We start from the raw sequence: 144,179 nt of genomic DNA on the forward strand, positions 1-144,179 counted from the left end.
TAATGCCCCAACCTGTTGGTATTCATTAAGGTTCTCTCCGTGGTAAGCAACGTTAACCCATCCTAGTTAGAATAAGTTAAAAAAAGTTGGGGGGTATATAGCAAAATGGAGGTGGGCCTCATTGGGGGATATAAAATACCCCTCAAAGATCAGAATGATGCGTGGAAGAACCATGGGCAGTGGGAAGGACTTTGGCTTTTCTGGGGGTTTCCTCCTGCAGAGCTGTGAATTTCCACACCTTTCTATTCTACATATCCAAAGTCATGAAAAAGAATCTGAATGGCCTGTTTTGAGACAAAGGTTTCAAATGTGACTGGTAAAGAGATGGCAGAAGGGTCCTAGGGAACAAAATGGCCACAGGATGCCTCCCTGTGCTTCCCAGTGATCCCTGAGAACAGGAGTCACTGCGGGGGCGGCGGGGGGGTGGTGTATGTGGCCGCCTCAATCGGGATCCATTACTCTGGGTAACAGTATCTCTTTAGTGGCTGATCCAGAACCTTCCATTGCACATTACACATTGCATATGCTTTGATCTTTACTTTTAGTAGTGCAGAAGTAGCAACTGGATTGTTCTCTTTATTTTGACAAACATTAATTGAGGACTTATTTGGTGTCCAGGTGCTGGTATAGATTTTATAGGAGATATTAAAAAAGGAATAAGGCATGTTTTGTTAGAAATATATCTAGTCCCTCAACCTCAGTAGAAACTTGTTCTATACAAAACTAAATTATTTGAGACTGACAGGAGTCTAGTTTCATTGGATTCTTTGCCCCTTAATTTCATAAAGTTAACAAATATTTTGATTCTTTTGCTGCTCGATCACTATGAAATATTATACAAAACAAATGAATAAACAGCTCTCAAGTCTAAGGTCCTTCTTTCCAAAGCAACAATCTCATTTGCTTTAACTCGTTGTTATTGCCAAGATCAGCCACAACGACATCTTGCCAGAGTCCAGTTTTATGTCAGTGAGAAAAATCCCAGGATTTTCCCCTTTCATGGCTAGTTCCCCCCAAAGAGTTTTCCAACTTCAATTTTGTACATTTTATTGAAGTCAGTGCACAGATACCCCAATCATCCCATAACACTGAGCTCTATGATTGCAGCCAAGTTCCACACAGAGACTTCAGAGCCCTTTAAAATATGCTGTCTGCCATAAAGAGGCCACTTCATTGCAGAGAACTCAGTTCAGATGGAACTCTCTCCTACCTTAAATTAAAAAATGATACACAAATGGACCATTAAAATAATTGCATTTGAGATTAAAAAATTAAATCACTAATGATTCCAAAATTAATAATCAGGAAATAATACAAGGGGGAGGGTACTGAGTGTATGACAGCAAAAATGAATCTCCCGGCCAGCACAACTGGGAGATTTTAATTTGGAATTGTCCCACTCCCAGCTATCCATTCACACACACATCCATCAAGGTCTGATGACTGTGAAGGACCACGGTTTATCATGCTACCGGAGCACTGACTGAGGGCGTCAGTACCTTCTGAGTTGGTCAAAGGAAATGGCTGGAAATAGGGCAAATCTCCTTTCTCTCATTCCTCCCTATTGCTTATTTCCAATGGCACTGGTAAACGTTGTGATTGTCATTTCAAAGGGATTCCAGTTCTTTCAATATGCTCACTTTGCTTCAAAGTCTTTCCATGACTATGACAAAATTTAACCTCTAAGCTTCAACATGCTGCCACGCTTGACACTTGAGACTTGAGTTATTTAAGAAAGCTGGAAAAGCACTCAGAGAAAGAAAATGACCAAGTCATTTTCCCCTTTCGTTCAGACTCTCCTTTACTAGTTTAAACCACCTATTCTTGCATTTTTATCTCCCTGGCTCTATTCCCTTTTGTGTCCTGAAGGAATATTTATTTTTCCCCTTTTGCATTATGCCCTGTTGATCACTTTGTAAGACCAGTTTGCCTTTTATTTTTTGCTGGTGGGAGAGTGTTACCTTTTCAACAGTTTCTGGTCCTGGGTATTAATGTACCCATCACAGGGATGGCATTACCATCCACTGAACCCATTTCATGTTCATTTGCATTGCACAGTACTTATTGCTACATTGGTGTGCAGATCTAAGAGGAGCTGAAAATCATAAAATTCATGCTCAAACATCTTTAGAAAATTCATTGACTTTCTCAGTAGTACTGGAGGCTTTCACCATGCATACATTTGCCTATATTTTAGAGATTGTAAGTAAATATCAATGACCTATTATAGGCTATAAGGAGTTACTGGAGTTGAAATGAATACTCTTAATTATAGGTGACAAATTGGAAGGGAAAGTGATTTTTATATTTATAGTAAGTAGATCGGTCCTTGCAATTCACAGAGGTACAGATAGTTAATTTTTGTATGAGTGGTTCCTGATATTTGTAAATATGGTTATTAAATAGCATCTGCAATCATTTTCTATTTTCAAAGTTGGAGATTTATGTGTGACTTAGTTAACTTCCTATTTGTTCAAGGTTGTGTTTTTATTATATTAGCAGTAATGCTTTTCTATCTGAAGTAATTCACTGGTCAAAATATTACAGGCAGGACTTGAGAACAAATCTGCCAATTGGTTTTATTTTTTTGTCTGTAGCTAGTCACGTTTGACTGAAAACAACATACTCAAAAGCAACAGAAATGTGGAATTTAGTCGCATTTGCTCTTGCTGAGCGTTGTTCCTCCTCTGATGCTCCTTACTGAAATTCTAATTTTTATTTGGAAATGAGTTGAGTTGTTACCTTTTCTGGTTTAAACCCTGCCCTCTGGTTTTTGTTTTTTTGTTCCATCTCATTCATTTTGTTCTTGATAATTGTATGGGAGTGGTATTTGCCTCTTATGCTTTCTTTGAATGAATTTTGAGGTGTGCTAGGGTTGGTAAGCTGAATTAGATTGGGGCTACTTTAGTTCCTCACTGAGGAGACTTCCTTCATTTTTTGTGAAGCTGCCTTTGACTGTTAGCTGTGAGATTGTTTACTACCCTGCACATGATAAGCTCTTCTTGGAGTTCGGTGATCGGAGAAATTCTTTCTCCTAAAAGATTGACATGATCACTGGTTCTTTATCTCTGTCTTTCTTATCACTTAGGAAATGCCCAGGGATTTAGGAACTCTGTGCCAGAAACCTAGATGCTGATATGTTTCTCTTATGAAGTCAGGAGATAAAGGTACTTCGTGGTGTTTCCCTTTTGCCTTGGCTGTTAGGCAACCCAGAAGCCTTTTATTTTCTACAGGCAGCTCCAGTCCTTGAGGTAATGTTTCTGAGGAAGTTCTTTCTCCCTTGTCCCCAGCCTTTCTTTCAGTTCCCTATCTCCAGTTCTTTTATTTTTATTTTAAAGGAATGATTTTGTATGTCTTTTTTTTTTTTCTTGTCAGAAACTGCAACTACTTCTTTGGAAATAGGAGAAGTTTAAAAGAATTAATGTGATCATTCTGTATTTTAGGAAAAATATATTGTCTCCGTTTCTTGAGAGCAAATAGGGTACAGGCAGAATACTTTCCCTTGAACCTTAAAGAAACGGGGGAAGAACCTCAGGGGAGATCCACTGGGGCAGATGGTGTGGGTGGTGTACATGGCTGTCCTCTTGGGCACAAACCTCTGAGGAGCTCACGTTCCCCTGCAGCAATCACAGGTGAGTTTCTGCTCCCCACCATAGGGTAAGGCATTTGCAATGGTTAAACAAATCTGATAGTATTTTTAAACTACTGGAATGGGTCCTAAATATAGCTTCTACGCATCCCTTCTCACATAGTAAACACATACCAGGTGCAACATTTAAGTCCCTAATACATTTCAAACTCCATCTCTTGTGCAGGTTGCTTCTCCGTCCTCGTCTTTACTTCTTTTCTGAAGAATTGACACTAATCTAGTCTTTACCTAACATTTTGGGCGGTTTAAGGAGTTTTCAGTTCTTGGAAATGTCTAACTTCCAGTCCAGGCTTGTATACTACATCTAGATGCCTTACATCTTAAGAAGTTCTTTTGAAAATGATGCTGTTATTCTCAATTCAACAATTCAAATCAAGAAACATGTATTTAGCTCTAGTAAACATATCTTTAGTGCCTGTGGGTGGGAGTGAGGGTAGGGTGGAAGGCAAAGATGAAAAGACCAAGTATCCCTCTCAGTTACAGGAGAAAGGACAGGGAGCACTGGCCAAGCAGGGGAAAGTGAGTGCCATAAGCAGAGTGGAACACACTGTGTTTGTGTTGGAGAAGCACAGAGAAGAAGGGGGTGCATTGGGGAAGGGGACACAGGTGGCAGGGAGCTGTGGGGAGGAGGGATGAAAAGAGCAGCCCTGAAAGAGGGATATATGTGGAGAATAGAAGAGGAAGGAAGTAGGGTGAAAGAGCAGAGAAAAGGCAAGAGCAAAATGGGACAAGACAACGCAGTTTCAGGCATGATTCACTGATAATAGGATAATGGAGTAAATAGATGATCATTTATGAAAACTAAGGCTGGGCAGTTAAAGAGGCCTTGTGGCAATTTATGCAGTGCCTGGCATTCCATGTGTAAGTAATTGTTCTTTCTGGTCGTGTGGACAGTGAGGAAGTTATTGTTTCTGGACAGAGTGGTGACATGCTGGGAGCAGGGGCTGAAGGAAGATGATTTAAATGCCAATGAATGAGACCTTTTGGAATTGGGAGGGACTGGAGGAAGAGGAAATGGACAGCAAATCCAGTTCTCTTCCTGCGTGTTTTAAATTAAATGAAATTGAATTAAATTGAACACATTAATGAGAAGATAATAGAAGCGACTTATCCAGAGAATTCATTCTAACTAGTTCAGTCAAACAGTAGATAAAACAATAGATTAAGGCCTTTCAGCTTATTCTGAATTTCTGAAAGAAAAGTTAATTATGTAGTTTAGACCTAATGCATGATTTTTCTCTGAGAACCACACTTCTTCTAAAATTCCTTTTAATTAGCTCCATTTTTTTTCTTTCTTCTCTTCAAAGCCTTTAAAAAAAAGACCATATGGATGCCACCCTCAGTCCTGGGTGAAATGGGCAAAGAGGGCCAAGCAGTGGTCTGTGTGATTCTACAACAAATGTTCCTATGCCCTGGGATGCCAAAATCATGCTCTGGGACTTTCGACAAAGAGAAATCACCATGGGTAGTCCCTATCTGGTTCTCATCATCTGGCTACTAAGACCTTCTGCTCACCCTCAAAAACAAACACATCCCTCAGAGACAATGTAAAAGAAATCGAGAGAGAGGGGGGGAGAGAGAGGGAGAAAGAGAGAGAGAGAGAGAAGGAAGGAAGGAAGGAAGGAAGGAAGGAAGGAAGGAAGGAAGGAAGGAAGGAAGGAAGGAAAGAAGGAAGGAAGGGCAGGCGGGCATCTCTAGATTGTTATTTGGGAATATGCAGACAAATATAAATACATGATAGCAGCTATTGGATAATAGAAAGGTAATCCTGTAACTAAGCCAATAGTTTAAAACGTTTTTTTCTTTTTAATGAAAACTTACCGAAAATTCACAAACACAGTCGCTGGTGATATAATGAACAGTTTAGCTTCTATTCCTGCCCTGTGAAGTTGTGGGCTTGCTGGAATGGTCCCAACAAGGTAGCAGCAGGCAATGAAAGGCTGAAATGCCAGAATGATTCTCATCTGTGGAGAGGCTCACAACCAGAATCCTCCTGTCTGCTGGAGAGTGTTAGGCTGGCTTGAATGAAAACAGAGCTACTTGGCGGATATTGACAAGTGGAAGGATGACCACTTGTATCTCAAGCTATACAGGAAAAAGAAAATAAAAACACCCTGCCTTTTTTCAATTTCCAGAGCCCAACATAAAGTAATTAATTAAATTATAAATTGTTATCACTTTCAATGGGAAACATTAACATATACAATTACTTACATTGAACATACAACTACCTACTAAGGTAGGTACCCCATACCTTATTACAAATATAAAATACCTCCATAATTTATTTTTAGGATTACAGTTTCAAGTTATATCTAATTACATAGTTTAAGACTATTCCTAAGAGATTGCCTGCATTAGGTAAAAGCTGATATGTCTGTTCACCCACAAAAACCCAAGGGACACAGCATTTATTCACAGGACATACAGTTGGTAACTGAAGGTGGGTTGCTCCATGGTTACACTCTCACAGGGGTGGGGCAGAGTGCGCCCTCACGTGGTATTCATTCATGACTCTCCCAGCCTGATTATTCTTAGAGCCAGATTCTGAAATATCATCTGCTCTTTGTCAGGGTCTGGCTCTGTCGGTGGCTTTCTGTAACATCTCCTCTCAGATGCATGATGATTTAAATTTTTAAGACAAAACAATAAGACTAACGCAGTCCTTATCACTGCCGGCACAGCTGATGTGTCTGTTGCACCACTTCTCAGCTGTGTTTCCACGACGCATTTTCTGCCTGGAAGTTCCCTATAGTCTAATGGCAGTTGCTTTTAGTTTTTTGGATTCACCCATTCACCTTGTGTCACTGAATCATCGTAACCATACAGTTATCTGCAGGGAATATATTCCTAAACCTCCAGTGGACGTCTCAAACCACAGATAGTACCAAACCCTACAAGTACTATGTTGTTAGGCACAGGAAGAGATTAACCCCAATAACTAATAAATAATAAAAAACAATAATGATAACAATATACCATAATAAAAGTTATGTGAACATGGTCTCACTCTCAAAATATTGACTATGGTATTGTAGCTATTGTATTGAACTCACCCGTCTTCTTGTGATGACGTGAGATGATCCGTTGCCTACGTGATGAGATGTAGGAGGTGAGTGACGTAGATGTTATGATGTATAGTAGCATCAGGCTACTATCAGGGTGCCTTAAACATAAGCTCTGTGATTCCATGACAGTCAGTCTGGTGACTGAGATGGCTACTGAATGACTAACGATCAGGGAGTGTGCACAGCACAGATATTCTGGACAAGGGGATGACTCATGTCCAGGGTAGGACAGCAGGTTGGTGGGAGATTTCATCCTGCTACCCAGAATGGTGTGCAATTTAAAACTTGAGTTCTTTATTTCTGGAATTTTCCATTTAGTACTTTCAAACTATAGCTGACCTCAGGTAAGTGAAACCTTGGACGAAGGAGGGCTACTGCAGCTTGGAGGACTTGCGGTCCCTTAGATCTCACTCTTTGTAAATTTCCCCTCGGTTCTACACTAAGTAGGGTCAAAGGACTGAACATTCAACCCACGGCAAAGCCAGTATCTACTATCATATCCATACTAGAGATTTCATCTTTCCATTGGTTGGCATAGTGAGAATTTGAGACCAACTTGAAGAAGCCCTGTATTGTAACCAAGTCTTATGTAATGTACTAGTTACCATCTCCATCTGGCTATTTGATAAATTTTCTGACAACAGACCTGCCAAGCTAGCTTTTCCAACTCACTATCTTTTATGGAGAATGTTGTGTTCAAAATTCCCCAGTGAGCGTGCTTGTGACTTAGGTCTCCTTCAGAATTGACTGCTCTTCTGGCTGGCTGACTGCACAAAGATCTCTGGGACGTTTCTTTGGTTGAAAGTCATCACCCACAGAAACAGTTCCTGAATACCTACTTCAGTGATTTTTAAACAGGCTTCCAACTTGTCGACTCAGGGGACTTTCCAGAGGACAAAAAGCAAGTTTTAATGCTTCCTATTAGGTTGTGAATCCAAAAACTGTGTCTGTCAACCTGCAGTGAATTGACATAGCCTTGCTATGAAACTGTTTTCTCACTTCAGAGGATGGTAAAGCAGTCCTTGTTTTGAGTATTTTTGTGGCCTTGCTTTATGCTATAGAAGAGTGCACATAGGCAACTCTCCTGGAGAACTTTTGTGTTCTTTCTAGTTTGTCTAAGCCTATGATACTTATTGTCCACTTGATGCCCTTTGTCTTAAGCCTGACCATTTAGTCTTAGCTTCCTTTAATAAAACTCAGTCATACCATCCAAGTCAGAAACATACTACTCCGCTGTCCAGCAGCGTGCTAAGATGAACATTGACATCTCCTGGGATCTCATTGTGTGTTGTCATTGTAATAATACACCTTAACTCAATCACCACAGCAACCCTGCAGTTTAGGCATTAGTGTCATTCCCACTTTATAGGAAAGGAAGTCAAGTCTCAGGGATATTAAGTAATTTTCATAGCTACCAAAGGATTCAAGTTCAGACCCATCTGATTCCAAAGCTGCATGTCATGATCCCATACCTTCAGGTCCACCATTTCTGGCTGGAAATCTATAATTCTGTAGTCAAAGGCAGTGTTAGTTCTGAAATATAATTTGGAGACCCAGAAATTAAAGAGCAATCACTACACCAATCCCATTTTTATATTATTTGTCTGTTTATATTAGTTGTCTCTAGAGATCTCTTGAGTTTGTTAATTACTTTTTTCCCGGTATAAGAAATGCTATTTCTGTGTAAGTGCTGCTGGATTGGGAAATAATTCTCATGACAAAATAATTATGTGCCTAGGAAGAGCCCATTGTAGATCTCTGCTGCCAGCGGGTGCTCGGCCAAGATTGATGGGTGGCCATGCACATATGTGTGGGGTCATGTCCTCAGAATCTGCTCATCAGTTCTCTGAAGGAGACAGAAATGATGAAGGGAAGGTGAAAATCTCAGCTTTCCACCCAACCCAGATCCTGGGTCTTTGTATTTGATTTTACCATTTAAGGATCCCAAAGGCCCAGGTACAGAAGCAATGAGAATACGGGACCAGTGTTTCCTTGAGAAATGACTGGGCAGAGCTGTAAAGAAAATTAGATTCTAAGGCCTACTTCCAAAATTAATATTGAAAATGAGAGAGAACTTGGTTCTCCGATGAGGACTGCAGAAAATCAAATATTTTTTTAATCGACACATTTTCTATTATTATATACATGAAAAGATGATGAGTAATATGCCATATCAGATGGTTTATTCAAACTGTCAGAATCAGGGCTGAAGCATGAGTAACTTTCCAGAGAACCTCCTGAGAAATTCAAGCAGTGGAAAGTGGCAGCACCCAGACATAAATTTATCTACTTACCCCGTCATCCCTGAAAATTTTGGGGGGAGGAAGAAATTTCCTCCCAAAGTATGTACATGGTGGGACATTTCTAGAGTAAAAGAAGGATACCAGTAATTTAAACCTCACCAAACAAAACCAAATGTCCATGCGCTGCCCGGGTGTGTGCAGCTGAAAAACTGGGCTCAGCCTTGTGACCTGGGAGGTGATGTCTTCGCTATGAATGATGGCTACTGGGCACCTTTCCAAATCTCAGCAGAACTTTGAGATGTTAGAACCCTCACTTGCAAAATCAAGCTTTGCTTTGGACTAGACAAAATGGAAAGATGGAAGCCTCAATTACAGGGACCAAGACCGCAGGTCTGGGGCTGCACTGGTATGTGTTGAGGTTTTGATGCGGAGGAAGGTGCACAGGCATACCTTGGAAATACTGTGGGTTTGGTTTCCAGCCCCTCAATAAGATGAGTATTGTAATAAAATGAGTCACAACAATTTCTTGGTTTCCCAGTGCATATAAAAGTTATGTTTATACTGTGCTGTAGTCTATTAAGTCTGCCATAGCATTAAGTCTAAAAAACAATGTACATACCTTAATTAAAACTACTTTATTGCTAAAGCATGCTAACCATTATCTAAGCCTTCATTGAGTCATCATCTTTTCACTGGTGGTTGCTGAAAACTTTCAGTTTGTACAAAATGCGGTCCCCATGAAGTGCAATAAAGCGAGGCGTGCTGTACTCACATCAGAGGGCCCGATTCTGCTCCGAGCTCGGTGTCTCATCTCACCATTTGCAAAGTGAGCAGGTGGGGACTGGCTTTCTAGGGTCCATTCCAACTCTACTATTTTATGTTATCCTTGTTGGGTTTCTTTACGAGATGAGCATTCTTCAAAGAGGAACTCCATGTATCTTGAGATTTTCAATAAGGGTTTGTTTATATAATTCTACATTTAGAAAACTCCAAATTTTTATCCCCCACTGAACTCTCTTTAGCAATAAAGAGGCCTTATGAAGTTTGATAATTTGGTGTTATCAGAGAAGAGTTTATTTCATTAACTCACTAGTCTGTATTGCAGACACCACAGCTTTTACCATTTTGTCCTTCAAAACAAAGGTGACTTTTTTGAAGCAACCCAGAAGATATGTTAGGAAAATAGGTATTATGTCCAGGACAGAACTTAACCATGTGTCTGCTGCTTAAACATATGAAAATAAGGTAGCTCATATGAATATTCTGAAATATATGTATAATTACACCCAAGACATAGACACACATTTATACGTAATAAGAGTGAAATGTTTGAGAAGCAGGAAGGAGTGTTTCCCAGTAGCAGGGGTATCTCAGCAGCCCAGCTCAGAGACACTGTGGAGACCTGGGCCAGACTTTGCCCCACTGCCCGACACTCGGTGTTGATCCTCCCAGGAAAGCCCTGAAGGAGCCGCTGATATTTCTCTTATAAGGATCAATGAATCTTTGTTTCCTTCTGCCTGCTCATTTGACCTTATTTAGTTCTGAAAGAAGGAAAGAAAGAATGAAACAAACAGGGTGGGGTCAGGGTAGGCAAAAGGAACAGAGAAGGGGGTGTCCACATGCACGGGGGTCCACAGGCAAGCTGTCATCCAGATGTTACTGTTTTGTTTGCTTGCTGTAGTCTTATTTGTTCTTGCTTCTCATTTCACATTCCTGCCTGATGTAATAAGTCTCTGTCTTTCTAGCCATCATCCCTGTATTGACAAGCAAATGTCACCCATGTTTGATTGACACCCATTGCTCCTGAATGCAAAAGTATGATTTACAAATCAATTCTGCTTATTTATTTCAAACCATTCTTGTGTGTCTTATGTGTGTGTTGGTGGGATAACTTGCCTAATATCTACTCTGAGGGCTTTCCATTAATATTGTAAATCTAGGCTGTTCCTTCTTCTACTCTCCCAAAGTAAATGGGGCTCTTCTTTCTCATATTTTTCTATTTTCCCCATCCCCCAGGATACAGGCAGGAAACGTGCTAGGAGCTTATAGGACCCTTTCCATAGCTTAGGAAAAGATCTTGCCCAGTACTTGGTAAATGCTGCTTGCTCTATCTTAAGACTTTTGGAGTCATTTTGACAAATGATAATATCTTATACATTTACCATTCTTAAGTAAATTCAATGTCAGGTCCTATGGCTGTGTCTCCTGAAAGGTTGCTCTAATTGTAAGCCCATAAGTGGAGTATATATGTAGACACTCACCATTTGCAACATTTGTAAAAAGAGCCAACCCTCCCCCCTTTCTTTATGTGATGGGCATGTTCATCTAAAATCATTGAGAAATGCCCTTTGGCTTTTCAACACACCTTACTGTTCCCTGGGTAACAACTCATTTCATTTCAGAAGGGTGGTGAGGAAAACCGTAAGGTTAAAAAAACACACACATCTACCATCTGGAAAATTCTAAAGGGCCCTCGTTATGTTAAAAGTGGCATTTTGAAAAAAACACCTGAAGCACTGATTGTGGGTGAGCCTGTAGACAAATATTGTCAGCCAAGCCCCACTCCTTTCAACCTTCTCTTCCTCCCTCCAACTGGGACTGCTGGCGGTGGTGACACAGGGGCTTAGGTGTGACCCTTGAGTTCTGAGAGCTACTGCACATCTGTCTCCACCCGCCACCCCCCCGCCCCCCACCACGTCCAGTGAGAGCCCTGCCATCATCTGGGTTAGCAAGGGAATATTCAGGATCTCACTGTTCATCCATGTGCAGAAGGGGTGGGGGGAGAGAAAAAAAAATCCCACATTGTCAGAGTAATGCCAAACTCTCCCTGAGTGGGATGAGCAGAGCAGATGCTGCAATGAGATGCCAAAGCGGCTCCCCTTCCTCTGTGCCTTGGGTGCCTATAAATTGCTCCGGCGCGCGTTTTCAGCCTCCTCTTCTGCTGGCAGGTGGTACCCAGGCTGAATTCTACGTTCAGTCTCTCTCTCTCGCTCGGCTCCCGGCGGTGAGGCGCTCACCACCGCTGCTCTTTAGCTTCTCTTTAGCTCCTCCGCTCCAGTCCCGAGCCTCGCCGAGCGACCGTGCCCGCCCCTCTGCGCACCGTGGAGCCGCTGGCCCCAGCTCGCGTGCCCAGCGCGGGTCTTTGGGGGTGCCTGTCTATTAGAGTTGTGGTTGTTGCAAAGGAGGAAGGAAAAAAGGCAGGGGAAGGGTGAACAGAGCGAGCGAAAGAAGAGAAGAAGGAGGCAGCAAAAGGCAACTTCAGAGGGAAAGTTGGTGCGAACTGGCGCAGTCTGCAAAAACGGAAAAGTCGATCGCAGGCAGTGGCATAAAAGTGTGAGCGGGTCCCGGCGAGAGCGAGAGGCAGCGGCTGGCTCTGCCCTCCTAGTGGCGGGTGCCCTCCCGGAGCGTCGGCAGCCACAGGTGCGAAGGGGCTCGGTGGAGGCGAGAGGGCGCGCTGCGCACCCCTCCCCCAGCCCCCACCCCCACCTCGGGACTTCAGCTCAAGTCACTAGGCGTCCGAGCTCCCTCCCCAGCCGCAGCCTCAGCGGGGGGAGCAGGAGCAGCCTAGGAGCGGCCGGCGCCCGCCCGCTCAGGGGAGTTGGGGATCGCAGGGGCTTGTTTTCGGCTCTGAAGAGGTCCCCGCCCAACCTTCAAAATTTTGTCCAAAAGCAGACAGGAGGATCGCCCCGCGCTGAGCCGGCTGGTGGGCAGCAGGAGGCGCCTGATCGCCGCCGGGGCGCTGGGGGTGGTGATGGTGCTGCTGCTGGTCATCCTCATCCCGGTGCTGGTGAGCTCGGCCGGCACGTCGGCGCACTACGAGATGCTAGGCACCTGCCGCATGGTCTGCGACCCCTACGGGGGCACCAAGGCACCCAGCACGGCCGCCACGCCCGACCGCGGCCTCATGCAGTCCCTGCCCACCTTCATCCAGGGCCCCAAAGGCGAGGCCGGCAGGCCCGGGAAGGCAGGCCCGCGTGGGCCCCCCGGTGAGCCTGGGCCACCGGGTCCCGTGGGCCCGCCGGGCGAAAAGGGCGAGCCCGGCCGCCAAGGCCTGCCGGGTCCGCCGGGGGCGCCCGGTCTGAACGCGGCCGGGGCCATCAGCGCGGCCACCTACAGCACGGTGCCCAAGATCGCCTTCTACGCTGGCCTCAAGCGGCAGCACGAAGGCTACGAGGTGCTCAAGTTCGACGACGTAGTCACCAACCTCGGTAACCACTACGATCCCACCACGGGCAAGTTCACGTGCTCTATCCCGGGCATCTACTTCTTCACCTACCACGTCCTGATGCGCGGTGGGGACGGCACCAGCATGTGGGCTGATCTTTGCAAAAACAACCAGGTGAGTGCGGACAGGCAGCGGGGAGGGCGGGGAAGGAGCGCTGCAAGGTGCGAGCGAGAGGGAGGAGACCCCGGAAATGGGGTGGGAGTCGGCGGAGAAAGGGCGCTTCAGCTGGGGCTCTCCGGAGCGACGCGAGGGAGTACGCCATTCCACTCTGGGGATTCGGGGGTCGTAAGCTAAAGAGGTCTTTCGCGCCCAAGAGGGTGGTTCTGAGCCCAGGACCTGCGCTCGGTGCTTACGCATTTGACTGTGACCCTCGAGGGGCGGGAAGTCGGAACTCGGTTCCCAGAACAGCTCGTGTACTGGGGAGTCCGGGAGCAGCAGTAAGTGACTCCGGCTGTGGGATTCTCAGCACCGTAGGGTCATTGCTCGCAGGCTTCGGCGGGAATAGAAGGGCTGGGGGAGTCCAGGATGAGCGTGCCAGGGCGACAAGCCCAAACCCGGGGGAGAAAGACAAGGGCCCAAGGGAGAAAGAGGTGTCCTGAAGGAGCAAGTTCCAGCGCGTCCCAGACCGGGAAACTCGCGCAGTCTACCTAGTTCTAGACACAAACTCCGATTTAGTTATCAGCCGAGGAGAAGAAGAGGGAGAGGTAATGGGTGCTCATAACGGAAGGGCAAGTTGAGATTCATGAGTTTACACTGTAAAACAGTCTCCCAAACACAGAATCCAAACTCCACTTCCTGGAGTTGGCGCGAGGACGCACCGGCAGGTGGAAAGGAGGGCGAGAGCCTAGTTCAGCCTGGGGCTCTGAGCCTCACCGCCAGAAAGCCCCAGAGCACCCGCGTGATGGTCCTTCCAGCCCCATCTTTGAAGTCCACATAGGAAGCGGCCTTGGCCTTGACTGTGAAATAGCCTCAGATTAGCCCTGGGCTAGGAAGACTCGATCTCTTGAGCTGGTTGGAGCTGCCGCAAGGGCCACATGGCTGCAATTTTATACTGGGCCAGTATAAAATTGCCAGTTTGCTTGAGAAATTCGCAGTCATTGCAAAACCAAAGTGTGTCTTATCTCTTAGTCACAAGAGGAAAATAATAATTGTAACTGCCTGAAAGTGTAATTAGACCCTCTGCATTTGACGAATCAGTGGCCGCTGGAGACAAAGCCTTGTAGCTTGCCGTCCTGACTGAGTTCTTGAATTCTAGCTTGGTTTAAGAGGTGGCGCAGTGAATGGTCTGAGCCCCGGCCCTGACCAACTTTGGTTTCACCAAGTCTGTGGGACTTGGTGACTCACCCCCTGAATTCAGACCTTTTAAACTATAACCCAGGTTTCTATTAAGCAGCACTGAAGCTGGATTTCTTCAAAAAACTTAATTCAGTGTCAGAATTGTTCCAAAATCGAAAGAAAAATACACTAAATGTATAAGAGATGTAAAGGACAAAAAACAAAAAAAGTCCCATCCCTTCCCTTTCCTACCACCCCTCACCTCTAAAGGATTATGAAGTAAATTGCTTAAGGGCCCATCAGGATTCGTCAGGACTCTGTAGAACAAAAAGAGAAATAATGTCCACCAGGAGGCACTGAAAGGGCTGTTTATTATAGTTTTGCACGAAAATAATAGTAAGATAAATAACAATTGCTTGCAGAGCAATAGGTAAATGGCTGTGAAAGGGCATGACTCCTGGTGCCAATATGGAGCGATGGTGTCCCCCTTCCACCAGGGCTCAGGAGCAGCTCCTCCGCAGACAGTCCAGGCACCATTTGTTTACACACTGGCTATCTTCTGACTCAAAGGTTGAGTCTGGAAATTACTATCATACCGAAGAGATTGTTTTTAGAGGTATTCACTAAAATGGAGTAAAATTCAAGTTTAATTAGCCAATGTATAAAAGTGCTCACCTCTTTAAATATCTGGAAATTGCAATTACATGAAAAACCAGGGAACAAGATATTTGAATTACTTTAAATGTTGATATCTAGACTGCTGAGCCCAGGATGTTACACTGATTCCAAGAAAACCGTTCTGCATAGGTATTCTATGTGCGTTTTGCTTTTAAATTATTTCATTGTCTGGAGTGTGGACTGCTTCTTTGTATCACCCTAGTGTGTACATTCTTAAGGCTGAAGAAAAAAGAACAAGGCAAAACAGCTGACCTTAAGTGTATAAGGCTTTTTATTGGCATCACTAATCTACTTTAAAAGTGTGCAACAACTAATTCAGAAAAATAAATATAGTAACAAACAGCATATTTCTGAATTTAGCATGGGCTATTTTGGAAAATGGCTATTGCAATATTACTTTTAAGGACCTTTATCTCTAGAATAAAACTATTTTGGAAAGTCTGGTCTGCACACAGTTATAGATGAGAAATCTTATATATCTTTATTAATATGGAATAAATAGTCCACCTTGCTTTTCAGTTATGCTCTTGTCCGCTTACTTTGTAGAATGGCAGTTTCCCGCTCTGAACTGACCTAATTTGTTTTCACAAAACAGCAGCTCAGAGACCCATGTCAGTGTCATGTTCTGTGGATTAAGTGGGTTAGAGAAACACAAAAATTGCACTAAAATGCAGTTCACTCTAGGATAGAGAAATGCCTCTGGACCTTTACCAGAAGAGAAACATGTTATTTATGATTTGTGTTAATGCAGGATCACAGATGGAAACATCAAAGGCCAGTAAATTAACCTGATGCACCACTTAACCTTTTGTTTATGATTCCACAGAAGTACAATGAAAATGAAATTATGAGAACATCAGTAGCAATTAATTAAATTAGCAAATGTTACCATAAATATTGTCTCTAATGATATACCCTCACTAATGTGGTAATGCTGAAGCTACCCAACCCATTATATTCTCACAAACACACCCACTTCTCATATTCCCAGTGAAACCACCAACCTAAATTTAACCTTACCATTTTGCTGCGAGCCCATGACAGTGCATATTAAAGGTAAAAATTGGATTCACACAGTTTACATAGAAACAGAAAATATTTTTAATATGTTTCTATACTGTTAGCAGAAAACTCAAATAAAAATATTGCTATTTGAATGCAATCATTAAAATACTACTATAATAAGCCACTATGATAAAAATGTAAACAGGCTCAAGATTAGAACTATAAGATAATTAAAGACCAGTTTTTGCTTTAACAATTTATTAGTTATGGCACCAGTGAACAAGAGGTATATTGGGAACAGTGAATAGTTTGTAGGTTGATATTCATTTATTATCGAGATCAATAAAATGTCAAATTAATTATCTTTTTAGGGGCCATGAAACATGTACTAAAGATCAAGCTGAATCTAAATACTTCTAACATGAAAAGATATTAGAGCACATTTAGATGGAAATGGATATGGAGAGCCAAAGAAAGGATACATCACATTCCCAGGGAAAATGCTGAAATCAATGTACATTTGGGAAGCCAAAAATAGCCTCCAGGGTGGATGCATTACCTTCCTCAATAGTTTGATGGCTTAAAGGAGGAATTGTTGGAAGTCACTGAGTTAGAGACTAGAGCTTGAAGTTTTAAGTGCCATTATACCTTTAGAGTATGATCAGGTGAGCAGGAATGCTGAGATCATGCAGAGTACCCTTGAACATGGCAGTTATTTAATTGGCAAAGTCTCACGGTACAGTACAGGTTAGAATCTTAGAGGATCACTGTCATTAAAAAGCAATCACACTGGCTTTTTTTTTCACAAAGGAAGTGAAACCATAGGGTAACTTCCAGTCTGTGAGATGACACTTTCTTGTGGTTATCCCTACTAAATAAAAATGGTAATAATTACGTGGGTTTGTGATTCTACCCTATAAATAAAAACTGCATTACAGTATTTTTAAGATTAGTGCCTCTGAATCAAGTGATTTTAATGAGACCTGGTTCCCAAATGCCTTGATATAGAAAAGTGTTACATAGTAAATGCCTAAGCAGTAGATAAAATATGTCAGGTTATCAATAACAGCTGAGAAGTATACTATGGATTGATAATTAATGAATATATTACTAATATGGCTAATTACTATTTTGTATTTTACTTTTTCTCACACATTAAAAATCCACACATAAGAAAGATCAGGTCATAATAGTGCTATCCTCCTAGCAGATTTTTTTTCCCTGGGAATTAATGACTAGATGAAATTAATAAATCAAAGCACTCAACTCCTACAAACTTATGATTAATTCCTAGGAAATATTGTGACACTCAATTGTATTATCACTTAGTGGTCAAAACAGATCATTCACTAAATTGGGGTGCACATTTCAGCCAGTGCTTCACAGCATAACTGTGTGGCATGTTGCTGTTATTGCATTAGTGCCAGTTACCAAGGTGTTAAAGAATTCTAAATCCTGTAAGCCCTTGTCTCCTTTTGCTATATGATATTCAGAAAGAAAAATTTAAAATACTACTTAAATTACTTTACAAGTTCAGCAGTGTCAAAGAGACTTCTTTTTTTTAACATTTCAGCATTAATGTGAGAACATATCACATAAAAATTTAATTTGAAAACCTATCATTTACATTTTGAAAGACATGCATGGAAATTCTTGACTTATGTCTCATTTCCCTCATTTTACCAAGTGATAAAATCTTGTATATTATACCCCAAGTCATGCATTATTACATAGTGCAGATTTACAAAACCACTAAATCACTTGCTGTGTTTTTCAGGGAAATATCATTATACTGGAATAGAAACAAGCCACAAAGTAGATGTTTTACTCAAATAAATCAAATACAAGCCTGTCTATTGAAAATTTTTTTTCCAAGGCAGTATCGAAATCTAGCTAAGTGGACATGAAGCCCAATTTGAGTTTAGGATGTGACAGAATGTCCATGTTACTTGATATGATAGGCAATTTGACTGTTTGCAAATTTCTGTCAATTCACTAATGAGATCACAGAGTAGATTTATAAGCGAGCTCCATCTTCAAAGCAAACTACACATTTAATGAGATCATTCAAAAATCTTAGCAATTTGAAAGACTTCAAATCATGGAAATTTAGTTCCTTCTATAATTTTAGATGTTGAAATTTATTTATTTGCAGACATCACAATTAAATGATAAAAAGGTACAAATAGAAAAAAAACTGAAAATTTGGGTGATATAGTCACAGATGTTTAAGTGAGTTAAACTTCTGGTAAAGGGGGCTTTACTTGAATTAAATTTTGAAAGCCCGATATCAAATGGCTTTCTTCCTGTATAGTATAGTTAGAGTAGTGGTATTTCTCTGAGTTGTCACCTACTGTGTACCTCAATGTTTTAACAATTGTGAGACCCAGCTAAAGTTTGGACTGAATTTCTGTGTTCCTCAACAGTTGGTTACAATAGTGTGATTGGATAAATTAAAATGCAAGATGTTACTGTATTATTCCTATTTCAAGAACTGATTGGACACAGAGGTTCCAAGATTTAGAAAAAGTAGTGATTTAGGAAGAAATAAAGTGGCTTGTACTTTTTACCAAATGTAGTAAGGAAAGACTGCTGGTATGACTCACAAAAACACTGTTTTCTCCTTTTCGTTCCTCCTTTCCGATAACACAGCTGAAACGATGCCTAAAATATCCTCAGAGAGCTCCAAAGGCCAAGGTGGACATTTCTGTGTCAGTTCTGTGCTATGGCAGCACATCGCTTGTAGATGGCCTAAAAGAAAACTCAAAGATCCTCTTTGACAAATTCTAACTCTTGTCTGTTTCACATAGGTGCGTGCTAGTGCGATCGCCCAGGATGCTGATCAGAATTACGACTATGCCAGTAACAGTGTAGTCCTTCATTTGGAGCCAGGAGACGAAGTCTACATCAAATTAGATGGTGGGAAAGCCCATGGAGGAAACAACAACAAATACAGCACATTTTCTGGATTTATCATTTATGCTGACTGATCATGTAGAAACTGAGCTTACTGTTCTGAGTTTGGACACTGGATTCGTATGGCTTACATCAGTGAATCAAGGATCCCAGGGGAATGCCAGTTGTGGGGCCCCTCAAATGTATTTAAGTGGGGGATTCAAATGCTACCTGACTCACATCTGTATTCTCAGAAACATTATGTAAAAAAATATTAAAAGCAAGATAAGCAGATGTGTGATCCACTACCGCCAAAGCAAATACTCCTTATTGTTAGTGTCCATGTGAATGAAGTCCTATATAGATAACAAATTTTTATAGAAAAATCTAAGACACGAATTATTTCTTCAGTATATATGATACTTTGGTGTACCGTGATCCTGCTGCTCTTACCCATGTCAGCTTTGGTTCTTGTGAGTGTACCGCTTATTATGATTCTCGGAGCTCATTCCTAGTGTGGGGAGGAATGATTTTACCCTGCAGGAGAAGGTCTAATTGAAACAATGCTGCTTGTCCCCAAAGAAATTGTTTGCCTTGTACTCTTGTGAACTTTAGAGCTAGACCTGGGAATGATTCAACTTCAAGCCTTAACCTGGAATTTTCTGGATTTGAGCAAATTCCCAAGCCTATGGTCATTTTCCCATTTTCTTTTTCTTATGGATTTTCTTTTCTCTTTTCTGGTGATAGTCTTTAAAAATAGAGATTGAAATTGTATCATAGGTTGACCCTGTAAGTGTGAAAATGTGTAATATGTATGGTATTAGAAAATCCCCTAAGTGTCCATTTTGTCAATAGAATGTGTTTAGATTTACTAGGAAAGTCAGAGAAATGTATTCTTTGGTGTTAAATCAGACTGAGGTTGTTTGCCTTCTTTGGAACAAAAGATTATTCATAACCTAATACACGAAACTTTAATTTGAGCTACTGCATGCATCACCAAGGGGACTCTAAGGAAGGCCTTCAAAGAGTTACTGTAAGTTGTGGCCTGAGGTTATTTCAAAATGAACAATTTCACATATAACCAGTATGACAACAGAGTGTATATATTTTATAGAAATACCTGCCGTGTGTGTATGTATATATGTACACATATATACACACACACATATAGATGAATAGATATATATATGGCTTCAGACCATAGGCACAGTGGCTGGTATAGCTTCAAATTTTTAATTAAAAAAATATATGTGTATGCATACACACAAACATATAAATTATCTGACTTATTTTGGATTGAAATATATTTTGGATGACAAAAATATATGGAATAGCAAAATAATTTAAATGACTTCTCTTTTAAGAGTTATCCAGAAAATTGAATTGTATGCGGTCCTAGGCATCACGTGTCTGTAAATTAAGCCTATGGCTGCTCTGTTACCCCTGCCAATCGATACTTTTCACTGCGTTCTGTGGCAGACTGTTAATATTAGGATTGCTGAAACAAAGTGGCTCTCCTTTGTAGTGTTTATGAATTATACGCATTTGAATTATCAATTTTTTTTCTCAGGTGGATTGAAGCTGACAGTAAAGTAGATTTTGAAAGCGGTGCAAATCCTTTCCCTCTATTTAAAACACACTGCCAAAAGCCATCTCCTTAAAACTAAGAAAAAGATCAACAAAAATGCGTGTTGATACATCCTGACTATCAGACAACTTCCACTGTTACAATGAAAAATCTGTTCCCCTCTCAGCTGCCTTTGAAGACTCTTTAACAAGTAGACTTCAAAAACAGATTTAAAAATCTATTTGTTTTTCTGGTAAAGGACATTTGCATTTTTTTCATTTAAAGGAATTAATTTGTTCTTCTGGCTCTTTCCTCTTGGGTACTTTATGTTCTAACACAGAAAACTTGATCATCTTTGATCCACAGAAATATCTTTTATTTAGCAAACCTTACCTTTCCCTAAGAGTTATGCATGGTGTTCCCATCTGCAGGTTCTGTGTGCTTGGTTTAAATGCCTTAATCTGGGGAACTGTCATGGTTATATGATTTAAAGCACTCAGCCCATTCTTCAAGAATAATGACTAATTCTATCTGGCCTTCCTAATATATAAGATAACTTATAACAAAGTTACAGTGGATTTTATTTCAATTTAACAATATGTACTATTAAAGAGGAATTAGCAACAGGGTTCGGGGAATTCTTTTTCTTCTTCTTTTTTTTAGGTAACAGATAGCATACTGAGGATTCAACCAAAAGATTAATTTATAAACACTGCACATCAGCTAAGAGTTTTAACTAAGAGTTTTTAAAAAGGCTTTATTTACATAATTCATCAGGGCTGGGAACCTTTTAGAGAGTAGGCTGTAGAATCAGACTGTCATTTCTAGTAGACCTGACCTTTTCTTCAGATAAATAAGCATTATTTTCTCTATTTAAGCCCAAGGAACACAAAGAAAAGGTAAAGGAAATAAAGGGAATATGTACGTATATATATATATGGCAAACATTTTTTTGCATTATACATTATTAATTACTTAAATTGTGGCCTTTGTTATTATAAATGTAATGATTCATTAAACTATATTATGTAATATATTCTGACTTTTATTATTGAATTTTTATAATTCAGTATTATGTGATGAGTTCATGCCCCCTTATACAAATTTTTCAAAATATAACAAAATGTATAGCAAAACTGTATTTCAGAAAGCCACAGGCAATACAAATTGATTTATTATAAGTATATATAGATAGGTAGACAGCTCATAATTAACCTTCCACACTATTTTTACCATTATAAATTGGTAATTGTTTTACAGTATCTATTGAAAAAAATCTCAGAATTCAACTTCCCTTGCTGAAGAAGCTATTTTAAAGTGCCACATCATTCATTAAGCATTAATTAAAGAACAGCAGGATAATTAGTTGGATCATCAATATTATGAGAAACATTGGACTCCTCCAAAAGGGGCTGATTTAACTAAAAACATTTAAATTTTCAAGTAGGGCAGCTGATAAATTAAGAAAACAAAACAAAACTTCACTAAAGGGATTCAAACTGTAAGTCATCGTTTGGAAGTTGGTAGTTAGGTCTGTGTTTATTTTGCTAAAGCCAAGCGGTAGGGCACCATGAGGCACAGCAGTTCCCTGAAGGTGCAGATGTGAGAGCCAGTCTCTGAGAAGGCAAAGTGCTTCTAACTCTTATAAAAAGGAAATGACCCATCACTACTCCTATGTAGCTCTGATTAATTAATATCTCACAGCAGGTTTGAAATCACTGAGTGTTCTCTGTAAGCTTTATTTTCAAGGTGTGAATTTATAACCATCCTATTTGAAAGTCAGCCATCGCTGAGGGTTGTCTATCAGTATCTTATCAAGTGCATTCTCAGCTATACCTCTAAGCAACATTTTAGGAACAACGTTGGTGAGTATGTGAGAATAGCCGTGACCTCCATATTTCATCAGCCGATGCTTTGTGTGTATGTCATGTGCCATCAGAATTCGATCTCCATAGCCCTCATCCACCAGAAGACGCACCCTGTGAAAAAATGTTAACTCATTATATGGCATTTGTCTCACATTTAAAGCACATTTTCAGGGTACTTTAAACTTTTTACTTAAAACCTATTATGTTTGTTGTAGAGATCCTGCCTTCCACCATGGCATGTATGCTGGGAGACTCTTAATAAATACTGTGTGGTGATGATAAAGGTACTGCTGCATTTTGGTAGAAACAGGATCCTTATTCTATGAACACCGAAATTTCTAGCCTGTGGTATTTATGACAATGCCTGGCAATACTGCATTAAAGAGAGCTCCTGACAGGAGATGGCAGTTTGAACGAATGACCACTTTTGCATTTTACTAAATATCTTGGTTCTGCATTAGTAGCCAGTTCCCACTCCAAAAATTCCTCTTTTAGTGGGCCTGCCCTTCAGATCTCAGTCTCTCTCCTTTTATTTTCTAGCAAGTAACATCAATGTCTATTTGTGATTAAAATAGGGAAACAAAGGGAATCTCCATACAAATAAAACATTCTGAGAGTCGTATCAGTTGGTTTGTCAGTGAAGGGCATATGATATAGCTAGAGAGTCATTTTGAGAAGGTCAGCAATGGTATGTCTGCCTTATGAGTGTTTGTCCCTTCGAAGTCCATGGGAGTTTTGACTTAGTCTTGGAGTACTGGGTGAAGTTGACCAATAAAAATTTACTCTACTTTCTTTCCCTTTCCTCAAGATTGCTATAGATAATTAGCTGTTCCTTTAAATTTATAGTCAGTCGGCTAAAGAAAGGCTTCCTGGCTATTGTCTAAATATCTAATCCTCTTTGCTTTGTTAAATGCTGTCATCTGCAGTGTGAGTCACCTCCTGACAGCCTCCATCTGTGTGTGTTTGGACTCTGGGCAGTGTCTGCAGTGACTTTCATAGGTCTCAGATGACAGGAGATGCAACTTGGAGATAGTGGCTCTTTTCTGGCATTTGCTATGTAGTCTCATCAGTCTCTAGATTCCAAAGTGGATCTAGGTTTTCTTTTTATTTCAATAACATCTCTTGGCATTCTAGTGCAGCGATTTTCAACTGTTGTGCCGCGGCACACTGAAGCAAGAATTTTTAAAACCTGGCTGTTCAGTCAGTCACTGACCTCTTTTCCCCTAGATCAGTGGTCCCCAACTGGTTTTATGGGAATGGAGCTCAGCAGATAATGTGAGCAATGGGGAGCAGGATGAAGCTTCACTCACTCATCTGTCACTCACTGACCGACACAGGTTTGTGCCCCAGGGGTCGGGGACCCCTGCCTTATATTGTCAAGTAAAAAAATGACAATGGCCAACACAACAATAGCCATCTGGTGTGAATGAATGAAAATTATATCTATTTTTTTGTCAGATCGGCAAAAAAATACAATACATTATCTGGTGTGCTGCAGAATTTTAGTAATTATTTTATGTGTGCCATGAGATGAAAGAGGTCGAAAATCACTGTTTTAGTGCATGAGTCATATTAAATAATTACTACAGTAAGCAAAATGTGGTGCACTACATGGAAAACTCAAGTACAAAGCCCTGCCCTCTGAGAACATACATTTTAAAATAAATTAGCCATGGCCAAGTAGCTCAGTTGGTTGGAGTATCACCCCAATATGCCAAGGCTGCAGGTTCAATCCTCAGTCAGGGCACATGTAAGAATCAACCAATGACTGCATAAATAAGTGGAACAACAAATCTCTCTCCCACTGTTTCTTACTGTCTCTAAAAATCAATAAAAATAAAAATAAAATCAATCGATAAATTACAATTGAAGATTAGATCTTGTGTTTGCAGGTCACAGGGAGCCGCTTGGACATGTTGTTTAGAGCCCTGCATCCATGTCACGCGTCCGCATCACAAATGTCCTACAAGTTCATGGAACGCTCATTGTGCCACCACAGTTCTTTGCCTCTTTAAAATCTGTGTAATGTTCAAAAGTTCTTAAGTTACTTTTGGCAAAAACTCTCTTTAAAGGAATTATCTAAGAGAGTATTGATTATTTATGAAAAAGAGAAAGATTTGACAGAAACAATACACAATACTGAAACGTAGTGTGATGAACTTTGATCCACAACTAAAAAGAAGTATCACACCACAAGAAATTTTTTTAGGGTATACTTTCCCCCTTATATTTTCTGAGCATTTTCCCACATTTTTGTTCCTTTTCTTTGAGGAAAAAAAGTGGTATCTCATTATTACAGAAGCATATTGTATGGATAAACAAATTCCTGTAAGAGGCCTTGTGTGATACCTTGAAATGCAGACTTACTGAATTGTGAAGTACTAAGGTAAGAACATAATGGATAACATACACGTTAGAAAATGGGAACCCTTAGGACTCATTAAGTCAAGATTCTGGAGACTGTTTATCTCATGAGAAAGATAATGTTATGGCACTAGAAACATAATTACATCCCATCAAGAAAACCGCGGTCACTGCATAAAATGAGATAATCTCTCACGCTGTGCATTGTATGGAAGAGCAGTAGTTCTAGAGATGCTGCCAGAAGGAATGAACCACTACAGATGAGAAGACAAAAAATCACAGTAATTATGGAAATACAAATGAGTTAGTGTTTTGCAAACAAATATTAGAGGGAGACTACAAAGTGTGAAAAGGCAGAGATATAATAAGATTTGAGAAATGGAGCACAAGATTGGAAACAGGTGTTAGACACAGAATTTCTGGTGCTGAAAGCCAGAGGTAGGCAGAAGCGTGATTCTCCATCTTGCATTTCAGAGCTTTTGACTACTAAGACTCAGAAAAGGCCTGCAAATGAATGATGAAAATCAAGAGCCCAGGAGGTGGGAGCAAGGGTACTGGGGCTCACACAATCCGAATTTCATTCAGTAATGACTGTGGGCTATGCTGGAGTCAGTGACCTGGTGCATGGTGTTAATTTAAGGAAATTAAGTGTACACACATACATATATACATAGAGATGCATAAACACACACACACACATAATTTTTGTGTGTGTATTCATACATCTAGAATGTTCACATTAGCACAACGAAAGCTGACCAAATTAAGTTCTTGTTCTGGATTTAATAGCTGAAATTCAGGAGCTAAGAAGGCATACTGGGAGAGCTGGCCATCATCCTTTCCTGCTGTCCCCGCTGTCTCCGTCAGAGACTCCCCCTGCAGGTCTCCTGTCTCTTGTTCCTGAAGGTCTAGGAAACTCATGGAAGGCAAAGGGGTGCAACATATACACCTCACTTCCACAGGGGATGCAAGTCCAAGGAGCTAACTTCCTATTTCTAAGATGAATTGTAAAACATGGGTTGACAATATTCATCAAGAAATCAGTTCTGAGATCATGAAAGATGGTAAAGACCTACCATATGACCCCATTTTAAATTCCAGACAATATTCACTTCTGACTATGGCACAAGCTAATAGGGCCCTAGAGACACCTGTTCACCAGTCCTGAATGACGCTCCTCAGCCAGTAAATTAAAAGCCTAAAACAAAACAAACCTTCACTCGATCCTGCCTTGTCTTCTAGCGTTAGTCCCACAGCCCTGCTTCCATTTATCACTGAACTTCTTGAAAGAGTAACCTCCACATCATCTCTCTTACTCACCTCCTTCTCATTCCTCAAGCCTTTTCTACCAAGACTGTACTTACTAATTGTGAAATGAGAGCCTTCTGACTAAAATCCAATGGATACTTTTCAGTCTTTACTTCAATTGATATCTGCCACCTGTTACATGTGTGCAAGCCCTTCTGCTTTCAGCATTCTTCTCCACCAGAGTCCAAAATAATGTATTTTCCTGATATTATTATCACTTTGAAAACTTCTCAACCTGTCCCTGAGTGACAGTTCCTGAGCCTGTCCCTTAAATGTGTGTGTTGCCTGGGGCTCTATCCTCATTCTCTTCTCTGAGTGGTCTTACTCGTCCCCAGCTATCACATACAAACTGATGGTGTCTCTGTTTATGTCTCAGTTCAAACTTCTAGCCTGGGCTTCACACTCTTATCCAAGGACCCCACTGGATAGCAACACTTAGATATTCCCAAGCAAAAGCCATCCTTTTCGATCTCAAATCTGTTTCTTCTCCCAGGATCCCTACTTGCTGTATTCAGCATTCATATCACTGTGTAACCAAGATAAACCAGGTAGCCACTCATCCTTGACTCCAGAATTTTCCACTGGGTGGCATAGAATGACTCCCACAGTTATTTGCTTTCACCGCATATTAGACAATTTTGAAAAGTTAGAGTTTATGCGATGTTTGGTCTTTAGACATTATATTTAAAGCATTTAAGTTGAAGTCAATATTTTAGTGAATACTTTTAATAAGGCATTTCACAAAAATATTGTATGAAATTATTATGTGAGTGTGTTCTACTTGGGAAAGAAACATCTCACTTCATGAGAGATAAAAAGAGGAAAACATGGTTTGTTCTCCTATTGTCCTGATGGGCGGCGGAGTGTTATTTGTGTTTCTTGTCAGCTGCCCATCTGTACTGAACTTCTAAGGCTCTGCTAAGCTTCTGCCTACTTAGGATGACTCATTCTCTTCTTGCAATAATATAGAGAGATTTTCTCCCTGAAACAGCATTGATATGCTTTTCTTTGCTATTCTCTGGTTCCTCCTGCTTCCTGTTTTCTGAGTCTTTGCTAATACCTACCTAGATATGAAAATCAAAAGGACTGGTAAAAGGGAACATTCTAGGAGATTTAATCATATTTACCTTTTAATTCTTTTATTATCATCAGGCATGTCAATATCTGGGTTGAATTGGTAATGAAGGAGTTCAGTACCAAAGAGATCATATTCCAAGTAACAGCCAAGTTGAGCAAACTCCAGTAGTTCCTTCTTATCAAGTATAGTCCTAGAGAAAATAAGACAGACTTATTGTTATTATCAAGAGCCTATTTTCTACATAGAGTAAAAGTTGTAAGCATATTATGTACTGGAACATAGTTTAAGTAAAGTAACAGAGTTTTTTAATTGGCTCTTATGATGTGACTATAAAACAGTAAGTTCACTTTGTTACCAGAAATAAGAATTTACCCATCTAAAAGGGACTTTTCCCTTTTAAAGTACTTTGAAACTATGGATGTTTTAATTCCATTGCCAATACTCAAAACAATTTTGTAATTCTCCTACAGAATTGTCTCCAGAATAAGGTCTGTGTGTGTGTTTGAAAATCCTCAGTGGGAGACCTGTGGATTGTGGAAACCATCAAAGAAAATTTGGTATCAGGTGCCATGAGCTAGGGGAGTAAATCAAACCTTGGTAAAACTTGAAGCTAAGGTAAAATAATAGGACCAGTTTCTTATGAAGATCATGGCATGGTTCTAAAATTAATTTCAAAGCTTATGTGGCCCTGGCTGGGTGTCTCAGTTGGTTGGAGCATTGTTCTGTACACCAAGAAGTTGTGGGTTTGATCCCTGGTCAGGGCACATAAAGGAGGTAACTGATCGGTGTTTTCCTCTCACATTGATGTTTCTCTCTCTCTCCCCACCACCTTCCTCTCTCTCTCAAATCAATAAAAACATATCCTCAGGTACATATTAAAAAAATTATGTGAATATCACTGCAACTTTTTTAAAAGGGGCAATACTATATGCATTTATGTTTTGGTGTGCTTATTTTTTAGATACAATTTATAATTTTATGCAGATTTTTGTGAATATCTTCTCATTCAATACATATCTTAGTAAGAATATTACTGCTCTATGTTGCAAGACTATGCAAATGAGTGGGAAAGGAGAAAAATGTAAACAGTGCAGAGGAGTGGAGTCTGGAGCAAGAATAGATGATCTCAAGAAATTCACATTATAACAAGTAAAAAGGAATGCATTAAGTTAGACCCAAAAATACCATGGTAGAAATTCAAACACATGGAGAAATAAAGAAATAAAGTCAATAGTGAAGTGACATTGCAATAGAGAAAGAAAGAAAGAAAGGAAGGAAGGGAGGGAGGGAGGGAGGAAGGAAGGAAGGAAGGAAGGAAGGAAGAGAGAGGAAGAAAATACTTTTTACTGAAAGACAATGAATATGGGAAAAAATGAGAGGGAAAATACACCCCATTAGACATTGTGTAAAGGTAATTATGGACCTAGAAAAAGGATGATTGCTTGGGATCCGAGACTGGCCTGGAGAAGAGTTGGAATGGCAGACCATCATTGTATCATTAGGCTTTGATCTACTCTAATATATACTATTACTTTGGCAACTCCAGTATGCAAGGATTAAAGCACTATTATACATCTATAAATCTCCTTCTAAGAGGTCAAAAGTATTTTCAAAGCCTTTCTTCCTTCTAAAGTATAGAAGGACCAATTAAGCCTCAGTGTGTCACGAGAGCAGGTTTCCGCTGTGCGGAGATGCTGAGATGCTTTCTGGGAGTTCACTATTGACTTTCACTCTAAGAAATCACATTGGAGCTGCCTCCTCTTTATCTTATTCACCAGTTTAGTGTAACTTAGAGTTCACAGTGTTGTTTTAGGCAGGGAGGCTAAAATATCCTCCTTTCATACTTTAAAATGTGCATTAGTTCTGTGCTATTTTCTATGAATACCACTCCTTTTCCATCTTCTTACCATGGAGACCATCTTTTGCTTTCAAAATTACTGTGTTAAAAGAATATGTGTTTTGGTGGAGTAAACATATTCTGTTTTCCTCCCCAAAGAACCATGCCTAAAAACACAGTACGCACAATTAAATAACGTAAGGGGAAGAGATAAGTTTAGTATTTTTCCTTTTTGGTCCATTCACTCAGTTCATTAACTACCAAAATGGACAAGTTACTAGGGTGGGGAGGGGTCAGGGGAGAGGCCATTTGGAGTCAAGAAGGAGAATGGAAGTACGAATAAAAAGTTGGACCAGACTCTGATTTCTACTCCTAGTATCTTTTTCCTTCTATTAGCATAATGCCTTGAGAGTAAATTTTCTAAAATTTAAGTGGTATATTGAGAAATATATTCAATGAAAAGTCCATAGTAAATAACAAGCCATAGAAAAATCTTTAGTCTTAGATCCAATTGAAAACTAAAATAAAGTTGATTATCATCATCATCATAGCTAAGAGTTATAAGAACTTACTGTGTCTAGCATTGTGTACAGTGCTTTATATTTATTATCTCATTCAATATTCTCCACAATCCTATCAGGTCTCAATTTTACAGATGAGAAGACTGGGACTTGTGATATTAAATATTCAAGGTGATATGCTAAAGTATAAATTCACTTCAAGGCTAGAATCTACTCTCTTAACTATCTTAGTTGCTGTATGAATTCTCCTGTGGCTGAGTAGTCTGTACTCAAAGAACATTGACTGTGCACATCATGTGTTTTAATTTTTATTTTGAAATTTAATTCCCTCCCCACAGTACCCTCAAACTGTACTTGAAAATGGAGACTCTATCATCAAAGTGGGTGATAAACTTCCCAAAGTAAGAAAGGATTACTTTCTGGAGGTACTTAATTGCTAGTTCAGTGAGTAACTGCATATAATAGATAGGACTTGACCACTGCAGTTACTTCAGATATTTGAATGGCATGGCCAAAGGAGTAGGAACTATAATAATCATGACCACTGCTTACTTTCATTCCGGGAGCCCGACATTGCTCTGAGCCTCTTATGAATATTAAAGGCCACATATTAAGGGTCCATCTTTCTCCTGAAGTCCAGTGTTTTGTGTCTGATTGCCTGCTTGTCATATCCATTTAGATGTCTAATAGACATATCAAGTTTAACATGTCTCGAACCAAACTCTTGGTCTACCACCCTAAACTAGCTGCTCTAACACCCTTCCCTATCCCAGTTGATGGCAACTCCATCCATCCAGTTGCTCAGGCCAAAAATCTTGTGATTATCCTTGACTGCTTTGTCCACATCTAGCCCATTAGGGTAGACTTTTGGCTCAACTTTCAAAATATGACTGGAATCCAGACAGGTCACCACCTCTCTGATACCCTCCTAGTCTCCAATCCCATCGTCTCTTGCAGGATCTCTGCAATAGATTCTCAACTGCTCTCTTCAGTTCTACCTTTGTTCTACTACAGTCTATTCGAATATAGCAACCAAAGTCTATGTCCACACCTAAGTCAGATCAGGTCTCTCCTCTGCTCAGACACCACTGGTGGCTTGCCATTTCCCTCAGAGAAAAAGCTAGGGCCTTTCAGTGGCCATGAGGCCTTGCATGATCTCTTTGGATGTGGTCTTACAATAGCCTCATCCAAGGAAGGAATGGGGAACAGAAGTATCCAGATCTCCAGATGTCAATTAGATGTAAATGCTATTTATATTATCAGTGTTGTCTGAAGAATATCACTGTAGTAGAGATACCTTTCTAGAGGAAGACTAACATGTTCAATTAGATTCATATAAACATGTAAGCTGCAAGACTAACCCCTGGGAATTATTATCCTGTAGAGCAGCATATAGAAGAGAGTGGGACTTTGAAGGAAATGGTCCCATAGTAAATCACTTAAATCTTACAACCATGTGTAAGGGAGATTTCCTCCGAAGAGAAGCAATTGTGCTGATGTTTTGGATATTAGGAAAATGCATTTTAAAAAGGAGGCAGACAAATTTGCTGTCATTAAAAATCCAGTATGTACAAGCTCACATATGTAAATATGTAAATTATTTTTTACTGACATTTAGTGATAAGACACCCTCTAGATAACTGAACATTCGTGTGTAGAAATTAAGAAATTAATTCATTTAAATTCTTCTTACTGAGGTTCAAAACCCACACTGTTGGGGTGGGGAGCAGATTGTGTCAGTGATCATGCATATTTTTCATAGGAAAAGTCCTGAAAAAAAGCCAGAATTTTGAATGATATGATAATGAAGAGTAGAAGGGGAGAACTAGGTAAAACAAGATTAATAAACATTTAATCATCATCAGGTATTCAAAGCAGCCCTGTCTCATTTAGTCTTTACAAACACCATATGAGGAAAGTATGATGGTCCCATTTTATTGATGAGGAAACTAAGTCTCAGAAAAGTTAAGCAACTCAGGAGTGTGAATAAATACAGATTGTGTTTATCTTCCAAAGCCATGTTCTTAGACCACACTGCCCCTTCTGTGATGAGCACATCTGCCCATCCACAGAAGCTCCCTTCCTTCTCACCTGCACTGACCTGTGGAGAAATACACCCCATCACAAAGATGACTCAGAGCATCCCACACCAATTTTTAACAAGGTGACTTAACCACATTAAATCGACACTCAGTTGGATGACTTTCAGGGACTGTCAAGGTGCTACTGAAGTTGCATTTATACAAGTGTCCTTTTTTTTTCACTTGGAGAAAGGATCGACCCCAGATGTCCAAATGGTATCATGGGAAAATGCATTCTGCTGGACATCTTTTAGATGAGGATTAAACAGAGGTCCTGCCCCTCTCAGGCATCAATGATCTCCAAGCTCTTCTTGTATAAGTGTAGGTGTCAGCCTCAGCCAGTCCTGCTCATTCTATATTCTCTACCTGTGAATAATTATGCTGTTTCTTATTCCAGTCCCCCCAGTCTTTATGATAAGTACTTTCCACTTCTTGCCCTAAACAGTCAGTGAGGTGGTTTGTGAGATGCAGAGCTGCTGCATTTCTCCCTCCTTCAAGGTGCATGCAGTGATTGCATCGCATTCCATATCATGGGATTTCCCAGGAGGCAGATGAGATTGTTGTATCAAATGTTTGTTCTTGTCATTCATATTATATTATTTTTCTGTTGCACATTTTACATTTTTGCTCTTCAACTAATAAACACATTCTGTCTATATAAGGAACCAGGCATAAATTTATAATAATCACATTGCTGTTCGCTAAGAAAATGGCAACTAAAGTGATTTGGCTATCTTTGTTTTCAGAATCTGGTCATCATTTATTAGTGGTTTATAGTTGGTACTAAAATGCAGGACAGTTTGTTCTCTTTTTCATAAGATCTATATTCTAGATCTTATCTAAGTGCTGAGGGGTTTAGTTTAATGTCAACAGGTGCTCTGAGTGGGAGCAAGGAAGTCTGTGTGAAGTGATAATTTAGACCAGGGTTTGCAGGCCATCTAGGTAGAAATAACTAAGGAGCGGAAGAAAGGATGTGATGCATGGCTGTGATCAAAATGACACTAATGCCTAACATTTATCTTGGGCTTTATAGTTTCAAAGAACTCTCATACATTCACACACACCTTCCTGAATTAATTCACCAAACATCTGCTAGCTTGTGCCATCAGCTACTTTGTGCTAGCCTCTGTGCTGGGAATACAGGTATGAATGAGAAATTTAAGCTGCTGTTTTAAGGAACGGGAAATATAAGGAAAGAGAGAGAGATATTTAAACTAATAATACAATTAAGTATGTTGAAAATTTTTTATAGTATGAATAAATACAAGTATTATGAGAGAATAACTAAAGGAGTGACTCACTTGAGTTGTGTCTTGAAGAAGACTATTCAGATGAAAGTTGGTGGGATTCAGGTGTTGCGTGAGGGGTGGATGATTTAGAAGAAAACTGTTGGGCATGGGGGAAGCTTGGTGTTCCTGAAGATAAGGATGTAATTATCAGAGCTAAAGTATATGAGAGAAGAAGCATCCATCCATTCCTCCATCCAATAAGAAATTGTTGGTCATCTACTTACTATAAGATACGAACTAGTAAAACTGACAACACACAGTCCCATTTTTTAAGAAGTTCAGTGTCTATAGGGAAGAGACATGGAACCAAATAATTGCTTTACAGACCATACTGAATTTAAGAATAAAAGTCCTTCTAGGAAGTGGGAGGACATAGCAAACACTGCTTGGTTTGTTCAGGGAAAGCTTTGTAGAGAAGGAAACCTCTGATGAGCTTCATTTTGAAGAAAGATTGCTGAGTGGATTAGGAGAATGGTATATTCACAGCCAAGAGACTAACTAGCTTGTGTGAGAAGCATGTAAGAATAGTCAGTGCAGCACACTCAAGGTCACTGTCAGTGTGGCTGTAGCCCAAATTCTGTATCTCCACTAGACATACTGGGAGATGAGGTGGAGAGATGGGTGGGGACCAGGTGACCAAGACATTTGGATATCTTGCTGAAGGTGAACGGGAACCATTAAAGAGTTTGAAGTCAGGGTGGAGGACAGTAATCAGATTTGCATCTGAACAAGTCAGAATGGTGACAGGCTAGGTCAGGGAGCACAGCTAAGGATGTGGTTCCCTTTTGAAGTGGTCCTGTTCAGGTGACAAACAAGGGCCTGAATTAAATTAACAAAAAAGGATGGACAGGAGGGTCTATATTTTCAGATCTGAGTGAAATAGACAGGTCTTATACATGGAGGTACAGGGCAGGGAGGAATCTAAGCTGACATTTGGGTGAATAATGCTGTCATTAAGCAGAATAGGGCAGGCAAGAGGAAGAGGAAGTGATGAAGCACTGTCCCCATTTTGACAGCGCTGGAGGAGAATCAAGGGCATGTTTTGGGCAGTAGACGAGATACTGGTATCCTTAAATGGTACCAAGAATACAGGAGGACCATATTCTGAAACTCGTAATGAACTAGTGAAATAATTATGCCACATATTAACACTATTGTATAAACAAAGAAACTGAAGCTTGAATCTTTTCAGTGATCAAGAACTCAGGTATTCTGGCTCCTAGTCTAGTGCACTTTCCCTAACTGCGCTGTGACTGTGTTGTCATCTTGTCATTCATCAGCCATACCAATCTGTGAACTCCTGAGCCCAGAGGGTGAGTCCCAGGAGGGCAGCTCCACTGGAGACCAAACTAGCTCAGGGTCTGACACCGGTAGAAGCACAGAACACATGTAACACTAAAAGTTACGAACTTGACCAAATAATTTTTTAAATTGGTATACAGATACAATAATAAATGAATGCTTATATACAACTGATTTATTAAACACAACATTGAATTATAATGACTTATTAATATAAAAAATTATTTACCACCTCTCCCCACTGAATTCTTCAATGTTTTTCTAATCTTCACCCAAGGATGTGTTCACTGTTTTTTTTTAGAGAGAGAGACATGGATGTGAGAGAGAAGCAATCCTATACGTGCTGCAACTGGGGATCGAACCTGCAACATTTTGGTGTACTAGGCAACACTCCAACCAAATGAGCCACCCACCTGGGGCTGAAATCCTCAATTTAAAAACAATTGATATTTGTTCACATAGTGTTATAAAGAATTCTTTGTTATTTTAAGAGTTTTTCAACAACTACTCAAAAGCATTACTAAACTCACCTAATACTATTCATGTAATAATATAAAATGAATTTTAAAATATTTATAATGCAATGTCTAAAAGAAATGAATACATAACTTACTATAATCTACTAAATTAAATGTTAATATAATTCTAAAACACTCCTCCTGTATATTCTTATATTGCAAAAGGCAGTTCCATCTTTATTATAAAATCTGAAAAATTCTTAATTGACAAATTTTAATTAATGTATTTTGTCAAAATAAAAACTACTATATAGAATGCTATACATTTAATGATGACCTAAACATTGACTATGGTTAAAAGTATAATTTGCTACTTCAGTGAAATATTTACCAGAATCTTTGGTTTCACACACACTCAAGACACTTAGTTAAGGTGGCGCATTCACATTATACACTAATTTATCCCCATTTCTGTAGGCACTTTAAAGATGCATGTATCTTTCTGTGCCAAGGCATTACTTCTATAGAGCAGTCTTTTCAATATTAGAGAATAACTAATGGGAATGAAACTATAGAAGAATAATTCAGATTGCCATGCATTCATTTCCCTTTATCTCTATTTGAACAAGCATACTTCCCTTCCTGCCCCTCCCCATCATTCAGTTTCTCTGACTGCTTGGGTCTGTACCATATAGAGATGTTTAATGACATCATAGGAAGGAATGATGTCACACTCAATATTATGACTTCAGTAGACGCTTATGCTAAAAGGAACAGATCGCTGCAAGAAAGAGAAAAACCTTTGTTTGAATTAGACTAAAAGTTGGCTCTGAATTAGAAGTCAGCTCTGAATTGTGAAATGTAATTAAAACTTTATATCAATATGCATTTTGTGGTTTATACACCCCAGGAAGACCTTTTTACCATATGAACTTTCCAACTGCCACACAGCACAAAAGAGGCTGCGTTTTTCATGTAAGGCGACACACAGTTCAAGGAATGATGGTATTGAGGAGAGTGAAGATAAATCTCATAGACATGGCAATCCTATTTGTTAAAATGTCACATTTCATGGGAATGGTGTCAGAGTCATGAAATATTGCCTTAGAAGAAAAAAAATGCTAGGGAAGGGTATGTTGGGTATAATGTGCCTGTGCTGGCCTGGGCACGGGCTGGCCTGCCCAACTGTCTCTGTTAGAGAGTACAGTTTGGGATAGTCGACAAATGTCAATTACAAGCATGACTTAATTGTCTTTAATCAGCTGGGTGGATTTTGCACATTACAGAGCTTTGCTGCATTTCAGTTTGTCAAACATTTGTCTGGATTTTCTTCTTAAATAGCTCCTGTCTTGAAAGGAAGTCCAAGATCAATAATCATGGGGGGAATATGCATAACACTTAAACAGTTAAAATGAATTTTTCTTAACCTGTGTTGACAGATGCACAAAAGACTGGGAGGATTAAGTGACCTGCTCAAGGTCACACAGCAAGTAAGAACTAGAATTAGGCATTGTGACCCCAACACCCCCTGTTTCTCACTGTCCCCTGCCGACACAGACTGGCCATTGCATTAATGAAAGCATAGCTGCTGCCCATGTCACCACATGTTTTCAACTGCCATGCATTCGGGGTTTGTGTTTCTGTGTCAGTGAGTGCTCCGCAAACCAGTGCAGATTTTTGTGTGAAATGTAGCCATAGTCATACCCAACTACATATACAAGTAGCCACAATGATATGTTTAAAAGAATCAATTTTTAATATTTTCCTGTCATCTGCCATCATGATAAAAGAAGAAATGCCAGTGGACATTAGTGCATGGGAAAAGGGAAGGGCTATTAGTAAATATTTTCTTTGAAAAAAATTCACTTTCTTCTCAGGTCCCTCTCTGCTTTGTTGCCTGAGTTAATTTCTTTAATTTCTCATTCTGTGATTGGATCTGAGTGGATATGACTAGATAAGTTGTCTTTACTGTACTTATTGTGCACAATGTACATACTGTACAATGCACATCACTTCTTTCACTGTATACTATACACTATGCACATAATGCATGCATATGCACAGTCCCAATAATAAACTGCTAAGAAATACAGCACCATATGCACAGAATTCTAAATGTTTAAACCATGTCACGTGTATAATATTCCAATTGTTTTTTAGTGCTACCATACTATTTAGATATATAAAGATGTTTTGCTTGATTTAAGTTTGTCAAATATTTGCCTAGAATTGTTTTTTTAAGTATTTCATGTTATTTTACTAGTACTCATAGGAGTTAAAAACGTACAGTTCCAAGGATACCAGATAATCATTTTATGTAAATTTTCAAAGAAAAACTTGAGGTTAAGAGTCACTATAATTATAAATAAATGATCATTTTGAAGGCAGAGAATGGGTTTTGCTCCCTGCTAACTCCCATTGTCTGGTTTATGGTGATTAGGCATTCAATAAATATCTGTGGAAGGAAAGAAAGAAGGGAGGGAGGAAGGGAGGGAGGGAGGAAGGAATATCCCATTTACTTCATCTAATTGAGAGCATGAAAAATGTATCAAAATTGTATACTGTAAGGAGCTGGGTGGATTTGGCATGGATAATCAAGTGTAAAGAGAATAAAATGTGTTATTAGGCCATCATCTGTGTCTCCCCTTCTTTGTCAAGAAACCCCTGGGTCAAATTCCACAGGGAGCAATTTTCAAACACAAAAGATGTGGTATATTCCTGAAGTTCATTATCATTGTGTCCCTCCTCAAATGCTAGACCCTAGACTTCCACTGAAGCCCTTTAGTTTATTAAATAGATAACCAAGTAGAAAACAGATTGAGGCATACTACCTGCCTGGTGCCTCCTGAGGGGCTCAATGTGTAATCAATAAATATTTAGTAACCAAATACTTTCCCACCTTGCTGTTTTACCCAACTTTCCTTGGTAATGAAAGAATTGTGTTGTGATACAATACCTACAGCTACTCGATAGAATATTTAGGATAAAACTTCCTTGGAGATGAATCACAAAAGACTATCTCTGGGGTGTATTCTTAGATCACGGAGAGCCCATATTAGGCCAGGGCAGAGTTCCTGCTGTGATCATTTCCCACCTGGAATTGTGGATAGGGTTTTAACAGGTAGTAAAATTATAATAAAGGATTAAAAGGCATAAAGCCTTTGTGGATTAAAAGCCTGAACAGAAATAGAAATGCCAGTGTTATTTTCCGATAAATGTCGACTTTGGGTGGCCATACCTGTCAAGGGCAGCCCCCTCTGAGGTTCCCTAGGGTTAAATCCGCAGCAGTCCACGGGCACTGCCACAGGCCCACATTTCTTACGGAGAACAGATGGCGAGGGGAGGGCCTTATGCAGAAGCCGATTTATCTTGTCAGGCTGTTATCTCCAGGTAAATGACCTTAAGCAGGTCACACATGGTCACATGACAACAGTGTGGTTCAGAGGTGTCCTAAGGGAAGTTAACTCTTCTCTCTCATGGCTCCAGGTGCTCCTTTCTGACAGGCATAGGGCAGTGCATTGTTGTTGTTCTTGTGTGTGTGTGTGTGTGTGTGTGAGGGGAGTGGCATGTCTGTGCCTGTATTTTAAGGCAAAATGCCCTATGCATGAAGGCTAGGGAAGATTTATGTATTTTCAAAAACATTTAATTGCTTCAATGTGATGTGGACATCCCAGAATATTTTATTTCATATTCTCAAATGACAGGAATTCGACCTGTAGGGGGATAAATGAACAATTTTACAGGTAGTCAAGGCCGCGTGTCAGCCCTGCTGGAAAGCCCGGTGTTAGAAAGGGGCTGTGGGGCAGAGCCAGCGCCTGGACTTCTACGTCACAGTCACAATAGCCCGTGGCTTCAGAACCTTCTCCTTTGTGCCTGAGAAAACATGGTGGGAGGAACAAAATGAATTTTTTTTTCCTGGGGGCCTTGTTTTCAGGATGCTTTTCTTTTTGTGTGTCATCTGTGCATTTTGCTGCATGAAATACATGCCCTTTTGTGATTCGCCATTGTAAAGTGAAGCCCTTGCCCTTTCAGTAAAGATCAGATTGTGTGTGCAGCCCACAGACCTTGGCGCGCCTGTGAAAGGCTGACCTAGTCCAGCTTCAGCCCAGTAACTGTCTTGCTGTGAACAGTCACATCAAAAGGCTAAAGTTGCCAGCATCTGCCTCCCAGATTAATTTTTTCTGTTACGTTATTTAATTTGTTTTTCCCAATGTGCTACTTTTTCTAAAGCCATTTTCACCAGTTGCCTCTCCTCTGAAATGTTCATCTTTTTATATATTTCTTTGCCAGGCACTGGAACCCTGAACAGTCCCTAGTAGAGACACAGAATGAGTGGCTGTTCTAGAAATGTTCTCAGGGTTTCCTAGGATGCTCAGAGCTTGTCTGATGTCAGATCGACTTCTCCATCCCATCTTGAGCATTGTTTAAAAGAAAATGCAGGTACATGTATATGTGCATATATGTATACATATATGTGTTGTTTGATTCTATGAGCAAGGGATATACATCTATATTCATTTTGTATTGATTTTATGAGCAAGGAATAAATGTATATTGTTTGATTCTATGAGCAAGGATGCTCTACTCTGCTAGGAGTTAAAGTTGTTTCACAATTTCCAGTGGAAACTTATTTTCTCTTAGTGCTAAGCATGATTCTCTAACTTACCTACCTGTCTAACTATGAACAGATAGGCTAGGAAGACTCTTCCTTAAGAATCACTGTGAACCAATTTCAGGCAGCATGGCAGACTAAACATTCACAGAAAACCTTCCATGATAGTATAAGTAAAATACTCAACAGTGAAAGGGGGGAAAAGATACTTTTAAATGCTTGGTTCAGCTGGGGGGTAAGTAAAGAACTTGCTCAGGGGCAGAAACAAGAGAGCAGACAAAATGAGAAGCGAGGGGAGCCCAGAGCTACCATTGTCTGGGGAGTTGAATGGGCCCAGCAATAGAGAGCCAGGGCTGGAGTCTGCAGGAGACAAATTGGAGAGACAGCCTCCGCGGCCAGCACATACAGGAAGTGTTCCTCTCATCTAAACCACCCACGTGGAAGGACTAGTTAAAAACTGGCCCACAGAGGGAGTCTTTTGAGGTTATGTCTTTCTTAATCTTCAGGTGAAAGGGAGGCTGGTTGAGAAAAAAGTCTCCTCTGAGAATCTATAGCCACAAGCCTGCACTTGCTGAGTTTAGGGGCCAGAATTCATAGCATCTGTGTGGTTCTAAACTCTCCAAGCTGAAAGTTTAGTTTTGAAAGCCACAGAGGAGACTAATACCATCTCATTCTATTGGAGGGGTGCCTACAGTAGTCGAACTCATAAAGACAGACAGGAGGAACAACAGCAGTTGCCCTGGGCCTGGGGCAGAGGGACTAGGGAGCTGCTGTGTAATGGGCATAAGGTTTCGGTTTTGCGAGACGAAGAGGCCTGTGAATGTACACAACACTACCGAGCTTCATACTTCAAAATGGCTAAGCAGGTAGATTTTGTTACGTGTATTTGACCACAATTTATACATTAAAAAAAATAAAGTAATACCAGGTTGGTAGAGCCCTCTAACTACCTATAATCAACTCAGGACTCAAAATAATTTCCACGAAACCTAAAAATCACAATAAATTGTTTTAAATACAGGAAAATAACCTCACATGAATAAGAGCCAGAAGAACCAACAACCTATAAAATTAGAGTTAAAAAAAAGAAAATGGAATTTAGGTTTATTAATTATAAGGTAAACATTCTATGCATAATATTTTTAACACAAGTTGAAAATGTATTAAAGGAAAAAATCCCAAAATTAACAAAGCAGATTTGAAAAGTAAGAAAGAGAACATAGAGAAATTAAAAAAATCATAGATCTTAGTATTGTAAACCAAACTGATAGTCTAAGCAACAGATTGCTTTCACTGGAGAGAGAAGTATTAAATAGGAAGACAGAATTGAAGAAATTACAGTTCAAAGATGAAAATGGACGAAAATGCAAAGAAGATGTTACAAGACAGGGAGAACAGCTGATGAGACCCTACATATAGCAAGTGGGTGTTTATGATACAAATATACAGGAAAATATGGATGAAGCAATATTTGAAGAGACAAGGACTGAGGTTTACCAGAAACAATGAAAGACACGTCCTCATACCCAGAAATCCTAATTTGGAAGTAACTGCAGTGTATTATTAGCCACACTGTGACTGTGCTAATTCCTTAATCAATTCAGTCTAGGTAAAGCCTCATGTGTAGCCTTTGCAGCATTGTTAGGCTTTTCATAACATTAACTCCAGACAACATCTGTTTGTAGAGTCAGCAACAGATGTTTTTTGCTGTCCCCTACACATCTAATCATCCATAATTATCTGGTGCTTTGCTCTCATTTGTACATAATCTGCTTACCTATCAAGGTGCGACATAACTGTTTTGGAGATGTCTATACCTGCTTCTTGCAATATTCGGGTAATTTGAAAGGGCGCACTTGGATTCCTTCCAGGATGAATGATAACAGGACAGCCAAGCTGAGCCTGGGCTTGGGCTGTCGCCTGGAGAACCTTTCTTTCACTCTCAGTCAGAGGCCAGGAGCAACCGATTTCCCCAATAACGCCGCACTTGATGCTGGTTCCATCAGCCCCGTGGAGAATTTCATTAATGAGGACATCAGTGAGCTAAGAAAGGGTGGGAATGAAAATACGTCATAGACTGTGAAATTCCTCAATGTAGTGTCACCACAGTGTGTTAATGAACTTATCCATTCAGTCATTCATTGTTTAAGAATGTATTCATCATTCATTCAATATTGGTCAAGGAAAAAGGCATTTTCTGGCTAAGTCTCAAATTCAATAAGTTTTTCTAAACAAAGATTCGGTAATATCTTACTGTGACTATTTAACAAGAAATGTATGGCTTTAAGTAGCTAAAGAGGAAAAAACATGAATTAATGAAAGTATATTCAGATAAGAAAAATATTTAAAATTTAATTTGAGGAGCATTTAGACATAAAAAGACTGTCCTCGAATATATATCAACTGTGCCAAGTAATTCTTTAATTCCCCTCCTTTTATGCATTCCTTTGTCCTATACAGCATAAAAAATTCACAGCATATAATATGAATATTACATTTTCTGGTCAGATATATAGTTACTGCTAAGAGTGGTTAGAAAACTGTATAGTAGTTGACATCATGATAGTCTTCAAATAATATAAATATATAAAAAAGAAAAGGCCTTATTGGAAAATAGTGCAGATAAAGTTTTGAAATACAAAGTATTTTAAAGATTAACTGATTCTTTGCAAAAACTCTAGCTGACATGCTAGGCCTATCAAGGAAGCAATGGAAGATACAAATGAATGTGTGCATATACATGTAAACATGTATAAACACATACATGTATGTCTAGGAAAAGAGTACATACACATACCCAAAAGTCTTGCTGCTTATTTGTTCTTTGTGTCCCTGAAAGATTTACTTCCTTCTGCTCCTTCTTGCTTAAGATATTATGATAACAACAAGGGAATGATTTTCTCTCCCCTCCTATTTGGTAAAAGGAGAAGGAAACATATTTCTGAATGTGCCCATCTCTGCCTGACAAATTTCACCTTGCAGTGAATTGCTATGGCTGGTTATTTGGTTATTATAAAATGCAGCAACAGACCGCATAACTGAAGCTTATCTTGAAAAACAGGTTTACAAACAGCCTGGGACACTGCTACAGAGTATGGAAACAGCATGTATGAATCTCAGTACTAACACGTTGGATTCTGCAGTGACCAGTGATGCTTTTCCTTTATGAAATAAAATGTTCCCAGTCTGAGTCTCAATTAGAAGATGCCTTTGCTAGCTAGCAAATTTCCGTAGAATTCCCAGCTACCTGCGAGCCAATGACATTTCCAAATGCAGAAGACACATGGGAATAATCCAACGTCTGAATTGTGGCTATTCAGATGTACATACAAATATTGTCAGAAAACCTAGGGCTTTTTACCTGTTCCACTGACATGGCTTTGGTCTCTGAAGAGTGAGTTGCATCCACATAAAACCCAGCTCCTGATATGATATGGACACCAGTCTCTTCTGCCAGCCACTTCAAAGTCTGCACATCACGGCTGATCCCGGTGGTCGTGTTCTCCACCAAAGCCCCCCCACCTTTAGCTTTAAAATACAACAATTCTTCTTTGATTGCTTCCGTCTCCTGATTCAGCCAAAGATTCTCTTTATGGGAATAAGGGTTTTTCTGAATCCAAAACAAATTTTTCATCATAATAGGTTCCTTAGAGGTAGCTTCGTGAGATGGAGGAGGTGGACAGTAACAGAAATCAAAGGTCATCGTCAAATGTTCGTGGGTCAGGGTGCGGCCCAGTTTGCTTGGCTCCACTAGGCCCAAAACAGTTTGGACTTTGCCACTTAAGGAAGACATTTCTGAGGGCACCAGGAGATGCTCTAAAAAGAGTGTTTTCTGGAAAAAAGAAAGCAAGCAAGCTATAATCAGAAAGTTTAATTTAACACATAGACAAATTCTTTCCATAGGGGATGGGAGGCTGTGAATGTATACCTGTGTAAGAACCAGTGAAACTAGAAATATGATCTCACTCGTCATCTTGCCAAAGTCAGGGTCTGCCCCTTGTAAATTGTGTAAGTTCACTGCAGCTCTAAGTGGCATGCATTGTGTTAAATGTCCCCTGACCACTTCCACTGGGACCCTTCTGCTTGATTAAATCCTGACTTCAACTACTGGAAATATTTCATGATATTCAATTCACATTTTTCTTTTGTTTAATTTTATCTCGTTATCATAGCTCTGCTTGCTTGGATAATTTAATGATAATCTCCATTTTAAAAAATCTTCATAATCAATAAGTTATATCAAAACTAGCCATCATGTATCAGAACTATTTCATTTGTCATTTTTCAGCTAAATTAAATATCCTGGGGCTACTGATCCTTCCATTATTCATTCACTGTCCAGTTGAACAAATTCGTGTTGAAGGCCCACCACATGCCAGAAACTGAAGCTAGAAAGAGGAATAAGACAAAATCCCTAATGCTGACCATTTCACAGATTATTCCCCCCAAAACAATGAAGGGAGCATGCCGAGGTTTAATAATGAAAAAAAACAAGGAAAAGCAAACAAACCTCTTCATTCTTGATGTTTCCTTTTGTCTAAGGCACACAGTCAGAAACACACTTCTAAAAGAAAACTAAAAATCCTTAGTCATAATGAAAGTCACTATGATTTACTGAAACTGAAATCTGCTTTCTCTAGAAAGAGTATAATGCCTCTTCATTTACCCTCTACTTATTTGTAACATAAATCAAGTTTTCACCAAGTTTCTACCAGCGACAGCAGGGACCTCTATCCCAGCACTTCCATTTGAAAGTGCCTTTCCTAAAAGGAGGGATTTCACTGGGAAAGGAAAAGGCAGTACCGAAGGCGGAGGCCAAGAGCCGAGCCACCGCCAGACATGGTACTCCTTGCACACGGACACCAACCAGACACATTCAGAGGACAGTGAAAACACTGACTGGGAACCAGAGCAAAGACAGTGCCTGTGGAAGCTCTCAAACTTTATATTTAAAAGACATTCTGAAATCATTTTTGCCACATCCTCCTGAAGGCCTTCTCTGGCTTTCTGAGTATTAGTTTTCTCATCTGTAAATTAGAAGAACACTACACATTTCAGAGGTTTTCCTAAGAATTAAGTTAGAGCCCTGACCAGTATGGCTCAGTTGGTTGGGCATCATCCCACAAAGCAAAAGGTAGCTAGTCAGGGCGCACACCTGGGTTGTGGGTTTTGTCACAGTTGGGGTTGGGGAATGTACGAGAGGCAACTGATCAATGTTTCTCTCCCTCTTTTTCTCCCTTCCTTCTCTTCTCTCTAAAAATAAATAAATAAAGTCTTTCAAAGAAAAAGGATTAAATTTAATACCACAGATAGAAAGGCCTGTAAGTATTTGGCACATAGCAAGCATTTGAAAAAGAATAACTTTGTTTTGCTAGTTCTAGGAAAAATTATAGGTCTCCTAGGTTGTTTCTTTTCAGAGAGTGACTGATTAGAGAGGGGATCATTTGGGGGTGCAATGAGTATAGGATAAATTTGTAATGGGCACAGTGCACACATAAGGCAAGGTGAAAATAAGTCAGGGCTGGAGAAAAGGGAGGACTGAGTTAAAGGCCAATTTACATCAAGCCTCTGCAATTATCTGGAACCTAGGTGCTTGGTACCTATTGCCTACAATGTGTAAATGATTGATGTAGACCATTTGACAGAAAATTTCAGAACTTGCAGGTAGCACGGCCATTTGTTTTTGGTTGACACTGGTATCCAGCAAGCTGAGCTTCCAATATCTAAATAATTCTCATGGGACCATGATGAAAGATGATGGCATTCTGTTTAGAGAATCACTGGGTAGCTGCCAGTCACCACACCAGCTGTATGTTCCATTGATGGTGTCTAGGAACTTGCTGTTCAGCAATGTCTTACTCCCTGTGCCTTAGAGCAAGGACTATGTAGCCAGTTCATTCAGTTAGCTACTTGGGACCATTAATAATCAATTCAGTCTTCCATGGAGGTTCATTTGCTCTTCCCTTCCTTCTGGGTGACAGTCTTACACATGTGTTCCTAGAGAATAACAGGGGGCCAGAAACTTGGACAAATTGATAAAACTCCATCACTTTTACTAGAAGAATACCAAACTGCATATTTAATTGATACCAATTTGAAAGATTAATTTTGGTAAGTTTCACACTCACAAGCTGTCAGTCTTTGTGAGAAAAAAAATCACTTAAGTGATGCAGACACTGCCCCGTAGTGTCCATGGCATTATGGATGAGACAAAATAAATTCATACAGACTACCGAGTCCTGTGGAGGAAAAGGGATGGCCTGACTTCTCTCTCAAGGGGAGAGAAAGCCTCAGAGCTCCTCCATCACCATCTCAAGAGGAGAGGGCCCGGACCCTTACCTTAAGAAGCTTTTATTGGGTTCAATTTGCATAAGAATACAGGGTATATACGTAAAGCTCATTAATCGTTGTCTGAAAGTAAGGATCAAACAATAGATAACATACAGAGAACTCTGAGGGCCTATTTTGAGTCAGGGTTGATAGTCAAATGGACCATAAAACTTTGGGAAACAAACTCACTTCCTGCTTGGACCCTTATCATTTAATCGAGAGTATTCTAAACAAAGCAGGTTTTACAGGATTTTACAAATTCCTTCTTAGGCTTGATCACCCTAGGGCATCTGTCCTTTTCAGCACGGGGCAGAACCCTTCACCGGCATTGTTTCGGGCTTAATGCATTGTTTCAGGCTTAAGTCAAGCAGCAGAAGTAAGGCAGCCAGGAGATTAGGAGACTTCTTAAAGACAGAATGAGGACTCAGGCTGTGTCAAAGCCAAGGGGTGAGGGTCCATTACCCCTTTTCTGTAGCCCCCAAGTCCTTCCCTGGGGACCCTAGTGATCGTGCCTGTCTTAGGTCATCCCTCCCTTCAGGAATCTTACCTGTCATTGGCTAATCGATCAAGCATTGGGGGCCAGGCAGGGTGAAGTAAAAGGAGCAGAGGCAGTGCCCCTGCCAGATAAACCTTGTCTCCTTAGTGGCTTATGGTCTGAAGGTCACTCACTCAGCTTTAGCCATGGTGGGGCTATAGCTCCTGAAACCAGGCAGGGCAGTTCCTGACATTTAAAAAATGTCATCTCTTCTGGGAAGTTCCTCCAAACACTCTCAGGCAGGACTAGTTGGTGCTCTATGATAAGACAAAATGTAACCTATACTTAAAGGATAGGAAAAGATTAGAAAGCAAACCCTAGGCACCACAGCTCTAAGCTGGAATATGTCTTTTAATGGGATATGTTTGTAGAACTCCAGGCTACTGTGCAACTAGAAAGCACCCTTTGCACCACATCCATCCCGAAAATGGTTCTCTTCTCAGTGAGCACAGGCCAGGGGCTGCTGATGGCCTCTGGTTGCAGGGATGGAGCTCACAGAACAGGAACAGTACTGGTTGATGAGAGCTGTAGTGCCCAGCTGTGCAGACAGGAGTGACCTCCAGCTGAAAAGACAGACTTCGGGCATTCTGTGGAAAATCCATGGGAAGCTTTGTTGAGTATTAGCACACACAGAAGGTGGTAGAAAAGGGGTAACTGGAGGTATAAACATGTTTGCCATGGTTGTACTTCAAATATGAAATCTCAGCAGATGGAGAGACTGAGGATAGGCTGAAATTACTAGTACAGCCTGGTCAAATGAAATAGTCCTTCTAATACAAGTGGGTATACAATCGAAAAAGAACACAGAACTTTAAAGAAAAAAAGAACAAAAAAAAAAAGAAGAGAAGAAAACCAGAAAACAGTACACCAGCACAGAGCTGAAAATCAGAGACAATATGTAGGATCTGTTATTTTTGAGACTATGTGCATGAATTCACTTTTATAAAATACATAATCAATTTGCCAAATTTTGGAGATTTGCTGGTGGGTGGGTAGCTTGGGGCAACTTTAATTTTACTGAGATTTCATCCTGGCCATTATGCTGAAGATTTTTATGTCTATTTGGGTTGAATATCCATTTCAATTACATTTTACATTTTTGGAGGGGGTGTAGGAAGGACTTCCTGAATTTTTTACATTGGAATGAGTGGGATTTCTCTTCATGCAGTCTGCTGCCCTCCCTGTGTCACCGACATATGCTCTTTTCCTGCCCCCGCCTCTGCTGCATCCAGCCTGAGACTTGGTTAGAGGATGCTACTTCACAGTTTCAGATGCAGTGGTCAAATTGGCAAGTTGATGTTTGGTAAATTGGTTTTGTTACTGGACTAAAGGGGTCTGGTTGCCTGAGAGCACCAACTCAATAAGACAGGAACAGGAGTTTGCAGCAAAGAAAGTAAGGGTTTATTTTTATGAAGTGGCCCACCCTGGAGACACGGGTGAGCTACTGCTCAAAAGCCTGGGTGCCCAATGGCTTCCAGTGGGTGGGCTCTATAGGGGAAAATCATTAATCACAGCTACTAGGGAGTTAGGGTCACGGTCTGTACTGACTGGGCAGCACTAGGGTAGAGGTAGTTGATAGGTGCATATGGTCCTAATGTCAGCCATGACGTTGTTTGTCTGCCTTTGCAGCTTCTCTGGACCTGGAGCTGAAACACAAGTGAGACCTAGATGTCATCTCTTGTTTGACCAGAACTCTGTCTCTGGAGTCAACAGACCTGAGGCTTTGTCCCTACAACACAAATAGCTGATCAGAATCTCATTGTCCTGAGGGCTTAATGATTATAAAGGAGGAGACAAGGAAGGGAGAAGGAAGTAGGTGAGCCAGGGTGCTGAGGCCAGTTAGAATCAAAAGGAGAGAAAGGAGAAATGATCATATTAAAGAAAGGGAGTTTCTATGCAGTGACAGTTTTCTGCTTTCTTCCACAGCAACTGTGCAAGCTCTAATCCCATAACAAATCCCTCAGTCTGTTTCACTTATTGTTGTTTTCCCTCCCTGATCAAATCCTAACTGGTAAAAAAAAAAAAAAAAAAAAAGCATTCCAGAGTTTTATGCAGAAAGTATGAACTGATTAATCTGGCAGCTGTGGGGAGAATGGGAGGAAGGGGTTTCAGTGGGTGTTGCTAGAATGTGGAAGGAACAGGGGAGGCTTGGGCTGAGATGACACCAGTGCAGATGGTAGAGATACAGAAGCAGTGAGAGGTAAGCAGATGGAAATTTCCAACTGGACTCGCTGGTGCTATAACAGTTCCCCCAAATAAGTGGACTCCTACAAAAATAAGTGCCGGCTGGTGCAAATGTGTGGGCACTTCTATTTTGTTGTATGGGTTACATCACCAGGAGTGACGGTACTCTATGAGCACTGCACTTAAAGTAGACATTTGATTGTTGACCAAGCTCTTTTTAAAACCACAAACTATTTTTTAAGGCTTGTTTGAATACATGGTGTGCAGGTTCAAACCTGCAACATGTCTTCTCTCAAACAGCAATGGTCTGGTGGCTGAGCCACAGTGATACAAGGACTTTCTCATGTCCATCACCACGTGTCCACTTCTGAGGTATATATGGTAGATGCATGGAGTTCTATAACTTTTCATATTAAACACTGTCCAGAAATAACCATGCCTAAACAAAGAGAAAGAAATCCAACCACTTCTGGACACAGAGCAATAATGGGACCCAGCAACTTCTTCAAACTTAGACATAAATAAAGCAAAACCACGGCCGAGATACAAATGAGCAGCTTTATCTTGTATTCAGAGGGAAGTGGTAGGTTTTATTCCTGTTTCTTTTTTCTATTTGATGAAAGAAGTAGGAGAGAAAATCTAGGCATATTTCCAAACTCCAGATAACAGATATAAAGATGGTGGCAGAGATGTACGCAGGAAATAACACACCTGGAAAAAGACATTCACAGGACCCCTGTCCTGCACTCCTTGGTAAAAACAATCAGTTCTGATTATTAAAGTCAGAAATCACATCAGGATGCTCAACAGAAGGCATTGGGTTTGTGGCTCAGTCATCTCTTTAGTCAATAGCATGCCAACTGGCAGCCCACTGCCTCACATGCACTTGGACTTTGGAAAATAGCGCTGCCGTCATGTGCCATGTAACGGCATGTCATCAGTGATGGGTCGCATGTTCCACAGTGGTCCCACAATGGAGCTGAGCCATCCCTATTGCCTAGTGGCAGCAGAGGTGTCCTAATGTGGTCATGCAACACGTTACTCAAGTGTAAGCAAGCTTACTGCACTGCCAATTGTGGAAAAGTACAGCAAATACAATTATATACAGTAAATAATACTTTATAATGATAACAGATGACAATGTTACTGGTTTATGTATTTGCTCTACTATAGTTCTGTAGTTTTAATCAATAATTTAGAGTCTACTATTTCTACTTACATTAAAAATGTTGCCATAACCTAATATGCCATTATGCTGGCAGCAGTCTCATGCATTTTGTGGTTACCGAGTTTTTTGATTGCATCATTTTCTCTTGTGCTTGATTTAATCTCCTGAATATTTGCACAGTGACACACTGCACGGGCTTATAGCCTAGGAGCAGTAGGCTCAACCACATAACCTGGGTGTGTGTTGGCCACACTGTCTAGTGTTCTGTAAGTGCTCCCAACAATGTCCCCATGACACAATCACCTAACGATGCATTTCTCAGGATGTGTCCTTGTCACTTAGTGGTACATGACTGTACTGGCTTCTCAAATTTGTTATCTGTTTGGTCAACAAATTGAAACTATTTTCTCCTTAATAAAAGAAATGGTGAGAGGGAGGGGGAGGAAAAAAGGAGGAGGGAGAGTAGAGTAGGGGAAGGGGAGGGAGGAAAACCCACTATTTCAACTCAGGTCAAAATGCAGCATTCCTCACTACTTTATCATCATAGCATCCACCAGTTGGAAGGCGTGCAACATTGCCAAATTTCTGTCTATGTTTTCTTCATTTGAAAAACAGATCTAGCACATCTAAGCCTTTCTCATTCTCAGAAAAAGGTTCCATACTCAGTGCTGTGAGGACATTTGATGTAAATTCTTAATTTTGCTATTCACATATAATAACCCTGGGAGTGAAACATTATACCAAGTTACTCAATACAACAGTTACAATTCTTTTCCTCCGTAAAGAACTCTTCACATTAAAGTTAATTATCAGCTTTTTATAGAAGGCATTTTTTCTTCCATTGATTCCTTGCAATGGGTTGGTTGTCTCCTATTTTGAGAAAACTGCACAGCTGGTCCTTAACTGTATTTAGTCACTAAAGAGCTGTTACTTTTCATTCCTGGCAAAACACAAATTAATGTTTTAAACATATAAAATATCTGTATTTCTCACATAGTTTCATTTGAAAGACTGTTCTTAATGTGGCTTTGTTTAGTTGGAAGGATGGTAGATTCAGAGTCAGGAGCTCTTGGCTCTTCCACTCAATAGCTGTGTGACTTTGGGCAAGTTACGTAACCACTCTGAGTCTGTTTTCCCATTTAACATCCATGCATCCATGCTTCTGTGGTATCCTTTCATTTGAAAGGGATAGTATTGACTTTCTATAAATCATTGACTATCAATGAAAGCTATATTTTAAGTATAATTTAAAAAATGTATATTTTACATACATACGTATCCATGTCATGAGAGAAAGAGTGAATTTCATTAATCAGCTATAAGTCTCAATGAAGGTTACACTTTAAGAATGGTTTTTTAAACCACTCTTAAATATACATATTTATATGTATATAAATATATACATACAAATATGTGGATACATATATGTACATGAAGAGAGAGAGAGAGAGAGAGATTACATGAATGAACTTAAGTTGCAGATCCTTCTAAGTTTAAAAGAAAACTCTAGAAGGGATAGGTAACCCTGAACTTGGAGTCCTGACTCCAAAGTTTTCTAGCTGTGTGACCATAGAAAATTTAAAAGCTTATGATGAATTAGTTTCCTTACCTAAACTGGAATAATATTTACTGCATAAGATTTGGAATGAAAAACAAGTTAAGATTCTATGTAAAAGCACTACCTAAATTATAAATGTTCAGAATTACTATACTCTAAACTTTGAATTATTTTCCAAATATGTGCTGGGTATCTATAGGTAAATGAACCTAAACTTGTTCTTTTAAAAAGACTATCAATAAGTGACTGAAGTTTATGAATTGAACTGAGGCTCTAGTTTTGCTTAGAAATGAATTCCTTTGCTTGAAGCCTGGGATTATTAAAAGCAGATTGACTGTTGTGATTGACATCAGAACCCATTAGGCCTTTGGATGGGACCTACCCAAGTGATTAAAGCTGTAGGAGGTCCTTGTTATCCATGGATAATTGATGCTAGAAATGCCTTTTGAAATGAATGTGCTTAATACAGCATGCTAGCTCGTTTCCATTGATGGTTTTTGGCAAACTCTTCCTTCCAATATTTATATCCTTATGCAGTCCCCTTCCACATTGAGCCCGGGCTGGCCTGTGACTCACTTTATCCAATAGAATATGTAGCAGAAGTGAAGCTATATGTCAGTTTGGAACTTGAATCTTTTGCTTTTGTGCTTTGGGGAAACTTGAGCTGCCATATAGGAAGTCTGGCTACCCTCCCATGTGGAAAAGGAGGGACCCTGAGACCACTTGGAGAGAGAGAGTCCCCAGTCACTGCAGGGTCCCCACTCAGCTCAGCCTGTGGCTAGCTGTGTGATGATATCAGAAAACTGAATGAGTTATCCTGAACATTGTAACCCAGCCAAAATTTCACATGACTGCAGGTTCAGCTGCAGCCAAACCAATAGAGTCTGGCCAGCTTGCAGAATTATGGGAGATACCACATTTTTTGGACTATAAGACGCACCCGCCAAATTTGGGAGGAAAATGGGGGTGCGTCTTATACCTCGAATGTAGCTTGCCTGGCTTGCTGTGGAGGGGAGGTGATGGTGGAGCAGGGTCATAGGTTATTAAGTATTTTACCATATTTTTTGCTTCAAAATTTTTTTTTCCTATTTTCCTCCTCTAAAACCTAGGTGCGTCTTATGGTCTGGTGCGCCTTAAAGTCCTAAAAATATGGTAATAAACTATCAATAGTTGTCTGAAACTAGTGTTTTAGGGATGGTTTATCACACAGCAAGAGACAACCAAAAGATATGGAGAACAACATTGAACAATCAGTCACATTTAAAGGACTTGATTAATATTTCAAATTAGAAAAATAAGATGAACATGATAAAAATAAGTTATAGTTATAAATATATCCTGATTGTTAGAACAAAGGATTAACTGCATGTTGGATTTGGGTGAGACAGAATTATATGATATGACACCCTTTACTTGACTTTTATACCTCAGTGATGAAAAAGGTTATTGAAAAAATATACACACACATATATATTTTTACCAAGGTCCTCTATTAACAAGTTGTTACACAACTTACTCTCTTTGGACGCACATACTCTGATACTTTCCGTGCCAATATCTCCTCTTGGGTTGTGTGGGTTTAACTCTGTCACATTCTCATTGGGCTTTCTCTGTGGTTTAGATTTCTCCAATATCAACTTTCACCAACTTCATGACAAACTGTACTTTTAAAAAAAAAAGTTTCAATTTTACTTAACAATCTATTTGCATCCTATTACTTGATATTTATGAATATCTGTGGCAGTTGGCCAGAGGTGCTACAAAGAGATGCTGAGATGCTAGACAGGAATGGAAATTAGTATTGAGGAAATAGGAATGCTTGAATGGGAATTCACTTTTGAGTGGTCATTTTATTAATGCATAGATGTGGTTTATCTAAGGAACTTGTTACCTGGGGCTGTGGGCACTCATATTGAAGATATCATGTACCGAGATTGAACAGTATGTCACAGCACAAGTCACTTTGTACCTAATTGATAACCTATCAGGAATTTGTCTCTATGTGCTGTGTGTGTATGTAGGAGGGGAATGGGGTCTCTCCTTTATCCTCTATATTTAAATAGTATCTAGTATTTGGTTTTCATCTGTGAAACTGAACTAAACCGAGTAGAGAGAAAGTATAATTTACCCTTGAACAATTTGAGGGTTAGGGGTGCAGACTCCCACACAGTTGAAAATCCACATAAACTTTTGACTCCCTCCAAAACTTAACTAAGTTGTCCCTGGGTATCACAGGGGGTTGCTTCCATGACCCCCCACCCCACACCCAGATGCTAAAATTCCCAATGCTCCAGTCCCTCACATGAAATGATGTAGAACAATGTGTACAGCTGACCTTCTGCACCCTCAGATTCAACCAACCAGGAATGAAAACAGTATTTTGGACCCAGAGTTGGGAACATGAGGATGCAAAACTGGATACACAGGGCCAACAGATCCTCGTGTAAGTGGATCCACATGTGTCAAAGCTGGCGCTGTTCAAGGGTCAACTGTATTCAGTTTATGCCTTAATTAAAGAATGAGTGAAAGTGCCAAAAGTTTTGTTCTAAAATTAATAAAGTAAAATGTACTGCAAAAGTGAAATTACAACATTTAACTTTTTCTTTTTTTGTTGAAGTTTGCAAGTAAAACAGGGATGTAATATGTAGAACAAGACTCCAAATCCCATTAGATTAAAATATCCACAAATAATTACTTTCTCTTTTATACACAAACAAATGTCACTGTCTAGTTGAAATTACATGTTCTCAGTGATAAATGATGGGAGCGGTGGCTACATACACAAAATCCTCAAGCCTACAAATAAAACCTGAATCATGATGTATTTTTTAAAAATAATTTCCAGAGGATACAACATAATGGAATACTGTCCAAATGCCTTCATATCAAATAACTAAGATATTTATTTGGAATTACTACTGCCACATAAACCCCAAACATGGGGGAGAGGGACGCTGAGTTGAGTTTTGTATAACAGTGCTAAGCAGTAAAAACATTTACAATGTATAACATAGTTGAGGTTACACTTGAAACACAGGAAATATCAACTAACCATTTGGAATTTTTTATGAATACAAATCTGGCTTCACACTTCAAGAAGAAGGCTGTCCCATTTAAATGGCAACTTAGTCCTCAAAGTTAATAGCCGTGGTTATGATGTAGGTATCCAACAGAGAGCATCACATAGGAGACACTTCAAACTAATGTAATATTCTTAATTATACCTAAAAAAAACCTGGTTTCATGATTGGTTTGTGAAAGATGAGCAAGACCACAGAGTGTGGTGATACGATGCCCTTCCTACACACAGTACTGACAAAATGCAAATTTGCCCAACTTTTCTGTAAATCAGCTTAGCAATATGCATTGAAGTACTGAAATGTTATTTTGCCACTGGAAATCCACCTTAAGGAAACATTTAGATGCAGGTAAAAATTATTTATGCACAAAGATTTCATTATGGCATTATTTAGAATAGAGACCAAAATATTCTACAATGTGGGACTGTTTACATATATGATGGAGTATTATGCAAACATTCAAGTTATATTTTCAAAGACTATTTAATGATGGAAGGAAATGCCTTTATTATAACATGTGAAAAATCAAAATACAAAACTATTTAAAGCATTATAAATTTATGTAGAACTTAAGTAGAAATACTAAAATGTTACTTGTATCTTTTGGTGGTAGAAGGAGCAAAGACAGATACATTTGTCCTTCATTACAATTTAATGTATTTACCAGTTTTTTATTTACCAGTTTATCTATTTCATCTACAATTAATAAAAGAGAATAAAATGGGAAAATATCAGCTTTACCATTGTAGAACTATCTGATGCTTATGCTAATGCCACATGTAAAATAATAGAATATAGATTTTGAATTCTCTAAGACACGCAGGCAGGCAAAGATGTATGAACTCAAGAGCTACTTCATATTCTTTTCTATTATCACAGAATTGCTAATTTGCCAGTCATGCCTGAGATTTTATATTGTTCGTGTGCAAATATTTCTCTTCAAATTACATGCCTTTGTGGTGGCTGTGGTTCACTTTGATTGAATTCAAGCTGGCCGAGTCCTTCATGGGCTGATCCAGACTCTATAGAAATCCTTGCACCCAGTAAGAATTCTGCCAAAGCTTTAGCAGCCTGAGTAGTTTTTATCACAGTCAAGCCACACAAGGAACAAGATTCCACTGTTGGGTACCGTACTGTGTCTGGTAGGCGCACAGATGGGGGTTGTCAAGGAGATGTTTCACAGGAAAGTATCAGAGATTATAAAGTATGGGTCATTATTTACAAGGGAAAGAAAGGGGAATCAAACAAATTAAATTTTAAGTAAAGATAAACCATATAAGGACAAAATATTAAAAGAATCCTCTTTTTAAGAAGGGTTAACAGTCTTTGGCAGGTTAGCTGAAAGACAATAAGAAAACTAAATAAAACCAGTTATCATAGATTCCACAAATATTTTGGGGATGTCCCTTATGTGTAAAACTCGGTACTAGGCAGGTAGAGCCTATGGGAAATGCAAAGATAAATAAGAGAGAACCCCCACCCTCACTTCAAGGGTGGGAACCAACAATAATGCCTTTTATTCATTTGCTAAGCTACCACTTACTGAGCTCCTACTCTGTATCAGCAGCTACAAAAACACTTCATATTTCCTATCTCAATTTCTCACTAAAATGCTGCTGGGTTGATAGTATATAAAGAAATTGAGGCCAAGAAAAATGGAGAAACTTGTCCAGCATCACAGAGCTGGAAGGTTGCAGTTTGAACCTGGGTTTGCTCAGAGAATGACAAATATTGATTATGATCAGCACTTCATAGAGAGTTCTGTTAGGATTAATCAGACCAGTTTAGCCTATGATTACGACATCAATAGAAAACTTACTGGATAATTACTTCATGCCAAGCACAGCCTGTGGCAATTTACATGAGTCACCGTATTTAGTCCTCAGACAGAATTTAGATGTCTCTTTTTCTCTGATACTATGTCTACCCAATGGCCCATGTTAAAAAAAAAAAAAAAAAAAAAAACCACCACCAAATTTCATTGAAGACTCCTGCCTTACTCACAATACTTGATTTCTAAATGGCCTAAATCCCACCACGTTTGTAATGCTTTAGTTCATCTTTCTCTCTTCATCCTCACAGCCACTACTTTAGTTGGAACCACCATCATCTCATATATGGATTGCAGTAAGAGCTTCTAAACTCGTCCCCTGCCTTTCTGATCTGCCTTCATCATGCCTACGGAGGGCTCCTTCTAAAACACAGATCCGGATGTGTCTCTCTGTGGTTCTCCTGCCAACATTAAGAAATAAATATGAACCTGGAGCTTGGCGGTGCCCACTCTGGATCCACTCTGGGCTCTGGCCATGTTGAAGTGCCTGTCCTTCTCTGGACCCAACATGTCTGCACTGGTATCATGTTTTCGAATTTGTTTCTGCCTCTTTTTTTTTTCTGAGCTTTACAAACCCAACCCACTCCCACTCTGCCTCTCTAACCCTGTTCTTCTCCCTGGTGACTTCTACTGGACCTTAGGGAAGGGCTTTGGCACCATTTCAAATTAGATAATTTTCCTGATGTTCTTCCTTATTGTTCCAGCAATCTGGGTAAGATGCTAACTCTAGGTTCTCTCTTATCACTCTAAATTTAACCTCGAAACTCACCTCTTATGCTAATGTCTCTCTCCACCAGCTACTGAGGTCCTGGAGGGCAGAGCCCATGTCTCTTCCCTCAGTCCTCAGCCCCTGCAGTGCTTGGCGTGCAGTCAGTACTTAATTAACATTTCTATGTTTGCTTGTTTTCATCCAGCCTATTCCACTAAGGATTTGAGGTATCTCATAGGAAAGATACATAACAGTGAGGAAAACAAATATTAAAGCAAGAGCAAGGAAAATAGTGATATAAATGGAAGTAGAATCAAGACCAGAAAGGAAAAATAGTTTAGTAGTTGCTAGCAAACAGTTAAAAAATTGTCCTGGAATATTTATTCAATATATTTCTTTTTTAAATGATTTTATTTATTCATTTTTAGAGGGAAGGGGAGGGAGGGAGAAAGAGAGGGAGAGAAACATCAATGTGTGGTTGCACCTCTCATGCCCGTTACTGGGGACCTGACCTGCAACCCAGGCATTTACCCTGACTGAGAATTGAACTAGTGACCCTTTGATTTGCAGGCTGGCACTCAATCCACTGAGCCATACCAGCCAGGGCTATTCAATATATTTTTGATAATGCTTGATGCCGAAATCATGGCATACTCCTTTTATGGCTTATCACAGTATTTACCAAAGTCAAAAGAGCTGAAAATTATTGAAGGCCATGGACATTGTTTTCTCAAAAGTTTCTGGGCTATGAATTTTGAAGCCATGTTTGTTTTTACAACTTTACTGTATTTTCACACTCCAAGCTTTCCAATGATGGTAGACATGCCATTTTAGATTATAATTCTGTACCCAACACCATACCACATAGGAATACCCGTGATTTTTACTTTACTTTTTAAACTTTCCTTAAATAAGAGCAAGGTTCTTGTGCATATGAAAACAACGGTATGTGACTATCTTCAAGGACATTTCCTATCTGAATTGGTAGAAGCCAATTATAAATCAGAAAACTAAAAATACTTAGGAAAATTACTGCAGGTGATTTGTGTCTAGACTTATACCTTTATAGGAGTACACTGGATAATAGATCTTAGATTATTTTTTTAATGTAGGGAACATTCACACTAATTTCTTTTTAAGGCAGTTTCACTTTTATACCATCTTCCTTGCAATCACAGAGAACTTTCAGTTGCATGGATAACTACATATCTGAAGACATTTCCCACAAAATCATCTCGGGTTCCTTATTTTGAAGACCACATGACTCTCTTGGAAATGTCCTGACTTTTACTATCCTGCTTAACTAATTCAGGTAAAAAGATTCAGTGCCACATGCATACTTCTGAATTCTCAGGCCACCCTTTTCAGTGTGAAAATGGTAATCCCACAGAAAAAAGGCTGACAGTCACTGCAATGAAATCTCTTCCAGCCTGATTCTAGCTCTCCTTGTCACCTTCTAGTGACTTCCAGGTATGACAGCTGCCACTCCGACACCTGGAGGAGAAATGCCACCCATGCTTGATGAAAAGGAGAGCCTCAGTGCATAGCTACCTTTTGTTCTGATACCCACTTTAATTCCATTCCACTCACAGACAAATGGGTACCAACTCTGAGCTATGTGAGCCATCGGTGAGGAAGCACATCTTCAATAGCGACTGGTTCAACCAAGGAACAATTTTTGTTTTACCCACCCTTCAGTTCCATGCTGATGAAATGTACTTCTAGCCAAGAGCAATTTGGGGTTTCCATGAGCCTTGTGGCCTCTTTATAGGCTTGTGACCAGCCATTGTTATTCTACTTGAAAAGCTGCTTTGATTTATAAGTTTGAGGGGATAGTGTGAGCCTTGCATTCTCAGATCATAGTAGGACAACATGAAGAACACTGCTTTCCAGGCACCCACAGGTTTCACCTGAATACATTTCAAATCAATGTGGCGAATGTTTGCTGGGGATCTACTGTCTTGAAAGGATGACACTATGGGAAACAAAGATGGAAAAGAAAGTCTTGCCATAGGAAGCAGAAAAGCCCCCAACACACTGCTTGGCAGGTGGTGAGCAGTCGATGCAAGACTGATGTTTTTTATGCATTAGTGGGACACCTATGATATAAAACAGAGTGCAGGAAATGTTAGAAAAGAATTAAAGTGCTCGGGAGAATTGCATCTGGACGAGATTCACCAGTACTGGAGGGACTGGGAAGGCTTCCTGGAAAAGACAGTGTTCAGGCAAGGCCACCAAATATTCAGAGGATTTTTATAAGGAGGCATTCTGGTGGCATGAACAATGAAGGGCACATTTCAGAATTTGTGGTCTGTAGAGGCTCATACACAGATTGCACTGTACATCTATAGTGGAAAATACGGATGCATGGGCTGGCCCCAGAGGACGGAGGAGCTTGGAATTAGGATGATAGTAGTTAAATGGGCAGCATAAGTCCAGGCTTAATGCTGGAGACAGGAGGCCAGGAGATGAGGTAGGAAATTAAAGTGCTTTACATTGTTCTTCAGGGATTTAAAGACCAAATTTGAGGGCAACGGGCGACTGAGACATGCTCTCTCTTTTTGTCTCCCTGAACTTACAAAAGTATGACAATGATAGCTCTGGAAAGTATTTTTCGTAGTCATAGTTTGAAAATAAAATGAAAGGTCTTAAAAGTTGACTAAAATCAGCTTGACTATAATACTTACTGATCTATTAAATGTGTTATTTATTTTTGTATATCAAAATATTTACAATTAAGAAAGTTCACAGTGATTGAACTCTGAACTCTCAAACCCACAGTGATGACTGCTATTATAACATCGTGTGAATGTGTCTTCATAAAATGCTAGCTCTGCCAAGGCCCTAGCTGCCTACATTGCTGGTTTCATTACCTTCAAGAGATTATGGAATTTAAAAGTATTATCTACACTAAGAATGCTGTGTGTTTCTCTGACGAGCTTAAGGCATTCTACATACTTTAATTAAATTTCCTAATGTCCCTGTGAAGTAAGCAAGGGATCAGCAGAGGGTGAGTCACCAAAAAGTATCCAAGCATAAGATGGGCCGAAGGACTGAGGATGAAATCCACTTTTATTATTGTTCTCGTTTCACCAATGAGGGCATGGTGTCATTATTCAGACAAGGATGATGGGCTATCTTCCATTTCCACTGAAGGCAGAATACACTGCCATAAGCTATGTAAGCATCCTTTGGGAGACTGTAAAAAAAAAAGGTATAAAATCCATAGGTTTCTCCATTGAGAGTCAACCAACACTTATTTATTTTCTTTAATCCTCACCCAAGGATATGTTTTTTATTGATTTTTAGAGAGAAAGGAAGGGAGAGAGAAACATCGATGTGAGAGAGAAGCAATCCCATATGGGCCCCCGACCAAGGATTAAGCCCACAAACTAGGTATGTGCTCTGATCAGGGATCAAACCCACAGCCTTTTGGTGTACTTGGGACAATGCTCCAACCAGCAGAGCCACCCGGCCAAAGCTCTCCGGATGCTTATTCATTAGCACCTAAAATATACAACAGAGAAAATAGACATCACCCTTTTTTTGGGAAAGAACACAGAACAAGAATCCCAGTTTGTACGATGCTTAATTTATTATTTTGATTGGTTCCTCAGGGCATGGCTGACCTCTCTCCACAGCTTCCCTCCCTATATCCCCATGCTTCCCTCTGCTCAAGGGCATGAGTGGGCACTGGTCTAAGGTGGTCATCTTGGGGGTGGAGTTGGTTATGTTAAAAACACAATACAAATTGCAGGGTGAGACAAAATGCAAAAAGTAGGAAACTGAACTTGTCTTGACCCTTGATTTTACCCTGAGGATAGTGGTATACACTCTAAAGTCAACCTCTGAAAAACAAACATATGTGCAGTTATCATATATGGTCTAGTTGATAAACCCACTCCACCTCTTATACAGGAAATGAAAGAGCCCAAACCACTTTATGGGACCATGACATCACTCTCTCAATCCAAACGACCCCCGACAGCTTGGAAAACACACTCACGGCTCCCAGGGAAACAGAGATCCCAGTGTGAAAAAATCCCAAAAAGAGAAATGCTGTTATTTTAAGTAATAATTTTGTGTCACTGAAGTCTGAAAAACAAATTAATATACAAAAAATGAAATCCTATGGCAATATTTGATTGTCAGGTGGTCACAGAGATATGAAATATGCTTAAAATTATTTAGATAATCACACAAATGAAAACACAAAATCAAAAAATGTGTTGAGATTTTGTGGATCCTCAGGTTTGAGAAAATTTGTTTTAAGATCACCGTTATTACTGAGTCAAGAAAAGAAGGCAAGATAACAAGTTCTGCCTGGTCCTTAGAGAGTGGGGCACCTGACACGGAACCTCTTCTTGGGAAAGCTAAGAAGTGATGTACTAAAAAGAAAGCAGCAAACAGCTACTCCCAAAACTGATTTACTACAATGCGATCAAGGGCAAATTTGTAATGACTACTTGTGGCATACATAGAGTAATCATCACTCTTTCCCTGTTCGAGGTGGCCCAAAAAATAAATAAATAAAAATGCTCTAATGGAATTCTAAATTTTCTAGATTAAAAAGCCTTACAAAATTGGGAAAATTCCCTATGGCCAAATACATTTTTAACTAATACTTTGTCACATATATGCATTTAAATATAAAGGGGGTTTGATTGCTTATATGTTTCCCCATGAAAAATAAGGTGCCCTAAAAGATTTAGAAAGATTCGTCAGGCACTATAATTTGCTATCTTAGTCATTGCTACCCCCTGCTTCTTAAGAATTCACAGAAAGCACATATTTTAAATATTATTCAACATAACTATTGATCTGTATACTTGTATAATTATGCAACTGTTTCTTTCATTGTAGTACTAACTGTATTTTAACAATATTGCAGGTACACAAAAGGACTACAATATGTATATTTTTAATCATCACCCAAGTTTATGTTCATTGATATTAGGGAAGCAGGAAGTGAGAGAGAGAGACAGAGAGACAGAGACAGAGAGACAGAGAAAAATCAGTGTGAGAGAGAAACATCAATTGGTTGCCTCTTGTATGTGCCCCAGCTGGGGGACTGAACCCGCAGCCCTTTGGTGTACAGGACAAGGCTCCAACCAGCTGAGCCACCTGACCAGGGGAAGACTATAATTTTAATCTCTTCTTTGAATTAGATTTACATCTGCAACTTTAATAATTTCAATAAATTCCCTAAATAAGAAAGGGCATTTTTAAATCAAATTACAAATCTGCTATAACACATTAAAACTAGATGCATCTAAATAAAATACAATTTTGAATTTAAATGTATGGTTTTAAAGTAGGTGAAATAAATGTATTTATAAAGTATTAAAATGATCAATAATGTATCATTAAAATATTTAAGTTTCAATAAATGTTAAGTGCTACTTGATCTCAGAATTTTTGAGCTGAAAGGAACTATGGAGATAGATCATATAATTCCATAACTTCGTTTTTAGATGTAAATGCTGAGCCCCTCATCCTGTGAGGGCCAGAGAGCCCAGACTACAACCCAGCCTCCCAACTTGTCAGGCAAGTTGAGATATTTAATGTAAAATAATGGAGATATTTACTGTAAACATCGCATAAGCTATCCTGCTGTCAATTAGTGTGGAGCTGCTAGTCAGAGGTGGCACCACTTATTGGCCCGAGAAAGAAGCTACAATTCTCCAGGACCAAAAAAGCTTATGCCAGCTCCACTGTTGACTGGGCAAATGAAGCAAGCACTTAATTGCACTGTGCTTTCCTTTTCCTAATTACAAAAATAAGGACTCAAGTAATTGCAAAAATAAGGACTCGAGTAATTGAGACTTCTCTACTTAAATTGGCTATTGCAAGAAGAGGATAAAAATAACTCTAAAGCACACAGCATATCTAATAAGAACTAAAAACAAAAAGCTGATCTTCACCATATTTAAAACAAGGAGTAATAAACACTTCGACTCATAATTAGGAGGGAGTATAGGTTAGCTATTCGTGTCCTTATATCATCAGAACAAGCTAACGCAGGGGTGTATCTAATAAGCTTAGTCACTTAAAGTTTCCTAGTTTTTCATAACCTGTCTTTATGTCCACCTAAACCATATAGTAACCATCACCTGAGAACAAACTAGAACTCTATGACTTCGCAGATCTGCTATTCACTCCTAAACAGAGAGAAGTGTTAATTAACTACCTGTGGTGTTGCCAACGGAATCTGAAAAATATAACATGGAGCCATCTTAAAACTGATATATGCAGGGCATAAACCCTGTCAAACACTATTTGCTAGTAGGAAAATATAGAGTCCTGGGTGATATGAAAAAGTCTCCCAGTTTGAGCTGACCTTTAAAAAACAAACAAAACCATATCAACTAGATTTTCTGAATAAGAGATAGACATTGCAATGGGGAGAGATGGGAGAAATTAATAAGTAAGCTTTAAAAATACTTTATAATACAAATTTTTGAAGAAAAATAATACATACTACACACAGAGAAGAGTGAAAAAATATCCAGAGATGCTTGCTCATTCAGGTCATTTCTATGTGATAAAAAATTTTTTAAGTTTTTTTTCCTGCTTTGTGCTTATGTTTTGTGTTATTTGGACATGAACTAATTTTGCTATATTTCTGAAAAAGTTATTCTTACTTAAAAGGTTATTTGCTTTAGGGTTGTGGGAGGTAAGATACAATTATGCCCGCTTTGAAAATGAAACAAGGAGACTTGAAATGTTAAGTGGTGGTAGTGCTAGAGATGGGAGTTGGGTGCAAGGGCCTGTGTCCTGCTCCTGGCTGTGGTTATGCAGAGGGCTAGCAGAGAGGGGCAAAGCCTGGGGAGGCCACCGTGACTGAGCTTTCACACCCAGTACTAACGGGCACAGTGGTAAATGGTTTCTACCCATTCCCGAGCTTACATTTGGCACCAATTCTTTCCCCACAGTTTTCATTTCTGGATTGTGTGTCTCCGTCTTAAATTTAACCAAGTATTGCTTTCAGTGTTTAATTACAATTTAATGGTAACACTACTTGCATTCCAATTACCTTTTAGTTTTTACATCATGAAAGTGCATCCAAGTTATTGTGTCATTATAATCTCATGTTTTAATGGTTTCATAATGCAAGTCCCTGCAGGGTTGAATTAGTAGTTTCCTATGGTAATCACCCATCACTATAATATCATGATCACATAGGACTGTCCTCACATGCTTCTATTGCAATCATTTTGACATTGTAAGAGCATTTTAATAGTATTAGCATAGATTCTCCAGAGAAATCATCTCATTGTCACTGCATTACCATATAAGATTAATTGTGATGGAGCTGTGTTGTTATGATATGAAAGCTTTAAAAAAAGTGGTACTCAGCAATAAAGCATTTCACTTCTAAAAAGCAGGTTCACCATACAACCCCTAATTGAATAGATGTCCTTTCACATAACGTTAAGTTTTTTGTTTTGGTTTGTTTTCCTTTTTGTTTGTTGGTTTAGGACCTGCAATGTGGATGAATTAGGTCAGGCCCAATGTGGTGTCGAAACAAAAAGCAGACCTGGCCCCTGTCTGCAAGGAGTTTACAATTTAATCAAGATTACAGTAAATGATATACATCATACACATACACACAATTAAGGCTCTTAGGGTACACCCTGGCCTACTAGCTCAGTTGGTCAGAGTGTCGTCCTAATAAACCAAGGTTGTGGGTATGATCCCCAGTCAGCAAATGCATAAATGGGCGAACAGCAAATCGATGTTTCTCTCTTTGTCTCTCCCTCTCTCCCTAGCAATCAATTAAAAAACAGACTCAGGACAAATGAAGTCCTATGAAGGAATATTTCATAGATGTACAAGTAACCAAATAAGCTTTTCCTGAAGACAGAATGTTTGATGAACAACTAAAGCATTAAACATTAAACATAAAGACTGAGCAGCAGAAATGAGGTGTGTGTTATCAGGGTTCATTCACTGACTCTGGGAAGAAGGAAGGCCACCAAAGACACTGGTAGTGGACACTGCCCCAGCCCACCCCGAGGAGAAAGCAAGAAGATAGGCTATGGCAAGACACCTCTCTGCATGGTCTCCACTGCTTTCAGTGCAGAATACGAGCTGCACCTGGCTCTTCATTGCTCAGAGAAGAATGAGCTGGGGTGTTCTCTGGAAGCATCTGGTTGAGAGCCAGGAAAAAGGAAACTCCAGCTCAGAAAAGCACTGTCTGGACCTTAAAGCCTTCTCTGGTTTGTCGCCACAGTGTAAAATGACAACATTGTGTCCATGACTAATGATGCACACTGCAGAGACTGACTGGGTATTGTGTTCATTGAAGGGCCTGAAGTCCTCTGGTTCTCTCTGGAGACACCACAGGACAATTGCAAAGGGATTAGCCTAACTCTCAAAGCACTAACAACAGGGGGATTAACAACTGGCAATGTCTCTGGAATTATTAAAGGCTCGCTTGTCTTTTTGGTTATGGCAAATCATAATGGCTGCTAAGCCTACCTTTCTCGACTTGTGGGTGTCTGGAGATCTCCAAACTGCTCCGTGGCTCAGTTTCCTAAAAGAAGTAATAACACTTTTTAAGTTGGAATACAACAAGGAGAAAGATGTGCCCTCTCAGTGCTCAAAGCTACTCTTACCAACAAGCTGTGGAGCAATACAAACTTATTACATAAAACGAGCTATCCTCCCTTTAGAAGTTATCTAATTTTACAGGTAGAGTCTGCAGCACTTGCTACCCTCTTCTTCCTTGAATTCTTGTTTAGAGATCTCATGAAATGAAACTCTCACTTCTTAGCCTGTTCTTCATAGTAACTCACTTCATGCATTTTTCATTATGAATTCATATTGAAACCTACTTTATTACATGTGATTATTAGTTTTATTATTATTTTCTTTTTTATTAAGCATACAGGTTAAAATAAAAAAGTTGGGATGTTTCAATCCAAGTGTACTAACCATAGGAACAGAAATTTTATTTATTATGTAAAATATATCTTGACCCTGCTTAAAAAATACTAGTTTTCCTCTTTTATTCAAAGACATTAAAGGCAACAGACATCATTCCTAATAATATTCAATAGGTTAATATTTTGTTTGCTACAAACAATAGTTAGTGGCTATAAAAGACCTGAGTGCCACCAAAACTCAGTGTTAACTTACCATATTTCAAAAATTAAAGAATGCACACAGATGGGACAACATAAAGCTTTTAGGAACATATCATTATTTCTCAAGAGGAGGAAAAGCTAGAACTTTAAATATATCTCCGAAAAGTTAATTTGCTAAAAGTGTGTCTTTGGGCATATCACCTATTCTGCGGGCCTGTTTTCTCACTAATAAAACAAAGGATTTAAACAAAGTGATATCTTTTAAGTTCCTTCCAGATGCAAATTCTATGATTCCGCCTGAAGAGGTATTAAATGACCACTAAACCCACCTCAGCAGCAGCTCCACTACTGATCAGTTCACCACGTTTAGATGTTAAATGAATGGGGACATATACAAGGTCTGTCCAGAAAGTATTCCGCCATGTATTATGAAAAATAGACATTTATTGAAAAAGATACAAGATACAAGAAACATTGTACATAGGACCATGACGTCTCATTCCCCTTCAAGGCAGGCACCTTGGGACCTCACACAGTTCTCCCAATCACCATCAGCTGCCCTGTTATATTTTCCTGAATCTCATCAATGGTCTGAAATCTCTTCCCTTTCAAAGGTGATTTTGCTTTTGGGAAAAGCCAGAAGTCGCAGGGCAACAAATCTGGGCTGTAGTGGGGCTGAGTCACCTGGGTGATTTGATGTTTCACTAAAAAATTCTGCAGGCCTTCCAGAATGTGGATCACTTTCAACAGGTTCTCGACCACCTTTGAAGCGTTTGTGCCACACTGTTATTAGCACTGCACTCATTGCATTGTCCCCAGAAGCCTTCTGAATCATCTGAATAGTTTCCCCAGAGGAATGTTCAAGTGTAATGCAAAAATTGCTTTTAATATAAAATCTTTATTATATTTTTCCATTACCATTTAACCGACTTATACCCCCCTCCCTCAGCAATCACCACACTGTTGTCTATGTCCATGAGTTCTTTTTTTTTTTCCCAATCCCTCTACCGCTTAACTTCCCCTACCCCCTTAGCTGTCATCTGCTCTCCAACTAGGAGTCTCTCTCTGTTTTCCTTGTTAGTTCACTTTGTTCCTTAGATTCCACATATGAGTGAAAACATAGGGTATTTGTCTTTCTCTCACTGGCTTATTTCATTTAGCATAATGTTCTCCAGGTCCATCCACACTGTTGCAAAGGGTAAAATTTTCTTCTTTTTTATAGCTATATAGAATTCTGTTGTGCAAATGTACCATAGTTGTTTTATCCATTCACCTATTGATGGATACTTGGGCTGCTCCTATATCTTGGCAATTATAAATAATGCTGCAATGAACACAGGAGTGCTTATGTTATTTTGAATTAGGGTTTTGTGTTTCTTTGGATATATTCCCAGAAGTGGGATCACTGGGTCAAAAGGTAGATCCACTGTTAATTTTTTGAGGTATCTCCATACTGCTTTCCACAGTGTCTGCACTAGTCTGCATTCCCGCCAACAGTACAAAAGGGTTCCCCTTTCTCCACATCCTCACCAGCACTTGTTGTTATTGATTTATTTATGATAGCCATTCTAACAGGTGTGAGACAGTATCTTATTGTGGTTTTTATTTGCATTTCTCTGATGATTAGTTATGTTGAGCATCTTTTCATGTGTCTATTGACCATCTGTATGTCTTCTTTGGAGAAGTATCTATTCAGGTCCTTTGCCCATTTTTTAATTGGGTTGTTTGTTTTTTTGGTGTTGAGTTTTGTAAGTACTTTGTAACTTTTGGATATTAACCCCTTATCAGATGTATCAGCAAATATGTTCTCCCATGCTGTGGGTTGTCTTTTTATTTTGTTGATGATTTCCTCCGGTGTGCAAAAACTTTTTAGTTTGATGAAGTCCTATTTGTTTGTGTTTTTCTTTTGTTTTTCTTGCCTGGGGTGATATATCTGATAAAAAAAAATTAGCCACCCTGGCTGGTGTGGCTCAGTGGATTGAGTGCTAGCTTGCGAATCAAAGGATTCCCAGTAAGGGCACATGCCTGGGTTGCATGGCAGGACTCTAGTTGGGGGTGCACGAGAGGCAACCACAGACTGATGTTTCTCCTAGCCCTGGCTGGCGTAGTGCAGTGGATTGAGCACGGGCTGCAAACCAAAGCATCACAGGTTCGATTCCCAGTCAGGGCACATGCCTGGGTTGCAGGCCACAGCCCCCAGCAACCACACATTGATGTTTCTCTCTCTCTCTCTCTTTCTCCCACCCTTCCCTCTCTAAAAATAAATAAATAAAATCTAAAAAAATATTCTATGAGCAATGTCTGACATTTTGCTGTCTGTGTTTTCTTCTAGGATTTCTGTGGTTTCAGGTCTAACACATAAGTCTTTGATCCATTTTGAATTTATTCTCATATGTGGTACAAAAAGGTGGTCTAGTTTCATTTTTCTGCACCTATCTGTCCAATTTTCCCAACACCATTTATTGAATAAACTACCTTTAGCCCATTGTATGTGCTTGTTTCCTTTGTCAAATATTTTTTTAATTTTAAAGTTTTTATTTCAAAATTTCGCTTTGCTAATTCAATGTAAGTAAATAGAGCATGCATATACTTTAATTTTAATATTTCATTCCTACTTATTAGATTTTTTAATATTTTATTGATTATGCTATTACAGTTGTCCCATTTTCCCCCCTTCACGCCCCTCCACCCTGCATACCCCCTCCCACCCACATTCCCCACTTTAGTTCATGTCCATGTGTCATACTTATAAGTTCTTTGGCCTCTACATTTCCCATACTATTCTTACCCTCCCCCTGTCTATTTTCTACCTACCATCTATGCTACTTATTCTCTGTACCTTTTCCCCCTCTCTCCTCCTCCCACTCCCCTGTTGATAACCCTCCATGTGATTTCCATTTCTGTGGTCCTGTTCCTGTTCTAGCTGTTTGTTTGGTTTGTTTTTGTTTTTCTTTTAGGTGTGGTTGTTAATAATTGTGAGTTTGCTGTCATTTTATTATACATGTTTTTTATCTTCTTTTTCTTAGAGAAGTCCCTTTAACATTTCATAAAATAAGGGCTTGGTGATGATGAACTCCTTTAACTTGACCTTATCTGGGAAGCACTTTATCTGCCCTTCCATTCTAAATGAAAGCTTTGCTGGATATAGTAATCTTCGATGAGGTCCTTGCCTTTCATGACCTGGAGTACTTCTTTCCAGCCCCTTCTTGTCTGCAAGGTCTCTTTTGAGAAACCAGCTGACAGTCTGATGAGGACTCCTTTGTAGGTAACTCTCTCCTTTTGACTTGCTGCTTTTAAGATTCTCTCTTTATCTTTAATCTTGGCTAATGTAATTATGATGTGCCTTCCCACTAGCAAACTGGGCCCTTCTGGTGCTGATTCCCATGTGGGTGGGTTTGTATACATTCTAGGACCCTGTGGGTGTCTCTAATGAACTCTCCTGTGAGGCTGGGAGTTTCTCCTGCTGCCGCCTCAACCCCCACAGGTGTTTTCAATCAGTGATTTGAGGCTTTATTTCCCGGAGCTGGGACCCTGGGTTGTGGGGTCTGTCTCACTCCCCAGTTTTGCCTGATTCATCTGTGTGCAAATGTGGGACCCCCTTGCCCACCGGCACCCCTCCACAATCCACCGCCTCACTGGGTCTGCCAGCCTGTGCCTTGCACACCTGGGGTCCACCAGCTGCCATTTTGCCGTGAGTGCTCTCTGTCCTGGCAGCCTGACTCTGCCCCTCCTACAGGTCTGGATGAATGTGTCTTCTTTAACCCCTTGGTTGTTGGACTTCCATACAGTTCAATTTTCTGTCAGTTCTGGTTGGTTTTTGTTTTTAAATTGTTGTTGTCCTTATTTTAGTTGTGCAAGGAGATGCAGTGTGTCTACGTACGCCACCATCTTGGCCAAAAGTCTCCTTTGTCAAATATTAATTGACTATAAAGGTGTGGGTTTATTTCTGGGCTCTCTATTTCGTCTCATTGATTTATGTGTCTGTTTTCATGCTAGTATCATGATGTTTTGATTACAGTGGCCTTATAGTATAGCTTGATATTAGACAATGTGATTCCTCCAACTTTGTTTTTCTTAGGATTGCTGTTGCTATGCAGGGCCTTTTGTGTTTCCATATAAATTTTTGAAATATTTGTTCTAGTTCTGTGAAGTACATTATTGGAATCTTGATAGGAATTGCATTGAATTTCTAGATTGCTTTGCGTAGATAATGCAAAATTTGATGCAGATTCATTGCTCTACTCACTCAGTCATTTTGAATGCAATGCCACACAGTACACATGCTCACTCAACAACATCTACCACCCCCACTGACCAGTACAGTGAAGTCATCATTGTTCATGCTTGTGCATTCCAGTCTACTCCCCTTGGCTGCCAGGTTACATCAATGATGTGCAGTTCTCTTTATGTCATTAATGGCTGGATTTTTTTCTGGACAGACCTCACTATGTCATAGAAAATTAGGCAGAACATTTCTCTATAAGGATTGTGAAACCCATTGACATCTTTCTCTATACTAATTCTTCTTCTAATTTCCCATTAGGACAAACCAAACTCCAACAAACCATATCACAGTATTACTCTAAACTTCTGATTATTAATAACAGATGAATGAAATAAAAATTACTAGAAGTTCCAGATTTTTACTTATTTATTATCACTCTTTATACTACTTATGAGTGAGAGTAAAATAGCATAAAATAAGGGTTACTTAATTAACCCTCAAATAAATGATGTTGACCATGTGAAGGACTGAAAAATCTTGGTTATGTCCCAAATAACAGCTAAAACAATCTATCATCCACCTATGTGTTTGTGTGTGTGCATTTACACATATTTACATGCATTTACACACACATAGGAAGTTTTAACAGCTCCTAGTCATCACAGTGCAAGTACAGAAACTATTCTTAAAACTGTTTTGTTCCAATTTTACAACCAAGAATTATTTTGTTTTTTTGTTGAAGGTGAGACATGTAAAAAAAGTCAATAATTTGCTTGGTTTTTGTCTGTTTTCAGAAGGTGTGCTGTACAGCCCACTGGTGGTTCATGCTGATTTTAAGTGATATATGGACATTTAAAAATGCTTTAAACAAGTATTTGTTTGTTTTAATGTATTTTATGAAAAAAGTAAAAAATATTATAAGAATGTGATTTCATGGATATTATTACTTAGGATCAGGCTGAGGTAAAACAATGGGTAAATCTGAATAAAATATTAAGTGATTAGTAGTAATAATGGTAGTACATAGGCATAGCAAATGCTCTTAAAGATGATATGAGAGTGAATCAAATTTGACCAGTTTGATGACTATTAATAATAATGAAGTTATTCATTCATTCTGAATATACTGAGTTTATGAAAATTAAAGGGCATTTCATGTCTCTATAATGTCCTGAAACACATTTATTTATTCATGGCCAGTTAAAGGACTTACTTCTGTTCTGGGTATAATACCCCCCAGTACATCAGAAGTATAATATTGACTTCTAATTAGTCAGAGAAAGCTATTATCCAATTTTAACTCTCCAACCTTTTTATTGATCTTATAATTGATGTAGATTTTAAATGCTGTAGATTTAAGAATCTACATAGAATTAAGTAAACTTTCTAGTTTTTCTAGAATAAAACTCTAAATTTTAATGCATCATTCTCTGTATAGAAACAACATATAAAGAAACTCTCCTTTAATATTAATTTTGTAAAATCACTACATTATGCACAATAATTACTGAAGGCATAATTTAGTTATGGTATTATTAACACAAAAATAAAAATGAGGAGTGGAAACAGGTTCACAAAAAAACTACATATCTCTGTACAACACACTGTGAAAATTCCACATAAAAAAATCTCTTACTGTACTGATTTGTCTATTGAAAAGCAAAGCAATTTAGAAATTAATCCTTTCGACCTCACTGTAGCAAAAATAAGTAGCAGCAAAGGTCCATGAAGTAGCCTGAATGCTAGAAACTATCTGTTCTTGTAAGTATTTTACATCTAACAATTAAATGAAATTCAATAGACAAGAATATATAGAACTATAGCGAATCTTCATGGAGATCATTTTTAACTTGGATCTCTTAGCTTAAAATATTTTGATCTTCATACACTCATAGACAAAAAGTGAAACAACAGGGCCTGGGAGGAATGAAGAAGGTCAGAAAGGGATCCTGAGGCTCGATTTTCAAGAACCTTCTTCCTCTCCGGGTGAAATATGGCTGTAAAGTCAAAGTCTCAGTAATGCCAGTACTGAAAAGTACTGATTATTAACTACTTATTCACAGAGCTGCTCCAAAATACTTAGGTACACGGGAGCAAGAGGGCCACCTTCAAGACGTACTTTTCTGAAAGACAGTGAGGCAAGCTCAAAGCAACACAAGCATAAGGGAATAGATGCAGAAACATGAGACTCACAGGTGAGGCCCAGGGCAGTTCCTAATCCTACATGTGGAAGCTGGGAGAACTTGGATAGGTGCTGACAATGACAGGCAGGGACAGGGCTTTCAGTAACTTTCCTCTAAGGTATACTCAACAATCTTTTCTTGACAAGTATCCGCCTGTAAAGATCTGTTTGAAACAGTGGAGGATATTTGTGTAGAAAGTATTGGGCAGGAGGTATGAGCTAGGCATGGTGCCTTGGCCTCTTCATGAATTCCTGCATTAAATGGATTTCTGCAATGACAAATGGAAAAATCTTTGAGGTTCGACACTGAACATGGAGAAAATACAGCCTGGGAAGCTCAGGAACTGGTACAAAGGCACTGACTCATGAAGTGCCACACACCAAGGAGAGATGAAAGCATGCCAGATAATCTAGGTCAAAACTAGTAAAGATGCTCTTATAGCCTTTCCTGGATGAGGGCTTGCACAAAACTTTTCTATAGAGTGACTGATAGTAAAAACCTCATTCTACATACATGTGTTTTCTCTAATATATGCAGGGAAGGAGGCTAAGTATTTCACTCATTTCTTATTTTTTAAAATTTTATTTTATTAAACTTTTTAATATGGGTATTTTCAAAAGTTCACAAATGTAGAGAGAGTAGTGTCTCCATCACCCAGCTTCAACAACAAATTCCAATGAAAAACTTTTGCAAGGGGCCATGGATGGTGTAGCTCAGTGGATTAAGTGTTGGCCTGTGAACCAAAGGGTTGCCAGTTTGATTCCCAGTCAGGGCACATACCTGGGTTGTGGGCCATGCCCCAAACTGGGGACACACGAGAGGCAACCACACATTGATGTTTCTCTCCCTCTCTTTTTCCTTCCCTTCCCATCTCTCTAAAAAATAAATAAATAAAATCTTTTAAAAAGTTTTGCAATGGGAAAATAATGTTTTGTAGCTAATTCCAAACTGTCAACCAATTATCCCAAATATTATTAACCTACTCTTTGTATACCCACATGACAATCCTTTAAGGAGTTCTGCCTATTAACTTACTATGAAAAACATTTTTAAAAGATTTTATTTATTTACTTTTAGAGAGAAAAAAAGGGAGGGAGACAGAGAAATATCAATGTGTGGTTGCCTCTTGCATGCCCACTACTGGGGACCTGGCCTGCCCTGTAGCCCAGGCATGTGCCCTGAGTGGGAATTGAACCAGTGACCCCTTGGTTCACAGGCTGGTGCTCAATCCAATGAAGCACAGCAGCCATAGCCATATGAAAGACATTTTTGACTATTAAAAAAACACTATGCTTCTTGTCTGAAGGAACACTGAATGCTTTACAGAATCAACTATAGTGTGCATGATAAATGTAGACAGGTGATGGTCAAACTGAAGTCTTTGATGCTTTCATTCCTAATATGTCTTTAAATGTAAGAGCTTTTCTAGCTTCTTAGGTTTCTCATCTCTCTTCAGAGATTCTTCTGTGCTTTTTTTTGATATTTTGATAATGAGGAGGTAATAATACAACAACACATTTAAACACCATGAAACAGGATGTCACCCTCTAGGGACATCAGAGATAGGACCACAGTATACTGTATCCTGTTGCCCCTTTTGATGACCCAGTATGTGGATAAGTCATAGCAAGTTTTTGATTCAGAACAGAAATTTTTGGTAAAGATATTTGTGAGTTGCTATAACAAATATTTGGATAGTTGTTCAGATGGCAAGGTATACTTGATTATGAATGTTTTATGGTTAACAGCTTAATAAATTATATAGAATTCATTTAACAGAGTTTCTTCAATTTTTATCTAGTTATGTCAGTGTTTTAAGTCACAAACATACAGCTCTCATCTAAGTAATGTTAAGTTCCTAAACTGATTAGACCCTTCAAAGATCTGTGGTTATCACTTGCTTGCTCAAATTTGATAATTAAAGAAAACAACTCTTAAAAATAGTACTTTCCTGAGGCTATTGATAAGGGCTGAAATGTGGCACCCCCATAAATTCATATGTTGAAGTTCTAATATCCAGTACCTCAGAATGTGACTGTATTTGGAGATTCAGTCTTTAAAGAGGTTATTACATTAAAATGGGGTTGTTATGGTAGATCCTAATGCAACAGGGCTATCTTGCGCAGTTATGGAAAGGGATTAGGACACAGACAAACAGGCAGAGAGACCATGTGAAGACACAGGGAGGAGGGGGTCATCTGCAAGCCAAAAAGAGGGGCTGCATTAGAAACCAAATTTACCAACATCTTGATCTTGGACTTCTAGCCTCCAGAATTATGAAAAAGTTAATTTCTGTTGTTTAAGTTACCCAACCTATTATGTTTTGTTTTGATAGTCCTAACAAACTAATACAGTCAATAATAGAGGTCATCTAATTTAAGCCACAGAGTGGCCTTTAATTACACCTGGAAGCTCTGGGTTCATAAAATGAGTGGAAAACTTGTCAAAAGGGCTGGCCAGGCATATGCAATATAATGTAACCTTTTCTGATAAATTTTGATGACAATGAGGTGGTAGCTCAGGATATGGACTCAGAGTAAATAAATCCCTATTGCTGTTGTTTGTTGGGGCCTAATAGGAAAGCTTGCTGAACAGTTGAGCAGATTCCACAAAGGACATACGTGGAAGCTGAGTAACATGAGGTACTCCTGAATTAGGGCTCCCACTTTATATTTCCTCCAAACTTTCAGAAACCAAGACATAACATTTAACTTTTCAGATATAGAAGGTAGGTAGTAGTAATGGTCACAGGTTGTGACCCTTGAGGGTTTATGAACATGATAACCTTTAGGGTTTATGAATAGATTTTAAATATTACAGAAATCCATACATATATAATTTTGAAAATAATAAGCTATATTAAGAAAGAAATCGTTGTTGGTACACAATAATACTGAGGACTTTGTGCTTGCAGTGGACATTCATTTATGCAAAGGAGCCTTAAATTAACAACAGTATTTACCAATATTCTCTTCAAAATGCCTTTCAAACACTAAATAATTACCCGATTAAGATAAGCTATTATTACTCTGGGTTTAATGAAAAGGACTAATAATTACTACTTTAGCAGTTTCTGTGAAAAAAGACTCAGAGTTTACTGATCACAGCTGTGAGAACACCACACCTTTTTGGTGAGTAGGGAACAGAAAAAAACAAAAGGTTGTTTAACTAAGTGAATTCAAGGGAAGATGGAGGATGATTAAGAACTAAGAACCATGATGGGTGAAAACAGAGAATTTAATATGCATAGCAGAGACCACAATTGGCAGAAGGCTATTTATGAATACTGCCAATACTCAGGGTTGCAGGCTAACAATGGAGAATCTTTGGCCATGCCCTGAACAACATAATTCATCACACTAGTGCTTGGAGCAGTTATGTCCAAGCAATTTATCATCATCATATCACTCATGTGAGTAAGAGACGGGGAGAACTTTGATTGTGAACCTCTAGGGAGAGTGGATTTATAGCTAACATCCTTAAGGCAGCACAGCTCTGCCCACAGCTAAATGCTCCCTGCTTCCCTTCTGTTTAAGTCAGACTAAAAGAGTGAATGCATTGCCGCCAAGACATTGAGAGCAAAACCTAAGTCTGATACTCTTAGATCAGAAATTAGATAGCCAGGAAATTGCATTTAAAAATACTCTTTGCAGCTGCTTTAAAAAAATTAGCCAATGGTAACTATGGATGATTCATTTCAAATACCTTTGGTGACAAAACAATTTCTGAAATTCATCCATTGATAACTACATCTGGGAAGAATTGTCTCTCACAATGAGCCTGTGAATATTCCCCTCCATATTGGAAAATTTGGAAGGATGCTGAAGATTAAATATATATGTATATATACATACAGTCAAAGATCGGTTCTCAAACAATTTTGTTCTGACCAAGTTGTTATGCAAAAAATGTCTTGACTGTCTAACAAAACTTTGGATCTTGAATCCATACCCAACAGCCTTTTCATGCTGATACCTATATGATCAGTCATGAATCTCTCAGGCAACAAACAAAAAAGATTCAGTTTTCAAACAAATCACTTTTCTAACAGTTTTCTAGAACAAATTAAGTCTGAGAACCAAGGCTCCACTATATATACAAACACACACTCATATATATCTATGTATCTATTTCTAGATATCTATATATCTCTATATCTACATATCTATTTCTAGATATATAGAAATCTAGATACTCTAGATATATATATTTATTTAGAATGTATATCTATATCTATCTATTGATAGACATCTATACCTAGAATATATATCTATCTATATCTATATAGACAGATATGTAGATACAGATATAGATAGATAGATAGAGCATTATGGAAACAAGTGCACCTGCCAGCTTACCAACAGTAAGAGGAATATTAGTCATAAGAGCAATCCTCATACAACATCTTCCCTCTTAGGCTCCCAAGGTGTCTAGCAAACTGGAGAGACCAAAAATCCTTGCAGGCATCTGGCTCAGACCTTACCTGAGTATATTAGTCAGGATAGGATAGGGTATGCTGCAGTAACAAGCAAATCTCCAAACCACAGGAACTAAAGACAATAAAAGCTTATTTCTAGCTCACACTGTGTGTCTAACACAGAATGACAAGGGGACAATGCTCATTGTCTTCATCCCATGACCCAAGCTGTCAGAATAGCCACAATCTAGAAATTGGTGGTTATCCTAGCAGAAGGGAAGAGTGTGTGACAAATCTCTCACTGGCTTTTAAAGCTTCTACCTGCAAGTAACACACATCACTCCTCTTATATTTTACTGACCAAAGCAAGACACATGGCCATACCTAATTGGGAGGGGACAGAGAAGTGGTTCACAGTCATGACTCCCATTCTGACTGGACAGAGGCATTTCTACTCAGACTGATATTGTTTTCATGAAACAGGTGGTCAGAACCACAGAGCCAGTTTGTGCCAGGTGGCCAGATAGGAAGAGGTATTTTATTTTTATTCTTTTTTTTTAATGAGGGAGGGATATCTATGCATGAGAAGGTTCTTTTTTTTTTTTAAATGGAAGTCTTTAGAAAAACATGGGCCATTGAAAATAGCCTCTCAGGAGCACCTAAACAGGAAAAGTAAGCCACATTTGGTATATGAAAAACATATTCACCAACCATCTCAGGTCCTCTTATTAACAGTGAAGTTCATGGAACCACTGAGCAGGACACAGCTTAATCAGGAATTCTCAGCATTGTTACTGTATGGTTTCTAGGGTATTTCAGGCATTTGGAGAGAAAGGCTCCTCCTATAATAACACTTAAAGCATATGGTAACAAGGGTGGGTATTTTCCAAGATCAGTTGCTCTTCCCATGCTATACAGTTCATTATTTTGTCTTTAAGCTTAATTTCCAAGACCAACCTCTAAGAACCTTATATAGGGATTTTCTACCTGCTACTACAATCCCAGGGAGTTAGGGCCAAGCCTCAAGCCAAGGAGTCACTAAACACATGGGCATAGGCTTTCCAAGACTTTATACATTCTACCTGTGTATTTGTTCTATTGTTCTTTGCTCCTATCTGGGTTAAAATTTAACTATTCACACTTCAAGTTATATTAAATTATACTTTTTTCAGAAAAATCTTTTCAGTTCAGCCATACTCCATGTATTTCTTGCCCCTCATGGGGAAGAAAAACTTGTCCAGTGAATCCTGTCCTCCAGTCACCCCAGTCACCTCAGAATACACACTGTCCTGGTCCCCCACCCTCCTCCCTGGCCATCTTCCTTTGCTGGCTTCTCCTCTATTGACTGCTAAATGTCGGGCTTGTCCAGACTGGTCCAGGGTCCTCTTCCCTTCTCTATTTCTCTCCCTGGGTCCTCTTATACATTTCCAACTGCTTCATATAGCATGATGTATGACTTTGAAATAATTATCCATAGCCCACATCTCTCTTGGGTGCTACAGTAGATTATACCCAACAGCCTACATGACATTTTCCCTCAGACATCTCATGAACCTTGTGGTCAGCAGCCTCTGCAGTAGCCCCGAACAACTCCACCCCTCCTGGAACTCACACCCTCCCACAGCACATCAGGGTGGTCTATGTGACCAAAGCCCACAGAACTGACTGGATGCCACATCTGGAGATGAGGTTCTAAACAAAATGGTGGCTTCTACCTTGGGTTCTCTTTCTTGGGGGAAGTAGTCCTATGGAGAGGTTCATATAGTAAGGAACTAAAGTTTCTGGCCAACAGCCAGCTGGTCTGTCAATAGCCATGCAAAAAAGCCAAAAGCAGAGCTTACAGCCCCAGCCAAGCCTTGAGATAACTGCAGCTTTGGCTGACAGCTTGACTGTCACCTCATGAGAGATGCTGAGCCAGAAGCATCCAACCACACTGCACCCAAATTTCAGACCTACAGAAACTGTGAGATAATACATGTTTGTTGTTTTAATCTGCTAATTTGCAGGGTGATTGTTTTAATTGAGTAATACATAACTCATCTGCACACCACAACTTAATATGTACTAAGTAGAACTTTCTATCTCTCCTACCCCAATTCCTAGCCTTCCTCTTCTTAATTGATACCAACATCTACCCAATTTCAGAATCATCCTTATTTTCTCCTTTTCTTTCACCAGCACATCCTATTCATCAGCCAGTTCTATGGAATCCAAACCCAAACCATTGATTAAATCCATTCACAGAACAAAATGCCTGAAGAGCCCACATCGGTTGCTGGAGAAACAACAGACCACAAAGCACGAAATCCCGCCCCCGTGTAGTTGCCATTCTCTTGGGAGGGAGTAAATAACAACCTACAAACAAAATACATATTGTGTCCTATGGAAATAAGAAGGATGGACAGGAACGCTACAGTGAATAAATGGACAGGGGATGCCAGGATATGTGAGGAGTGTTAGAATGTTATTTTAAGTAGGGTTGTCAGGAAGGCCCCACTGATAAGGTGACACTTAACAACTCCACATTCTGTCTCCACTGCCACTGCCCTAGCTGAGCCACCATCACCTTTTGTTTGGGCTTCATCACAGCCATCTTCATGTCACTCCCCTATCTACCACCTTTCAGTGGCTTCCCATTGCTATTAGATGAAAATCTAGAAGCTTTACCAGCGCCACTGCCTCCACCCCCTGCCATTAGCCCTGTACAACATGGTCCTACTCTGTGTCTCCAACTTTATTGGGAACAAATCACACAAGCTTTACCCACAAAGACCTTCTCGCAATTTCTAGAACATGCCCCCTTCTTTCATGCCTCCTTTGCCCTTATAGGTTCCAAGGCAGGAAGAAACATCACTAGGTCCATCTCATCCTTCTAAATCAGGAGGTCCCGGTGAGGTCTCCTTCTTACCACTATAACCAGTGTGCTCCCCCCCCCATTCTTGTTTATCACACCTTTTGTTTGCAATTTGCACCGACTTGTTAATTGACTTGTTCTTTGTGTCCTTCTTTGTTTCCTCAGGCCTCTCTGTCTCCAACCACAACATCAACCCTCACCTGCCCCATTCTCTATTGAAGGGCCAGTGCTACCAGGTACAGGATGTACAATCATTGAATGGATCAACAGCTCAACAGCTGTGGTTTGACCACTTTGTAATTTCAACACCAAATGTCACCAGCAATACCATCAGTTGGTAAACACAGATTCTTGTTTGCATGAATCTGCAGCTTTTTAGCTCTAGGAGATATCTAGACATAATCACCTTTGTGTGCTTAGGAAAGATAAATAATTTGTACCAAATCAGGATCTGGAATGAGAACTAGGTAAGGTTAGGCTGCACACATGGGTCCAGAGTCCTTTTAACAAACAACTTCGCCTACTGCCCTAACCACTTGTGAAAAACAAAGTACAGGTGGCTGAGGGGTAAGAGCACAGGTTTTAGAGTTAGAGAGACGTAGATTTTTTCTCTATACTTTCCAGCAGTGTGGCTGCCCTTGTCTGTGCCTTACCTTCCCCCCTAACATGAGGCTATCTCATGGGGCTGTGGGGAGGATTAAATCAGAGCACACGGAGCTCACAGAGAACTCTGGTGATTAGCTTTCACTAACTGTCAAAAAATATAGGCCTGGGTATCCATATGATGATTCTAAGGTCAAGGGAGGACAATAAGAGGTATTTTGCCATTTTATTCCAAAGATCTGTATTATACATGTTTAGTAAATTGTATAAGAATAAAGCAACCTCAAGTTTCCACAAATACTAACATAATTTTATAAAGTAGCATGTTGTGAATTTTGTGTTCAAATTATCTTTTGTATAATTAAGTTGCTGCCTTGCTATCTGCAGTCAGCAAGTGGTCTGACCTTTGCAGTGTGCAGGGGGCTTTCTTTTGGAAGGGGGCTGCTTATTTCTGGAATTACATCAGGCCTATGGGGTAACTTCTGTGTCCCGCTCCTGGCTATGTAACATAAAAATGTAACTGGACAAGTAGGTGCCATAAGTCTTAGGCTCTTTTCTTACTGACAGTTCCTTCTGGATGAGGATGAATGCCATTATCCTTTAGGATAGGAGTAAATGCTTGTCAGTTTCCTCCCCTGTAGCAGTGACATGAGGACAAATGGACTGTGTTTCTACACAAGGCAGACGTTTTTATCTGTAAACACGGTCAGAGGTGTCACTGTACCTGAGGTGTCCTCACAAGTATCTCAACGAAGCACACCCAAGTGTGTTTGGAATACTTTATAAGAACCACGATACCACGGTAAAACACAGGGCTACACTGAGGCCCAATGTTTAGAAGTATGATTTCGAAGCTCCTTCAAGGAGAAGGAGAATGGACGAAGAGCCCCTTGCCCCAGCACAGCTGCCAGAGAGAGACCAGAAGCACTTCTGGGGAGCAACCGTGATTGCACACCACGCAGGGTCCTTGGGCCTGACTCTGTGCCTCTCGGCCTCGGGTTTCAGGTTAGGCTTCGCGGGCAAACCTTAGACTTCGGAGCAAACAGACACTGCCAAGCCAAGACCAGCCTCCTAAGCCTTCCTCAGCTTCACGGACCCCCGGACCTTGGGCTTTGCAGCTTCGGGGGAGCTATGGGGCAAAAGCAGCAGCACACCCAGGCGCGGCCTGCTTTAAGTAGGAGTCCTTCCGCAGAGCTGGGCAGTGACCCCGCCGCGGGGACTCCCGGCATGGGACACCCCCATTCCTACCAGGCCCGCAGCTCCTGCGCCCGCTCTGGCTCCTGGAGCTTTCCCTCCTCACCACGAGCACGGCCTTCTCCACCGGTACCCTCCGAAGGGCCAAGTTCCCGGACCAGACTCCCGGCTCCCTCCCACTTCCCTCTCCTTTCTAGTGTCTCCCCGCCCCTAGGTGCTGGGCTTTAGGCCAGGCCACGCCCTCCAGCCCTAACCCACCCCCTGCGGCCCTAGTCACACCCCAGTCTAACCCTAGGCCACGCCCAGAGGGCTGTCCTAGTGTCCTAAACCAGAAGGGAACAGCTAGTTTGTCGCTGAATAATCCTGTAAATGGCTGCTCTGGGAAGCCACTTCCAAAGCGTATGAGTCTGTTGCAGATAGTCCTCAAGTATTCTGGAAGGAAGTGTTTCTCATCTCTGTCTAATTCTGCTGAGTCGAAACAGGCTAGATTCCCAAGGGGAAAAGAAGCAGCTACATTTTCCCCAGATCCCAATTCTCTGTAGAAAAGCTTGGAACGTAGAGGTTTTAGTAGCTACAAAAACCCTTTGAGTTTTCTCCAAGGATAACAAATCAGAGGGGCTGCCCTGGCAATTTGATGTCAGGAACGGAATTTGGATCACCATTCTGAATACAGACAGCTTTGGGCTTATCCATCCATTGTCTCTTGTCTCTGTGCCTGAGGTTTCTCAGGTGTGGAGTCTGTAGCCAGTCTGGAGTCTGAACTGGCCCCAGCACCACATGCAACTGAAGTAGGCTTAGTGAAGATGGGTGAGTCTGTCTACAAAACCTAGTACTAGGAGCATTTACCACAATATGGGGTAATAGTTTTAAGGGTCACAGTGTATTCAATTAATTTTATCCTGAATCTTGAGAATCAAGTGGATGAGTACTAACATGGGAAGAACCTTCTGTTGTCATTTGAAAGGTTGGTGGAATAATAATAATAAAATAGATGGTGTTTCCTTAGGCCAACTCTGCCAGGCTTTATAAAAGGTACTTTGTATATGGTATCTTGCTTAATCTTTAGAACAACCTGCATATAGTAGGATCTCTGTTTTCTCCAATTACAGAAGAAAACAGCCTTCGGGAGAGACCAGCCTGGGCAAGGCCAGGGCTAGAGCCCAGGTCCATTGCTGTCACTCCACCACACTTTTCTTAGTAAAATGGGCACTTTGATAGGAGGCTGGGAAATAAATTAATATATTTAAGTCAGAAAAGGACATAAAAGAACATAAATGTTTTGTGGCGGGTTTAAATGTTTTTTAAGGAAGGTAAAAATATGAGAAGTTATTAAGAAGTTGGCTGGTTAGGGCTAGGCAGGGAGAAAATATTGAGGGAGAGCAATCATCCTAAAGGATAGTGGCTGCTTAAATCCCAGGGACAGGGAAAGGGATAAAAATAGGGCCCAGAGGTGGGAGAGACAAGAAAAAATGTAGAGGTTAAGAACTCTGGAGGGATGAGCATTGAGGAGTCGAACATTACTAGGAATGACTGGGGCTCACACTGAGATTGTGTAATGAATAGATGGATTGAGGAAGCCTTCTAGAGAGATTTCAGTGCTGGCTACCACTCAGATTACATGCACCGCAGCCACGAAGCCAGATGAATGTGTACCTGACAATGGTTGTTAAGAGAAGCCTAAAAGTCCATTATTTATAATGTGATGTATTTTACTAGTCCTTGCTGCCAGCCATGAAATTATATACAAGATTCGTGTTAAAAAATGACTTCAGCTTTTTTTAAATGGAAGTTACTAAATTCTACACTGCACACATCACACCCATTGTGTGAGATTTGTGATGGATTTCTCATTCGGGCTCTTATTTCTGTAGTTTTTACTCCTTAAAAACATAGTGCTAAAGAGGAACTAGTCTAGATTTCATTTCTCTTAGATAGAAGTAGCTTCAAAGAAACATCAAATTAATATGCAGGAGTTTCATTTCAGGAACTATTATGAACATGTGTTTTCAAACAAGGGGAGAGCAATTTATACAAATCTAATGTGCAACAGTGAAAAAATTTGGTAGCATATAGTATTTGAGTACATACTACAGTTCCATTTCATGTCATAGTGATTTAAGCACTACTGTTAGCTAAGCATCAAATGCTATCTTACTTAAAAATAATTTAAAAAACATTCTGCCATGGCCAGAGTGGCTCAGTAGGTTGGGCATCATCCCACATACCGAAGAGTCCCAGGTTTGATTCCTGGTCAGGGCACATGCCTAGGTTTCAGGTTCAAGCCCCTATCAGGGCACATGTGAAAGGCAACCAATCAATATTTCTCTGTCACATCAATGCTTCCCTCCCTCTCTTTCTCCCTCCCTTCCTCTCTTTCTCTAAAAACAGTAAAAGTAAAAATAAATAAAAATAAATATTCTGTAGTACCGGTCCCCCAATCTACTACTAGCCCTGAGGATGGGTGGACAAGAACAGAGAGAAGTGTTCCTTTATGATGTTCTGCTGTCAGAAATGATAGTCCGGCATGTACCTTTGTGCCCAACTTCATTTTTCAGCCTTTCTCCCTGGAAAAACTTAACTTGGAGATATTTTTGAACCCTAAAATATCAATGTCTGATTGAAATAGCCAAGTTAAAAATCATGTTATTAAGGAACCAAAGGTTTCCAAATGAATCTCTCAGTTAAGGGTCCAGTGCAAATGGACTCTCGTTTCCACAGCACCTGCTTTTTATTTTCATCTTGTCTTTGAGTCCTGACATCACTTGAACTCAGAAATGCTAAATTGGCAGAGAGAAGGAAATCAAAACCAAATTTCCAAAACCCCTCACCGTTTGGGTTAAACTTTGGGAAAGAATCAGGTTTTCATCACCTAGTTAGTTGTTTTAAATGTCTACACAAAAAGAGTCTGTACAAAAAACCTGGAGAGGGCAAACATAAGGTAATCCAGATAATTTGTCACATAAACAGCAGGAAAAAAGCATGATGGTGCTATCGTTTCGCTGTCAGGTTTTAATTGTTCATTGGAAGTTAAAATTTGCAGTGCTATAGACAGTTTCCTGCTTTAATTTTCAGTCAGGTGTGATAAACCATTTCTATTACTTCTAGGAAATTGGTTAGATACCAATGTCACAAGAGGTCCAGCATGGAGCTTTCAACACACCTTTTTTTCTATTAAATTTCTATTTTTTTATACTGCCCAGAGAATACTAGTACCTACTCAATATATTTTATTACTTCACTAAGAAGCAAAGGAAAAATGAAATTAAACTCTTTTAGTTCTTAAAGAGTAATATTGAAACACATAATCCCCCAATTCTAGGAACCCTTTAGTGAGGGTTGTAGTGTTATAGGTGAGTCACTACAAGCTTTCATAGAAGCAGGTTATCTTTGAGACTATTCTGACTCTACAGCTGCTGTGGAAAACAATACAGAGATTCCTAAAAAAACTAAACATAGAATTACCAAATGAACCAGCAACACTGCTTCTAAGCATGTATGTGTACCCAAAAGAAGTAAAAGCAGGGACTCAGACAGGTATTTGTGCACCCTTGTTCATGGAAGCATTATTAACAACAGCCAAAAGGTGGAAACAGCCTAAGTGTTCACTGATGGATGAGTGGATAAATAAATGTAGTCTATTCATACAATCGGATATCATTTAGCCTTAAAAAGGAATGAAATTCTGATAACACTACAACTTAAATAAACCTTAAAGACATTATGCTACATGAAATAAGCCAGACACAAAAGGACAAATATTATATTTTTTTATTTAGGTGAGGTGCCTAAATTAGTCCAATTCACTCGTACAGAAGACAGAGTAGTGGTTACCAGAGTCTGGAGGCGGGGGTGGGGAGTTACGGTTTAATGGGTACTGAGTTTTCATTTGGGAAGATGAAAAAATTGTGAAGGTGGATGGTGGTGACATGTGCCCAACAACATGAATGCCCTTAGTACCACTGAACTGTACACTTAAAAATGGTTAAAATGGTAAATTTTAGGTTATGTATATTTCATCACAATAAAAATATTTTGACTTTAGACAGCTGTTTGTAAATAACTTGTAAAGTTATTTCTCTCACTAGATTTGCTCGTATAAATAATAGGTCATAATTTTAAACTATATTATCATTAATTTTTTTAATTTAAATTGTATCAGTATTAACTTTAAATACTCTTAAATTAAATTGCCTTTTTTTCATGACCAAGCTATTTCTTTTAGTATTGTGGCAGAATTGAAGGTAATTGGTGGCTAGATGATCATTAAACCCATTCCCTCTTCCTCCCGGGTACATAGCTACACTACAATTCCCAGGCTTCCTTGCAATTAGGTGAGGTCCTGCAAGTGCTAGCCAACGGCATGTGATAGAAATGGCATGTACCTTCCAGAATTGGCCCATTAAAAACCTTCCGCCCATCCACCATCTTCACTCTTTCTCTGCTAATGGGTGTGATGAAGGAAATTCCTGGAACCTGGAGAATAGAGTCACAAGAGAGAAGGGGGCTGTACCTGAATGGCCATGTAGAGCACAGCCCTCCTGCCTATCCTGACTATGAGAAAATGGGAGTGAGAAATTTACTTTTATTGTCTTAAGCCACTGAGATGTGGGGATTATTTGTTCTAGCAGATAGCTTACCCTGACTGATACAGTTCTGTCCTGGTGAGAAAATTGGGTGGCTCCATATGCAAACTGAAAACCACCCTCCTCTAGTCAGTCATTGACAACTAACATTAAATGGCTCCACTATGGCTTCCAGATCCTTGAGAGAATTATTGATGTGTTAGATGCATCTATTAGCACATAATAATGTGATTATTGATCTCTAATAAAAACCAGTGTTGAGAGCACAGTTAAACAGAATAAAATTAAATCCAAAACAGTCAGCTGGGAAGCTATTCATTAACTGTAAGTCCAGGCATGTGTGTCTGTGAAGAATACAGAATGGTAGTTTTGTCAGTGTTGAAAAACAAAACAGTGTGGACTCGAAGCAAACATTAAAAGGATGACTTGAATTTAAAATTCGAGTAACTTAATTATTTTTTCTTTAAGTAATACGTATAATTTATTTGTTTTCATTTCGGGATCTTTTAAAATTGTGTGTGTGAAGGGGAGAGGTTTGCTGTGGACATTATGCTAAGTGAATTAGTCTGAATTCTTATTCAGAAACCTTGTTTAAAATGTCTTTTAAAGTTCTTGTAACAGTGGAAAATTGAAACAGTGGGAAATTGTAACCCGCCTGACCATTCTTTTGACGTTGTTTTTGTAAGTGCTGACTCTGACTAATATGTATATTGTAGATGAAGAGCATGTTTGTATAAGAATCCTAGGAAGTAACTTCAAAAGATACAGACTCTGACCTTCAGGCAGCCCAGCTCTGGGAGATGTGCTAACCTTCATCTGTGGAGACAGGATGAGGTGAAGCTGGGATGACTAAACCAGGATGACGCTCGCGAGGCCATCACTTGCCTTATCAGAATAAACTGCTTGTCTGCATGTAGAGAAGTTTTCAGCCCTCTTCCTTGATCTCTTTGTTCCATTCCCCTCTCCCTCCTTATAAAAATCCCTGCCTCCACTGAGATGTGGGCATGGGCTATGAGACAAGAGTGCCCCATCTTGCAGGTGGCCAGCACCTGAAAATACATTCCTTTACTTCGGCACCTATCTCTTGAGTATTGGATTTCGTAGCTGCAGGCAGCCAGACCTGCTTCTGGTTACAGTACATACTTAGTTTACTTACCCTCCCATGAAAAAAATCTGCTCAGCCACCTCAGATAAAGTCACTGAAGAATCTTTATTCCTCCTTTTTACAAGCACCAACATTGGCCTTTGCAGTCCCCTGACTTTCTTCATTCTGTCCTTGCATTTCTTTCTGGTGGTGGTTGTTTTTTTTGTTTGTTTGTTTGTTTGTATGTATGTTTGTTTGTTTTTGAGGCCTTCCTGTCCTCATATAGGCTATGTCTTGCAAGTCTACATTTGGGTTCATTTTTCTTTACATAACCCAAGGGATCCTAAATTATACCAAAGCCAGCTTCTTTTGCTGCCACCAAAATGGGTTCTGAATCCAAACACAAAGATGATGTCTGGTGCAGTCTTACATATTTTGACTAGTTTTTCCTGAATTTCTGTCTTGGGCACTGCTGCCTTTCCAGGACGAAGGATGTCAATGACCATTCCTTTCCTCTGAAGTGGTCTTCTGGTCTGGAACCTCCTGGTCCAGATAGTCACTGTGTCATTCATGATGACAGCCCATCTGCAACGCTTGGTACTATGTAAGGAATATATCCTTTGAAACCATAGTCTCTAAAGAGTTTGCCTGTGTGAATCATTGGCAAAATTGTGTTGCTTACTTAGTAAACATTGCTAAGAGAAGTAACAATATACTAAAATATATAAATGTTATGTGGTAGCTGAAATAACTGAAGACTGGGGTTTGCTTCATCTAGCTAAAATGGGGCAGTGGGGGTCGGGCGGGGGTGGGCAGGGACCAGGGTCTTCTATTATAACAAATCTCCTGACAGGAGCAGCTGCATTCTCAGTGAACATGGGGAATCAGACAGCACTGACCAAAAGTAGCTCCAAGAATAAAAATAAAATTTAAAAAAATCTGAAATAGAGGGAGAAGAGGGGGAAGAAAAAGAGAAAGAAGAGCTCCTGAGTCTAACAGACTTGATGACAATTCCTGGCCCATTTACTTTCTTGGTGTGGGACTGCTTAATTCGCTTGTGCCACAGTGTCCTCATAGAAAATGACAATACTATTATCACCCTTGGGCAGCCTGCTGGCTGGGCTCCATATCCATTCTCCTCTTCTTTCACACTGATAATTTAGCTGCGTTTGTGGTCACCCGGTTAAAGATTATACTTTGTAGACTCTCTTGCAGCTAGGTATGGCCATGTGACTTAGCAGATTTGATACAGGCCCCAACCTTCTGGGAGATGGTGAAAATTAAAGAAGACCTCTTTGGAGTTTACATGTTGAGGATGACAGAGCCCTCGTACCTTTGTAGGGTTTGTGTGGGGATTAAGCATTATGCTATGTAAAGTATCTTATCTGAAGTCTTCAGAGCAATACTGGGAGGTTGGCTAGACAGGAGGGGTAATTAGAATTTAAGTATAGGAAACTCAGAAACAGCAAATAGAGTGAGGTAAATAGTGTGCTTTTAGACAAGAGAGTAGGTGGGCCTCAGGGTGCAGCACTCGAAGAGATCACTCATACAAGGGGCATCAGACAGAGAAGCCCAGGAGCCGGGGGTCAGAAGTAGGGCCTTGACCCCCAGGCTGGGGCAGCAGAATCAAGTTTGAGAGTTTTAGGGAAGAGTGTAGGAATAAGGGTTTGGGAATATCGACCCGTATAGTGGCACTGGCAACAACACTAGTAATAGTAACGAAGTAACTATCATTTAGTGATGGTCTGTGCGCCTGTCCCTATTCTAAGAGCCCCTTGTAAACATTTTTAAGATTTTTATACTTACATCATCCCCATTTTACAGACGTGGAAACTGAGACTCAGAGATGTGAAGTTTTTTTGCTTAAGGTCTCATAGCTGAGATTCAAATCTAGGGCGAACTGACTCTAAAACCCAAAGGCTAAAAACTGACTACCCAGCAATTCAAGTTCTTAGCATCATACATAGCAAAGGGATCAATAACTGTTCGCTGTTACTGTCTAGATAAGGGAACGAGTGCCTGGCACAGATCAGCAGAAGCAAGATTAGAGCTAAATGACCTGTGAGGCCAGGCTTCCTACGTGCTGTGTATGTGTGCCTGTGCGTGTGTGTGTGTGTGTGTGTGTGTGTGTGTGTGTGTGTGTGTGAGTGGGGTCCCTGGGGAGAAGTAAGGACAGTGAGTAAGGAAAGCTGACTCGCATTAGAGAGCACAGAAGTGAGGAGTCAGGGAGCAGTCGTTCCTAATTCCACACACATTCTTCTTTTTTCTTCAGTTGTTTGAAGGAGGAGCTGGATGCTTTGAGAGCAGGGAAGCTGGAAAGACAAGCTAACCCTTTCCTTGATTGTCACAGAATCAGAGACTTTTAGAACCAAAAGATCTGAAAAACAATCTAGTGTCTAACCCTCTCCTCTTGGAAGGAGGTAAAGGACAGTCACAGAGATTTTTTTTAAAAGCACCCACTGCGGAGAAATAAGCCAACTCAAAAGCGCTTTTAACTCAAAGCACCTGAAGTCCCAGAGAGAGGTTTGAACTGTACAGGAGCAGAGTGAGTCAGAAAGCTTTCCATCGCCATGGAACATGTGTGAGGTTAAGGACAGAATATGTCCCCAATAGTAAACAGTGAGACAGGAAAACTTCTGTGTTGGGCATTGGCGTTCTTTGTCTTAAGATATCTCAAAATAGTTTATATCATTATTTTGGTATTTAGATGGTGATAAGATGTAGGGTGGTGGGGCCATTTTAATAAAGAACTATCTTTTCTAACAAAAGGAGCATAAATGTGTAATGTTTTAATAAACAGTTTTATTTGAGGATCAGGCACATGGTGTTTTAATTGACGCAGAAGAATGTATTTAATGAATATCATGGAAGATATAAAGCCTAGTAATAAAATAAACATCTGTGAACCTGCAAGCCAACGTTACTAATATCACAGATGCCCCTTGCACACTCTTTTCTAGTCTTATTACCTCTCTACTTACCCAGCCCTCCCCACCCCACACAGGGCAGACACTCTCCTAAATTTTATGTTAATTATTTCCTTACTAATCTTAGACACACCCCATATTTCAGGCATCTCTGCCATCACCCTATACTGGATGTCATATTCCAGAGGAGGCAATGGTGTTAGATAACTTGTTTCGTTTCTTTGATTTAGTATTTTGTATTTTGGCATCCGTGGCGTGAAAGGGAATACTAATTGTGTCTTATTTTGCAGCCAGTTTTGGTGCATTTCTCTGTGCCTTTGGTCATGTCTCTGGAAATGATGTTCCAGCTATAACACTGGCAAAACTTTTGATTTGGAGATGCCGGTGGCTCACATGCGCCTGTCCTGAGACAGACGTTTATGCTGTGCTCTGTTTCTAGGAAGCCACGTGCCACTGAGCATGTGCCATAAAATTCCTCTGTCTGATCCATGGATTGGATAGAAGTCCCTTTGCCTTGGTTGGAAGTCCTCTCTCGCTGATAAACTGCTCAAACCCCAGCCTGGTTCTTCATTGCTCACACCTGCCCTTGCGGATGCACCTGCCCTGAGCGATTCCTGCGGTTCTGCTCTGATTCACAATTTGAAGATGGCTTTCTAACCAATGGGGGACAAACAGAAAGGCAAAGAGGAAAAAAGATAGAAAAGGCAGAATTTGAGGTTAATCAGGGACCTATTTAAAAGAAAAGCTACTCCTCATCATTGATATAGAAAACAACACAAGCTTTCAAACTTTTGGCAAATACAGTATTTTAAAATAAATCACATAGGAACAAGATATCACTTAGACCTCTCAAAGATGGGATCCTTGCTTTCCTTCTGGCATGGGTGAAGTCACAGAAATGTTTACTTAAGAAAAACTTTGTGCTTGCCTTCTTTCCTCTTTTAAGTAACAGGACATCCTGGCTTATCAGCATCAAACATATTTCTGTCAGCATCCAAAGAACACGGAGGAAGTGTTAAAGGAGAGTGGTTATGTCAGCCTACACTCTTAACCTAAGCCTAGACACCAAGAGCTGTACTCAATTGAAAAATTTTAAAAAATGTTGCAGGCTGTCATGCTAATTAACAGTTGATAGGGTACAAATATCTTAGCATATCATATAACAGGCAGATTGCACCTCTCGACAGGCTGTAGAAACTCCACATGAAAATAGTTCACAGAATGTGTGTATTAAGGTAGAAGACCTGACTATAGTTGGGAAGAAGAAGAAAAAAACCTCTTGCTGTGGCAAGACACATTTTGTCTCCAGTTGAAAACGGACACAGTCCAGAGTCCACACAGGCACCCTGTCTCCACTGCGTGATGGTACCGACATAATGGGCTCATCTCCCAGAATAAAAGCTCTTTCTTCTGAACTGTGTTCACTTATAATGACAGGCAATGTACAAAAGCCACTTTTAATTCAAGTGAATCCCTAATTATTTAAAGTATTTGAGAACTTTGATTTTCCAATTAGAATGGTGACTGCATGTTAGTTTCAAATCCTGACTTAAACCTCACTGTACAGTAGAAATTAATATCCCATGCAAAACTATTATGGTGATTTTCCTAGGAAGTGAAAGTTAAATCCTTGTCATAAGAATACTCAAAATACAGAAGTGAAAATTTGTGTTGTTTTGAGTACTCAAATAATGTTTCTTTCAAAGTTGTTTTGTTATAATGTTGATATGGGGAAAAAAGCCCCTTTCTGGCTGGACCACTGTCTGTGTGGAGTTGGCCCCTTCTCCCTGTGTCTGGTGCGGGTTTTCTCAGTGGACTCCGGTTTCCTTCCTCGCCCCAAAGCTGTGCATGTGAGGGTTACCAGGGCGTCTGTGCTGCTCCAGTCAGAGTGGGGGCGTGGGGGTGCATGCCCTGCAACAGCAGGACTACCAGTCCACGGTGGGTCCTACCTCCTTCCCTAAGCTGCTGAGACAGGCTCTAGCCACCCATGACCCTAGATAAGGGGATTAGAACATCATTCTTACTTTTTAAAATTAATCTGTAAATGTATGGATAGTTCACGTTTATTTCAATGTTTTAATATTTAAAGTGTTTTGGGTTCTTTATTTAGAACTTTGGTGCTGTTTTCATGACCAGAAATATGCTCTAGAAGTTTAACTCTTGTTTTTATCAATTAGTCTAAGTTAAAATTGGTTTCATTATATGTCATTTCATTTGAGTGGCAGTGTCCAAGAACCTGTGGACAATGTTAAGTAAGGACTTACTGCAATAGTTTTAAAATAATGAAATGAACCCATTTTTCATAGAAATGAGAAGTTCAAATGTGATTGATGTTAAACCTCAGAGCATTGTAGAATCACAGTATATCAAATATTAGGCATTAACAGTGTATTCCTGAAAGTCTCCACTATTTTGCACACTGTAACTTACTCGTTGCATTTGACTGCAGGAAGAATTACATTCAGAAGGCTTAGAAGTAGGGAGGGCTATAACGGTTGGCTGCCTCTGGAAATATGAAATATTGAATTTCTTCCCCAGTAAGGGTAGTTTTAGGCAAAGATTGCCATGATCAAAAACTGCCTGCAATGCCTCCCACCATTTTCCCTGTTCTCTTCCATTTTAGGATGTTTGGGGATTGGCACCCATACTCTCTGCCCCCTTGTGCCTCTGTGCAGACTCTGAGATTTGTGGGAGTCCCCCCTGGGCAGTGCCGCACTGAGGTGACCTGCCCATCCCACTCCCCCACCCACCACTAGCACCAGCCCTCCATCAGCACCTCCTATTGTCTTTCAGTCATACCAAAATGTAAGTCCAGTTTCTCTTCTCTGCCAGTTTCTCTTCTCTGAAGCTTATTATTTTGACAGAAAATAAGTCCATGCTCAAGTATTTATGTATGGTAATGGGCTCATGAGTTGTCCATCCAGTTAGGACATTTGCATACTATTAAGGGTCTTCTGGGAAAGATGCATTTTCTGATTTGAGAAAAACCAGTCTAATAAAGTGCATTATAAAAAAAAGAAAGAAAAGTATCCCATGGTCACCCACATTTGGAAGATACTGACTGTTTATGTCCATTATTGGAGATTTATAACACTTGGTAGTTTTCTCAAGCATGATAAGTTCTACGGTGAAGACAACTATTTGTTTAAACCTGAGATTTTTCTAAAATTTATGAATATTAATGAACATTATCTGTATGTATGTTTTTTTCTTAATATAACATCTATTAATGCTCCATGGCAAGCACACATAAAAATATATTTCTTTAGTTCAAACTAGGGATTTGTCTCATTGTGTGAATTAGTCTGAATTTTAGATACCATGGCGGCACCTTGGATAAGCATGTTGGAGTTAAAGAGTTTTTCAATACTTCTAAAATCACACTGTGTGACTAGCTGTCTTCTCAATCTATGAGCAGTTGATTTTCTTATCCAGTTTACTTTAATAGATGATCAATTCCAGTTTTATGAATAGCCAACACATGGAAACTAAGTGTTCACAGATGAATGAATGCATAAGTTATATATATATATACACACATATATATAAGTTCCATATATATAAATATATGGAAATCTTGCCATTTGCAACAACATGGGTAGACCTTGAGGGCATTATTCTAAATAAAATAAGAATGATAAATACTATGTAATCTCACATATGCGGAATCGAAAAACAAAAGAAACAAAAACCCATAAAACCCAAGCTCTCATATACAGAGGACAGACTGGTGGTTGCCAGAGGTGTGGGGAAGGTGGGCAAAATGGGTGAAAGGGTCAAAAGGGACAAATTTTTAGGTATAAAATAAATAAGCTATGGGGATATAATGTACAGTATATTTACTGTAGGTAACAATATACTGTATTATATATTTGAAGAATGCTAAGAGAGTAGATATTAACAGATCTCATCACAAGAAAAAATATTTTGTAACTATGTAGTTATGGATGTTAACGAGACTTATTGTGGCTATTATTTTTCAATATGTACAAATATTGAATCAATACATTATACAACTAATTTAAGATTATATGTCAATTAGACCTCAATAAAAAGGAAATAATAGCTTTTACATTGTTGCTACTCTCTACCTCCTCATACATTTGCTGAAATGTAATTGCTCCTATTTTTTTATTTTTGATTTTTGCTTTTCTTTTCAAAAAAGAAGTCCTGTGTTTCCCAATACAATGTACAAGCTCATTTCCTTTACATATTTTCTCAAGGAGGTTACTGGATGACTGTGTCAATCATCTGGGGGCCTGTTAAAGGGGAAGATTCCTGGACTCCTCCACAGCCCTTCTTTATCTGAGTGTTTCTCAGAGTGTGACGTCCAAAACTGAGTGTACAGGAAATTCTCATGCATACTGAAGTTTCTAATACTTAATTTTTTTAAACATACTTTTATCAGTAGTTTCTTATGTTGCAAATGGGAAAAGAAAACTTTGCAACCTACAAAGAGCTTATTTTCTAGATGACAGAGAAGGAAACAAGTACAGTAGTCCCCCTTATCATGGGGGATGCACTCCAAGACCCCCGGTAGATGCCTGAAACCTCAGATAGTACCGAACCCTATACATACATACTATGCTTTTTCCGTATACATACATACATGCTAAGTTTCATTTATAAATTAGTCACAGTAAGACATTAACAAGAAAAAATAATAGAATAATTATGATAATATACTGTAATTAAAGTTAGGTGAGTGTGACCCCTCTCCCCCCATCACACACACACACACACACACACACACACACACAGAACTGAGATAGCTACTAAGTGACTAATGGACAAGAGATTGTCTACTGGGCTCAGACATGGGGTGAAGGGATGATTCAGGTCCTGGCTGAGTCAGACTGAGATGGCTCTAGATTTATTTTATCATGCTGCTCAGAAGGGTGCGCTATTTAAAACTTATGAATTGTTTATTTCTGGAATTTTCCATTTAATATTTTTGGACTGTGGTTGACCATGGGTAACTGAAACCAGGAAAAGAGAAAACACAGATAAGTGGGGGCTACTGTAGTTAAGAGTATGAATATGCATTACACAATCAAGTCCTTCCATTTTTCTTAAAAATCAAGATGTCTGAAGACAGGAATTCTCCTAAACAACAAATACTGAAGATGTATGCCTTTTTATAGCCAACTCTTCTTCTTATGGTTTTTTAAAAAATAATGAAACTATATTATACAGCAGCAGAAAAGAATAAAATAGAGCTACATGCATCAAACTGGATGCATCTCAGAAAATAATATTGAAAGCATCAAGTTGCAGAAGAATTCAGACAGTGATTTTGTTTACAACAACTCAAAACATTCAAAACTAAACTATAGATTGAAGATACCAGCATAGGCAGCAAGCTACATGGAAAATCATGGGAATGAGAGCCCACAATTAAGGCAGAGATACCCTCCAGGAGGAAGCAGATGACATTACGGAGCGCTGCCTAGGAGACCTCACAGGTGCCACCCAGGGTTTCTTATCCTGGGTGGTGGGCACCCTGCTGTCAGTTCCATTGTAATTCATCATACCTTATACATGGTATAATTATTCTTTTGTATCTGTTCAATTTACAATAAGTAAAAACTAAAAATAAGTTAGAACATACATATCTTGACATACAGTCAGTGAATTTGTCTCTGGTATTATATGTGTTGCCCCACTCTTTCTCTATTTCTGTACAGGTTTGCATGTTTAAGTAAATAGATGTTTTATGAGGAACATGAAGCAGAACCTTGTACTTTGGTAGTTCTTCATATATAGACAACACAGCATCAACAACACAAGGTAAGAGAACATCAACAAATATGTAACAGGTACCTTTGCTAAAGTAAACCAGAACTGTGCAAACACAGACTGTGAGTCGTGCATCTCTGCAAACAGAGAAGTGTGATGCCAGATTTCCAAAGCATCCGCCTCTAGAGCCATTACTGGCTCCTTACCTTTGAATAACACAAATTCCTCCTGTTTCCTTGATCACAAGTGCAATTATACATTTTTAAATATCATTATCCAGGCACCACTATTCTTCAAAACAACGCCAGGCTGTATGACTGTTGAGTCTGTACTTCCTGGCTACACTCTTGAATCCAGGAGTCTCCCACTAGTAGATGAGTGACTTTCGAGGCTTCAGAAAATGTTAAATGAGTCATCATGCCCCTTTACTGAAGTTGGCCAGGCTTCTCAGCTCATAGGAGATAAAATGTTTAGTGGGGTAGGGAAAACAACAGTGAGATCTGAGATTTTAGAATTTGTGAAATTTTCCTCAAGTCTAAAGACTGTAATTGCCACCATGTTCCCCAGTATACAAACACACTTCTCCTCACTCCTTCCTTCATCAAATCCCAGCCACATTTGAGATCCTGGAGGTCATATCCTGGCTCTGTGTGTGTGTGTGTGTGTGTGTGTGTGTGTGTGTGAGTGAGAAAGAGAGTAAGAGAGGTATCAGCTTTCTTAAAGGTTTTACTTATTTTTTTAGAGAGAGGGGAAGGGAAGGAGAAACAGAAGAAGAGAAACATCAGTGTGTGGTTGTCTCTCATGTGCCCCCATTTGGGGCCCTGGCCTGCAACCCAGGCATGTGCCCTGACTGGGAATCGAACCAGTTACCCTTTGGTTCACAGACCTGTGCTCAATCCACTGAACTACACCAGCCAGGATGGTATCAGCTTTCTTAAGCACAAATCTAATTTCTCTATCCCCTAGATTCCAAATTCTATAAAAAGAAAATAATCTTATATCTTATATGAGTACTTAGTACAGGAATTTTGCTTCCCTGAAATTCTGTATAGAATGATGGTCATAATTAAACATAGAGCTAGAAAATAGAAATGATTGACTCAGTTGGTTTTGAGGCACACACAATAAATTTAGGGGCCAGTCCTATCTGTGAATGTTGCCAGAATGCATTTAAAAGGCGAAAATCAAAATAGTTCACAGCCATTCATCCTAGAAAATGCAAAAGAAAGCCATATCCCTTCTTCTATCGTGTTGCTATGGAAAGTTTCACAGTCTGAATATGCACCCTGAACTATTTTCGAAAATGAAACAGACAATGTAATAAAAGTGAAATTCATCGTTTTAACATTTAAAATAGAGGTAGCATTTGATCATAAAATTTATAGGATTTCTCTTCTACTAAGATGGAAAACAAGTTGTCTCCATTTGTAATTTTTATAGAGGCAAGATCTCTTGGTTGTTCAGAAACAGAGTGATGAAACAGGGTAGAACAGAGATAACATATGACACTTAAAAATGGATGCGGGGAGGGCTGTGCACAGCAGTCAAAGACAGGGCTGAAAAGAGGTGTGGAGGGTGCCGACTCCAGGAACCTCACTGTTTGGTGGGTTATTACCAGGTGCACATTTGTTTCAACTGAAACGAAAGCAGAGCAACATTTAAGTGTGTGGAGAAACAAGATAATTTCTTGCAGGAGCCCAACCTTCTGTACAAGTCAAATTAAAAGCCCCTGTGACCAATATGATCAAAAGCAGCTGACATTTCTAGTAGAAGTAAGACCTGAAAATTTGGGTGGAACTGCTTGTACCCCTATTCAGAGTCTCAGAGAAAGAGCCTATTAAGTCCAACTAAATTGTACCAAGTGCCTTAAAGAGGTGCCTGTCTGTTTTAATTTTCCTGACTCTCCTCACTGAGACTTGGTCTAATCGTGATTGCATAGACCTATTAGAATTGCATCTGATAGAAAAATTCATTTGCCAGCTAATGCTCTATTATTTTGATGCCATAAAATAATTTCTCTCCTGACTGTTGTTACATAACAGAAAATATTGGCCTACCAGCTCAAGCCCCTCATTAAGCAACAGTAAAATTTTATACAAATATTAGAATTAAAGAGAAGACTGGAAATGCATTTGTTTTAAAACCTTACCTAATTATTGTTTGTGTAGTATTCTAGACATTAATCTACTTTACAAATGGATTTAACAATGCAATGCATTTTATATTTTTATGAAATCCTAATTCTCTAAACTTGTGTTTTTAATACTTACCATCCCTTTAAAAATATAGACTACAGCAGGGGTGTTAAACTCATTTTCACTGGGGGCCACATCAGCCTCGAGGTTACCTTCAAAGGGCTGAATGTAATTTTAGGACTGTATAAATGTAACTACTCCTTAACTGTTAAGCAAGAGCTCGGTGCTGCTGCTGGGTAGAAACAAGGTGCCAGGCCAGATAAAACAAGGTGTAGGGCGGGATTGACCCGCGGGCCTTGTGTGTGCCACCTGTGGACTAGAGGATCTTTATATGTGACTAAGACATTTTTAAGCACTTAATTTTTGCATTGTTACAAAGTTAGGTACTATAGAAATGTTATATTTCATTAAGATTTTGTGTTGATGTTGAACTGATGAACCAATCAGAGAAACACTGATCAGGTGAAAATTAACTTTAGGGAAATAGAGTTCTTTTAAAAACAGGTGACCACTTCCACATTAGCTAGAAAACCACTGAGATGAAAATAGTTGGCTAGTGAAACACAAGAAACAAAAAAAGGATCGGTCACCATTATATCCCTTGATTCTCTCAACACCGGCTACTTTTATTTCCATCATTGTTCACCATGTGTTACACTTCCTGGGCCCGATCATTATAGCCACAGAGCTGCCTGCAAATGCCCAGGTGATCTGTACCCACTGAGTTCCCGCCTATCTCCCCTGACCATGCATTCACCCTGCTGGTGATCAAATACTACTTCAGCTCCACTGGCTTCCTGTTAACACCCTCAAATTGTTTCTCCCATATTTCTTTCAAATTATTCCATATTTCTAAGCAATATGTTTCCAATTTTGTAAGTTATCATAAAATATATACCTCCAGATGCTGGTAGAAATTTTACATATAATATCATTTAATGAGTAACATTGCTATAGGGTAGCTATAGTTGTTCTCCTTTTTATATACATATATAAAAAGTAAACACCCAGAGAAAAATGACTTGCCTAAACGTCTCACAGCATCTAACTGTCAGAGACAGGATTTGAACCTAGGGCTCAGCAACTTTGTTATATTCGTTAGAGGCCTGAAAGCAATGTGGTGGAGTTGTTAGCCTAGTGCCTAAGGAAGCAAAATGGTCTATGCAAGAATCATCTAAGAAGAAATAAAGAGAGGTCTATAAGGATAGGATGGATTAGCACATTTGAAGGCGAGGCCTGAGATATGCTAAGAAGTTGGTGATGATGTCAGATGAATCTTATTGGGTATCCGAGGGGACAGCAGGCTATGGACCCATGAAAAGCAGGACAGGGTTTGGGGCAGTGGTTTTCGACTAGGGCTGATTTGGGATTTCCCCCTCCCCCCTCTCTAGGAACATTTGACAATGTGTAGAGATATTTTTGATTGTTACAACTTTGGGGGAGGGGGTTGGTGCTACTGGCATCTAGTGGTTAGAGGCCAGGTAAGCTGCTAAAAACATCCTACAATGCTTAGAGCAGCCCCCCACCACAAAGAATTGTTGAGAAGAAAATGTCAATAGTGAGGAACCCTGGACTAGGGTGATTTAAAGGTATTAGAGTGGGAGAATATTGCTCAATACGGTCCTGTTCACTCCACTGATTTTTCTTTGTGGGGCCAACTGTTTTTACTTAATTATTTCCAATGAGTTGGATTTAAATTATTTTAAAATGAATGAAACAATTTCAGCTGTTCGTTTCTGACAGGTTGATAGCTGATTCTCTGTTACGCTACGGATGCAAAGTCTTCAGTAATCTATCTTCTCTGAATGTTCTTTGACCCTAACGACTTTGAAGTTACTATTAACCTAAAAATAACACCCCACTTTGTGATAGAAGGAACATCTCACTCTTTCCATTGTTTTTAAACCAGAGGTAAAAAAAAGTGCTTCTTCTGCAACCCCATCTTCTCTTTGTGTCGAATCCTATAGCTATCTGGGATGCTATTATGGCTGGTGACAGAAAACAACTTCTCAGAATGTGATATCACATCTCCAGTCTTTAAGTGGAGACACTTCCTCTTTACTCTTTGTAGGTTTCTTTTCAAAACAACATAATGAAATCATCCCTTTTCCCTCCAAGATGGAATCTTAGATATAGTAACATATTAGCAGCTCATATATTCATCAGACGTTTTTATTGAAGATAAGGTTTCTTCTGTGTCGAATATGAAAAGGCATTTTAATGCTATCTCTCTGACATTCTCCCGCGCTCCTCCTTGTATATGCCCACATTATTCACAGCAATACCCACACTTCTTTCTTTTTCAATAGTGTGGCTTTTAAGCGGGGCAGCCCCTGGTGGGAATGATCAGGGAGGATTTCACAGAAATATTGCTTCTCCGGTACAGCTTTCCTTCTCCCTCCCAACAGCTCGAACGGGAGCAGTGCTTGCCCTCTCTCGGCTCCAAAACTCGGAGAATGTTTATGTTTGTCTTTATCAAAATCCCCTCCTCTGGAGATCTTGAAAGACAAATCAGAAATAAAGTTTGTTTTCCACTTCAGCCATTGATATGCCATTCAGTGCTAAAGGATATTGATTATCTTCTTGAGTAGAGAATGGAGCAGGACAGAGGGAGCAGTTGGCTGCGTTGCTCATTTCCCTCTGACAAGCTGATGCTTTCGGAAAGCAGAGTCACTGGGGGCCTCAGGTGTCCTCATTTGCTACAAGTAACATGACCCGCTCCTCTGGCCTTCTCCATCCCTCGACAAGGTGGTTGGTGCTCCACAGATAAAAGAGGGTGATGATCAGGAAGATCAGCTATTCAGCATATATTTTCACAGCGCTCACTTATAACCAGAGCAATGAGGATCGTGCCCAGTTGTTGCCATGCAAAGGATGTGGTCTGTTCCAGACCAATGGCCATTGCTATTGTTGCCATAATTAAGCACAAAAGGCGGGAGGCTGGGAACACTATTTTAAGGGTCAAAGGTCAAGAGGAAACACTTACATTCAAATCTTCTCATTTCCAGGTAAACCCCCTGAGCTGAAACAATATGAGAGAGGCAGGGCCTGCTGGTGAGGTATTGTCTCACTTGCTCTTGTGTAAAAATCACCTCTCTCTTCATCTCCCTTCTGCCCACTTCCCCCAAAAGACTTGCTCTAATCCCTGTAGGCACTGTCTTTCCATATAACATTTTCTTTTTGCTTGACTTTTCTCTAGCAATGTTTCACCTTTTTTCTTCTAATATTTGTTGGCATTAATTGCATTCTAGGCCTAGGCATTCTGACATTTCCAGGAAGCTACTGTTACTGGCTCTCATTTTGGAGGTAAGAGACTGTGGTTTGGATAGTCAGCACCTTTCCCAGAGTTGCACAGGGAGTAAGTGGTGGCACTAAACTTTGAACCCCTGTGGTTTTAACTTTAGGTGCAGTTATGCCCACACTGTGTGACAGATGTGCTAGTTCAACCCAACCAGAGAAATGAAGCCATATTAGATGGACGACTTACTCTCTGAGCCACCCTGGTGTCACAGTGTGAGCCACGCCCTGACCCTCATGAGTACTGAAGATCAGCCTCCTTACTTCAGTGAATGGATAATCCTTCCTTCCTTCCTTCCTTCCTTCCTTCCTTCCTTCCTTCCTTCCTTCCTTCCTTCCTTCCTTCCTTCCTTCCCTCCTTCCTTCTTCCTTCCTTCCTTCCTTCCTTCCTTCCTTCCTTCCTTCCTTCCTTCCTTCCTTCCTTCCTTCCTTCCTTTGTAAAAAGGACTGAGCCCTGACTTACAGTAAGGAGTTGAGGAACTGGAATCAAAATCAAACTTTGGAAGAAATGTTTTATTTCTTCAAAAACAAAGTGTACCATAAATAAATTTGGGGTAATTTTATTTATGACAACTTCACACTTAGCGTTGGGTAAAATGGAGACTCAGAGGCTCCTGGCTGCTTGGCTTCCTTGCTCTTCTTGTCTCCAATGGAGAGGAATAGGTAGCTTTCTTCTCCACGCCTGAGATGGCTTTCCAGGGGTATCAACACTTTATTTTCTGGGATTTTTGTTTTTGCGGGGGGGCCTGGTTTACTGTCTGTTGCTTCTTAGACATGTTTGTTTTCCCGTGATGCTCAAGTGAAATGACTTTTTTGGCTTCTTTGTTTCCTAGATAAACCTTCATTTTGCTTAGAGAAAATGGAAGGCTCCTTCAGCTAAAAATAAGAGAGATGAATCGATATTTAAATTTATTAAAGAAAAAATTATACTTGGCTGAATGTGAGAATGGCAAAACATAAAAAGTACCATTATAATATATTCCACTTCTCTTAATTTGACACTAAGCTGCTTGCTTTCCTTTATACATAGTCAACATCAGCTCACCAGAAGGCTGGTAGTTAAGAAACAAGCTGTTAAATATTAAAGCTGCATCTATGTAATTGAATGTTTTTGGAATGGCTGTGTTCTAAATATAAGCTATTAAGATACTGTCCTACAAAGATATTTAATTACTGATATCTAATCATGTTACTGCTGTCTCTTTAACCAAGAAAAAATATGAAGTGCTTAAAAGAAAACAGTTTCATTTTGAACAACAACATTTTGTTAATCTCAGCAATAAAGCCAAACTCAAATCTCCGAATGAAATCATCCCATTTTTAAAGATAGCACTTCTTGGTTTGGTAATCCTTGTGTATTGCTGAGAAAGATGGCTATGCTTAATGTGTTAAGACATTCCCACAAATAGTGCATGCAGTAAAAGTTAATTATGCCTGTTTATCACATCAAAATAAAATCTAAACTATGAAATTCACAAGGAGAGTTTCATAGTCAAGTATGGAGCCTTATTATAGATATTTATGACCATAATGTTTTTAATACCATGGACAATTTGTGTAGTCATTAAGGCAACAATCAAGTGATAGCATCTTTTACTTGTATAGTGTTTGCACAAACCCACAAACATGACCTTGCTTTGTCATGACAGCAGTGCTATGAATTGGGCAAGTAAGATGGAGTTATAATTTCACATATGGGGAAACCGAGGCCACAGAAATTCATGGGACTTCTAGTTCACACAAGTGACAGAACTGAAATTACAGCCCAAGGCTCTTAATTCCTGGGAATTAGGAGCTAGGTCAAATGTTAACAGTTTTATAAGTTGTTTCTGAAATTAAATCTTACATTAAAAAAATCAAAGGGATATTTTCTTAAAGTGATATAGCGAAAATGATTTGACCAATGACTATTTTCTCTCCAACCAAATATTCTGAAAGTTCTACCTTGATGCAAACACCAACAATAATGGTTTTAAAAAATAAACTGCAAAGCAATCTTTGTTAAAAGGTAATATTTTAGAAAACAACTTTTTTTTTTTATTTCCTGACTTTTGCTCTTATCCTCATTTTATTTCCTCTTACAAATAGGTTAATTTCTTCTCTTTCTACCAAAGAGAATCAAGTGAATTCTCCCCAGTGTCTGTGAATGCCTTCAGAAGGAAGTAGGAATGGGTTTCCCGAATGCTGCAGTAATTTTTTAGGGGCCACTCCTGAGCACTGATGGGATGCTTCAGTCCACATTCATAAGGTAGAAGTTAAGAAATTTGACGTTTGATCTTCCTTAGAAATTGGATACAACCCTAACTTATCTCAGCTCTCATTGATATATTCAAAAGAAATCAACTGAGAAGCTTTATAATTTCATGGCTGGTTTAGAATATCATCCTATTAATCTAATAGGTCAGAGGGAACCCAGTTACATGGTTAGGCATTCAACTGCCATGATGGTTGAATATGAGAATTCAGCTTTCAGAATGCTTTAATCCCATTTGCCTGGAACAAAATTCTGGTTTAATCTTTTTTATTTGCTAGTTGAGGAGTCAGCTAAATGTTTTGTGTAAAGAGCCAAATAGTAAATATTTCATGCTTGCAGGACACACTGTCTCTGTTGCAAGAACTCAACTTTACCACTGACACACAAACGCATCCAAAAAAGTAAACAAGTGGACAAAATTGTTCCAATAAAATTTTATTTACAAAACCAGGTGGCCCTGGCCCTGGCCCTGGCTGGGTGGCTCAATGGATTGGAGCATTATCCCCGTACACCAAAAGGTTGTGGGGTTTGACCAGGGTCAACTGATCCATCGATGTCTCCCTCTCACATCAATGTTTTCTCTCTCTCCCTCCCTTCCTCTCTCTCTAAAATCAGTAAATATATCCTCCGGTGAGGATTAAAAAATAACAAAAAATTTAAAAAAATGGGTGGCCACAGGCTGGAGTGTGTGTGGACCCCTGACGTAGACAGGTTTTGCTGTTCTGTAATTAGCTATGAAACATTATGCCAACATGCTGAATTTGATTAGTTCTCCAGCTTTTTGTCCTGATGTCCATGTAGATGCAAAATCTATTTGTTCTATTTTATAGTCAGATAATAGTGTTACAGTTAAGTAGTCCCTACTGTTCTTTTTTGACTTTGTTTTCCACAAACATTTAGTTAGATTTATCAAACAACTGTAAAGTAAGAAGCAAAACTCCAGGCGCTGGAGAAAAAAAATGTAAAGACCCAAGGCAGCTCCTTCTGGGAGAAAATAGCCTGTTACAAACAAAATGTATCCCAGCGTTCTGCGGCTAACGCGGACCTGTGAAACAGGAGAGTGCGGCTTGGAAATGAGGTGTGGTGGAAGGAACGATGGCCTGAGGAGAGGCGCACATCCTCATCGTCGGATCCCATCAGCTGTTACTTTACCTGCAAAAGGGACTTTGGAGATGGGACTAATTGAAGGAATTTTGAGTTGGGGAGAGTACTTGGATTACCCAGGTGGGCCCAATGTAATCAGAAAGGTCCTAACAAGGGAAGAGGAAGGCGGGAGATTCAGTGACTTGGTGCGGTGCTGGGGAGGGAGATGTGAGGGACGCATAGATCAGACTGCTTGGAGGGAGAGGTCCTACGCCAGGAAATGCCCGCAGCCCCTAGGAGATGGAAAAGCAGACAGAAGGCATCGGATTCTCCTCTGCCACCTGCAGAAGGAACGCAGTCTTGCCAGCAGGACCTGAAGGCTTCGGCCTCCAGAACTGTAAGATAATAAGTCTGTATTGTTATGGCCGCAGCAGGAAACAAACTGTGGGAGAGTCATTGTGCAGTGAAGTGGGGTGTGGAGAGGATCGTGGGGAGTGGTTCCTGAAATGCTTTTTGAAAGTTAGTATCTGGAGTCAGGGAAAGGTTGGGGAAGGAGGCACCACTCCAGGCAGTGCAAGAACAGACTCAGACATGCTGAAGACCTTGGTGTGTTTGGGCAATTTTGAGAAATTTGCTTATGTGCTTGTTAATTCAACAACAGGGCTCGGTTCCAGCGGGGCTAGAGACAGAATGAGTTAGGATGGATATGAAGAAGAAAGTGATACATTTGCAAGTCACTGTGGTGGTAAAGTGCTACTTTCTTCCCTCATGTGCCCCCAAATCCTCAGTGTCCTGCCTAAAAGAGGGGCACCAACCTAGCACGTCTGCTTCTGTCACTGAAATTTGATTGCCAGAGGCTGTTGCTGTGCCTTCCCATCTTGGTTGTCTGTCAAGTGCACCTTGCAGCAGCAGGGATGGGGAGAAATGTTGCAAAAAATGTATTCTGATGTTAGTGTTACTTTATTGAATCAACTCTTTTGGATCAGAAACTTTGGGAGCCCACCAGAAAAGGAAAGACAGCCAGGTGGCAGGAAAGTGTGTACACAGCTGAAAGTAGATCACCACCCCTTAGGCAGAAAGAGCAAAAAGGTGTTGGTGTTTTCAAGAAAGTACTTTAGCCGGTATTTACAGGCATGCCTCCTTAGCTTTGCTTTAATGTACTTCACAAATGTTGCATGTTTTACAGATTGAAGGCCTGACCCTCCACCAGCAAAACAATTATAACTTGCTTTATTGTGGTGGTCTGGAACCAAACCAGCGATATCTTTGAGGTATGCCTGTACTAAAAATAACTATTTCTTACACTGTACTCATAGATGAGATTTAACAGAAAAAAAAGGCAATCTGGAGTTTTGGTCATGTATGTGGAGACAAGTTTGTTTTCAGAGAGAGATGCCTCTCTGACCCTTGGGTATTTCTGCATCTGTGATAAATGATGTGTTAAAGTTTAATTGATCACTTGAGAAATGACTTTGCTCTGATTGTACTACTTAAGTGAAAACGGACTTGAATTTTTGCATTTCAAATCATGAACATGATTCCAGGAGAACACACTCCAGTGGGACCAGCTCTGATTTAGGCAGACACCATCGAAAGAGAAGGATTAAAATAAAAAGATAATTTATTTGTGTCAAGCTTGGATATATGCTTACTTTCCCTCTGCAAAGCTGAAGTTATGCTTCCCTGAGTTTAGTCCAGGGTGCTGTAATTGAGGATAAAGCACTTGAGGGTGAGAATCCTATCTGTCCTTCATTGTTGCATCTTCCACAATTCCTAAGACAGTATCTTACCCACTGTCAGCATTCAAAACAGCAAATGAATGAATGAAGACATGAATTAACAAAGGGATGAAGGGATTTCTCTGCTTTATGCTGGTGGAGTTGGAATGGCGAAGAGAATGGAAATAACAATAGCATTTTAGCCCTGTTGCTTATTGCCATTATTTTATCTTTTCCAAATTAGCTTGTCGAATATAGGATTCCTTTTTCCACTTGCTTACTCCCTTGTTAGAATCCTAGCACTCTCTTTTCTAGAGACTGGTGAAAAGAATGTCATGAGGTTCACACCAGGTTCATAGGGCTTCAAACAAGAATTCAATCCAACCCTAGCGAACTATTGAAATTCAGGTCTCTTTCCCAATCCTTGTCTGTGCTGCATGGGAGGATATCATATTGCTGAACTTGCAATAAGTGTCGGTCATTCTGATAAATATAAATTATTTATCACTTACGTCCCATTTTATGGCCTTGATGGTATTTAGAATTATATTACCATGTGCCATGACGCTCCCATTCCACTTCCCACAGTATTGAGCCCCTCTGCGAAAGGGGCAAGTTGGCAAATGCAGCAGAAGAGTGACAGGCTTTCAAACAGACAGATGACGTGATTGTATAATTTAATCCCAGCCACTTACTGCATAGAAGCCTTTATGAAAGAGAGAATCAGATTAGCTATTTTTCCCTCTCAAGGATAGAAGCAAAGGGACATTAATCTTCTATGATTGAGATATTGGTTTGATTGGTCGACAAGAATGCAGCACCCTTCACCAAGAGTGCTGCACATAGCATGAGCTATGTGGGCTGTTAGTCTTCTATAACAGCTTGGCGAGGAGCTGTTAGAGAGCTCAAATCAGGGCCTGTCTGGGAAGAGGTCCCCTGGCAGATAGCTGAGCATCTAATTCCAGGGGGAGAAATATGAGTGTACTAGGAGACTAGAGATCAATGTACAGTGGCTTGCTTGCTGGGGTTATTAACTCAAACACCCTCACAGTTGACCTTCAGAGCCCAGCAACTTGATTTCTGGAGGTGAACAGAATTGCACAGAAACCAGAAAGAAAAGCAGAGAGAAAGGAGGCAGTTTATCTGATTATGTCAGACTCTTAGAGCTAGAGCCATTCCCTGCCAGAGGTGCCTGTGGACAATGAACAGTCCACCTTAAAAGATACAAGAGGAAATTGAAAACAATACTAAAACTAGGATCTGGTAGATGTTAGAAGTTCTCCTAAAGCAAGGTAAACAGAGTTAGGGTTCAAGAAAATCATTTAGTCAGAGGTAGGAAACAGCAGCTACAAGAGATGGGCAGCTGAATATGTGATTCAGGTGGACAGTATGATGTTGGGAACATCAAAGAGGTACACACTGATAGAACCAGGAATACATTAATTGGAAAGGAGGTTCAAGCCAAAAGACAAGGAAAATGAAATAATCCATATGTGCAAGGGAACTTGTTTGCAGTGATGGATGTAACATCTGGTAGGTGGTGACCTCCTATACGGAAGTCAATATTGATAGAGTCAGATAGTCATTTGGGAATGTTCAAAAAGGGGATGTGGCCAGAAAATGCACCCTCTTGAAAGGAATAGACTGCAGTGCTTCAGAGAAGCCAGTGAAAGCTTAATATGGGATAGATTTCATTAATATACAATTAGAGACTTATTTACACTGAAAAATATTTATTCAAAGAAGTCCTCCTTGGCACACTTATGCTTCCCTTTTACTTCCCATATTTTCTTTACTTTATTCTGCATTCTCATAGCAGGAGGAAATTGATAAACCACCTGACACCATTGTCTCTTACTCAAATAGAAGCTCTGCGAGGGGAGGGATTGCATTTGTTTTCTTGCTGTATCCCTAGTGTCTCGAATAGGATCTGGTACTAACTAAGTGCTCCATACACACTTCCCAAATGTCTATATTCCCCTTTTGTTTTTTTCTTTCCCCTCCTAGTTGCTTTCTGCTCCTGGTCCCTCCTCAATTTGCTGCTGAAATCCAGAGCTAGCTAAAATACAGCAAATCATAGAAACCTTTCTATGGAGTTCAAAGCACCGCAGATTTATCTCCTCCCCTCTCCAGATAATATTAGTACAGAGAATTCATTTTGTAACAATTCTGGCTAGCCCAGCATTTAGTATGTGCTTGATTACCTTCATAATGGTGAGCTCACTTCCATTGTGGATTTTTCCATTGCATTTTTGAAGATTTAGCTGTTTTATTGTTTTGTGTTTTTTATAGTTAATTTAATATGCCTTGTTACAGCTATTACATACTCATGGTTTTTTTTCTAGCACCAGTACATCTACGGACAATTCATTCTTTGAAGAATGACAAGTCATAGGGAATCATAGGGAATAGACATTAGCTTCTAGCTTCCTTACCACGTTAGCAGTCCTCTTTTGACTGCATGGTAATTTGAGGAGTATCCTCTTAAAATGTCAAGCTCAGAAATAAATCTGTTCCAAAAAATATAGTTTGACCATCACAGAATAGAGTGGAACTATTCTCTTCCAAGAACTGAAAAAAAATACAAGTATAAGAGTAACAGTGACAGTATTAACAGTATTTTACCATTGCCTCACACAAAACTTATATCCATGATACCCACCTGAAACAGCCCTGGTTTCCATTGTTGCCAAGAATTTCCTTGGTTGTTTTGGTTCTCATCCCAGCCTGTTAGAATTCCTTTGTAGCTCGACCTTTACCCTTTCCTGGACATTTGTATCTCCCAGAGTTTACATCATCTGCATAATTGTAAGCATGCTTCCTAGGTGTTTGTCTAAATTATTGACCACAAGACTGAATGTGTCAGAACCAGAGAGCAAACATTTTGACTTTGTGCTAGAAACCTTATTTCAGGTTTTCATGGTTGGTCATCCACTCTCTTCAGAAGAATTGTGTCCTTCTGTTCCGTAGCTCCACATTTCAGCCAACATTAAACCAATTTATCCACAGTATGTAAAGAAGTGCCTGATCTTGCTGAAATTGTGAGGCATATCTGAATGGCAGGCTCTTCATCTACAGTTGTAGTAGACCTGTCAAGACAGAAAATGTACAAACCAGACACTTGCCTCTTACTGTGGAAGAGAAGAGTTATAGTGTCGGTAGAAAACTGATCATCTTCCGAGCCAAGCAGGAGCATGTACAGGGTGGGGCAACAGCAGGTTTACAGCTTTGAGTACGTGAAACACAGAATTTACTCTGGTATTATTATTTATTAATTATTGCATTAGTTTCCATACTGACGACCATAGAACTCCTTTTGCCCCACCCAGCATGGAATCAGTTGCTTATTACAGGTTCAATCTGTAAGCAGGGGTTCTTCAACTAACTGGAATTCAGAATCACCTGGGTGGGTAGCTTGTCTGGAACCCTTGCCCCCACCTCCAGAGGTCCTGATGTGGTAGGCTAGGTAGGATATGGGAAGAGTTTGTGTTTTCCTCGAGGTATTTAGGTGGTTCGATGTGGATGGATGACAGAATACATGTGGACAAATAGTGTCACACTGAATCCATGGGAAACGCCAGTCATGGCTCTTGTTCATTAGCTCCTCAGTCCCTCCATGATGAGGTCTCCGCCTGGGACCCTTGCAAATGGCATCATTGCTCTTGACTTAACCTTTCTTCCTCAACATTTATGTTGACCCATCTCACAGTTCACTTGCAGCCTAACTTCCTGATATACCCAGATATAGTTACACATTGGATATCAAGGTTGAAACCAGATGGGTTACTAGAGGTTGGGTCAGACATCTCAGCAGGGTTTGGTGTGGCATATTTTAGGATAGTATAAACTCTGTATAACCTATAAGTAATACCATTAAATGGTAGACTTCTCTGCATTTACTTAATGCCAGGCCCAAGATAAAGCCTGTAAGTCTGGTGACAATAATACCGTTTATTTGACAATTGCTATGGGCCAGTTATCTTATATGTATTATCTTGTTTAATTGCCATACAATAGTAGATCCACAACTTGTGGGGCTTGGATTTTTTTCAAATTGGGAAGCTCTGTTTCAGAAAAGGAATACACAGTACAAATGCAGGAGAGCCCAGGAAAGTGAGCAGTGCTGGAGTGCTGGAGTTAGTTAAGCTTCATTAGCTCCACTGAGAATGCACTCAGGTCTTCAATAATGCTAAGAGATAGATGCCTGTGACCCGGGGCACAGTCGAGAAAACTGAGACTTAGCAAGCTTGGATACCTTGCTGGGCGTCACACAGCCAAGTATGGTAGAAGTGGGATTTGGACCTGGATCTGCCCCACACTGGTGGTCACACTCCCCCAAATCGCAGTGGGCCTCTTCACATAAAATGTGCCCGTGGCTCCTGGCTGCTCTTGGCTTTGGTGGCCCTGTATGCCTTGGATTGAGGACAAGGAAGAATGAAAAAGTTCAAGTGGGAAAGGACATTTAGTTGACTTGGAAGAGAGATATTGCTGATGAGGTTCATAGATGTTTGTTTTCTGCCTCCATCCCTCTAACCAGTTTCTGAAAGATTCACTAAATTATGGGTCCGAGGATTTAAAAACTACATTTTTTTGCATTTTATTTTTATGAAATAGCAAATAGAACTAAAATAGAATCATATTATTTAAGAATATTTAACAGAAAGTCTTGACAGAAAGATTGTTAGTGAACAGAAGAGATAGGTGACTCACATTTTCTGAGAAACAGTGGCATGCCCAGCATGTAGGCCTCGCAGCAAACCATGGGCTAGAGGCACACATCTCAGTTTCTTCAATGACTGAGGAAACTGAGAGTCAGAGATTAGGTAAGTAGGACAAATCTATATTAGCATTACATCAAAGAAGAGGCTGCTATTTATTTTAAGTGGCTGCTCTTTATTTTAAGCTTAAAATTTTAAGTTTAAAATAAAGAGAATTTCTGCAAAACAGCATGTCAAATCCACATTTATCTGAACACAAATTCACACAAAATAGTGGCTTTCTGAAAAAAAAAAACAACTAGAGTTTTATTTTCACAGATATGAGCTATGATTTATGGTATATGGTATAGCACCATTGAAATTAATTGCAGTCTATTTAAGGGGTTAGCTTAAAGGAGTTGGAAGGACCTATTAACACCCAGTGCAAAAAAAAAAAAGGTGACAGAATGGTAAGAGAACAGACAATCCAGCTTCTAATTGTGAAATCATTCCGTGTTTGAGGTCAGCGCGATTTTCAGCAAGCTCATTAAAGTCCTGTGAGGCATCATGTCTCTACCCAGAACTCACTGTGTGCTGCAGTCCCCCAAGAAGCAGTCAGGCTGCTGTCACACGGGACTGCATGTCAGCCTCTGACCTCACAGCGGTGGGAATTTCCCATGAGGCCTCAGGAAATATTTCTCTCCCTGGAATCTGTAGAGGATTCTCCCTACATCATTCTCAACACTAAAGGGAAGAAATGGCTGTGAATGCAGTTTGAAGGCACAGAGTAATAAGAAAAACAATAGGGTAATGTGAAAATGGAAACATTAACTTCCTCCTGGAAAAACTTGATCCCAACTTTGTGCAGTATAAACAGGCTGACTTCACACAAGAGTAGGAAAGTAGATTTTTTGGTCTTGTTTGGCCCACTGGACATTTAAGTTACAACATAGAGGTTATGCAATAAAGGTGTATATTTTCTTCTGTAGTTCTCCCTCATCCATATTTTAGTTATTCTCTTTTAGGATGTCTCAAACAAAAGTTACAAATCTATTTTGGGGCAATATAACAGAAAAATATTTACATGGATATAATTCATCCTTTAGTAGTTACAATCTGTGTCAAGTATTGTAAAGTCTAACAAAATATAACAATTATAATTATAGTAGCATTTCTAGTTAGGCTCACATCACTTTCTAACAATTTCAGAGGATCACATTTCTTGGCTTTCCATCCTACTGTATTGCTAACAAAGTGGTTTAGTGATTTCAGGCCAGTTATATTTCTGCAAGGATCATCATTAGTACCATTTCCTGGGGCCAAGCAGGTCGTGTTTGTGGAATACTGACCCAGACCTCCTGAGCAGAGGCAGCTGGCCCAAGTCAGAAGTTGGCATGTTTCCCCCTCTCAGTATCCAACCATATGCCTCCTTCCATGCTCTGGCACAGGGGCTGTGTGTGTGTGTGTGTGTGTGTGTGTGTGTGTGTGTGTGTATGTACAGCCTAATGGCAACAGCAGCCTGCTCCAAGGAGGCAGCCCTTTGGAGATAATCAGTTAAGCTTCCTCCATGGTGCTATGAATTTTACCTTGCCCCTCTATAGGATGAGAGGCTCTGATTATTGCCATGGTGATCAATTTGTCCCCCAGAAACCAGCCAGAGACCATCAAACTGATTCTATGCAGGCCATTAGGTGATGCTGAGAATCTTGGAGAGAATTGCATTTTTGTATGAAAGGAATCCCTGTGGATGACCAGTGTTAGGTTTAATTGGACCATATAGTTAATGCTGACTGAGAGGGGACAAAGGGTCTTCAGAAATAGTCACAGAAGTGACCTGATGGATTAGTCATGTTCTGCTCCATTGTCCTTTTCCTCTCTTTTAAGATATTTAACAAGAAGGAGGTAAATCTCAGTGTTTTAGGGCCAAAAGCTATAGGCTACTTGCAGGTAATGGATTTGCAGATAACAAATAGTTGGGGCATTTTTCGAGTACAGTGTGTATTTAGGTCTTCATTGATAGGACACCTGAAAAGTAATTGTTGCTTCTTTGAGACCAATTACTAGACATCAGCCCAGCTGGAGATCACATTGTCTCCCTGCTCAGCTCTGGCTGAGCTCCTGCCATAGAGAACTCACTATTCATGGACACCATTATGAACCTTAGGAACCTCACCCCTATCTTTGCAGATATTACCAAATCAACCCTGTTCTAATCCCAGAAAGCTCACTGTGGGTTTGAGCTCCACAGTCCTCTGTGAGCTCCTACTGCTGTCTTCAAACACTGATTTCAGGGTGAATACTTAAGCTGTTAATGAGAGTTTAGGTGGGTTCATAGGTTTGATGAATTGATTATTTTCTCTACCACTGGTGCATGCTATTCTATGCTCTATCTGTAGACTCTGAAGGAGACGTCCTCAGTGACTTGCCTTGAGTGGTCATACTGAGGGAGGTTAGTAAGGAACTGGGAAAAATTCCCTGGCAAGTGGGATGAGGACACTGAAACAGATGAGTGCACAAAACAGCCAGAATGGCTGAGCAACCAACAGCTAGCTAATATGTCACAAGATCCTACCCTCCCTAATCAAAGTTTCCTAAGAGCAGATGATTTAAATCACCAAAGCCAGGGAGGTAGACAACAAAACAAGTTAGGATCAGACTAATCCAAGATGAAGGTGAAACTGAGCAGAGAATGACCCAAGCTCTTGTTATACACTCATTTTAATGCATACTAAACAACATACCCATGCACCATGATTGCATGGAAGATCCATGAAAAGTCACAAGATGGCTGACAGGGATCTTTTGAGAAGCCTCCACTCCTTTCTGGGAAATCTAATGAATATTCTTTTAAAATCCTCCCCTGAGACATCCCCTAAAAATCCCACCTATAGAAAACAGATAAAAACTATCAGGACAAAGAACATCAGTGTGCACTTTTCTTCGAGAGTGCCCCTTTCTCAGACACGCACCTTTGCTTCCTCTATCCTAAGCCGTAGGGGTTCCAACAAGAATTGCAACCAGGGGAGCAGTTGACAGTGGTGGCTCGTCCCAGACTTACCTCCAATCCTGTCTCCAAGGGTCCTTCCTTTCCCTCACTATCCTCAGCTTCAATACTTACCTTTACTTTTCACCTGGACTCATCCTTGGATTCTTTCCTACACAAGTCAAGAATCTGTCCTCCCAGACTGTTCCAAAGCAGGACCCCAATTAGAGGAGGGAGTAAGACTGATATTAAAGTTCTTTGCTTTAAATCAGGTGCACATGATGGCCACAGGATTGCACTTGCCCTGGTTGCTATTTTTTTCTGTTGAGATTTCCAACTTCAATGTGAATTGGGCATCCCCAGTGACGCACAACTGACATTTACTAGATGCTTCTGGAAGATGTTGGTGATGGTTTATGACATTTGGTAAGCAAATTACACCTGCTCAAATGTGATAGAAAAATTATCTATTTCTGTTTGATGGCCTTAACACTCAATAGTGGATACTGCTGCTATTACTGCTTCTGTCTACAAATTTCTGTCTTTTTATTTAATGTCTGCAAAGTTTTTAAAAAAATATTTTATTTGTTTATCTTTAGAGAGTGGGAAGGGAGGGAGAAAGGGAGAGAAACATTAATGGGCAAGAGAAGCGTCAATTGGTTGCCTATCACATGCCTACAACCCAGGCATGTGCCCTGATTGGGAATCCATTTGTCAGCCCTTCTGTTTGCAGGTTGGTGCTCAATCCACCGAAACATACCAGCCAAGACTAATATCTGCAGAGTTTTATTCTTTCTCCTAAACATTCAGCTTTCTTGAATTTTTCCTCTTCTTTCATTTTCTGTTTTTTTCCTAAGACTTAACTTATGTTTCATATTTATTTTTTATAGTTTCAGTACCTCCTGAAAAATGCTTTTGTCATCACCCAGCAGCATCCTTCCATCATTTCTTTATGTTCTAGTTGCCATCACATTCTCTCTTGCTGCAGACACTATAAGTAGCAGAGGAAGAAAAAAACATTCTACACTCATTAATCAATTGCTCAGTTTCCAAGTCAACTGAGCCCATAACAGAGGTTAATTATGAAGCAGGTGTCCATCCATATGGGACAGTGCTCATGGACTGTGGTCACTAATGAATCATTTCTGAATCACGAATTTCTGTAGATGATTATTTACTTTTCAAGTAAAGGTCAACCATTTGGTCTGGGTTAAAACTTTGGTTGAGTCAAGTTGCCCAGAAAATCACGGGCAGAGCAAAAATGGGTCAGCAATGCAGTAAAACAATAGTTTTTTGTAGTCCTGGACCTTTGTGTTCCTCAGTAAGTTTTTTCTTGAAATGTACCTTTATTTCTCTTTGTCAAAAGATTCTTTGGACTAAGCGTAGTTTCAGATAGCCTTCAAGTTTCACTTCTAAAATTCATTAAATCACATTTAAGTTTGTTTTAGACCTTATGAGAATCTCCACTTTATGAAAATTTCATCACTTTTTAAAGTTAATTCCATTAATCTTCCTAGTCATTCCTTGATCTTCTTAGGAGATACAGACTATCATTATGAGCTCTTCTCTGTAGAGAAATCTGTTTATATCTCTGTTTAAATTCCTTGGTAATTTTTATTGAAATATGCTGAAAATGTTAGGATGTATAAAAGAGTTTATCATCCTTCTTTTTAACCAATCTATCAGAGATGAGGCCATACTTGTTTTAATGTATAGGCTTACATATTTATACTTGAATTAAAATTTACAAAAAGAATAACTTGAATGAGCAGAGCTGAAATTAGAGATGAAGGGAGGGGAGCTATTTCAGTGGAAAATTGGAAGCACCAGGTAGACTACCAGGCAAAAAGAAAAAGATGAGAATGATCTCTGAAATCTAGCAGACATATTTTTGAGTATTGGTTAAACTGTATTAGCTGTGTGACCTTGGGCAGGTAAGTTAACACTCTGTCCTTTCCTTCTCACTTGTGCAGTGAAGGTGATAGTAATGCTTCCTAAATTTAGAGGGTGCTTCTGAGAAATAAATGAATAGAGTTTTTAGCAGTATGCTTGGAATATAACATTACTAATATCTCATTTTGGGGGATTATTATTCACTCTATGCTTTGTTTATGTTTAGATAAAAGCTTTCTAATTTGTTTAGAATGCTCATTGGGAGTCAAGGATACAACTTAAGAAAGAGTCAGAGATGCAACTCAGTCCTGAGTTATACAGGAAGAACCGTTTTCATTGACTTGATGTGAAATTTAACCTAAACTCAACCTGGATTAGCCTCGAATGAAGGAATTTTAGAGTAAATCATGGTAAGCATTGCCCCCCTCCCCACCATGTCTGAAAATATAAGCAGTTCAAAATAAACAGAAATTGATATAGAAGTGTGCATGTGTATTTTTTAGCATTTTTTTAATAAGAGACCTGTTGAATTCAACAAGAAACTACTCTCATAATGCAAGCTTTGCGGTTTCATTGAATTGTGTTTTTCAGTTGAGACTGGGAGCCGAGTAGCACCTGTGAGCATTATATCTGTAGCATTTATATTTGTTATTGTAGAACAAATTAGTTTGTATAATTTTGTAATAGTCTCATTGGATGGGTCTTGCAGTGGTCTCAAACCTGCTGCCAACAGTACAATTTGGCCAAGAAATTTATTTTTCTGGCCATACTAAGATATGATTAACAAATAAAATTATGTATATTTAGGTTGTACAATGTGATTTTTTAACAAGGTGTACAATGTGTTGATTTAATAAATGGACACCACAATCAAGTTCATTACACATCTGTCACCACACATAGTTACCATTTGTGTGTGTGTGTGTGTGTGGTAAGAATGCTCAAGATTGATTCTAAAGTGTTGACAAATCACTTTTCAGTTTTAAAACCTTTAAGAAGGCATGATCCTTCTAGTTTGTCACAGGTCCCACCATTCCTACTGTGTTACCCTTCAGCCAGTTTCCCTATTTCTCCAATCCCTGATCTACTCATATGAAAAGAAGTTGTGAATTTAGTGAAACACATCAGTTTCAACTTTTGTGGTGGTGGTGGGTGGGGGGGATGGGTAGAGGGGTGGGGTCCTTTAGTCTAAGTTGCATCCCTGAACTTTAGGGTGCCCCATATAATTGCAGACACGCACCACAGATAAATGCTGGTGCTCAATCTCTACAAGGCTAAATCCATAAAATCCTAAACATCTGCAATGGTGGCTAACACCCCAGGGAAAATTTATCTACATTCCCTGATTTCTCACCTTGAAACAAAAGCTGCTGCATTGCATGCCCTGGAGGTTTGTCGGTTTTTGACTCTGGAGTGGACTTGGGAGTAAACTTTGGAGTGCTGCATTGGAGAAACAGTTGGGGCATGAGCTTTGAATAATGGAAGCTCTGAATTGAGGGAAAGGCTAATTAAGTTACCAAATCTCTCCTCTAAGGTGCCGTGAATACAATAGATTCTTAAATAACAAGTATAATTTCCTGTAGTACCTATGGTCCAGTTTTCAACTTTCTGTCCTCTTACAATCCATGGTTTTGGAGTTACTCACAAAGTATTGAAGTATTGGCAATAGTTACAGGTGTTGGCAGGGGAAAAATACTAAATATTTCCTCCCACCCTTAAATTTGCATATATGTAGGTCTAGGTATGTGAAACATAATATCAATTCCTTACAATGGCAATTAGATGATCATTGAACCCTGGATTATGAATAGTTTTATTTTTAAATATATTTAATGAGATTTAATTGAATTTTCAAAAAATGTTTAAATAATTTTGCTTAAAAACTTTAGTTAAATTGATCAAATTAAAAATTTGGCTGTACATGAAATGTAATTAGTATTTTCTCTTTATTTTAGTTAATACTATAAAAGAAACTATCTTAAAAAAGCACATGAAAATGGCTTTGAATTATTTTACATTTACATTACTTTATATTTTGGATGAAAATATATTTAAATGTTGTCAAATAAAATCTCTACAGTAAATAAAACTTCAGGTGATTACTGATATTTGAACAAAAATTATATACATATCTTCATTATAACAACATAATTATTGACTTTGTAGAAAGAAAAATAAGGAAACTAACTTTTTGGAATTACTTCTATTTCGAGTTATGTGTCTTTATCACCAAAACATCTTGACATATACAAAATAGTTAAATTTAGTCATTTGCTGTTTTACTGATTTTTAGTGTTACAAAAGCTATAACTTTACATACATTTTTCCATTTTGTTAATGTGAAGGTATATTTGTTAAGGTGGAAGAACCTATTTCAGAGTTTTAGCCTGCTTGTTAATGTGTAAATAATTAGACAAATATAACACTTCATGTCTCATTTGTCATCTTAACCCCTAACACCTCAAAGGTTAAGGGCAGAGTGGTGCATCCACAGGAAACAATTACTTTCATTTCCCTCCTGAGTTCGAGAGATGACTGTAGAAAAGTCCTTAATGGCCACACGACAGACATTGCTTTCTCTATACTGACCTCACAGAAGTTGACCCATGCACCTCTGTCAATTAATTATGGTCTCACTTTCAGATTCCTTGATTGTAGAAATTTCTGTAGCTGCCCCTTTATCTGGAAACACTTGTCCATAGAAACAGAACCTTTGCTAGCAGACTGTCAAATACTGATCTAGAGAACAAAAAGGAATCAGAGGGTGGAATTAATAATACCCACTATTCTAAAAAAGAAAAAGTGGAATTGATGTCATATTGTAGAAGACATTTAAAACATGCCATTTTATCTAAAACTGTGCGTACATTTTGTGTCATTTTGGGAATGGATGTATTTATGTACTATTCCTCCACAAAGATGTGAGGCACTTACCTACTGTGGTATTTAAATGAAAAAAGGAATCATTGAGGATATGGATGCGTTAGTAACTGTCTTCTCGTATGAGATATGCATCATAATGTTACTACACGAACTCAAGATAAAAATACATTCAAAGTGCATTCTTTACAAAATTCATATTATAATTTTAGTTCTATTTTTTTTCCTTTTGAGTACTTTAAAAGTAAAAACAGGGCTTTTGGTACTACAGAAAAAAATACATCTGTGAAAATGAGGCTGTGTCTGTGCTGATTGTGAGGTTTGCTGAATCTTTCTCATTTGACTACTCTGTGTTGTCGGTGAAATTAACCTGGAGAGTCCTAAAGCAGGCCATGCAACTTGCCCTTAGGGAAATGTCTTCAACTTTTCTGCCTAGCACCTGAAATCAAGTTGCCCTTCTCTCTTTTGCTTTCCTCATTCCTTCAAAGTGCTAGGAAGGGAGGGAGCCTTGGAACAATACTGGGAAGTGAGTTGATGCCTCCTAGTTATTCCTAGATCCTCCCTCATTCCCCGGCAAAAAAAAGATAAAGGATGACCCTGAGCAAAACTAATCCTTTAAACCCAATGCCCTCTGCCTTTAATGGGAAGATGTCCCTGCCCCTGACTATCTGATGATTCTATCATTTTATCTCTTGAACAGTTGAGTAGCTTGACATTGCTGATTTTTCATGTTTCTTGTGAACTGTGGGGCTGTTCTCCAGGAAGTTTCAAGGATAAAGAGCTAAGCTCCTTAACTCCCAGAGAGGAAGGAGCCTAATTCCACCTTTCCAGGTATCCCAGTTGCAATACTTTAATTTTCTAATAGTCCTTGAAGCACCTTTTGCCTGTGTATCGGCTCCCTTGGACTCTTAGAAAACATTATGCATTGTAAATATTCATTGGCTTTTCATATCCTTAGGTAAATGGAACCTACAAATAAGTATTAAGAAGTAAGTATGATTAGGGATGGAACCTAATGAAATTCGTGTCTGTGTGTCCATATTATACATTTTATGTCGATGATCAGTACCGAGAGTAGCTTTGTGCAGTGATCCAAGAACTTACTGGTCATCAAAATATCCTGTATAGCTTTTAAAAATTTAAATTTCTTGGTCCACTGCCCCTACCAGGGCAGTGGAAGGATTTGGGAGAGTTGAAAGTCATGCTATAGACATTCCACTTGCCTGCCCTCATCCAAGCTTCAGTCTTCTCCACTCTGCTTTGTACCCAAGAGGCTGATCTGAACAAACAATATTACTGAACATCCTTGCCTCCTGGCTTCCAGTTGTGCTCCGCAAGGGGAACCCGAGAAGAAGACTGGAGGAAAGGAAGTGGGTGAGTCTGGGTCTTTATTCTCCTTACCCTCACCACTTCCTGAAGGTTGTCTCTAGCTGGAGACTTTCCTCTTAAAAGTCTTATTAAGGCAAACCTGTCCATGGGATTCTCTTCTACAACCAGGTGACCACTCCCTTCTTGTCCCTGTGCTCTCAGGGTACAGCACTTTCTCTTAAGTTTTCTTTTTCTTTTTTTTTCTTAATAATCTGCCCATGTCTTTTCAATAAATTCCTTTATTTAAAAAATCCTTAAGAAATTCTCCTCAAATTATCTAATTTGAATATGTCTAATCATGAAACAAATATCACATAAATCCCAATTGAGGAAAATTCTATAAAACACCTGAGTAGTCCTCACCAGAACTTTCAAGGTCATCAGAAGCAAGAAAGGTCTGAGAAACTGTCACAACCAAATGGGATCTATGGAGACCCAACACCTAAATGTGTCCTGAATGGGATCCCAGAACAGAACAAGGACGTTGTGGAAAAAAGTGAGAAAATCTGCATAAAGCATACACTGTAGTTAATAATAATGTATTAATATTGGCTCACTAGTTGTGACAACTGTACCACACTAATATAAGATGTTGATAATAGGCAGGTAAACCTGAGTGCCAAGTATATGAGAACTGTACTATCTTCATAATAAGTCTGTAAATCTAAGACTGTTCTAATATAAAAAGTGTGTTAAATGAAAAAAGAAGATATGTTATTAAACCAAATGATTTAAAACTGGGTTAATCCATATTTCCAGACAATGTTCAATGAAAAAAACACCTTGTATCTTAAAGTTTAAAGGCATAAGAAATTATTACCTTACATAGTCTTTATGTATTTTGTGCTAAAGAACATTCTATAATCATTTTCAGATTTACTTTAGCTATCCACAAACCAAATCCTATGGAGTGACTTTAAAAAATATTTGATTGCACTGTTTTAGAAGCAGGGTGAGGTGGCTTATCCTAAGGACCTCTGAATAAATTAAATAGTCTCACATAGACGTGACTTTCCCTGAAATAGAAGCTAACAGGCAATGGCCATTCCAATAAGAACACCTACTTGAACTTATAAAGAGCTCTGCCCTTATGATTAGCCTTACATTTAGTTCCAACGGAAATGTATGTCTTTACCAAAAGAGTGAATAGGTTCTGCAAGTTATTATTACTATTCAGTCTTGTGTTTTTGCACCTAAACACACATGTTAATATAAACAAGGAGAAAAGTGAAATAATACAGGCTAGCGAGTTACTAATTTCCAGAAAAATGCCCTCTAAAATTTCCCTGCTGAAGCTGCGTAATGGCTTCCGTTTACGTAATCTTTTCCTAGTCACGTAGGAGCAGTGATCGTTCTTTTCAATAGGACTTATATGGTCTGCTTTCTCTTGCTGTGGCTCTGATTACCAATTCATAAGCGGTGGCTGTTTGGGGATGAATTTTGATTTTCCCTGGACTAAGCTAGATGCTTTCTTGTGGCTCATCCTTAATGAAGACATTGAACATGGAAGTTGTAACTGGGTTCAGAGGGTGAAATGTGGTGGGAGAACCTACCGGGAATTAAATAATGGCTAGCAGTCCGTCTGTGACCTTTGTTACCCCACACAAGTGTGAGATGTGCTAATGTTTCCTAAAAACTCCTCGTGGCTGTATTTTCTCTTCTTCTCTGTATCTGAAATGACATTATACAATGTCTTCTTGTATGCAAGTTAGTTAATAGCTAAAATTCAGTCAAAATCAATCTGTGAATAAGTAAATACCTCATAATAAATAACACTCTCAAATAATATGTATTTTCCATTGATCTAACATCATCCAATAAGATCTGTCAATATCATTTTATGTTAACTTCTGTCACTTTTAAATGCTTTTGTAGGTTAATGGGGCAGTTTGTAATTTTGTTACACCTTTGCTATTTCTCATATATATGGCACATGGTGGATAAATAAGATGTTCGTAAAGGTAGTTACAGTGAATGTTCACTGAGGGTGTCTTCTCTCACTGCCCTCACACACGGTCGCTACCCCGGGAGATGAATGTGCCAGGATAAGTTATCTGGGGCTCATAAAATCTTTTTCAGAAGATTGAAATAAAGTCAGTGCTTGCAGAAGACAAATCAATTGTGACATTTCTGAATAGAGTGCGATGCATTTAATTAGCACAAGACATACTGGCAAATGCTGAATTACCCAATAAATCACTGGATGCTGGAACCCATACAGAGCGAGGAGTCAGCTGTCTTGTGAGATGTACAGCAAGTGATAATAGGGAGATCTGGCCACTTGTATTGTCACTCTGCCCCATTTTCTGCTAAATATTTTTCTATTTTGACATTTGCACATGGAGCTTCTTTAATTATGCTAAAGTGTCTGCCAACTCTGTCCCCACCTACTTTAAGAATATTTTGCAAATATTTGCAATTGAAAAGGACATTCACTGCTATTGATGTGATTTGGCAGTTGTGGTATATAGGTCCTCTGTGGATGAGGGGGTAAGTGCCTGTAAAAATTCAACACAGGCACTCTGAAAACAGCAACTAATAGGGTCACTGTATTGCAGTTCATTGAAACTATTGAAGGTGTTACTTCACTCATTTTTAAGTTTCACAAAGGTATCTAACAGTTCAGGTAGAAAAATGGCTCACTTTAATATTTGACACCTTTGGTATAAAATTTTTTTAACCTTTAACTGAGATGCTACTTCAGTCTGTCTTTGCAACACTACAGCTCAAGGGCATGGAAGCTTAAATCCAACATTTTAGCTATTGAAAATCCTGGGAAAAATGGAAAATAAATTCTAAATGAGTCTTGCTGGCTCAGAAAGACAAGGCAGAACATTTCTTCCAACTGAGGGATATTTTTTACATAAATTGGTGATTCTTCTTGTGAGCCTTTTATTGGTACCTCTCTCTCATACAGATGTTAAAATCACTTATCAATAAGCAGCAGACCATGTGGAAGACCCCTGCTCCACACACACCCACTTCACTTGGTTTCTCCACCTCTGAGACTGTGTTAATTGGTGACATTTTAACTCCTCGATATAGACAGAGGTAATGATGTTGCTGACTAAGGAAATATGAGGGGTGCAATGGAAGGAAGCAAACAGGCCATGATTTATAAATAATCTCAGGTCTGAAAAGCTGGAGTCTGATTTTCCTGGAAAGTGGAAGCTTTAGGAATATGTGCACCCCTTGTCCAAGTCATGGAAGTCTGGCTTGTGTTGCAATTGCTTCTGATCAAAAGTCAGAGGGAAGTCTCAGAATCACCTGGGGTGGTCTCATTCCTCCCCACCCCAGACATCCTCAAATGCAGATTGGGAAGAGATCCCTTCACCTCAAGAAATCAACAGGGGAGAGGAGATAAGTATCAGCCATAAAATAAAGCCCAGAGGAATCCAACTATATCTATAACACAGAGAACATCCAAATCCATCAGCACCCTGTATCTCACCTGTCCTCACTACTGTGTTTAGGGGAGATGACTGTCCAGCCCCAGGGGCTGGATCTTAAGCCTGTCATGTCAGTCCCATTTCCTTTGCCAATGATGGGTTATGGAAAGGGGATGTCCTACTGTTCTGACCAATGGGACACTGGAGAAATCTGTTGGACAGGTTCTAGAGTAGTTTATTGGCTCTTGTATAGAAGCACAAAAAGACAAAAACATTTTCTGTCTGTGAATGCATTAGAATGAGAACTAGAGGTAATGTAATCATGTTTAGCAACAAGAGCACATCCTGAGGACTAAAACTCACACTCTGAGGATGGAAGTAGCAATAGTGTGACCAACCATCCCAGTTTGTCTGGGACCAAGGGTGGTTCCAGGTCTTGGAACTTCAAGCACTAAAATCAGCAAAGTCCTAGGCAAACACAGGATGAGTTGGTCACCTCAGGAAAGAAAAGCTGGGTCTTTGGAAAAATCATTAAGCTGTTGAGTTAACCAGCTCTGCAAAAGGCCTACATCTATACTTGAATCATTGTAATAAATGTCATTATTGTTTATGCCATTCTGATTGTGTTGTGTTTCAGGAACCTTGAAGTCCTCTAAATGACCAATAAGCAAAGGATTTTTATTCTAAATAAGACCTAACAGAAATGACTGTTACTATAGTAATAGGAAGATTGGGCCTTTCTTTTAAAAAATAAAGATTTTATTTATTTACTTTTAGAGAGAGGGGAAGGGAGTAAGAAAGAGAGGGAGAGAAACATGATTAGTTGCCTCTCACATGCCCCCAGCTGAGGACCTGGCCCACAACACAGGTATGTGCCCTAACTGGGAATCAAACCAGCAACCTCTCAATTTGCAGGCGGGTACTCAAACCACTGAGACACACCAGCCAGGGCAGATAGGGACTTTAAAATATACTCTTCTTAATTCTAAACCTTTCAGATAGTCATTAACTAATTCATGGGTACTTATTAAAATTCACTTAATGAGAATGAATAATTGGTTCATAACCAGTCATATTTTTAATTATCATTTTATAGGGCTACTCTCTTATCATACAATAAATTCTTAGAAATATAAATAACCATAAATCAGACCAGGCATGTACTATTATTCAAACATCATTTATATCAACAACAGTAAGTATCAAATGAGCAGAAAAGAATTCAGAAAGAAAAATAAAGTCTTGATTAGCTACTTTGAATGACCAAAACTACAATATAACAAGCACTGGTACAAAGGGGATCTCAAAATGATCTGTTTAAATTAATTTTTAATTTTGGATGACTGTAGATTCACTGGCTATTATCTTTTTATTGTCTGGAGGTATATTTCTCACTCTGTGCTTCCAGGGAGAAGGGTAACATTAGCAGTGTGTTTCAAAGCCTGAGCAATGCCTTTCACCAACAGAGGTGAGTACTTTTCAATTTACTCCTCATCTGACTCCCCCCAGATATGAGTGAATATTTGTGGAGTGACTGTTGAGTGTTGATCTTACATGTTACCTCAGATAATCAATTCTGTCATCTCTCTGAATGCAAGGAGAGTGATAGAAGTTTGTGCCAATAGAATTGCTTAAACACTTAGATATCATGACAATAGCAGCTATGGAGAAATTGCCTGAGATAATTGGACATTATAACATTTAGTGATGGAAATTCTGGTCTAGTGGCCTCTATCTCAGTGACTACTTTGGGGATCTGTCTCCAGTTGTCTCTCCTGTTAAATGTGCTATGATACCACTCAAGAAATGCAGTGTTGTTGACAATGGACTCATCAGCTCACTGATGACACTCAGCTATTTCTCTGTCTTTGTCAGAGCTGGATGGTGGCAGATGTCCATGTCTGGTCTATTGAGGTGCTGAATCAGTGAAGCCCCAAGATGTGTGACCCACAATCAGTGAAGATAGCCATCTTGGGGAAATCCTCAGCACACTTTAGGAAGTCTCACACTCAGTGGGGGAATATACAATTGTACTTAGTAATTTGTACAACTTTAACAGATATTCCTCCTCCCTTGAAAAAGGTATTTTTAAAGAAATCCAAACTAAGCTCCATAGTTTGCTTTTTCAGACCAAAGAAAAAGTCTACTAGCTACAATATCTGATTTTCAGAATAATGGTTTCAAAACTCGCTGCTTTATAGCTTCTTGCTGCTTGCAGAGTTTTAATTAATGTCTTTTCTTTACTTCAAAAATTGTAGTTTTTTCTTGCAAAGATTTTCTTTTCTCTGATGCAAAGATATGGTTGTGAATGGTTGATTCTATCAATTCGTCATTACTCACTTAACTTTCCCAAAGAAGCTGCACTCTGCCTCTCTCATTATCCTGAAGGATGGACCCATCAAGCACTTTGGGTATATCCCATAATAACCAAAGATTCCACTTTCTATAAGAAAATTAAAAGTTAAAAAGTAAACATCAGGTCAAATATCACTTCAAGAAAGATTTAGAGAAAACCATATAAATCATTTTAATATTCTCCAAAGAAAATGAGAAAAATCCTACATTTCCATCTAGACCAACAATCCAGTGCTCCCCCTTCTCCCAAAATGAGACAGTGAGGCATCAAAGCTTGGACTTAGGTCACAGACCTTATGAATACAGACGTGGAATTCAGATCCTTGTGCTTTTTGCCTGTGTGATACGCATGAAGTTCAACTTTCAGGGCTTCAGTTTTTCTCTTTTGAATATCAGGATAATATGTACTGCATAAAGTTGTTTCAAATTTGATGATGTAAAGCAATTAGAGTGCTGGATAGTTTTCAATAAATGGTATCTACATAATGGGTAGCAATTTGAATTTGTATTATTCTAACTACATGTACAATTTCTTGATGTCTTGTTGCCCTTTCTATCTTGACACATTCATTAACGGGCTAATCTCTTGGTCAGTCTCCTTGACCTAATATTTTGGAACATTTTCTTACTGTCACATCTTTCAAAGCATTTTGGTCACCTTTAACTCTTTATTGCTTATTTATTTTTGCTAATATAGTTAGACATTTGATTATTCTTTATAGATACATGTGATAACTAAATATATTGGGTTAGCCAAAAAGTTTAGTTTTTTCCATGGGATGGCTCTAGTAGTGCTTAGTTGCCTTTAACATCATTTGATACAATTTTTTTAGATTGTATTGTGACAGCTGTCATGTTAGCATTCATTTAAAAAACTTTATCAAAATTGGTGAATTTTTGTGCAGCCATTTTAATATTGAACATAGAAGAACATATGTAACATTTTGGGGTATTATGCTTTATTGTTTCAAGAAAGGTAAAAAAGCAACTGAAATGCAAAAAAAAAAAGATTTGTGCAGTATAAGGAGAAGGTGCTGTGACTGATTAAATGTGTCAAAGGTGGTTTGTGAAGTGTCTTGATACTATTGACATTTTGGCCAAATAATTCTTTGCTGTGGCACTGTCTTATGCATTGAAAGATGTTTAGCAGCACCCCTGGCCTCAACCCACTGGAAGCCAATAGCAAAAGGTAGCAAACACACTCAAAATATCTAATTCAATAAAGCTATTGGTGAAAATGAAAAATGTGTCTTTTTTTATGGAAAACTAAACAAACTTTTTGGCCAACCCAATACAAACAAACAAGCAGAAAGTCATTTGCCCATGCTGCAAATCATTATTAGTATCAGAGAAAGAATGAAAAAGATTCCTAAGACTACCTTAACAATTTACCATAACTGGGGGATTCAAAGAACAGACATTTATTCTATTAACAGTTCTAGAGTCTAGGAGTCTGAAATCAAGGATTTGGCAGTGTTGTTTTTTTTTTTTTCCACAGGTCCTGGGCGAGAATGTTACCCTGCTAAGTAGTCATATAGTGATGTCAAGAATTACCATTGAACAAAATATGTAAATGTAGAGCTAAAAAGAAAAAGTAAAATGAAAAAAAAATATTTGTTTACTCTAAAATAAGGCAGAGAAGTTCGAACAATGGCACAGAGAATAGAAGGGACATTAGATAAATAGTAAAGTGGTAGACTTAAATCCTAATAGTAAGTACAGTATGTGCAAAAGGTACTCCATTGCCAGATTTTATTAGAATAACAAAACAGATCTAACTATGGGCTGTTTATAAGAGACACTCTAAATATAAGGGCATTGGTACATTAAAAGTAAAAGGACTGAAAAGATTATACTATGCAAATACATACTATATAAAGCTGATGTGACTATATTAATATAGATGATATATTCAAGAAAACATCAGAAATAAAGGACATTTCAAAATAAAATGGCAATTTTACTTAAAAAAACCCAATGAAACCCTTAAATGTGATGTATCTAGTAACAACTTCCAAATCTTATATCTGCATCCCAGATTTCTTCTCTAATTCCAAACTTGTATATCCAAACACCTATTCTATCTCCACTCAGTTATCTTTGAATCATCTTAAAATCCACTTGGCCAAAACTAAACTTTGATTATTCAGCTTCTGCTCCAACATTCCCATATTAATTAAAGGCAACTATATTCTTTCAGTTGCTGAGTCCCAAATCCTTAGAATTATTAGTAATTCATTTGTTTCTTTCATACCTCACATTGAGGCCTTAAGGAATTTGGTGGCACTGCCACCAAAATATATTCAGAATCCAACTGCTTCTTATCACATCCTTTGCTAGCACTCTGGTCCAGTATACCATGACCTTGAACTGGCTGTCCACAGTAGGGTTCTAGTTGAGGTCAACATTTATATCCACTGCACAGAATTCTTTCCACTATAGCAATTGGAATGATCCTTCCCCTCAAGACTGAATATTTATATATATATATTTATTTAAAGATTTTATTTATTTTTAGAGAGGGAAGGGAGGGAGATAGAGAGAGAAACATCAATGTGCGGTTGCTGGGGTTATGGCCTGCGACCCAGGCATGTACCCTGGCTGGGAATTGAACCTGTGACACTTTGGTTTACAGCCTGTGCTCAATCCACTGAGCTATGCCAGCCAGGGTATTTATTTTTAATATTTTAAAAAATTGGGATGAAATTAATATAACCTAAAACTAACCATTTTAACCTGCACGATTCAGTGCTGTTTAGTGCATTCACAATACTCTGGAGCTACCACTTCTACAAGTTCCAAAACATATCTATCATCCCCAAAGAAACCCCAATACCCATTAAGCAATCACTCTACATTCCCTGTTCCTTCCACCCCCTGGCAACCCCCAGTTGCTTTCGTCTCTGTATTTATCTACTTATTCTGGATATTTCATAGAAGTGGAATCATGTAATAAGTGAACTTTTGTGGATGTTTCTTCCACATACCACAATGTTAAAAGGTTTATCCACTTTGTAACACGTATCAGTACTTCCTTTCTGTTTGTGGCTGAACAACCTCCCATTGTTTGTATTTATTACATTTGGTTTATCTGTTTATCCACTGATGGACATTTGGTTTGTTCCCAGCTCTTGCCTATTGTGAAAAGTGCTGATGTTAACATTTGTGTACAAGTTTTTATTTGAGTCTATGTTTTTAATTCTTTTTTTAAAAAATATATTTTATTGATTAGGCTATTAGAGTTGTCCAATTTTCCCCCTTTGCCCCCCTCCACCCAGTACCCCCATTCCCTCTAGCAATCTCCCCGCTTAATTCACGTCCATGGGGCATGCATATAAGTTCTTTGGCTACTCCATTTCCTGTACTGTTCTTAACACCCCTGTCTATTCTGTACCTACAAGTTTTTACTTCTTAATCTTTGTACATTCTCCCTGATTCTCCCCCTCCCAACTGGTAACTATCCAAATGATCTCCATATGTATTATTCTGTTTCAGTTCTCCTTGTTTGCTTGGTTTATTTTTTAGATTCATTTGCTGATAGTTGTGAATGTATTGCCATTTCAGCGTTCATAGTTTTGATCTTCTTGTTCTTAAATAAGTCCCTTTAATATTTCATATAATAATGGCTTGGTGATGATGAATTTCCTTAGCTTTACCTTGCCTTACCTTGGGAAGTACTTTATCTGTCCTTGGATGCTAAATGATAGCTTTGCTGGATAGAGTAATCCAGGTTATAGGTCCTTGCTTTTCATCACTTGGAATACTTCTTGTCAGTCCCTTCTCGACTGCAGTTTCTTTTGAGAAATCAGCTGATAGTCTTAAGGGAACTCCTTTGTAGGTAACTGTCTCCTTTTCTCTTGCTGCTTTTAAGATTCTCTCTTTATCTTTAACCTTTGGCACTTTAATTATGATGTGTCTTGGTATGGTTCTCATGTGTCCATCTTGTTTGAGACTGCTTCCTGGACTTTTACGTCTATTCCCTTCACCAAATTAGGGAAATTTTCTTTTATTATTTCTTCAAATAGGTTTCAGTTTCTTGCTCTTTTCTCTTTCTGGCACCCCTATGATTCAAATGTTGGTATGTTTAAAGTTGTCCAAGAGGCTGTTTACCTTATCCTCATATTTTTTAATTCTTTTTTTCTCCTTGTTCTTCTGATTGAATGTTTTTTTCTTTCTTATGTTCCAAATCATGATTTGGTTCTCAGCTTCATCCACTCCATTGTTGATTCCCTGTACATTTTTCTTTCTTTCAGTTAGTGTTACCCTCATTTCTGCCTGGGCCTTTTTTATGCTGTTGAAGTACACAGTGAGTTCCTTGAGCAACTAATAACCAGTATTTTGAACTGTGCATCCGATAGATTGCTTACCTCCATTTTGTTTAGTGCTTCCTTTGGAGTTTTGTTCTCTTCTTTCATTTGGGCCATGTTTCTTTCTTTTCTCATTTTGGCAGCTTCCCTCTCTTTGTTTCTATGTATTAGGTAGAGCTGCTTTGTCTTAGTAGTGTGGGCTAATATAGAAAAGCACATCAGTAAGTTGGATGGGACAAAGCCTTAGGTAATCCCTTGGGCAGTGTAACCTATGTGAACCAGGTTTGTGGAGTCTCAGATATGACCCCACCATTCTGTGGCTGTGTCAGGGGGAGAGATCAGAAAAGGAACAATGGCTGCTGCCTGGCCGCTGGAGTTTTGTTTGGGAGTAAGCTGTCCCCCAGCACTCTCTCTAATGCCAGGCACTTCCGTTTCTCCCTGTATGCCACTGGTGCCCTTCAAACTATTGTCCCAGTGCTGGAGCCCAGAGACAGTGAGTCTGACTAAGTCCTAAGTCTGTCGAGGGCCCTTTAACAGGAGACATCTGAGAATCCCAAAGTTTATTCCACTGCTCCAACCTCCACTGGTTATAGACAGAAGTTATGGGGGCTTATCTTTCTGGCACTAGAACCCTGGGCTGAGTGGTCTGGTATGGTGCTGGGATTTCTCACTCCTGAGATATCCTTCCCAATATTTATCCATCACACATGGGTATGGGACCAGCCTGACCATATCTCCACATCTCTACCCCCCTACTACCCATCTGAATGAATGTGACCTATTTAATTTCTTGGTTTTCGGAGTTCAGTTTTCTGATGGTCTGGGTGATACTTGTTTTGTGGTTGTAATTTTGTCTGTGGTTGTATGAGGAGGTGAGCCATGTTTACCTACTCCTGCATCTTGACCAGAGTCTCTGAGTCCCTGTTTTAGATTCTTATGTTCGAGACTTTTAAATTTTGCCCTGGCTGGTGAGGCTTAGTGGATTGGGTGCTAGCCTGCAAATGAAAGGGTCACCGGTTTGATTCCCAGTCAGGGCACTTGCCTGGATTGCAGGCCAGATCCCCATTGGTGGGGTGGGGCATGCGAGAGGCAACTACACATTGATGTTTCTTTCTCTCCCTTCCCCACTCTCTAAAAAATAAATAAATAAAATAAAATAAATAAAATTTGTTTTAAAAAATAATTTTTAAATTTTGATAAAAATTATGAACTTGCAGAAAAGTACAAAGGGCATTTATTTGTCTGAATCATTTGAGAGTATGCTGTTCTTATGCTCCAACTCTGTCCAATACCCTAGTGTGTATTTCTGACAAAGAAGGACATTCTCCTAAGTAACCATAACACAATCATTAGAATCCGTGTATTACTATTATTGAGCCCTCAGGCTATATTCAAATTTTGCCAATTGTCTCAATAACATCTCCTATAGCTAACAGATTCAGCTCAGAATCATGTTGCAATTACTTGTTACACCTTTTTTAGGTTCCTTCAGTCTAAACAATTCCTTTGTTTTCGAATCATATACCTTTAACACTTTTAAAGATTATAGGCAGGAGAATTCCTACAATGCCCCTTAATTTGGAGCGTCTAGTGTTTCTTCATGGTGGTCAAGGATACCACAGTGTTGCATCGTCTCAGATGACACATGGTTTCAATAGCTGGCTGTGTGCATTCCACTCCCATGTGCAATTAACAAGACCTCTGCAGGGAGGACATACTTCGAAAGTGTAAATATCCTGTTTATCATCAAAATTACCATTTATTCATTATTTATATCTCTATGAACTTACAATTTTCTACTTTATTCAATGAGTTATAACTGGTTCCTATTGCTTACTGTGATCCTCAAATTGCCCTGTGTTTGGTCAATGCGAACCCCTTGGAGCTAGCTTCTGTGTGCTTTTAACATGTCATTCTTTTAACACCCCTGTGGTTTCTAGTACAAGATATTCCAGGTTCAACTCATACATTCCTTGCACTAGCTTTGAAATCAGCCATTTATTCAAGGAGGCCTAGTTTCTGATAGTGAAATACAGTATTTGAAGCCATGATCTGGGTGCAAGGAGTGTTCACTGTTTTGGGGGTGTCACTGTTCCCAGCCCCCTGAGTGGACAGAATTAGGAAATATATATATGTGTGTACATATATGTGTGTGTGTATATATCCATAGATATATATCCATGTTTAGATTATTTTCATAACTATATATATTGAAAATCAAGCATTTTTAACCAATTATCTTCCAATAACACGAGTTTTATTCTAATTTTCTCTCTTTTATATTTATAACTTCATTCTGTAACCATGAGAAACTTGGCTCCCATTATCACTAATATATTTCAGTATTTGTAACCACTTTTCCATCTGTACCACCACTCTCTCCCTTGCAGAGACACCCTGCTCACCCAACTTGTCTCTGAGAGCTGCACCCCACACCTCCCACACGCAGATGCTCTCCTCACCCAGCTTGGGCTCTGACTCCCCACCGCAGACCACCCCTCTGTAGAGGTGCTTTCTATAGACCCTCAGACTCTGATTCCTCATACTGGGCTACACACTAGGTGGTCCTCCTCATCATGCTGAGGCTCTGATAACTCCTGTCAAAACAGTGCTGCTTGTAAATGCCCTCCTCACTCTGCTTGGTCTCTGACACCCTGTGCTGGGTGGGCTTCTACTCCAATGCCCTCTTCACCTCACTTGGGCTCTGACACCCATTCTGGGTCACCACAGCCCCATCTCTTTATTCTGCTGCCATGAATAGCACCTTGCCTTGTGCTACCTGATGGCTTTTGGACCAAATTGTTCAGGTAGAAAAAGAAAGAAGGGGAAGACACAGAATCATTTCTTTGAATCCTAAATATATCAAAATGGTTATGCAATTTGCATTGCCACCATCAGTTGATAATGCATCTCATTCCTCCATAGTCTCCTGAAATGGCTCCTTACCTCAACCAGGGCAAAAGCCTAGGGGAATCAGAGCCAAATACTGAAAAAGCACAACAATATTCTAAGCCCTACTTGAAGGTTGCCTGTTATCCTGCTTCCTCAACTCTTATGATCTTCCCCCTTGGCTCATACCCTGACTCTCCTTTGGATGCCTAACATTCTTGCTGCCTCTCAAATTGCAATGTAAGCAAAATAAACTGATGAACAAAATAGAAACACAGGCATGGATACATGGAGTAGACTGACAGCTGTCAGAGGGGAGGGAGGGTGACTGGATGAAAGAAGGTGAAGGGATTAGCCAGAGAACATGCATGCATAGCCCACAGACACAGGCAACAGTGTGGTGACGGGGGTGGTGGGGGTTGTCGAGAGCTGGGTGAAGGTGTGCAAAGGAAGAAGGAGAAATGGGTGATGCAGACACTGGCCTGCAGTGTCCGCATCATTTTGGATGAAATGAGACACTCACATGGATTACCAAGTCCTGTGGAGGAAAAGGGATGGCATGGCCACCCTCTCAAGGGGAGCAAAAAGCCTTGGCCTCCACCATAACAGGCCTTTATTTCTCTTCTCCCTGATGGTCCTCACTTACTATGCAAAGGTTCACTTTAGGTGGTTACCTTTTACAGAAAACAAAGGAGTCAATGCTGCTAATCACATCACAGAAGAGGGATATTTGCAAATGAAAAGGCAAAAGTGGTTGAACCCATTACACTCATCCTTGGAAGGTTTAGCATGGATTTTAGGAAGTTACTTTGCAGTAAATGTCCTCAATTCAGGGTGAAGGAGTTTTTAGCAAAAAGCAAAACTCACAGTGGCCTAGGCACATTGCAGGCCTGATTCCCCACGGCAGAACCTATCTGTGGGTGTGCGTCCTGTGCATGTCTGAGTGGGAGCTGGGCCCATGCCACGCAGAATGGTCTCCTACAAATGGGGGCATCTGTAATAGTGTAAACAATGCAAATAAAGCCTAAAAAAAACAACAAAAATATGTAATTCAAGCTCCTGACCCAGGGTTTTTTGTTACAGTTGTGTTCTGTGCTTCAAACATTCTTTCTTCAGATTCTCCTTCAAATATCTATGCAAATCTCATCTTCCTAGTGAGGCCTAACCTAATGCGTTAGTTTGCTCAGGCTACCATAGCCATATAAAACAGACTGGGTGTTTTGTTTTTTTTTAAAGATTTTATTTATTTATTTTTAGAGAGGGAAGGGAGGGGGAGAGAGAGAGAGAGAGAGAGAGAGAGAGAGAGAGAGAGAGAGAAACATCAATGTGTGGTTGCTGGGGGTTCTGGCCTGCAACCCCAGACTGGGTGTTTTTAACGGCAGAAATTTATTTTCTCACAGTTCTAGAGGCCAGACATCAGGATCAAAGGAGTCAGCAGGCTTCCTTTTTTCTTGTGGACGGCCACCTTCTCGCTGTGCCCTCGCATAGCCTCTTCTCCACGTGGGCACATCCCGGAGGTCTTGCACCCCTATCTCTCTAGGTGTGTCCTCCGTGTGACCTGATCTTCTCTCCTTAAAGGACACCAGTCAGAAGAGTTTTATTTAATTCACCTCTTTGATGGTTCTATCTGTAAATACAGTCACACTGTGAGATAACTGAGGGTTAAGACTTTAGCCTATGAACTTTGTGGGGACACAGTTGAGTTTATAACACCTGACCACCTAATATAATGCTGAAATTCACACCAACATGGCATGGCATTTCCAATCCCTATCTTCTTGTGCTACATTTTATTTCTATAGTTCTGATCAACTACCATAGTATAATATTACATACATATTTCTTTATTATATATAATATTTCTTTATTATTATATATATTTATTTGTGGTCTGTCTCCCTCCACTGGAATGTATGGGAGGAACGTTCTATTAGGGTCAAGTGCAGTGCTTAGTACAATACCTGGTAAGCACTCCATACATTGTATTGAAGGAATTAATGAAATTAATTTAGCCATTTCCTGTTAATAAACATATGGGTTATTTCCAGTTTGATGCTATTATGAAGAATGTGTCATGAATATTATTTTACATGTATCCTGGTATGCATGTGCGTCAGTTTATTCTGTACAGTTTTCCCAAGAAGTGGAATTGCTGGGTCATAGGGTATATGAATTATATTAGTTTTCTAGGGCTTTCATAACCAAGTACCACAAACTGGGTGACAACAGAAATTTATCTCTTATGGTCTGAAGGCTTAAAGTCTGAAATAAAAATGTCATCAGGACCATGATCCCTCTGAAGGCACCGGGGAAGCATCCTTTCTTGCCTATTTCTAACTTCCAGTGTTTACTGGAAATCCTTGCATTCCTTGGTCTATAGCAGCTTAACTCCAGCTTCTGCTTCTGTCTTCTCATGGCCTTCTGCCCTGCATGTCGGTGTCTCTGCATCTCTGTCTCCATCTCTCTCCTTCTCCTTTTTCTTATAAGGATACCAGTCACTGGTTAGGGCCTACTCTAATCCTGTATGGCCTCATTTTAACTTGATGATCTCTGCAAAGACCCTATTTCCAAGTCAGATCATACTCACAGATACCTAGGGTTAAGACTTGAACATATATTTTTCCCCCAGAGCACCACTCAGCCCACAATACTTACTCATCTAGCATTATTAGAAAGTGCCAAAACATTTTGGCAGTGGTTTGAGAAACCCCATTTCCCCATGCCCTTAGTATTATCAGGAATTTTAATTTTGTCTAATCTGGTGATTAAGGTAGTATCTCATTGGTGGTTTAGTTTTAGAATGAGTTTTCAAGTTTTCCAAAATACAGCATTTGGGTTTTTGTTTTACTTTTATTTACATTTTATAAACTAGTTTATAAACCACCTAGGCAACAACTAATATCTTTATGCTATTGCTTTCTAATATCCATGAATATGGACTGGTACTTATGCCATTTATTTAGTCTTCTCTAATGTCAGTTAATAAAGTTTATAAGTTTCCCCATTAAAAACATAATTGAGGTCCATATACTTTATTGTCTAGTTTAGGGTATGACACTTAAGTCTGGACCGAGCAGCTCTGAGTAAGCCTAGAGGGCAGCCACAGAAATTAAACAAGGTGGCATGATGTATCGGACAGAGGGCAGACCTGAGTGTGAGCGCTTTCCTGCCTTTTCATAGTTCTTCCAAAGCATTTTCAGTGTCTGCCTTGGTAAACCCTGATAAAAAAGCCACAGGCTGCTCCTGGGCTGACCAGGACAGGGAGAAGGGACTGGGCAGCAGAGGTTTCAGGCAGATCACCAGGCAAGTAGATTGATAGATGGTGTAACTGACATTCGGAAGTCTGCAGCTAGTCAGAGATGATGCTAAGTCAGCTGGAATGTCTTCCTAGTTTTTGAGCAGGCTGAGAGAGATCAGATCACAAGGCACACTAGAGGCAAACATCAGCTGCAAATTTAGCTAGCAAATGGTATACAGATGGTAGACAGAAGACTTTGGCGCTGAGATCAGTAGGTGGGGCCAGTGCCCACACAAGGACCAACAGAAAGCCCTTCCCCTCTTCTCCAATGCCCTGAGGATGCATAAATCACCTTCCTCCCTTCATGCATCTCAACATCATCTTAGAAAAGCAGGGGAGAGTGAAACTGTCTCAAAGACTGAGTGCCACTGTGCAGGAAATACTGAGCAATAGCTGTAAGAACTGTTAGTAAGAACTGTTCAGATGATTGGACGGGACTATGTTTAAACCAGATTAGGCTTTTAATTTTTCTTTTCTTCACTAACTTGTGGGTGCAGGAGAAAGGCCAAATTAAGTAAGACCAAATTTAGAAGTACATATTCTCTGCATTAATGAGTTATGATGTAAGCTAAAAGATTATAGCTCCACTACTGAATCTTCCCACTTTCTGCCTCTTCTGCTACTACCCCATTCTGCATATTAAATGATTCTTAAAATATTTGATAATACTCTTGTTCCACCCAAGCAACTCGGGTGACTCCCTTTTCTTAATATATGGTGCACCAAAGGCAGGCCTTCAGTCCTCTGACACTGCCTTAGCCCACACGTCTCAGTGCCGTCCCCGAACCTCACAACAGCTTTCAACCTGCTAGTCAGACTCCTCTGCCTCTCGGTCCCAAAATATTCCATGTTGGTGTTTCTGTCCAAGTTTATGGTCATAATGTTCCTTTTGCTAAAGATACTCCTTCTCTCTTGTTAAAAAACTCTGGTCTCATTTGGGGCCAACTTGCTTTTTCCAACTACTATAATTTGTTCTAAACTCTTAGCACCTTATTGTGGGTAGTATTTTTTCTAATAGTTTGTGTATCAGCCTTCTCTTTTTAGAAAACTCTACCTTATACCATTTGGGATTTCCCAATTACAGTTAGCCTGACATCAGAATATAGCATAGACTTTAATTATGTAGCTGGTAGTAGACTAAACCATTTGAAAAGTAGAGAGAAAAAAGGAAACCTACTTCCAATTATAAGTTGCAATTTCAATCTTTCCACTGTTGCCGACTTTTACCTGTAATGATGGAGCATATAATTATTTCACTCACCTAGAAACACCTATAGGTACATGTGCCTGGGTAGTAAAAAAATATCTTTGACTTACCCTTCATTATCCCAATAGTATTTAGATCATTTATACCTGTGTCACTTAGCTAAGAGACATTAATATGGAGTCATCATGTATTAAGTAATCTCTATACTCCTATGGGGTATTAATAGCTTCATTTAACAGATGAGGAAACTGAAGTTTTGGTTGGTCATGTGTCTAACATCACTCAACAAATACTTGATGAAAAATAAGAATTTGCATATGGGTTGGTTAACTTTACAACCTAGGCTATACAGCCCCCTATAGAAATAAACTGGAACCGAGAGCTTAAATGTCAGAATGAGGCAGAGACAACACAGCCAGAGGGTTCAGAAACTTGAAGCCTGTGGTGGTGGAGGTGGGATGGTTTTGCACTCGTTCAGCTGCTGTGCTGTCCTGTCTGAACGGCAGTGGTGCTCCCCTGGGAGGCACAAAGTAGCTCCTTTGAGAAACTTTTCCTTCAGGCTCTGTGGTAGGTCTTCTTAGACTCCTTCTTATGTTTGTAAAATAGGTAGAGATAACCTTATTTTCATTTGAGGAGTAAGGAGACTGAGATACAAAGGAGTCCAGCTATTTTGTGATATGCTATTTCATGGTGACAGGGAAACAAGGAAATCAGAACAAAACCAGAGATCACTCTTTACCATCCTGGGTCCAAGAAACTCTTCTTCCAACCCCCACCCCCTGTCACGAAGCTGAGGATTCCTAATGGGGTTTTACCACAAATGAACAGGAGATTATTGTTTTTAATTTACTGATAAAGTTCAAAATCTCTTTCTCATGCAGTACATATTTATGAAGTAACAATGCAGTTTTGGCCAATGAAGTTACATAAAAAAGAAAGAAACCATCTATAGCAAGTGGGTCTCTGTGGCACAAGAGAAAAGGAGAAACACAATGTCTGGGATTAGATAATGATTTTTGTTGTGCTGGGATTCACATGAATTATTCTGCTTGTTCAGTACAAGAGGGTAAAGACTGTGAAGAATTGAAAGCAAATACACTGCTACTAAAATGGTGGAGACATTTTTTTTTGAAGAGGAGTCTGGGGTTTTCCTCTGCTTGTGCAGCTCTGGGGACTCTACAGTTCCAGTGTTGCTGACCTACACATCCATGCAACTGATGCCTTTGTGCTTCCAGAGTCACACATCAGGCAAGAGTCTGCCTGGTACTGCCTGCTTCCATGCACTCCCTCACCTGGGGAGGAGGCAGTGCTTAGTAATTCGTGGGTCTTAGGATCCCACAGGAGCCTAGAGGCTTCACTGTGGGTCATCTCAAACACATGTAAGATACTAATTGTTTGTATTAATGAGTTGTTAGCTTATATGTGCTCAATTTGATGTATGTGTATTTACATATAACACAGTATTGTAATTTTATATAAAGGGCTACACACAATTTATTATACTATAATACCCAATGTTATTTTAAAAACCAAAAAAACTTTTTATCGAACACTGATCAGTCGTTTTGATCCCAGTGGTGACTCCCATTCAGGAGCAGATTGCAGGCCCATCACCAAATGGGGTAATACGGGCAAACTCAGGAGACAATTTCAGAAAATAGGAATCTAAATTTGACAGGAACCTTCAAGAGACAAATAAAAGTTACCTTCTCATTAGCATACACAGGTAGGAGGGTAAAGAGGTACACACACCAACTCATTCACTCACTCATTCACTCACTCACTCATTCATTCATTCATTTGGGCAGCATATGTACACTGCAAACCTACTCTTCTCCAGATGGTAGCATTACAGAGGTGAGGTGAATGACCTGTCCTTGCTTCCTCGGCAGTCACAGTCTAGCAGGGCAATCACTATAGCACAGCAAATAACGGATCAAAAGATGTGCATGCCTCATTCAAGTGACACGTTAAGGAGGTGCTGTGGTTATACCCAGAACTGAGGATTGGCTATTCTTAAACTAAACTGTTACCAGTTTGAGTATCTTTCCTGCCTTTCACAAGCAAAAGAGAGGATTCCTCATTAACCCTCCTCCTTATAGAAACTCTTCTATTTCACATACCAGAGTTCATGATTTTGGGGTTAAAAGTTCTCTCTAATACTGTGTGGTTGGTTATGTTGGACGTTTGGGCAAAAGTCAGGGCCAATGTTCCCTTTGCTGTGTTTTGATTTCAGTACTTTGGCAAAGCAAGGGACTTTTGTGGGTGACTTTTCTTCTGAATATGTTCTTTTTGGATTCAATATGTCGCCCCACTGTCCTTTCCTAATCACCACACTCTGCCATTAATTTTTATTTCGAAGTTCCTAACATATATGGATGTGTTTTCTCTATTTAGTTATGGACCTACTTATCATATACCCTCATTATTTATAATAGCATTATATAATATATTCATAGATTAAAAATACTCTTTTCTTTCAAATGTAATTTAAATTTGCTAGTATAAATATTTTGGCATATGGAAAGCATTTTTAACAAGCAGTGGCATTTAAACTATTTTATCGAGATGGCATGAGCCCAGAAAGCTGGTTGGAATTTACAAATATAATTTGAATTATACTTTGCTTTGTAAGCCAAGGCCAGGAGAAGTACTAATTAGAACCATGACTCAAAGCTATAAGGAGTACTTACTGATTCAGATCAGGAAAAGGCTGGAGTGATCAAAAGCAAATATCCATCTCCCTCCTTACCCAGAGTTCAGGGGGTTAAGTGCTATTTGTCTCAAACTGTTGGCATTAACCCCATCTTGTACCGAAGACAATCAACATCTCTATCCACAGTGAAGATATAGTATGTTAATTAGCAAAATCACTCAATTAACAGCACTGAAATATACTACTTGTGTCTCACCTGTCCTCATTAATTTGAACACATAAGCAATTGTCACCTTGAAGAAAATGTTTAAAACTTCTAAAATGCGTGCTTATTTATGTTTCAACTATATCAAGAATAGATGTCCTGGTATTTAAAACAAAGGCTGGCCTCGTGTGCATATATACACATGATCCATTTGTTTTTGTTTTATTTAATTACATCATCCAGTGGTAAGCTTATACTCATAAATATGCACCCACAGAAATGTCCTCTCCTTTCACACTTTCTGAGGCTCACAGAGGTTAAGTAACTGCCTAAGGACACAGATGTATCTCCTAGTAAAGCTTGGCTTTTAACTTAGGATGAAGTGTCTTCAGAACCTGGAATTTTTATTTTACCACTATATGAGAGGTCCCCCAGGAATGCAAAAATATCACAGAATAATCAGAGATGTGGTTAAATATTTATATACCAGGTTAGCCAGCTTAGCATTATTTCAAATACATAGTGAAAGTTAGTGCGACAGAGTAAATGTCCAACATCTGAAAAAATGGTAAATAATTTATAGTACAACAATATATTATTCCACCATTAAAAAAGCAGAGCCATTCAAGTGTACTTAGAATGTAATGCTAAGTAAAGAAGTAAAATCCCATTACAAGCCAATAGAAAAAATATGACTATATTTGTAAAGAGAGAAATATATACATCCAAAAATGTATATAAAAAAACAAGACTGGAAATAGACCAAAGTGTTTTCAGGCATTATTTATATTTTATAATTTGGGATAGTAAGTGATTTTAATTCTCTTTTTTAAACTTATCTGTTTTTTTCATTGTCTACAATGATCACAGGTTTTATGACTAGAAGATGGTAAATTTTATTTTCTAAAAGAAATGTACAAATGAAACTCTTGAGCCTATTGAAGTCCTTTCTGCAAACATTTCAGCAAACATTGACTGAATACCCACCATCGTTCATGTGCTCAGAAAGGAAACAGGATACGAGTTGTAATGCACAGGCTCTGCCTTTAAGGGGCTGCCCGTCTAGTTAAGAAATGGAGACGGACAAACATATTGAGCATGTAAATGATAGGTACTAAATATATATTCAGTGGCTCCTATGTTCTAAGTTTTATGTTAATCATGTTCTTTTTTAATCAGGACCCCAGTTTTGTGAGGTTGATGTTATTACTCTCAGTTTACTTAAGAATGGGGTGCAGAGAAGGTGCCTGGGGTATGAAAGTGGGCAGCATTCAGAGTACTGGTCGCTGGCTCCAAAGTGTTGTCTATTCTGACTGCTCCTGTGGCTTCTCAGGATGAGAAACTGAAGCCCAGAGAGATTTATCTTCTGGTGAAAGTAGACTAGCAGTTTAAAGTAGAGATTGATCAACTTTGACAAGTTTGATAAACTGATTCTCCCCACCAAACCGCCCCCCCGCAGGATGAACTGAGTTGACAGGTTATTTTATTATCACCTAAAAGCCAGAGGTAGATAGGGAACAAGTGAGTGTGTATATTTCCTTTATAGCACCCATTGAATGACTGTGGATCATATTCAATCACTTCCTTGCCTATTTATGCATTGAGTATGTATGTGCTTTCCACCTTGTAGGTAGCAACAATTAGGCTTGGCACTGGGGAGAGGATATATATAAAGTGGAATTAATGCCCTGTAGATGCTGATAGTGGGGGTGATCTTTTGAACAATTAGTTATAAAATGTGTGAGAGAAGTGCTGTAACAGAAGGGTGCAAATTGGCTGAGACTTAACCAAGAAGGAAGCCACTAACACTTCCTGGGGACACCGACAGACTGTAAGCTAATCCAGGCAGCAGCTCAGTTTATTTATTTTCCTCCTACTTTCAGAACTACAGTTCCACATCACAACAGAAACTCAGCTTACTTGTGTTAAACTGCTGAAGTGAAGGAATTCAGGAGTAAGAAAGGTCATCATTTACATTTATATAATTAAGGTAAGTATTTTCACTTGGTCTTCTACTCAGAACAGTTCCCATTTTTCTCCACTACCATATCTTCTGAAGTGGGGCCAGGGGGCCCTGGCCTGGTAGCTCAGCTAGTTAGAGCACTGTTCCCATGTGACAAGGTTGCAGGTTTGACCTTCAGTCAAAACACCTTCAAGAAGCAACCAACGAATGCACAAATAAGTAGAACAACAAATTGACGTTTTCCTTTCTTTCTCTTTTCTCTCAAAAATAAAAAAATTAAAAAGACACCTTAAACAAGAAAAAATCATCAGGAAATTCAAAAGAATAATTACTTCTTCCCTTCTAATTTCAGGTCAGTCACAGAAGCAGGGAACGTGTGAACACTATGGCCATGTACTTTACTCTCTCTCTGAATTGGTTCCATAGGTTTCAGGACTGTCTCTATGTTCTATCAACCAGTGTTACCTATGTTACCCCTTCTTTGCTCCAGCCCGTCCAGTGTTGGCACAGTCCTGTACATGTCAGTGAGGTTCCCACTCCCTTTGCTAGCATCATTTTTGCCAGAGATTCCCTCCTCTTTCCCTTCTCCCAGTCTTTTCCATAATACACACTTTACTATCAAACTTAAAAATGTTCATAGTATTTGACCCACTGCCAATAATTTACCTTACAGATTTACTTTTAGAACTTTGTCAAGATACTTACATGGGGGTATTATAGAAGCACTGTTTGTAAACAAAACAAATATGAAAACAGCTGAAGTACCATCCATTGAAGACTCTTAACATCAACATAATGAAATACCACATAGCCATCAAGGATTTCCATTTTCTCCCTTTGCGTATTTTGAATTGAATTATTTTATCACACTGAGATTTGGTTTGCACTGTTTAGTTCCTCTCTCTAGCCCTACTGTATCTCCAAATTCTTCCTCTGTCTGCCCTCCAACTACATCAGACTTCTTTTTCCTTCTTCGAATATGTCAATCCTATTTTCTGCCATGGGGTTTTGTACTTCCATGTCTCCCCACATCTCTCCATGGCTGAATCTTTCTTGACATTCAGTGCTGTTTGAGCATCTCCTCCACAGAAAGTCCTGTCCCGGCCAGCCATCAGAGCCAGGGGTCTGCAAGCTTTTCTGGTAAAGGGCCAGACAGTGAAGAATTTAGGCTTTGTGGTCCAAGAGACAATGTCTTTAATGATTTGAGCAACTGTTCTCATGGAAAGCTTATGATTCTTTTTACATTTAAAAATGCAGAAGTCATTTTTAGCTCATGGGCCATATAAAAACAAGATGGCAGACAGGATTTGGCATAGACCATAGTTTGCCTGAATTCTGATTTAATTTTGAAAAGATTCTCTGGTCATTCTTTTTTTTCAATTTCAGACTTTAATTTTTTTGGATTGTTAATGCCGAAGGACAGCAGGATTTTTTTTACACTGTAGCCCTTTTGGACTTTAACAGGAAGATTTTGAATTTTCATTTTTAAATTTCAATTATCACTAGAAAGTTAACAAGAGGGGTTATATATAATTTTTTAATTTATTTTCAGTGGACTTTATTGGGGTGACATTTATTAATGAAATTGTATAGGTTTCAGGCACACAATTCTATAACATACCATCCACATTTTGTATTGTGTATTCTTTACACACGACAGTCATTATTTTATTTTATTTTATTTATTTATTTTTAGAGAGGGAAGGGAGGGAGATAGAGATAGAGAGAGAAACATCAATGTGCGGTTGCTGGGAGTTATAGCCTGCAACCCAGCATGTACCTTGGCTGAGAATCGAACCTGCGACACTTTGGTTCGCAGCCCGCGCTCAATCACTGAGCTACGCCAGCCAGGGCAACAGTGATTCTTTATTACAATCCACTGCTACATTTTTTCCATAATACTTATCACTACCAACTATTTTT

At 39.4% G+C, this 144,179-nt stretch overlaps 2 protein-coding genes across 5 annotated transcripts; one reads left to right on the forward strand and one right to left on the reverse strand.

Annotated features, from left to right (window-relative positions):
- Nucleotides 1-12,461: 12,461 nt before the first annotated feature.
- C1QL3 (complement C1q like 3) lies at nt 12,462-20,936 on the forward strand. Its single transcript, XM_028507932.2, has 2 exons — nt 12,462-13,299; nt 18,954-20,936. The coding sequence occupies exons 1-2, from the start codon at nt 12,712-12,714 to the stop codon at nt 19,131-19,133; spliced, it is 768 nt and encodes a 255-aa protein (XP_028363733.1). The 5' UTR covers nt 12,462-12,711; the 3' UTR covers nt 19,134-20,936.
- Nucleotides 20,875-81,454, reverse strand: PTER (phosphotriesterase related). Of its 4 annotated transcripts, XM_036023863.1 has the most exons (7): nt 81,341-81,454; nt 59,738-59,917; nt 58,059-58,212; nt 42,685-43,155; nt 41,101-41,366; nt 27,273-27,413; nt 20,875-22,584 (listed from the first exon to the last, which is right to left on the reverse strand). In XM_036023863.1, exons 4-7 carry the CDS (start codon nt 43,114-43,116, stop codon nt 22,374-22,376), a joined length of 1,050 nt encoding a protein of 349 aa, XP_035879756.1. In that variant the 5' UTR covers nt 43,117-43,155; nt 58,059-58,212; nt 59,738-59,917; nt 81,341-81,454; the 3' UTR covers nt 20,875-22,373. The 4 variants fall into 4 exon arrangements, with proteins under 4 accessions (XP_035879756.1, XP_035879765.1, XP_035879749.1 ...); XM_036023872.1 differs by lacking the exon at nt 59,738-59,917; XM_036023856.1 differs by lacking the exons at nt 58,059-58,212; nt 59,738-59,917 and adding an exon at nt 65,159-65,257.
- Nucleotides 81,455-144,179: the final 62,725 nt, after the last annotated feature.

The sequence above is a fragment of the Phyllostomus discolor genome, chromosome 1 (assembly GCF_004126475.2).
Source record: "Phyllostomus discolor isolate MPI-MPIP mPhyDis1 chromosome 1, mPhyDis1.pri.v3, whole genome shotgun sequence".
Lineage (NCBI taxonomy): Eukaryota > Metazoa > Chordata > Mammalia > Chiroptera > Phyllostomidae > Phyllostomus > Phyllostomus discolor.

Coding starts and splice junctions, on each gene's coding strand:
- C1QL3 (XM_028507932.2), top strand. CDS start 12,712: ATGGTGCTGCTGCTGGTCATCCTCATCCCGGTGCTGGTGAGCTCGGCC. Junction 13,300..18,953: donor ATCTTTGCAAAAACAACCAG/GTGAGTGCGGAC, acceptor TGTTTCACATAG/GTGCGTGCTAGTGCGATCGC.
- PTER (XM_028508194.2), bottom strand. CDS start 43,116: ATGTCTTCCTTAAGTGGCAAAGTCCAAACTGTTTTGGGCCTAGTGGAG. Junction 41,367..42,684: donor AAGCCATGTCAGTGGAACAG/GTAAAAAGCCCT, acceptor ACCCTTTCTTAG/CTCACTGATGTCCTCATTAA. Junction 22,585..27,272: donor GATAATAAAAGAATTAAAAG/GTAAATATGATT, acceptor ATTTTTTCACAG/GGTGCGTCTTCTGGTGGATG.